Raw genomic sequence first — 144,179 nt, forward strand, 5'->3', positions numbered from 1 at the left:
ATCGAGACTATGCTGTTTATATTAATGATTTTAGTAATGATGACCGAGACTATGCGAAAGTTTCACCCGCTTCGTTCTCGGCTCATAGTGGATCAATTTTACTGAAATTTTCAGCAAATTACCTTTACACTATCTAGTTTTTAACTATTATAGCGAGAACTGCCATCTCTTTATCTTATCTCCCATAATGTATCTTTAACTATTATAGTGAGAACTGTCAGCTCTTTATCTAATCTCCCATAATGTATCTTTAACTCTTTATCTAATCTCCCATAATGTATCTTTAACTATTATAGTGAGAACTGTCAGCTCTTTATCTAATCTCCCATAATGTATCTTTAACTATTATAGTGAGAACTGCCAACTCTTTATCTAATCTCCCATAATGTATCTTTAACTCTTTATCTAATCTCCCATAATGTATCTTTAACTATTATAACGAGAACTGCCATCTCTTTATCTAATCTCCCATAATGTATCTTTAACTATTATAGTGAGAACTGTCAACTCTTTATCTAATCTCCCATAATGTATCTTTAACTATTATAGTGAGAACTGCCAACTCTTTATCTAATCTCCCATAATGTATCTTTAACTCTTTATCTAATCTCCCATAATGTATCTTTAACTATTATAGTGAGAACTGCCAACTCTTTATCTAATCTCCCATAATGTATCTTTAACTCTTTATCTAATCTCCCATAATGTATCTTTAACTATTATAACGAGAACTGCCATCTCTTTATCTAATCTCCCATAATGTATCTTTAACTCTTTATCTAATCTCCCATAATGTATCTTTAACTATTATAGTGAGAACTGCCAACTCTTTATCTAATCTCCCATAATGTATCTTTAACTCTTTATCTAATCTCCCATAATGTATCTTTAACTATTATAGTGAGAACTGCCATCTCTTTATCTAATCTCCCATAATGTATCTTTAACTCTTTATCTAATCTCCCATAATGTATCTTTAACTATTATAACGAGAACTGCCATCTCTTTATCTAATCTCCCATAATGTATCTTTAACTCTTTATCTAATCTCCCATAATGTATCTTTAACTATTATAGTGAGAACTGCCAACTCTTTATCTAATCTCCCATAATGTATCTTTAACTCTTTATCTAATCTCCCATAATGTATCTTTAACTATTATAGTGAGAACTGCCAACTCTTTATCTAATCTCACATAATGTATCTTTAACTCTTTATCTAATCTCCCATAATGTATCTTTAACTATTATAACGAGAACTGCCATCTCTTTATCTAATCTCCCATAATGTATCTTTAACTCTTTATCTAATCTCCCATAATGTATCTTTAACTATTATAGTGAGAACTGCCAACTCTTTATCTAATCTCCCATAATGTATCTTTAACTCTTTATCTAATCTCCCATAATGTATCTTTAACTATTATAGTGAGAACTGCCATCTCTTTATCTTATCTCCCATAATGTATGTTTAACTAGATAATACAAATATGCACATTAAGCAAATTAAAGATACGTTATTATATGTAAGATCGAGGCCAGCGGAAGCAATTCTTGATTGGGGGGCTACCATCCTGGGACTTTACGCGATGGTCCAGGGGCCGCCTAGGCCCCGAAAGCTCCCTGGGGTCTAAATCGCCAGAGACGCTTTCTGAGCGATTTCCAGCTAATAAAATTACTCAGCAATGAAGTGGAATTTTATTTCATTGGTCTATGGTGGTTTCCTGCGAAACATTCGGTAACATGGCTGTGCTATGCAAATAATATAAATGCATTTAATGCTCAGCTTATGAACCATCTAGAGGTCACAACTTTTATTCAATATAGTTGAAAATTAAAACGAATATTACTAGTTCTTGGATGAGTTCAAGTTGGGGCGTATTGGCCCCTTACGCAAAATATGAAATATGAATTAAATTTGTTGAACTTCCCGAGGCGACAATTTTTGTCTAATTCATAAGATGAAACATAAACTTTGTGTTAAGGATCAAACGTTCATAGATGAGTTCAACTTTGGTAAGCATCAGACCTTACATTCTAGAACTATAGTCCTTGCATTTTATGCAAAATGTGAAAATGCAATATAGAGCATAGCAGGGGTTTCTTCTAAAAGTCTAGAAGTCTCACTTCTATGTTAAAATCTGGCGTCGTTGTATCTAACCGCATAGTTACTTGCGTGCAGTAAATGGAGAAAGATTTAGATGAAAAGTTAGAAATAGAAATTGAAATTACTATCCGTATAATTAATTTATATTATTCCAGCTCGGATGATTTGTGTTAGTGTTTTATTGTAATAATTATATGTTGACATTAGTTATTGACACAAGATATTTCTCTAATTATCCCCATTAACATTAAATGTTACATCTATAACACACATCTGTGACGTACATGGCGAGATAATGAGGTGGGTTCATGCTAGTTGATACGGAGAGAGAGAGAGGGAGGGAGAGAGAGAAATGAAATGAAATGGGCTTTAACGTCCTATTGTTCTGCTCCTAACCTGGGCTAATGAAGGTGGGCACACGCCATACAGTGTGCTATATATGAGGGAAATTTTGCCCGGGCAGCGGCGCTACGGCCTACTCTTATATTGAATTCCAACTGCCAAGGGATCTTTTACGTACACGCCAATGTGTACACGGGACCTCGTTTTTTCGTCCCTTCCGAACGACTAGACAGCTGTCCTTGTCAGGCTCTCCATCCTACATCACTGACAAAGGGAAACCACGCCGTAAAATCTGAATGAACTTTCTCGGCCAATGCAGGTATCGAACACCCGACCTCCAGGCGAGCCAGCGTCTTACCCACTTAGCTACGTGATCCCCGAGAAAGAGAGAGAGGGAGAGAGAGAGAGAGAGAGAGAGGGAGAGGGGGTAACATTCCCTCGACACAATGATGGTTCAATTTTGTTTCAATATTTCGGTTGCTCGTAGGTGTCTTTAGCAGTGGGATGGAAACCGGAGGACCCGGAGAAAACCTATGAAATTAGGCAGGCTACCCTATGCCTTATCACGAACAAGCTTGGGAACGAAAACAAGTCACGTGACTATCGACAGAACTTATGAACTAAAGTTCACGTATTAGACGACTCGACCACCCAAGCCCCAGACATAATAATATGTGGCATAGCACAACATCCCTGAGATCATCGTATCACCTGATCTTGTTTTTACTTATATACATTGTAAACCAAAAATTAATTTACCCCCCCCCCCCCCCCCACACACACAACAAATAATTAAAATATGACAGGCACACTGAAGCATTTTGGAACAAGAAAAACAGATTTTCAGAAAGAGCTGCCCCTCTGCTTCCCGGATCCCCTGGAATTATTTAAAGAAAGTATAATTGAATTTATCTAATGACATTACATAAGGAGTGTTGATACCTGAATGACATCACGACATTGTCACGTTGAACAAACAAGATCATATTTACAATGGCGGTTCGTTTTCACAGGGGGTTATCTCTACATATGAGGACAACATTGTACACAAAAACCATTTAAATAGAAGAGAGCAGCTGAAAAACTGGTCATTTGTGTGATATTATTCAATTTAATTAGCCAATCACCTGTAATAAGTAGGGGGGGGGGGGGGCGAATGGTTAGCAGGTGCTTGCTGTATCGTAAGGTCTGTCATTGAGTCAACTGGCGTGGTTTCGATTCCCCGATTGAACGCGACAAGGAGTAGGATTGCCTGTCCAACCTCGTGGGTTTTCTCGGGGTCCCCCGGTTTCCCCCCACTGCTAAAGACCCCTACACGCTAGGTTATTATTGAAATAAAATTGAACCATGTGTTAGTGCCAAAATGACCTAGTTTGTGTCGAGTGGACGTTAAACCCAATTTCTCCCTCTCCACTGGTCATTGTGTGATATTACTCAATAGAATTAATCAATCACCTGTAATGTTTCCGAATGAATGCTTCATTATCTAAAGCCATATCTCGTCAGATCAGCAGGTGACAAGAGGAGTTAATTTGTTTATTATTCAAAATGGCGTAACCGGGCCCAACAACACCTATTTACATTCAAGGTGTCGCTGTTCCTTTAAGCCAGTTTAAATGACTTGATAATATTTTGTTTATCACGCTCTGTGGATTTCTTTTCTACTGCTAATTGTGACTTGTCATTCGTAACTAACGAGAGAGGCGTCACAATACACTCCGTTTAAAGATACATTATGGGAGATTAGATAAAGAGCTGGTGGTTCGCACTATAATAGTTAAAAACTAGATAATGTAAAGGGAATTTGCTGAAAATTTCAGTCAAATTGATTCACTCTGAACCGAGAATTTAGCGATTCAATTTTCGGCCTAGCCCCGATCATCATCACTGAAGTCGGCACGATAAAACAAACATAGTCTCTCTTATCCATGTTTTTAATTTAATCATCAATGAGCGTTGAGCAGCAGATCGGATCCCAATCCAGTAAATATAGCAGGCTAGCGATGCCATCAAGAGTTGATTAATGTCTAATTAACAATTTAGATAACATTTCAGGCCTAAAGAAAGACCTGTAATAGGTAGATTTAGCTCTTGCATAATGCATCTTTAACCAGGAGTGCATAGTGAAGGATGGCAACTCGAATACGTCATCAATATGGTTACGGCATAGACCAGAAGTGGGTTATTTTATTGCCCTTACAGTGTGGGGTCCAAATTTGAAATTTCCAGTCAATTGCCCAATCATGTTATGCTGAGGGGATTGGATGGCCGCATGGCTAGCGCGTGCGCGCTGTATCATAAGGTCTGTCATTGTGTCCACTGGTGTGGTTTCGATTCCCCGGTTGTACATGACAAGGAGTAGGGTCGCCTGTCCAACCTCGTGAGTTTTCTCCAGGTCCTCTGGTTACCTCCCACTGCTAAAGACCCCTACACGCAAGCGAATTATTGAAATAAAATTGAACCATAGGTTAGTCCCGAAATGATCTAGTTTGTGTCGAGTGGACGTTAAACCCCATTTCTCTCTGTCCCTATGTTATGCCAAGTAATATAAACCGTCGTAAACATTATTTATTTTCAACATCGAGAAGAATACGATGTGGAAACAAGACTGAAGAACAAATTGACTCAGCGTGATCCAGTTATACGCTTCAACAACTCTCAAGTTAGTCGAGGTGTGAAAATAAGATTAAAATAACAGTCGATTTGGAGGCTGGGGAATACGCTCGGCTGAACTGGCTCTTTATATTATAAAAATAACAATATGTTATCAACTGAAACATCGTTTTGGGAAGAGTTTATTATTAGTACCGTGTATACTTCTTTCTGGAATGGTACATGCCAACCTACCACATATTCCTGAAGCAATGGCCCAAGAAATCCCTCTCTGGCTATTGCTGGATTAGCTTCTGATACTTGCGCTTTTGAGGGAGTGTGTCTATTCTTCCCGTTCGATCAAATCTATCCCCAAGCACAGCAACATGACAGCCCTTCTTTTAATCAGGAGCCTTTCCTAAAACTTTGGTCAGTAATTAAAGGTATTAAAAACGGTGAAAGTGTTGTTCGACAGTATTGTTTACATTATGTATGTGCTGATAGCCTCGTTTGTCACACAATTAGTTTTTCTGCAGTATTCTGCTATGCACTGGTTAATTGGGTATAATAAAATCGTGAGTCATGACGTAACGTTATGTAAACATATTTGGTCCAATTTGGAGCTCTGTTTGGTATTATTACGCAGTAAGCTATTGGTTGTTAATCGGACTATTGACCAGTCATAATTTAGAACAAGAATTTGCTTTGTTTACAGCAGTGAGTAGTGGGATTAGCTCTAATCAAACGAAACACTGCGAGGAGTATGACCTACCACAGCACGGTACACGTTCTCGTGACATCGGTTAGTGAAAGGCCCCATACAACCCTTACCATGTACAATCGGAGAGTAAAATTGTTTTTGCCCGCCCCATTCCCATCCTGTCGTGTCACGTGATGTTTTGTATGCGCGCTTAAACGTGCACACGGCTTGATCTCGAATTCCCCACCCGAGCAACGAGACAACACTTTACATACACGTCAGGGCCATAGGTGCCACCGCGGAACACGTGGGCTTGAATAAATCTTCTCGGTAGGCCTCGTGACATCCTTGTTGAGCGTCCACTGCGCGTGTTAGAGTGGATCAAGGATAATCGTAAAAAGTATGAACAATATTATAGACCCGCGGAGTGGCTAGAACAACCCTGGTTCAAATATATCTGTTACATATTTCTACTCGGTGTAATGTATTGATTACCTTTAAATTGTGTGAGAAAGTTGCGATTTAAAGACACTCTACTTTTGCTTTAACTATACTTGAAGTAAGTGTTAGTTAAGAGAGGGTGTTAAGTGGTCCTAGACCTCCATAAACAGGTGAATCTCAACTACATAATTATAGACATTTAACGCGGGGTGGCCTCCATGATTCCCCAGTCCCTTATCTTTACAAAATCATCGTCGCGCGACGCAAGAAATATCCAAGGTTTTTTTTCTGTATAGTTAACAGGACCAATACTAAAACACAGATCCTATTTCGTTTCGTTTTTTTATAGTTCAAAATTTCGTTTTACTAGTCTTTACTACACTGGGATCTGGAAAAGTTGTTATATTACCGGCGTTGTGGTTGAAGTGAGGGATTAGCCAATGAAACGGTCTGTTACGGCGATGCACGGAACTGTGGGTAAACCAATAGAAACGTCAACGCTGATTGATTAATCAATGTCTGACGTCATAGGTCAAAAGCCGCACGTACAACCCCTGAAGCGACCTTCCAGTACAACCGGTAAGATCTTCATGTAGTGTAGGCCATCGAAAGATAAACAAAAAAACGAAAAGATGTATAAAAGGGGTACTGGGAACAAATTACAACATAATTATTTTCACCGAATTCTGATAGAAGGGTATCTGTACGACGTCCAACCCAAAATGTGAACGTAATACGACATTGAAAAATCCCCGTTTTCACAAAAGTTAAAGATACATTATGTAAGATTTAGATAAAGAGCTAGCCATTCTTGCTATAATACTTCGAAAATAGATAATGTAAAATGAATAATTTAAAAAATTTCATTCAAATTAACCTATCGCGAGCGAAGATATTAGCCTTTGAAGGTTTGACAAGACGGGTGGTATAATTTCAACCACCGCACTGGTTGTTCGAAGCTAAGTCTCGCTCCTCCATTTTTAGCTTAAATCAAAATATGGCTGAACTGCTCTAATCTATTTAATATCGGAGAAATCCGATGTCATCGAGAGTTGATTATGGCCTGGTAAGTTAATTAATAATTTAAAAACCATTTCAGGCCTAAATAAAGACATGCAATAGGCAGCATTAGCTCTTGCATAATGTATGTTTAACCAAATTAAAAATAAAAATAGGCTTAGATTATTAATTAGAAGTTTGGTTAATTAAAATTCCCCGATAACAAAAAAAGTTAAACCAGATTCAAAATTTAGGCACGGATTAGTGGATTACTAATCAGAAAGGAAATACATGTAGTTTGGTTAATTAAAATTCCAGCACAGAGTTACCATCACTAGTAGATATTGAAGATGACAATCGTCTCTCTGTAGTCTTAGTAATATTTGTTTCATGATGTGTCTATTTGAGAAGGCCGCCATCTTCTTCCTCCTCGCATTGTCCTGTTATTCAAGTCACGCTCTCCGGTACAATACATCATTTTTGAATTGCTTTTTAAAGAGATAAAGATGTTTGTTACGGGCGACGACTTTCATCATGGCGCCGGTAAGGAGGGTTGAAAATTACACAAATTGTTATTCTTAGTTCATTTCAGGTGTCTTCCGCTACAAGTGCATTGTGGTTATAACTGTTCTGTCATTTTGAAGTGGTCTTTTTCTTTTCTTATATTTTTGCAGGTTATAAAGGAGATAAATACTACTTTCGTCCTTCAGAAATAGATATATTAGGCAAACGAATGAATATCTTCCGACACAAATGCATTGTGGTTAGAATGATTCTGTCATTTTGAAGTGGTCTTTTTCTTTTTTGATATTTTTGCATGATTACAAAGGCGGTAAAGCCAACTTACGTCCTTGAGTAATAGATCTATAAGGCTTGGTCGTCAAGCACAGTTTTCTGTTTCTCCGATTCTCCATAATATACTCTTCAAAAAAAAAGGTAGGGGATATTTAGAAACAATACAAAACTTCGGAAATAGACTACTGTTTTTATTAGAGGTAACCAGTGTATGTTAATAACAGGTCAAGTGCCTACACATGAACATAAACAGTTCATATGAGCGGCTTATCTGACGGCCCTATTTCACTCGCAAAGAGATACACCGTCAAAAGTGAAAATGGACGTTTTTGATTTTTGTCTTAATAATGAGTAATTGCTCCACCAATCCTCAGACATTCAGAAATTCGTCGTGGCATGCTCCTAATCAACCGTCCAATCACGATTTGGGACAATCTGACCCACTCCTTCTTACAGTGTTGTCGGTTGACGTTGACATCGACGTCGACGAACACGTCTCCCGATGAAATTAAACGTAACACAGTAAGAACCGATAGGAAAGCAAACATGGATAGATAAACCAGCACGCGGCGGTTTTCATCAACCCTTCCTTGAAGTGTCAAATTTGACAATGAACCCCTCCCACGTGTATTGTGTGTCGCATGTGCAGCTCAGTGGTTCTGTTGGGGAGATAAGTTCTTCATCTGTGCATATACCCTCAACGCATGTCAAGTGTCCATGACTATTTATCATATCACAACCTGCATATGTATTTGCAATTCAATATCCCCTACTTTTTTTGAAGAGCATAAAATGACAGAACGAATGAATAAAGGAAATGAGTTTTAACGCCTCGTCAACACAATACTGTTGTTATTTTTAGGTTATTTTTTGTTCTATGGTCACGTGTGCAATGCTAAGGTGAATTTTGCTCGGGCAGTGGCGTTTCCGCCTACTCTTCAACGAATTTTAACTAATGCTAGGTTCCTACTATTGTGCGATGCGTTACGATAGGGTTGTCCCGTTTGAGTCCACGATCTGGTACGTGTAGATACGTTCGGATTAATTTCGATACGATCAACAGGATTGCTACGACTGACCTCAATATGTAATAAGACCGGATATAATCACCACGATTTCAATCATAGCGATCCCTGCATTGGCCGAGAAAGTTCATCCAGATTTTCCGGCGTGGTTTCCCCTTGTCAGTGATGCAGGACGGAGGGCCTGACAAGGACAGCTCTCTAGTCGTTCGGATGTGACGAAAAACCGAGGTCCCGTGTACACATTGGCGTGCACGTAAAATATCCCTTGGCAGTTGGAATTCGATATAAGAGTAGGCGATAGTGCCGCTGCCCGGGCAAAATTTCCCTCATAGCACACTGTATGGGCGTATGCCCGTCTTCATTAGCCCAGTTTAGGAGCAAAACAGTAGGACGTTAAACCCCATTTCATTTCATTTCAATACAATCATAGCGCGAATTGTGATATGTTTTGAGCCTCGTATTGTCGTACTTCAAATAACTAGCTGGAACCAGACATGAAAAATGCCGTGGATTTTCTTTGTTCAGTGGATGTTCCATCTACTCTCCAACGCATTCCAACTGCCAATGTGTAGAGAATCGGACCTCGGATTAATTGTTGTTACACCCAACCGACCTGACAATACTTGGTCATGAAAGATCTCGAGGTTCTTGTCATTCCGGGGGGATCACGTGGCTAAGTGGGTAAGACGCTGGCTCGCTAGCCTGGAGGTCGGGTGTTCGATCCCTGCATTGGCCGAGAAAGTTCATCCAGATTTTCCGGCGTGGTTCCCCCTTGTCAGTGATGCAGGACGGAGGGCCTGACAAGGACAGCTGTCTAGTCGTTCGGATGAGATGAAAAACCGAGGTCCCGTGTACACATTTGCATGCACGTAAAAGATCCCTTGGCAGTTGGAATTCGATATAAGAGTAGGCGATAGTGCCGCTGCCCGGGCAAAATTTCCCTCATAGCACACTGTATGGGCGTATGCCCGTCTTCATTAGCCCAGCATAGGAGCAGAACAGTAGGACGTTAAACCCCATTTCATTTCATTTGTCAGCCCGGGGGTTGGTTGACCGAATGGTTAACACGTAGCCGTTTGATCCTATGGTCTGTCATTGAGTCAAGTGGTGTGGTTTCGATTCCCTGCCTGTACTTGACAAGGAGTACGGTCGCCTGTCCAACCTCGTGGGTTTTTTCCGGGTCCTCCGGGTCCTCCTGTCTCCTCCCATTGCTAAAGACCCCTACGCACAAGCGAATTATTGAAATAAAATTGAACAATAAGTTAATCCCGAAATGACCTAGTTTTTGTCTAGCGGATTTTAGACTCCATTTCTCTATACCTGTCTCTGTCTGTCTGTCTTTTGTCGAGTGGATGTTAAACTCCATCTCTCTCTCTCTCTCTCTCTCTCTCTCTCTCTCTCGGGAAACCCCTATGACCGAAAGAAAAGCAAACAACCCAACAAACATTTTATACTTTTAATTTTCTATCAGCAAAACCCCAGTGATGAAATGACACGAAGTATATTTTTCTACCATTTATCGTATCCTACTGGGAGTTTGACTGGCCATGAGTCAAGGGTCATGGAATCAAATTTACATTAAACCCCGGCCCACCAACCAAGTAGATGAATTAAACATATGAATGGCGAGATATTGTAAACAGCAGGTATCTAACATACGGTAGTAACTTACAGATTAACATGGGAATGTTAAAACAAACACGTCACACCTACAATTCAATCGCTACTCTCCGGTCATTGTCTGCTCTTAAAGGGCACCGACGAGGATATTCAACCGTATGTTGCGATATCCCCTTATTGGTAAGTGGATGTTATACCCCATTCTAGTCAGTCATTTTGGATGTTTGTTTTTTTTGTTTCAAAGCTAACGCAAGACTCTGCTGGGTCCATGACACAATCTGCATGGATAAACTGTGGCATCGGAACAACTGGATAAATCTAACGTTACTGCCAAATTGTAGTTGCGCACTCCTTGCTATGCCAATAAATAACTGACCGCATCCATATTCCCGTTAACGATTTTGTCGATGATAGGTCAGATGATGACGAACGAAGTCAAGTACAAGCATGATTCGCACACCGATTTGGGACCACCGACACGGGGGAACCACCGACACGGGGGGACCACCGACACGGGGGAACCACGTTGGAGAATCCAGAAGAACATTCTAGGCCAACATTTGGATCGAACAAGGGACGTCCCGGGACATTCTAGTTAGTGAGCGACTTTAAATAATGTGTATACGGTTGACCTTGTGTAACACAGAGATGTTACAATTGAGATATCACTCACCTGTATTAAGTGTTTTATTATTGTTACAACTGACCAATGTCCACTCAGTGTGTGGTCATTGTAGATAATCTTGGTACACAACACCAAAATACTCCACCTTTTATAGGCGAGACCATGATGAAATTATTATTTTCATTGTCACTTTAATATATAATCTTATTTTCTAAGTGACCATAGTCTCCAGTAAGTGACTACATGGTGTGAAATCATTTTACTATATCAATTTACACACGTCAGGTTAATATTTGTGAATGAAATGAAATATAAACTAAATGAGAACTTTAGCTACATACGGTGAAATTATTTTCAATACTCATCGTCTGTTTCTGTATTAAGGGATCACGGTGGCTAAGTGGGTAAGACACTGGTTCGCTAGCCTGGAGGTCAGGTGTTCGATCCCTGCATTGGCCGAGAAAGTTCATCCAGATTTTCTAGCGTGGTTCCACCTTGTCAGTGATGCAGTGCGGAGGGCCTGGCAAGGGCAGGTATCTAGTCGTTCGGATGGGACGAAAAACCGATGTCCCTTGTACACATTGGCGTGCACGTAAAAGATCCCTTGACAGTTGGAATTCGATACAAGAGTAGGCCGTAGTAGTATTTCCTTCATAGCACACTGTATGGCATATGCCCGTTTTCATTAGCCCAGTTTGGAGCAGAAAACTAGGACGTTTAACCCCATTTCATTTTAAATACAGAAACGAAATGAAATGAAATGGGTTTAACGTAACTGTTCTGCGCAAACTGGGATAATAAAATGAAACGAAATGGGGTTTAACGTCCTACTGTTCTCCTCCGACTGGGCTAATGAAGACGACTGGTGTAATGAACACAAGCATACGCCATGCAGTATAATACGACCTACTCGTATTTCAAATTTCAACTGTCAAGAGTTCTTGTACATTGGACCTCAGTTTGTCGTACCATCCGAACGACTATATATACGTTGTACCTTACCAATACCTCCGTCCTACAACATCGAACGTTCTCGGCCAACACATAGAAGGAACACGGGACCTCCAGTTTAGCTAGTCAACGTCCTACCCACTGGATCACCGCGGCTCCCAAAATATATTACGATCATCGTTTTTTGTGTGTTATTGTTGTCTGCATTTTACATGGGGGCGATTGTTTTCAGATTTTAGAGACCATTTTGTGTGTAATATAGTATTTTTGTTAATTTTTGTCGAGGCTTTTTTTTCTGAAGTTTTTTTTGCCCAGCATAACTGAAGTCGAGTACTTTATCTTGCTTATAAACCGCCTATGTTTACATGTACGTAAAATGAGAATATCCCAGAATTCCCGTAAGAAAAACCTTATAAAATGTTTTCTTAATAAAAAAAGCAAACCTATCCTGGAAGAACAACCCGTTACAGGTTTAAAGAAAAACTTTCAGAATACCCTCCCCGCCCCACAACATATATATTCAAAGCAACCCCGACTTTGAGACCGCAAGTTATTCTGGAGAGAGAGAGAGAGAGAGAGAGAGAGAGAGAGAGAGAGAGAGAGAGAGAGTTAATAATAAAACGGGGTTTAACGTCCACTCAATACAGACTAGGTCATTTCGGGACTAACATATGGTTCAATTTTATTTCAATAATTCGCTTGTGCGTAGGTTTTTTTAGCAGTGTGTGTGTGTGTGGGGGGGGGGGGGGGCGGAGGACCCGGAGAAAACCCACGAGGCACGACAGGAGACCCTACTCCTTGTCATGAACAACCGGGGATTCGTAACCACGCCAGTTGACTCAATGACAGGCCTATGATATAGCGTGCACGTGCTAAACCCCTCTGGGCATAGAATATTACACAAAGATCAAAGAGATTTATAGGCTTATATGTGTAAAAACAAATTGCATTTTGTATCGAAGAGATTGTACTAATAATACGTCAATAGGCTTGGGAGGATGTTATCAACCGGAGGAGACAATTACCACGGGAGATAAACACACGATTAGTTTAACAGAATTCCTTGAAAATAATAATTAGCACTAATAAAAACGCATGCATGGAACTTGATTTTGTATCTGAACTTGTTTTTCTTTTGTTTTTGTTTTAGAAATATCCGAAGGTTGTTTATCAGAGTGTACTTGACAACATAATTACATAATGTCATAGGCCAAAAAACCCACCCGCGTTTCCTGTTATTTGGCACCAAACAATATAGACCAAGAGCCATTTGGCCATTTTAATTGGCAGCTATTGAAAGGGCAAATTCAAAACACCCATTAGTTCGAAGTTTCAGTGGGGCATTTGGCTGGGAGGGGCAGATAAAAAGGGTCAAAAAGGGCTAAAATTTGCACCATAATAGGATCAGAATTAATTCTAAAATATTGCTATACAATGTATGAATATAAAAAATATAAATCTGGCCGGAAAAAGTAAGGCCATGACCTTTTCTGACTGCGTTAAAAAGTGTGGACACGGGCGTCGTTCGAAGCGTGTGTAGAATTTTCATTGCAAAGTTGTCCTTGTTTAAAGAAAATCGGATCAACTTCGTTAAAAAGTGTGGACACGGGCGTCGTTCGAAGAGTGTGTAGAGTTTTCATTGCAAAGATGGCCTTTGTTTAAAGAAAATGGGAAAAACTTGAAAGAAAACAACTTCAGACATTGAAAGTAGTTCCAATGGAGGAACTTGTCATACAGCCGAGGTTAGATGTAAAATTAAACCATATTATGTTAGTCCCGAAATGACCTAGTTTGTGTCGAGTGGACGTTAAACCCAATATCTCTCTCTCTCTCTCTCTCTCTCTCTCTCTCTCTCTCTCTTTCTCTTTACGGACTGTCCTTGTAAGTCCCGAAGGTCGTATATTATTCCAGTTCACCCAACAACATACATGATTATCACCCGAAAGACACGGGCCAATTTTCGGTCAAAATTACTATCTTGTGATGCAGTTACAGCCTTTTAAAGCAAATAGAAAAAATGAAATGAAATGAAATGGGGTTTAACGTCCTACTGTTCTGCTCCTAACCTGGGCTAATGAAGACGGGCATACGCCATACAGTGTGCTATGAGGGAAATTTTGCCCGGGCAGCGGCACTACGGCCTACTCTTATATCGAATTCCAACTGCCAAGGGATCTTTTACGTGCACGCCAATGTGTACACGGGACCTCGGTTTTTCGTCCCATCCGAACGACTAGACAGCTTTCCTTGTCTGCCCCTCCGTCCTGCATCACTGACAAGGGAGAACCACGCCGGAAAATCTGGATGAACTTTCTCGGCCAATGCAGGGATCGAACACCCGACCTCCAGGCTAGCGAGCTAGCGTCTAACCCACTTAGTCACGTGACCCCTCCCACGTGATCCCCAACAAATAGAAAAACTATGAAGCAATCAAGTATTCTATTTATAGCACTACTTAACATGAACAACAAATACTTATAATAAATAATATTTATTTTACTAATACTTATTAAAAACATACTTATTATAATAAAAATAGTTATAATAATGTTAATTCTCGTCTCTTAGACTGGCTCTAAATTTTTCCAAAATTTTCGTTGGGTAGAACGCTTTCAACCACAGACGGAGCAACATGTGGCAACCTCTTGCCCAAAAAGCACGTATGGAGTTCTTCATGAAAAAATTGAGATACACAAGCTGGAAGTAGAGACAAATAAACATGCAATTCTCAGAAGTCAGGTTGCGTTTTTGAGAACATTTCCTGGGTTCAATTCTATGTTTGGGGAGGAGCCTTATTGCTCAGGTAAAGTATATTCAGAGTAACATACCAACCTGGCGGGGGGTTGGATGGCCGAATGGTTAGCACGTGCGTGCTGTATCATAAGGCCTGTCATTGAGTCAACTGGCGTGGTTTCGAATCCCCGGCTGTACGTGACAAGGAGTAGGGTCGCCTGTCCAACCTCGTGGGTTTTCCCCGGGTCCTCCGGTTTCCTCCCACTGCTTAAAGACCCCTACGCGCAAGCGAATTATTGAAATAAAATTAAACCATATGTTAGTCTCGAAATGACCTAGTTTGTGTCGAGTGGACGTTAAAACCCATTTCTCTCTCTCTCTTTACCAACCTGGCGTTTCTTTTGCTGCTTAGTATATCAAAAGAACAAAACATGCAACTAGGAAACGAAAAGAGAAAACAGCCCTTTAATGGAAATATATTCTTTTGCCCCAACAGACTATGAACTTAATGGCTCCTTGCAGTTGTTTAGATAAAATCAGATACACTTCTACTGAAAGAAAATGAAAATCTATACCCCAATTATTGAAAATAGGATGAATGAATTATAAAAATCGGTCATTTTGAGATATCTATGGCTATTGTTAAATATCATATGACTGTCAATATTCCATTGTTAAAATATTTTCATATTTAACCACAGGCATTATTTATTACCTTCTTATTTGGTTCAAGATTTCTACTTCTAACCTTGACTATAGTTGCGATTATCCGGTATCATATTCGAATATTACGACTGTATTTCTTTATTTAGAGAAATGAAAAGGGATTTAACTTAACTTCCCTACCGTTCTGCCCCGATGTTTTTTTTAATAGAAATATGTTTTCTGAATAGTATGTGCTCAATTTGTGTCTAAAGATGCAGAAACGACTGGTCAGATTGGGGCTACAAAATGTCCAGTGTTTGGTCAGAGTACGAGTGTACAAATAGCGTTATAATGGCCACCTTCTTATCTTTATGGCTATCTTGATCACACATCAAATAATTTATTCTACTAGATGAAAACATTGATATAGAGAGAACAGCCAATTATTGATCGGGTCTAGTTATATATCTTGTTCAGGTCGAACCATGGACCTTATAAGATCCATGGTCGAACTCTTTCTGCACACAGAGAAATATTGAAGTAATGACAACTATCTCCAAAAAATTGCAGGACCCTCGTATAGGGGCATTCTACCAGATAAAAACATTGAATTAGATCAAGTTGCCAATTATTCATCTCGTGTTGTTATGATTTTAGTTATAAATCTTGTTTAGGTCGAACTCTTTCTGCACATCCAATTTCGTGGATTTTCTCCGGGTCCTCTGGTATCCTCCCACTACGTGCAAGCGAATTATTGAAATAAAACTGAACCATATGTTAGTCCCGAAATGACCTGTACACAGAATAGATCTCTGCTCTAAATGGCCGCCATTATCCAAAAATTAGAATACTGTTTTGTAATGCCGTCCTACTCTCGTTCACATCTGTTATACACAAAAAGACTAATTACACCTTTTCAATTTTATTAAATGAAAACAGAATATCTCGACTAAAATGTCGGTCAAGTAACTTAGTGTCTGTTCTCAAGCGGGGCTAATTGTGGACAGACTGCTGCGTAAGTTTAGTATGGGTCAAACTGGGTAATTCGATTCTCAGCTTTCATGTGACAAGGAATAGGATCGATGATGATCACGGGTGGTTAAGACTACGTGCATGTGATCATTCAAAGCTCATGACAGTGTCAAAAATATCTTATACCTTGGCCTGAGCCCCATATATGTAGAGGCCCTGTGCTAGCCTGGATGTCGCGTGTTCGATCCCTACATAGGCGCAGGATACAGGTGGTAACAAGAACAATTGCATAGTCGTTCAGTGCCGCTGCCATCTCAAGGCAAGATTTTCCTCATAGCACATTGTATGGCGTATATCGAATTCCAACTGCCAGGGGATCTTTTACGTGCATTCCAAACCATTGATAAGGAGATGCAGGAAAATAGATATGGCATAAAATTGAAAGACTTATTTTTTACCAATAGTTAAACCGTTTCTAGTAGTTTTATATAATTATATAAATACGGAGTATCGGTCAAATTAAGGACACCATCAGATAAACAAAAACATGACCTACAACACTTGACCCCAATCAATTTGTTAAGATAGGAATCCACAATCATTATAGTAATTATAAACACATATTATTCCTCCTGCTAAAACCAATTCTATTCCAGACTAGGTCTACCAGTCCCGACATCATACAATTATAAATCTCGGCTTCTCAGGTTTGGTACAAATTTGCATTAATACGATTATTAAAGGAGCTAAATCGCTAATATTTGGGACCCAGAAATTGACCCAAATGGGTCGCAACGCATATAATTAGGTAATTTGATTGTATTTAAACTGATTTACATTCAATTGTTTCCGTTTTGACTTGAATTTCAAATCAGTTATGTCCAGCGAAATACGACCTGTGTCTCAACTCTATAGCAATTTCTAGCGTCTGGTTATTCCAGTCTATTGAGCAGGTTCTCCAGTTGAATATGTCTAGCCTCATTCTTTCTGGTCACTTGTTGCATATGACGCTAAAACGCACTATGGTACACGATTCGTGTACCAATGGTAAAATGTTTATTCTGTCTTAAATATTGGATATCAGAAGCCTGCCTTTTCCTGGTAAGATCACAACATCAATTTTGATTTGAATTGACAAATAATTCGTATTTTCAACGTGTATGACTTTGGATGATATTGAGTTAGAGGCTTACCTACTTTTTCACAGATTTGACTAAATTTTGCACCAATAAATATCCTAAAATTAAAAATCATCCTCACAGATTTGACTCGAATCTGCACTTGAAAATATAAAAAAAATAATGAATGGTATGTTTTTATTAAGCTGGTTTTATTTCAGTACGAGGAATTGGAATTTTGTATATAAGAGTAGGCTACTAATATAGGTAGATGTTAATAGGGGCTACCTTGTTAGGGTTTAGAGTAACAACTCTCAATGGTCGAAATGCGCTATATATCCCAAGTATAGAGCCACCTATTTTGTTCATCCGGTTCAAACGACCAGTAACAACACTTTGACACGAAGCATTTTGAAAGTATATAAAGAAATGAAATGGGGTTTAACGTCCTACTGCTCTGCGACACCCGTGCTAATGAAGACAGTTTTCCTGGAAAGCAGCACTAAGACCTAGGTCTAATCTTACATCAAATTCCAACTGTAGAGGGTTATTATGCCCTCCAATGTGTTCATGGGACACCAACCGAACGCCTAGACGCTGTTCCTGACAATGACACCAATTTCCGTGCGTATAATAACGATTTCTAAACATTGCCCAGTATTGAATCTATACAAAACTTATAAAGCTAGACGTTATTCCTTGACAGTAATTGTTTTGCTGGACACTATGGGTCAAGTTGTATATTGACACAGGCCGAGAATCAATCATCTTCTGTTGATAGGAATTAGTATAAATCAATTACTGAGAGTAATCCCCCTTCTAAATGCCAATTCCATGTTCAATATAAACACACACACAATAACAATAACATGTGGTCATTTATGGCGTGGACTGGGGTTGGATGGTTAGTGCCTGCGCGTTGTATCATAAGGCCTGGCATTGAGTGAACTGGCGTAGTTTCGAATCACCGGTCGTGGGTTTTCTCCGGTCCTCCGTTTTCCTTTCACTGCTAAAGACCCCAATGCGTAAGTGATTGATTGAAATAAAATTTAACCAGGTGTTAGTCCCTCTCATTGTTACAGGTGCAGGATGGCGTAGGGAATAGACAAGCGTCTAATCGATCGAGTGAGAAGCAATCTTATTTAAACACAGATACTATTTCGTTTCGTTTTTTATAGTTCAAAATTTGGTTTAACTTGACTTTACTACACGGGGATCTGGAAGAGTTGTTATATAACTTACGTTCTGGATGATGTGGTCAAAAGCCGCTCGTATGACCTCTGCCACAACCTTCCACTACAACTTGTCAGATCTTCATGTAGTGTAGGCCATCGAAAGTATAAAATAAACGAAACGAATTATAGATCTGTCTTTTAATGAGATTGGGTGAGAAGAAAACCCGAGTTCTACTAGGTGGCGTGACTTTGACAGTTAAAGTTCTATGAGAAGGAGGCGGAAACAATCCCGGCAACATTTCCCCCATGTACACATTGTATGGCGTACGCCAACCTTACTAAACATGGTAAGTATAGAAAGATATCCATATCTCTAACTAAACGGATTTCTATTATAGTACTGATGATATGGTATAATTAAACCACAACTCGTCATGGTAAACAATGTCCACTAACCTTGAGCAACAGGAATAAGATTACTGATAAATACTAAGAAAGCGGATTATACAATAACATCACAACAGGGTGTGTCGAATATAGGTTAGAACCGATAGAACCGATCCACCAATCTAATATCTGTTAGAATAGCTGGAACCGATCCATCAGGCTAATATCGGTTAGAATAGATGGAACCGATCCACAAGTCTAATATTGGTTAGAACGGCTGGAACCGATCCATCAGGCTAATATCGGTTAGAATAGATGGAACCGATCCACAAGTCTAATATTGGTTAGAACCGCTGGAACCGATCCACAGGTCTAATATCGGTTAGAATCGCTGGAAACGAACTGCAAGTCTAATATCGATTAAATCACTGAAACCGATCCACCAATCTGAAATTAAATGAAATGGGGTTTAAAGTCGGACTGGGCGAATGAAGACGAGCATGCGCCTTACATGAGGGAAATTTTGCCCGGACAGTGGCGCTACGGGTTACTCTAAAATCGAATTCCAAATGTCAATGGATCTTTTACGTGCACGCCAATGTGTACACGGGACCTCGGTTTTTCTTCCCATCCGAACGACTAGATACCTGCCCTTGCCAGGCCCTCCGCACTGCCTCACTGTCTTTGTCAGGCTCTCCGTCCCGCACCACTGCCAAGGGAAAACCACGCCGGAAAATCCCGATGGACTTTCTCGTCCAACGCGCGCGCTGTATCATAAAGCCTGTCATTGAGTCAACTGGCGTGGTTTCGAATCCCCGGTTGTATGTGACAAGGAGTAGGGTCGCCTGTCCAACCTCGTGGGTTTTCTCCGGGTCCTCCGGTTTCCTCCCACTGCTAAAGACCCCTACGCGCAAGCGAATTATTGAAATAAAATTAAAACCATATGTTAGTCCCGAAATGACCTAGTGTGTGTCGAGTGGACGTTAACCCCCCCCCCCCTCTCTCTCTCTCTCTCTCCCTCATTTATTGTTTTACTTAACGACGTGTGTATGTAAAGGTATTGATTGATTACTGTTGTTTGGTAATTAGCCCAGGGTAATTTTTCCCGTATAGACAAAGGTATGTTGGAGAAATTAGATGAAATGAAATCGGGTTTAACGTCATACGTCTTTGCATCGACTGGGCTAATGACGGCGGGCTTATACGATAAAATGTGTTTTGAGGGAAATTTTGCGAGGACAGCGGCGCTACGGCCTACTTTTATATTAATTTCCAACTGTCAACGGTTATTTTACGTTCACGTCTATGTACACAGGACCATGGTTTTTCGTCCCACCCGAACGGCTAGACTGCTGTCCTTTTCAGGTCCCCCGCCCTGCATTGTCTTGATTTAAAACTGCCAATGTAAACGAACCTCGGGTTTTCGTTTAGACACACTTTTGTTGTCAGGGCCACCCCTTACAAGTAAAAGTCGGGCTTCGAATCTGACACATCCTGGTCCAAAATCCAGTGCCATGGAAATGGCTACATTATAAATTGGTGGAATTATTTCCTGTAAATATTTTGATCTGTTACCATTTAGCCTAGTCGAAACTATTAGTTATTCATAGGCCTAGTTGTGTGCTATGCACAAGTGGAAATATGTTTACTGCGAAAGTCTTTAAGTTTGTGTGTGTGTGTGTGTGTGTGGGGGGGGGGTTAACGCGTGTGCGTTGCATCATAAGGTCTGTCATTGAGTCAAGTGGCGTGGTTTTGATTCCCCGTTTATACGTGACAAGGAATAGGATCGGCAGTCCATACTCGTGGGTTTTCTCCGGATCCCCATGTTTCCGCCGACTGCTAAAGATCCCTGGGGGCAAGAGACTTATGGTAATGAAATTGAACCATATGTTAGTCACGAAATGACCTAGTTTGTGGTTGAGTGGACGTTAACCTCTCTCTCTCTCTCTCTCTCTCTCTCTCTCTCTCTCTCTTTAACGTCCGATATTTCTCCATCAACAGGGTTGATGAATTCGGGCACACACCAATACACTATACAGTGTGCAAGCGTCCGCTATATATAAATGATTTCATTATATAAATAGTAATACCACTGACGAATTCATCCTTAAAATTGTTTGTCAGGTGAATTTAATTGAACTAATATAAAATCCCCTGATAAAAATTGATAAACCAACACGATCATTCGATAAGAAACTTGATAACGATACAAGCAACAACATACTTTTAGATAAACATTAAAAGATCAAACAGTTTCTTCAACTTGACCTATGATTGTTGAATATTGTCCATATGGTCAGGTGGAAATATAAACATAGGTTGGATTGAGATAAGATGGCCAGATAGAATTATAAAAATAGGCTAGCTCAGATAACATGCGGCATCCATGTCCCGAGTCAAGTGAAAAACAAGCCAACAGATACATCAATCGTTATACGGGGGGATTGGATGGCCGAATGGTTAGCGCATTGTATCATAAGGTCTGTCATTGAGTCAACTGGCGTGGTTATGCGTGACAAGGAGTAGGGTCGCCTGACCAACCTCGTGGGTTTCCTCCTACTGCTACAGACCCCAACGCGCAAGCGAATTATTGAAATAAAATTGAACCATATGTTAGTCCCGAAATAACCTAGTTTGTGCCGAGTGGACGTTAAACCCCATCTCTCTCTCTCTCTCTCTCTCTCTCTCTCTCCCTCTCTCTACGGCCTACTCTTATATCGAATAGCAATCACTAAGGAATATTTTACGTGCACGCCAATGTGTACACGGGACCTCGATTTTTCGTCCCATGCGAACAACTAGACAGCTGTCCTCCACGCGTGTACTTGACAGTTGTAGCTCGATGCAGAGTTGACGGAAATACCGGTTGGTGCAGAAAAGTAGGATGTTAAACACCCATTTCATTTCGTTTTATTTTTCGGTAGTAAAATACAAATTAACGACAAATAAATCAGGTTTGGGATATAAGATATTTAAAATACAAAATAAACGGGAATAAATCAACTAACTGGGTGACCAGGTTACTTTAAACTTTCCTAGAAAAAACCCAGAATTATCCAACAATTATTGTGCTGACAGAATAAACAAACCCTTGGACTTTTGTATTTCACAGGTTTTATATTAACCGTTCTCGTGTCTCTCACCTTACCATTCATAAAACAGGAGTGTTATACACACAGTCAACAGGTATGTTATTGTACCTGATGCACCTGACTACAGGTAGATAGGTAAATATATACCAGTATATGTCAACCGTTAGATCTAAAGGTACATAGAAATCACAGTTTTAATATTTGATTAACACTCAAACAAAACAGAAAAACAATCTCCATACAAAAAGATAGAGAGAGAGAGAGAGAGAGAGAGAGGGAGAGAGAGAGAGAAATGGAGTTTAACGTCCACTCGACACAAACTAGGTCATTTCGGGACTAACATATGGTTTATTTTTATTTCAAATATTCGCTTGCGCGTAGGGGTCTTTAGCAGTGGGAGGAAACCGGAGGACCCGGAGAAAACCCACGAGATTGAACAGGCGACCCTACTCCTTGTCACGTACAACCGGGGATTCGAAACCACGCTAGTTGACTCAATGATACAGCACGCACGTGCTAACCATTCGGCCATCCAACCCCCCTTACAAAAAAAGAACATATGGGAATGATATGAAATGGGGTTTAACGTCCTATTTCTCTGCTCCGACTAGGCTAAAACTCGGAGAAGATGTTTAAACTTACTACTGAAAATATATTAACGCCACGCCACGCTACGACACTAAAACACGACTTAAAATGAAATATCGAACGATGGACGATGCTTAAACTGACTAAATTTAAACACAACTTAAAATGAAATGAAATAATATGAAATGGGGTGGAACGTCCTACTGTTCTGGGCTAATGAAGACTGGTATACACCATACAGTGTGCTATGAGGGATATTTTGCCCGGACAGCGACCCTACGGCATACTCTAAAATCGAATTTCAACTACCAAAAAATCTTTTACGTGCACGTCATACAGTGTGCTATGAGGGATATGTCCACCGCATTTCACCAAATTCCAACTGTCAAGGGTTCTTTTATTTCATTTATGCATGTAAACGGGACCTCGGTTTATCGACCCATCCGAGCGACTAGATAATGTCATTTGCCTTGTCCACGTTAAAATAAATCCAAAATATCAATGATAGATAATAGCCGGGCTTGGACTTAATTGGATTAAAAGAGGCCCGTCACACAGATTTTAGCCAATTTAGCGCTGGCTATAGATAGAGGATGTCAATTGCAACTTAAAGGCAGTAAATTGGCTTGGCTGGTACTTTCGCTGAAATGGGTGACATCTTCAGTACCATCGTCAGCATATTATCCATCTTCAATATCACCATCTTTCATTTGTACTATCTATCTTTAGTACCATCATCTATCTTCATTAACCCCATCTTTCATCAGTACCACTATATACCTTCATTTCCACTATCTTTTTTCATCACCACTTTCTACAGTACCACCATATATCTTCAGTGTAACCATCTATATTCCCTCAATACCCCCATCTATCTTTTGTATCGTGATCTTCAGTACAATCACCTATCGACATCTTCCATATTTCTACAGTACACCTATATATCTTCAGTATTCCTTTGTATCTTCAGTACCATTATCTATCTTCACTACCACCACTTTCTATCTTCAGTGCCACTTTCTATCTCTAGTACCACTTGCTATCTTCAGTACCACTTTCTATCTTCAGTATCCTCATCTATCAAGATCTTCACCATATATATCCAGTACCACTATCTGTCTTCAGTACCACTTTCTATCTTCAGTATCCTCATCTATCAAGATCTTCACCATATATATCCAGTACCACTATCTGTCTTCAGTACCACTTTCTATCTTCAGTGCAATCAACATCTTCACCATCTTCAGTTCCATTATCTATAGACACCTACAGTGCTACCACCTCATCTGTCAAATTCTTCAATGCCACCATCTATTAACAGCCTCGGTATCATCATCTATCAACTATCTTCAGTACCATCGTCTATCGCCAGTGCCATCATCTATTGATAGCTTCGGTGCCGTTTATCATCTATGAACATTATCATCTGGCTTCATCATTCCATCCACCAATTTTCAACATGTATGGCCAATCTGTAACAGTGGATAATTTTGAAAATCCTTTCTTTGTCTTTTGTTTAAAATGATCACCTATAATTAGCTGAAATATATCCCAAGGACTTATACTTAGCTCCAACATATTCCAGGGACGTTATAAACACGTGTTCAAGGATCAAGGAAGTATAAAACATGCCAATGCGAAGATCATAAGATTAGCCGAAATTTATTGTATTGTAATATAATTGCAGTACATGTTACAAAAATAAATCTCCACACAATGGAACAGAATATATATCAAAGGACTTGGCAAATTATCAATGACACCAATGACTATTTTTAAACCCATGTAAATTAATGTTCATTACAATTTAAGTAGAGTGTCTAACATTAGTTGTTATGTACTATTATACATAGAGTCCAATGTTTATTTCAAAGATAAAATGCTTTAATGGCCATTACAATTGGAAATATATGAGACGAAATGTCAGAGGTTACACTGCTTGACGTTGCTGACATCAATCTGAATGATTCCAGTACCGAAGATGAGGCATTGATGTTTGCTAAAGGACATCGCATTCACGATGAATCGGTCAAGGCGTTACAGCGTGGACATATTACAGATCATAAAACTACGAACGGTACAACGGCTTTAATGCAAGCAGTCAAAAATGGAAACGTGGTCATCGTCCAGCAGTTACTGACGAATGTTTCAGAACTTGATTGTGGAAATAAAAATGGGAGAACGGCTTTGATGATAGCGGCAGGAAAAGGCAACAGACCAATACTAGAACGTTTATTAGGAGCTGGAGCGGACGTAAATAGTACGGATATAAACGGACGGTCGGCATCACAATACGTTACTGTTCGCAAGGAAACCGCCATTACCCGTTGCAGTAATGATCACAAATGGATTAATTGTCTAAAATTGCTTTTGATAAATGGGCAAAACACATCTTTGGACATTAAAGACGAATGTGGTCGAACTCTGATGCAATCCTTAATGGATACAGAACAAGATGATCTCATTTGGTATCTTCTGACTGAAAACTGCAGCCTTCAAGGCTTAAATCTTAAAATGGACAAATACAAATTTAACTTTATAGACCCAGTGAAGCTTGGGCAGATTTTATTTGAAAACGGGGCTCGTCAGCATGACGTCCAGATGATCTTTTCGGAAACGATTGAGAATCTGACTCCAGACGAAAGGGAGATAATAGAAGAACAGTGGAAACGGAAATCCGAAGAATTTCGTACCTTTTGTGGGACGAGATCATTGAAGACAAGATGTAGAAGAGAAATAAGAAAGTCCATCGGACCTGGAATCAGATCTAAGATAGGACAAATTGGTTTACCGAAACCATTAGAAGACTTCGTTCTCATGAAAGACATCATACCTGAAGCATATTTTAAGCTGACTCTTAAGGACAAAGATGATATTGTGATTCCCGAAACCAATAGCAACCGACAACTGATAAGTTGGTTTGGTTTAGGTTATAAGCTCAATAGATATTATAATGAGTGTAGCTGTGATGAAGAGTCTGGAAATTTACCTGATGAAGGGTAGGGTTCGGGTGTGATTATGGTGAAGAGTCTGTAAATTTACCTTTTATTTTCTTTGAGTATGATCATGACGAAGGGTAGGGTTCGGGTGTGACTGTGATGAAGAGTCTTGGAATTTACCTTTTAATTTCTTTGAGTATGATCCTAACGAAGGGTAAGATTCGGGTGTGACTGTGATAAAGAGTCTCGGAATTTACCGGTTTTTGGGGGTTTTTTTTGAGTATGATCCTGACAGTGTTGTGTATCATATGTACTGAAGTACGAAGTATATATGATTCTCTCTTATGATTCGTTGAAACATAGATGTACCTGTATTATCGTGGTATAAATATAAACCCATACAACCCATGTTTAGCCACCCAGGTGGACACGGACGTGGGTAGTACGTATTAGTAGTAGTAGTCAGTTTTCTGCGGACCTTAATTCCAGGTTGTGGTACATATGTACATAAGTCTTTTTAGTTTAAAAGGAGTCAGTTAACTAAATGTCTAATCCATGCAGCAACCCTGCATCAAGTCATTAAATGTATAATATTCAAGTCATTGATTAAATAACGTCGATGTCTTTCGGGGTCATTAATTTTATAATACCAAACCTCCGGTTTTCGTCCCTTCCGAACAACTATACGTAGTCGCTTGCCAGGCCCTCTGTCCTACACCACTGACAAGGGGGAACCAAGCCGGAAAATCCCGATGAACTATAACGGCCAATTCAGGGATCGAACACGCAACCTCCAGGTTAGCTGCGGGGGGGGGGGGGGTGAATGGTGAGCACGTAAGGTCTGTCATTGAATCAACTGGTGTGGTTTCGAATCCCCGCTTGTACGTGACAAGGAGTATGGTCGCCTGTCCAATCTCGTGGGTTTTCTCGGGGTCCTCGGCTTTCCTCCCTCTACTAAAGACCCCTACGAGCAAACGAATTATTGAAATAAAATTTAACCATAATGACCTAGTTTGTGTCGAGTGGACGTTAAACCCCATTTCTCTCTCTCTTACTCGCTGAGCCACTACATGTATATAAATGACTCAGTACAAGAAGCTGTTAATCGGTTACATCCGTTGTTAACATTGTTCTTTGTTATGTTTAAGATGACTCACAAATCACGGTGAGACGAAAGGGGAAATAGGCACATAAATAAACTTCTATATTCCACTGAGTAAATTTTAAATAAAACACAACACAAACAATACCAGGCCCTGAGTTCATAAAACATTCTCAGACTTCAGTTAAGAAATTACTTAAAATTGCTTTTAAAAATATAACCCTTTATAAAACTTTTGTTGTTTTAATGTATCAAATACATCAATAAGAAACTATGTGCAAAGTTTTGTGTTTCTAGATCAAACATATTTCTCATAAAGAGTGCGCGGGGGGGGGGGGCGAATGGTTAACACGTGCGTGCTGTATCATAAGGTTTGTCACTGAGTCAACTGTGACAAGGAGTAGAGTCGCCTCCCAATCTCGTGGGTTTTCTCCGGGTTCTCCAGTTTCCTCCCACTGCTAAAGACCTCTACGCGCCAGCGAATTACTGAAATAAAATTAACCATATGTTAGTCCCGAAATGACTAGGTTGGACAGGCGACCCTACTCCTTGTCACATACAACCGGGAATTGAAACCATGCCAGTTGATTCATTGACAGACGACTGGGCGAATGAAGCAGAGCAATCTTTTTTTTTTAAAAAAATTTAAGTATGTTCAAATAAACCTAATCAAATTCTACAAGTAAGCTAAATAAAATGATTTATCGCGGGGATTACTGGGAAAGGTGTAAATACGAGGGGGTCAAGGGTTAATGCATAAGTAAACATAATAATCCTAGATCTACGCGAGCGATTACATGCACCTAGTGAGAGCACACAAGTTTATTAAACGTGATAAAACATGACTGGACAATAGAGTTTAAACCCCCTGGTAATCCCCCCCCCCCCCCCTGCATAGGATTGTCAATCAAAAAACTCAGACATATCTTTTTTTACTGCTTCATAGGACATTTCACCAAATTAAATATTGAAGAAATAAAATGAAATGGGGTTTAACGTCCTACTTTTCTGCACCGGCTGGGATAATGAAGACGGACATACCCAATGTGCAGAGTGCTAAGAGGAAAAATTGCCCGGACAGCGGCGCTACGTCCCAATCTTATTTCGAATTCCAACTGTAAAGGCAAATGTGTACACGGGACATTGGCTTTTCGTCCCATCTGCACGAATATACAGCTGTCCTTGTTAGCACTAATGACAAGAGGAGGAACATTCTGGACCTATTCACTGAGCTACCGCGGCTCCCGAATTATAGAAACACTCCGTCACATCTAATTGTCAATGGCGCAGGACGGAGGACCTTATAAGGGATAACGTGTAGTCATGCACGTTAAAGAACAATTGACAGTTGGAATTCTATATAAGAGTAGGCCATAGCGCCTCTCCCCGGGCAAAATTTCCCTCACAGCAAACTGTATGACGTATGCCAGTCTTCATTAGCACAGTAGGAACAGAAAAGTAGGATGTTAAACCCCCATTTCATTTTATTTCAGTTATCCCGGTTGACGCAGTAAAATAGGACGTTAAACACCTTTTCATTTCACTAATTTAAACTGCAGTGAAAATACGTTAGACTGTTAACAACCGGCTTTAATAGTGACGTGGTCTTGCTTTTAAACAATCCGATTAAAATACAGATCTATATTTCGTTTCGTTTTTTTATACTTTCGATGGCCTACACTACATGAAGATCTGACCAGTTGTACTGGAAGGTCGCGTCCGGGGTCGCATAAGCGGCCTTTGACCTATGACGTCATACATTGATTAATTAATCAGCGTTGATGTTTCTATTAATTTACCCACTAATCAACCAGAACGCCGTTAATATATATATATATAGAGAAATGGGGTTTAACGTCCACTCGACACAAACTAGGTCATTTCGGGACTAACATATGGTTTAATTTTATTTCAATAATTCGCTTGCGCGTAGGGGTCTTTAGCAGTGGGGGGACACCGGAGGACCCGGAGAAACCCCACGAGGTTGGACAGGCAACCCTACTCCTTGACACGTACAACCGGGGAATCGAAACCACGCCAGTTGACTCAATGACAGACTTTATGATACAGCGCGCACACGCTAACCATTCAGCCCCGCCGTTAATATAACAACTCTTCCAGATCCTAGTGTAGTAAAGACAAGTAAAGTAGTAAAGACAAGTAAAACGAAATTTTGAACTATAAAAAAATGAAACGAAATAGGATCTGTGTTTTAATCAGATTGGCTTTTAAATGAATATGCCTGGGTCCTTATTCACGAAAACTTAAACTAAGATACAATCGAAATTTTAAGAAATACTGCAATTCGATTGGCTGACCAGTAAAATCAATTTGCATATATCCAATTTGCATATTGGTCAGCCAATCGAATTGCAGTATTTCTTAAAATTTCAATTGTATCTTAGTTTAAGTTTTCGTGAATAAGGGCCCTGGTATTTATTCAATTTGCTCAATTCAGACAACACAAATAAGGTAACAGACCGATTTAACTTTGTCACTAACAATTGAATCACCTTTTGATATAGCACACTCACTATATACATGCATTTCAATTATTTCTCTCGGCAAAATTTCTTTTTAATTGCACTTTTCACTATTCATCAATGTGACAGTTTACCTCAGTTTTATTTTTATGAATGACATCACGGTAAAATACATTTCAATATACTATGTCATAATAACCCCGACTACCATGCAGCCTAACAATTAATGTTGATATAATATGTCATAATAACCCTGACTACCAGGCAAACAATTAGTGTTGATATATGAACAAGAAATATCTAGTTTTGAATGAACAATAGACCTGGTTGATTCGCCCACATGAAATGAAATGGGGTTTAACGTCCTACTGTTCTAGTTCTACTCCGACCGGGCTAATAAAGACGGGGATACGCCATACAGTGTGCTATGAGGGAAATTCTGCCCGGGAAGCGGCACTACTGCCTACTCTTGAATCGAATTCCAACTGTCAAGGTGTCTTTTACGTGCACGCCAATATGTCAACGAGACCTCGGTTTTTTGTCCCATCCAAACGACTAGACAGTTGTCCTTGTCAGGCCCTCCGCCCAGCTCTCACTGACAAGGGGGAACCACGCCGGAAAATCTGGATGAACTTTCTCGACGAATGCTGGGATAGACCACCCGACCTCCAGGATAGCGAGCCAGTGTCTTACCCTCTTAGCTACCGTGACCCCCAAGTATTAATGAATGATGTGGCAACAAGGGGAGCCACAGCCGATTACACGCTAATCAGATAATAGTATATAATACAGATGTAGGTTTGTCAGGCCCTCAGTCCAACATCACTGACAAGAGGGACCCACTGTGCCCCCAATCGTGTAGACGATTGATAATAAGATAGGTTACGAGGGGGGCCACAGCCGATTACAAGTTAATAAGATAGATCACTAGTATATAATACAGATGTAGGTTTCAACAGGTACAAGTCCTACTTTATCTCTTCATATCTAACAACAAAAGATTATCACACCTGAGAGTTGTACCTGTAATCACCTGGTTGTAATGTCTACATTGATAGATAACTTATCATTTCATCGATCATTTTCAACAGGTAATAAACACACCTCCAGAAAAACTTCTGATTGTACCTATATGGACGGACAGTTAAACATACATTTTGTAAGAGCTAAATCTGCCTATTGTAGGTCTTTCTTTAGACCTGAAATGTTATCTATATTATTAATTAGACATTAATTAACTTACCCAGACCATAATCAACGCCTGTGGTGTTTATTGGATTAAGTTCCGATTTGCTGTTCGACTTCCATTCATAATTAAATCATGAAATGGATAATCGAGACTATATTTTTTTATCCTACCGACTTAGTTCTCGGTTCATAGTGGATCAATTTGAATGAAATTTTCAGCAGATTGCGTGGCATTTGGTAATTGAACAGTAACACACTAATGTCGAAACGTTGCATGTTAATAAAACAGTGATTGTTATTCCATAAATAGTGTTAGTGTGTCTGCCATTGAGTCAAGTGGCCTGGTTTCGATTCCCCGGCTGTACGTGACAAGGAGTATGGGCGTTTGTTCAGCCTCGTGGGTTTTCTCTGGGTCCTCCGGTTTCCTCCCACCACCAAAGACCCCTACGCGCAAGCGAATTATTGAAATAAAATTGAACCATATGTGAGTCTCTCTCTGCCCCCCCTCTCTCTCTCTCTCTCTCTCTCTCTCTCTCTCTATTTAAACACGTGAGTAATAGGTTTAAATTACATAATAATAAAACTATACCAGTGATATTCATGTTACTATATATAATAAGATATTGAATCGATGTATATGTAAATTAAGATACATAACTATTATATATGGATTATAAACTATTATGGGGGATTTGAATATTAGTAATAAACATTTTTATTACGTCATAAACATATCTACGTATTACACAAATATGTAAATATTGATATCACATGTCATATTACGTCATCAAGGAAATGTACACTAGGATTATATTACGTAATAGTATGTCGACGTCACATTGAACATTTAAACTTTTATAGAAATTAAGTGGCCATTATGAAAGTGATTACACGATCACATGTGCTGTGGGAATTGGACAAAAAAAACGAGGTCCCCATGTGTACGTTTTCGTGTGCACATAAAAGATCCCCTTGAAATATTACGTAATAGAGTTTATAGAAATTACGTAGTCATTATGAGATTGGAGTGGTAATTTTTATTTATATAGTTACGTATGCTGTAGAAATTGTGCGAAAAAAAATAGATCTCCACGTGTACGTTTTAGTGTGCAGGTTAAAGATCCCTTGAAAAATTACGTAATAGTGTGTCTATTTCACAATGAAGATTTAAACACTTTTTTTTAGATATGACGTAGTCATCAAATGTGCTATGGGAATTAGACGAAATAAACAACCAAGGTGTGCACTTAAATATCCCTTGAAATATCACGCAATGGTATGTTTCTTTCACATTGAACATGGCCCACTCGAGTCTGCACTGATGTGTGCGTAAATATCCCTTGATCTGTCAAAAGGTATCGTAAACCCGCTGTTAACAGTAAACACAGTGATAAATATTGTTGGGTTTTCCATGAGAGAGAGAGAGAGAGAGAGAGAGAGAGAGAGAGTTTAACGTCCACTTGACACAAACTAAGTCATTTCGGGACTAACATATGTTTCAATTTTATTTCAATAATTCGCTTGCACGTAGGAGTCATTAGCAGTGGGAGGAAACCGGAGGACCTGTTAAAAGAATTCTGTAGTATAAAATTTTATCTTTAAGAGAGGTTAAATACCAATATTTATATTTTCTAGAGTTTCTCACTGGTCTATTTATAAACAACAACAGAAAATATTTTTTATAAAACGGCCGATTAAACTAAATGGGCGATAAATGAAGCTATTAGGACAAGGGGTGCAGTAAATCCCTAATCCTTTAATCCCTTCAGGTATTCAACCTTCTGATGCATCGTGTCAATATTCGGACACCCGTGACAGGTAACAATAAATACCTGTTTCCATGGCTAGCTTTCTAGTAGGTTTTATACACTTAATGTTACAAGTTTAAATCTCCACAAAAAATAATATCTCTACTCAACCAATCATTTTTAGAAACCTAATAAGACGTAGAAGATTGCTGACCTTCGATTGAACCGAAACTAAGCCCAATTTTTTCTCTTGAACCCACCCTTGATTACCGGACATGAACTAATAAGGGATTTAATAATGTCTACAACTCTCCAACCTCTATTTTAAAAGGGGCGTTAGGGAAGATTAGACAAAGAGTTCTCGCTATAATAGTTACAAAATAGATAACATAAATAGAAAATGCTGAAAATTTCAGCCAAATTGCACCACTCTGAATCGAGGTACTAACTTTTGAATTTTATTCTAGCCTCGATCATCATTACTAAAGTCGGTACGATAAAAAACAAACTCTCGATTATTCATTTTTACGTTTAATTATTTTTCTAAAAATGTATTCCAATCCGCTAAATATCACAGGCTAGCGATGGCATCAAGAGTTGAGTATGGTCTGGATAGGTTAATTAATGTCTAATTAATAATTTAGATAACATGTCAGGCCTAAAGAAAGACCTGCAATAGACAGATTTAGCTCTTGTATAATGTATGTTTAACAATGGATAATTCATAGTTGTGGACTCTAAGTCTTCTGAATTTCGGAAGAGTTCTTTCTAAGCCCTTAGGTCTGCCTACCTTTTAATTAACAATCTCATGTAGTATTTTCTTTAATAAGTTACATCGAAGTATCTGCTTTCTGCCACGTTCTGAAGCTCTAGAAAAAGGGGAGAAATGGGGTTTAACCTTCTGTCGACACAAACTAGGCCATTTCGAGATTAAGATATGTAAGGAGTGGGGGAGGGGAGGGATAGTGGGGTGTGGAGAAAACCCACGATATTGGGCAGGCGACCTTGTCACGTACAAGCTTGGGATCGAAACCACGCCAGTCGCCAGTTTTCCATCCCATACAAACGACTAGACAACATTTGTCGGTCCCGGGTTTGAACCCGGTAAATCTAGCCCTGATCACTCGATTACCACCGTGGCATAAGCTTTAAGTTTCAAAAACATCCAAAAAATCTGATTTTTGACAAGTTTCTTCATTATAATTCACAATGTTCTTTTTTGTTAAAATAAAAAAAAATCCCAGAGATCCCGAAAAAAAAACCCTTAATATGAAGAAGCAGAAAAGGGAGAGGGGGTATTACAGTGGATAATTATACACTGATTAAAATAGAAAAGATCAAGGAGATCCAGAAAAAAACACTTAATATAAAGGAGTAGAAAAAAAAGGGGGGGGGGGGATTACAGGGGGTAAATATATATTGATTAAGATAGAAAAAGAAAACAAGAGATCCAGAAAAAAAAAAAATATAATGTGTAATCTATAACTGACCGTATTGTGAACTATGGGTCATGAGTAGAAAAAAAGGGGTTATATACACGAAACCCAACAGGGGGTAAATATATATTGACAGCACAGAACAATATACGTGTGAAATCGCCATTGTTCTGTCTTTGTATTAACCGCCCAGCTTTCTGACAAGGGCCAACTTGAGGGCAACTTGTCCTAGGCCGTAACAATACCTTTTAACAGATTTCAGCTGATTTATTGTAGAAAAAACACCCCCGTACGACTAATGCATTGATTCGCTGTATAATAGCATTGCTTTATTAAAAGGTTCGACACAAACCGTGCACTTAGATCGTCCCTCTCCCTATGTTTAAAATAGCCCCACGTTGCATGTAGTCTCTTTCAACTGTCATGAGAAATTCGACTTGAAACGCGAATCTAATAATTCATAACCGAAATTCACATGACTGGCAAACACATGACAATTGAAATATCGCCAATTTAGAAAATACACCATCTTCCCGAGTCCATCTTCCCAAAGCGCCCGCAAAGGGACAACGACTGTTGGGATGTGACAATATTCACAGGTCTTGCTGTCACATTGGCGTGTACGTAAAAGAACCCTTGACAGAATTTGAAATAAGAGTAGACCGGTCAAAAATTCCCTCATAGCACAATGCATGGCGTATGTCCGTCTTCATTGGCTCAATCGGAACAAAACTGTAAGACATTAAAACCCAATTATTTATCGGAAATGACAAGCACAGCTGTCTAGTCGTTAGGATGGGACGAAAAACCAAGGTATTTCGTCTACAATTTTAGAGTATAAAAGTGCAAAAAGTGCTATGAAAATTTAAAAAAAAAACAAACGTAATTTTTAATATGTGTTTTATAATTTTTAAAGTTTTATAACTAATCTTAAAGATACATTATGGGAGATTAGATAAAGAGCTGACAGTTCTCACTATAATAATTAAAAACTAGATGATGTAAAGGAAATTTGCTGAAAATTTCAGTCAAATTGATCTACTCTGAACCGAGATTTTAGCGATTGAATTTTCGGCCTAGTCTCGATTATCCATTTCATGTTTAAATTAAGAATGAAAGTGGAGCAGCAAATGGGATTCTAATCCAGTAAACATCGCAGGCTAGCGATGCCATCGAGAGTTGATTATGGTCTGGATAAGTTAATTAATGTCTAAGTAATAATTAGATTCAGCTCTTGCATAATGTATGTTTAATATATGTGTGAATATTTGGTTTTATAACCCATAGTATCTTTACAATAAACCCAGCATTACAAAATTTAAATTTTAAAGTTGTACTAAATAACCTGGTTGACATTGTCTTAAGATCACGTGACGTGTGTGTTTAGAGGAAATAAAGCGATAAAAAATATTTGGGTATTTTTCTTAGCAAATATTTGAGACGCTGGTCTTGTGGTTAAGATTTACCTTTGAATTCAAATTCTAATCGATAAGATTTCAAATTTCAACGACAACAAGTTATTTTTATCTTTCCGTGAACGTAGCAGTAGTAATGAAATAAAATGGGGTTTTAACGTCCAGTTAAGCTCAAATGAAATGAAATGGGATTTAATGTCCTACTGTTCTGCTCCAAACTGGTTTAAAGAAGACGGGCATACGCCATACAGTGTGCTACGAAGGAAATTTTTGCCGGGCAGCTGCAAGATGGCCAACTCGTATATCGAATTCCTGCCAGGGGATCTTTTACGGGACCTCGGTTTTTTGTTCCATCCGAACGACAGCTGTCCTTGTCAGCCCCCTCCCCCCGTTCTGCATCACTGACAAGGCGAAACCACGTTGGAAAATCCCGATGAACTTTCTCCGCCAATGCAGGGATCGAACACGCGACCTCCAGGTCAGCGAGTCCAACCAAACTAATGAAAATGGACCTACGTCGTGCAGTGTGCTATGAAAGAGTAAGCCATAGAACCGCTTTCCGGATACACTGTATGTCGTAGTCCCGTCTTCATTAGCCCAGTCGTTGCAAAAAAGTAGGACGTTAAACCCCATTTCATTTTATGACGAATATTTATTCACGTGGGTATGAATGTGTGGTTCATTTGTATGAGAAAAGATAAAACAGCAGCACAGTGCAAATGTAAAAAATGTTTGTAGGAAAACTGTCAAGTATAATTGTGATATACCTGTTATATTACCTGGATATGTCATCCTAGAAACAATCCCACACAATAACCTGTCAGCTATCCAATCCTGTATTTACCTGTCGGGCTACAGGTGAGAAAATCTTAAAACAGCTGATTGTCATTTGTGTGATTTGCAAACTGAGAGAAATGAAATGAAATGAAATGAAATGAAATGGGGGTTTAACGTCCTACTGTTCTGCTCCTATACTGGGCTAATGAAGACGGGCATACGCCATACAGTGTGCTAGCAAACTGAGAGAGAGCGAAAGAGAGAGAGAGAGAGAGAGAGAGAGGGAGAGAGAGAGAGAGCATGGACTCGACACAAACTAGGTCCATTATTTTTATTTCAAGAATTTGCTTGCGCGTAGAGGTCTTTAGCAGTTGGGGGTAACCGGAGTAGTAGTGGGCGGGGGTTGGGGGGCGGAGAACACGGAGTATTCCAACGATGTTAGACCGGCGATCCTACGCCATAGACCATTCGGCCACACAACCAGCCACACTTGCAAACAATAACATTGTGAAAATTGAATCTCAAACAAAAATATCAGCCCCTAAATGGGTCAGGGAGCCACGGTGGCTTAGTGAATAAGACGCTGGCTCTCTATCCTGGAGGTTACGGGTTCGTACAAGATCCCTTGACGGTTGGAATTCGATATAAGAGTAGACCGTAGCTGTAGCGTCTCTGTCCGGGCAAAATTTCCCTCATACTCATAGCACACTGTATGGCGTATGCCCGTCTTCTTTAGACGTTAAACCCCATTTCATTTCATTTCTCCTAAATAATTCAATTCCGTTCATTATTTACAAAGATTTGATGAATTGAAGATTTCGTTACATTCTCCAGATATAAACAAACCAGTGCCACGTATATTTGTTTCGTAAAATACTTTGTTGGATCTCTGTTTAATCCGATTTAATCCAAGTCGAGAGATTATCTAACGGTGATACTTTGATTTTATTTTCTTAATCAAATGTAAAATAATCAATACGAGGACATTTTAGTTTGGATTAAGCCGTAAAAATGAGATTTTGCCCGAAAATGCAAATGGCGAAGGTTAAATTAGTTATCTTGGACGCAAAGAGTAAAAATTCCAATATTATTCCTTGCTCATCCGAAAAATGCACGACCGGAATCGAAGTGAATGCCCTTGTCAACTGATGACGAGGCGAGGTCGGGGAAAGCTATATTATTTATTTTCGAGGTTTGACCCATAGTCTAGAATACGTTGCCCGAAAGTAGAAGACTTTGCAAAATGTAAATTGTGATAGAAGGGAGGTAACTCTTTTAAAACGTTTATCGATGAAATTACCATATTAATATGTAAAGAATATGTAAATATGGTTTGCAGTATTATTACGTATTATATGGTAGTTTGCGTTAAAATCTGTTAATTATTAATCGGTATCCATACATAATAATACATTAATACGTAGAATTTCTTTGAGTCAGGATTGTTACTAAATTTTCCTATAATCGTTTAAGGGGAAGCAACTCCATTTAGTAGCTATCGAATCGAACAACCAATGCCATGCCCGGCCTTGCTATCAGTAAAGAACCGAGCCGTCCGTAACTATCGCTGGGAAACAAATCATAGCTAGTTGAAACCCAGTAGGTCTATGCAATAATTAAATGATAAAAATTCTGAACTGATAGTGAAAATGTAAACACAGTTGGTCTGTCAGAAAATGCAAATTCAACCCTTTATAGAACAAAAACAACCATCATGGACATGCAAAAGAGCTTAAATTTAATGATTATCGTTTCGTAGATCATGAAAGTCAGGAATAATTAATCAGTGATCCGAATTCTTCTGTGGACTTGATAAAATAAATTAATATGAAAGTAGAAAGTACAACAAAATTTATTAGCTTGTGATCACCTATTTGTTATGTGTTTATTATGTACTTACATAATATAAATAAAAATTATATTTACAAAAAAATACAACACAGAATATAATATAATATTGCTATAACTTAAAACAAGAGTGAGAGAGAAATGAGTTTTAATCACACCATCTTCAATATCAAGGCCTTCATGTAATAATCTACATGTTTCGTCACTAATTCCGATTGGTCATTGACCCAGCTCCCGATCCAAAAGTTTGGGAATTTTGGACTAATCTATTTCTAGTTGCTTCAAGAACATGAATCTCTGCATGATTAAAATATAGCAAATTTTTATTTCAATAATTTGTGCAAGGAAAATCGGAAAATTGGCAGAGAATCCACAAGATTAGGCAATCTTACTCCTTGTCATATATGACTTGCATAGCTAAAAGGACTAATAATCAAAATTACCTAGCAAGCCAATCTAAAACAGCAATATGTCAGTCTTAACTAAACAAATACAAAAAACATATATAGATTACTTAAAACATACATTATGCAAGAGCTAAATCTGCTTATTAACATGACAAGACCATAATCAACTCTCGATGCAATCTTATGGGTACGATTTTAAACAGATTTGAATCCGATTAGCCGTTCAACGTCTGTCCATGATTAACCGTAAAAATGGATAATCGAGACTTTGTTTATTATCATAACAACGGTAACAATGACAATCGAGGCTAGATTATAATTGTAACATTGATAGCTAGTAATAGTGAAGTAATTTGACTGAAATTTTCAGTAAATTGCCTTTACATTATCTAGTTTTTAACTATTATAGTGAGAACTGTCAACTCTTTATCTAATTTTCCTCTTTAAAGTAACGATGCACCATTTGCATTTTTCATTACAATATCAAATTTCTCACGGCTCAATGGATGCTCATATGTACTCAGATTGATCATTTAACGTTTAATTAAAAATACAAAATATCACGGCTAAATAATCTTCAGGCTTGAATTCAATATGATTTATACTGAAATGTTTTCACATTTCTATGGAATACAATTACGTATACACATTGAAAAATAAATATGATTTCTTGTACAAATTAATCAACTGTGGTTTTGTTTCACATGATCAACATTTTTCGCGTTTTTATTCAATTCTGTTGTCGTGATATTATCATCGATTTGTTCACTAGTATTTCTGCTTAAAGCATCGTCTTTTAAAAGTTCAATAAGTTCTTCTCCAGAAACAGCTTGTCGCTCTGGATGCAACAAACGGTCAAAATATGAGACTGCAGACGGATCATCAAAGTCTGTAGTCGGCCAATGGAATTCATTGTTATTTTTATTTTTATCAGAAATAAATCTGTTCATATGGTCGTCTTTTACTTTTCCCAAGGAGGATATAATCTCTTTTGCTGATGGTTCCTTGCTGGTTTTTCCTTTCATTTTTGACAATTTTGATTCTGTAATAAAAGATGAAAGTATTATAAAATTTCTTGTCGAGTCTGTTGTGCATAAAAAGTTAATATCACTGGTCTGGCTTATTCACTTCTAAGTTCTATTTCATCCAAGCCGACAATCGGTTACACAGATTTTTGTACTATAGTTCAACCTGTGGTCGTGACCAGCCATACCATACGATAGACTTACGGGATAGAGGATGGTCGGGATAGTTCAGACTGTAGTCGCAACGATAGTCTACATCCGAAGGTCGTCCAGGCTGCTAGTGATTGTAGCGGCCAAGCTATTTCCTTTAGCCTTAACATAAACAGGGGTATATTCATTCCTACAGACATGATATATTATATAACTTGTCAATTATCAATTCAATGACCAAAAACTGATGGTCTGAACCCTGACATTCTTCAAATGAATAGCCTCCCGTTTCGTATGACTGATTCATGAATAAACTTACCGAGCGAATTTAAATAGCGTTCAGAACTGATAAATTGATAAGCAGGGTCTGAAGTCGGGGGCGTGATGACCCCGACTGCTGCAGCAGTATTCCAGGGATCATTTGTAGCCATCCTAGGCTTGGACTCGAAAAGATCCTCCCCATTTTTTAACTTCACCATTTCGTCGGCCATAACTGTAGTCGCGATTTTCTAGTACCTTTCAATATCGCTTTTGGATACACAAGACTACAAATATTGTATGGTGAGTTTCTTCGGACATTTCAAAACTAAAATGTTTTCAAATGTATGGAAACAAAGTCGGACAACTATTTGGATATTCTATTATAGTTATTTCTATTTAAGAAAATCCCCCTACCTTCATGATTAAAGGGCCCCCTAATCCCCACCTTCATGACAAGAGGAAGATTAAAAGTATGTTTTAAACGCGATTGAGTAAAGCTGGGTATGATGACAGATGATTAAGACTACAATGTGTGTAAGAAGGCTAACAACAGTGTCTAAAATATTATATGACCCTACTCCTTGTCACGTTCAAGTATGGGATCAAAACCACACCACTTGACTCAATGACAGAGAGAGAGAGAATTGGGGTTTAATGTCCACTTGTCACAACTTCATTTCAATAATTTGCTAGCGCATAGGGGTCTTTAGCAGTGGGAGGAAACCGGAGGACCCGGAGAAAACCCACGAGGTTGGACAGATAATGCTACTCCTTGTCTTGTACAAGTGGCGAATTGAAACCACGCCACTTGACTCAATGACAGACCTTATGATCAAACATACACACGTTAAACCATTCGGCTACCCAACCCCCGCTCAGTGTGACAGACTTTATGATCTAAGGCACATGCTGTAGATCATTTGGACACCCAACCACATGCATGAAGGGATAAGTTTTCTAGCATAATGCTCCAGGATAAAAGACATTTAGAGATGGGGGTTTAAATTCCAGGTTATTTTGGGACGAACATATGTTACAATTCTATTTCAGTAATTCACTTGTTTGTAGGGGTCTTCAGCTGTGGGAGGGAACAGAAGGACCCAGAGAAAACCCATGAGGTTCAAAACCACATCTCTTGACCTAGGGATTTTTAGCAATGGAAGGAAACCAAAGATTCCTAAGCAAACCCACGAGGTTAGGCAGGCAATCCCACTCCTTGTCATGTACAAGTTCGGGATTGAAACCACCCAAGCCCCAGAATAAAGGGAGATAAGTAATGAAATGAAATGGGGTTTTACGTCCTACTGTTCTTCTCCGAACTGGGCTAATGAAGACGGGCATATGCCATACAGTGTGCTATGAGGGAAATTTTGTCAGGACAGCGGCACTATGGACTACTCTTATATCTTTATATCTGGAGAGTATGCCGAATGTTGCGAAATCTTCAATTCATCAAATCTTTGTAAATAATGAAGGAATTGAATCATTTAGGAGAATAGAAATTGAACGGGGTTTAACGTCCTACTGCTCCGAACTGTGCTAATAAACACGAGCTTACTCCATACAGTGTGCTATGAGAGAAATTTTGCCCAGACAGCGGCACTATCGAATTCCAACTGTCAAGGGATCTTTTACATGCACACCAATGTGTACACTGGACCTCAGTTTTCGTCCCATCCGAACAACTAGACAGCTGTCCTTGTCAGGCCCTCTTTCCAGGGAAATAAGTAAAGCAAGAGTTAATGATAATATCATCGGTTTTATTTATTCACATTAAAGCTGACATGAATTAACATTTTAAGCCCTCATTGTATAATATATAACCTCAGTTTAAATTAAAATATACAATAAACTGTCTACTCGTACTGTTATCACCTGATAATAAAATACATCCCTCTCTACAAGAATTTACTTTGGCATAGAAAAGTGATGCCTAAATATTAAGGTCACCTGCAAATTTCATCAAGGTCATGAGATGTAAACGGGGCTAGCGCTAACCCTAACTCTAGCCCACAATCTCGTCAACAATCACATGTCCTTGCCCTATGGGGGGGTTGAATGGCCGAATGGTTAGCACGTGTGCTCTGTATCATAACGTCTGTCATTGAGTCAACTGATATGGTTTTGATTGCCCGGTTGTACGTGACAAGGAGTAGAGTCGCCTGTCCAGCCTCGTGGGTTTTCTCCGGGTCCTCCGGTTTCCTCCCACTGCTAAAGACACCTATGCACAAGTGAATTTTTGAAATAAAATTGAACCATGTGTTAGAGTCTCTCTCTCTCTCTCTCTCTCTCTCTCTCTCTCTCATATTTTGTGAACTAGATGGAATCTGCAGGTGGCATTAATATTTAGACCTAACCGGATTTAACGTCTTACTTATCTGCTCCGACCGCAATCTGATTAAAATACAGATCTATACTTCGTTTCGTTTTTTTTACTTTCGATAGCCTACACTACATGAAGATCTGACAAGTTATAGCGATAGGTCACGTCAGGGGTCAAAAGACCGACTTATGACCCTATGACATCAGACATTTGATTAACCAATCAGCATTGATGTTACTAGTGGATTACCCACAGTTCCGTGCAAAACACGCCTAAAGCTCATCGTAACAGACCGTTTCATTGGCTTATCCCTGACACCATTCAGAACACGAGTTAAATAACAACTCTTCCCGATCCAAGTGTAGTAGAGACAAGTAAAACGAAATTTTGAACTATAAAAACGAAACGAAATATGATCTGTGTTTTAATCTGATTGCTCCAACAGGGGAGATAATGAAGACGAGCATACGCCATATATTGTGTAATGTGGGAAATTTTGCCTGTATAGCAATCGATTTTCATCTGTCAAGGGTTCTTTTACGTACACATCAAATACAATGACCTTGTATTTTCCGTCCCATCCGAACGACTGAACACTTTTCCTTGCCAGGCCCCCTGCCCTGCACCATTACAGAAAGCAGAAATGAAATGAAATGAAATGGGGTTTAAAGTCCTACTGTTCTGCTCCTAACCTGGGCTAATGAAGACGGGCATACGCCATACAGTGTGCTATGAGGGAAATTTTGCCAGGGCAGCGGCGCTACGGCCAAGAAAGCAGAAAAGTAGGACAATTGATAATATACAATTTTGAAAATAAATAAATACACAGTAACGCTTAGGTAAGTAAAAATAGCAATTCCACAAGATAAACTCATTCAAATATACATATCAATCTCTCATAATGTAAAAAAATTCAACAAAAATAATGGTGACCAATATAGTACAACCCTCAACGGTTTACTCTATACCCATATCAACAAGTACAAATAATTAAAATTGATGGAGTTTCCATGGTTGCAAAAGTTTTAGAGAGTCATAGAGTTTCCATGGTTACAATAGTTCGGAGAGTTATGCATACTTGAGTTTCCATGGGTTCAATGGTTTTGGAGAGTCATATATCTTGGAGTTTCCATGGTTACAGTAGTTTGGAGAGTTATGTATACTGGAGTTTCCATAGGTACAATGGTTTTGGAGAGTCATATATCTTGGAGTTTCCATGGTTACAGTATAAATTAAGACAGTTCATTAACTTTGTGCAAAATTTTGTTATTTGCCATTTAAATTGTGAGATTTTAAACACAGATTTGATGAAATATATATCTTATGTGTTAAGAGTAAAGCGGTGGACACACTAGCCGAATGATTCGGCCGAATCAATCGGCATCGAAATTTGCCTAGTGTGTCCACTGTTATTCGGCCGAATGATTCGGCCGAATCAAACAGGTTTGATATATTCGGCCGAATTATATTCGCCTTGTGTGTCCGCTTCGCCGAAGCATTCGGCCGAATGTAGAATTCATTAGCCAATCACCACTCATATCGAGAAGTCATGTGATAGTTTGAAGACATAGACGCTGTCATGTTTAATCATGTGACGTGAAAGGTGATGCAATCGACTGGTGAATCGGGCGAAGCATTCGGCTAGTGTGTCCACCCATTCGGCCGAATAAAATTTGGCGCCCATTGATTCGGCTAATGTGTCCACTGCTTAATAAGCTATGTATCATGGCATTCAAATTATTGGAGTTATTCAGTGTGTAGGAGTAATTCAATTTGTGGGAGTAATTCAATTTGTGTGTGTATGTATGTATATATTTTAAATATGAAATACTAATAATATATCTATATAATAAAACTTTACATACTTTAAAGTATTTATATGGTACATGGGAATATTGACTACTCCCTAGATCCCTGTGCAAATTCTTCAGATACACACTTTGTAGTCTCTGACTAGGAAAAATTTAATAAGTTGATATTTGTTTATTTGGTGCAATGTCTATTTTCTATCTGGTCCGCAGGTTTATCTTGTAGATTTTTGTTTTACATGTAGTGCGGTCCTCCTGCACTTACTATTAGAAAACAATTTCTTTAGTAGCATAATAGAAATAGAGAATATGATCACTTATAAATTAGACCTCACATATGGGTCCTATATACATAATATTTCATATAGGTTACAATAATGCCTGGTATATATCTATGTATTATTAAATATACAGGGTTGGTTAAAAAATTGCAAGGATATATCTGCATATATTTTTGCATATTAGAAATATAAATAAATATTTATTAAACAATGTAGCCCTCATGTAAATAGAACAGATAACCCATGATTTGATAAAATCATGCCAGATAACGACTAGCTAGTGTTTACTGTTCATCATTTGACTTTATTAGATATCTGATACGATATAAAACAAATATCATCTTTGTGTTTTTATCAAATAAAGTCTAATTTTTCACATACAATCTGGGTTTATGGAAAAATATTGTCATATAGTAATTCTATCTCCTCATATCCTCCATAAGATACATTATGTGCCAATGCCACCTCACAGAAGAGTTTCCTCCCCTTTATTAGTTATTGAAGTCCTTTGGAGTTATCTCCCATTACATAATCTATGACTTAGAGACTAGAGAGTTTTGGGGTAAAATATAGAATGGTAAAAGGTAACTTGGACCCAAGATGAGTCCAACATGGCCACATTTCTTCTTCTAAAAAAAAAAAAAAGGTTAGGGTTAGGGTTGGTATTCCCCAAGGAGACTCATTAATATCTATGCTGAGGCCATGTTGGACTCAATTTGCTTGAGACCATTAAACAACTTAAAATACAGACACTATCCCATATGTACATTTCATTGAAATCGTCATGAGAGTCCAATATTTCATCTAGTATAAATAATGTACTACTGTTATTTGAAAGAATGGTACATCAACATCAAATAATGACGTCACATCTGTTTTTGAAGTGTACAGAAGTCTTAAGTGTGCTTTGTGAAACAGAACCTTGATCGCCATGTCAACAACATTGTCTTTCTGGACGTGACGATTCACTACGCAGACTCTGTCATCTCTATTTAGGTACATATAATTAAAAGGGGTGTCTCTGGTTGGTCAGCATTAACCAAGTATGTTGTGCACATGTATGTATATATTGTCTTGTTATAGATCATATTTTATCATAGCTTGATAATGACTAGAGAAACCTAGTCAAAACATCGCTCAGTAATAAGCAGTAATTGTATTCTATAGAATTGTCACCTGTATATTTCAGTTCAACTATTTCTGTATTAATATCTTGAAACACCTTGATCACAACTATATCTAAATGAAAGAATGGGTGTTTAAATAAACATAATAAAGCCATCGGGGTAGGTGTGTCTAGCTAAGAAACAATGAGTCAATTACAATCCATGTTTTCAGTTTAATATGACAATCTGACTGTTAGCAACTGACAATCTGACTGTTAGCAACACATCTATTTCAGGGGAGGTCACTCTCGAGATCAATATCACAACACACCATATATATGAATCATTTTATCATGACTCTTCTATATCTTCTTCCGTAACCATGGTAACATCTAAATCTACACCAAATTCTGCTTCCCATGGACCTCGTACGGCATCAATAAATAATTCTGTACCATGTTTGGTTTCCATGGTAATATTCCAGACAGTATCACCACCAGATTCTTCATCTAATAATGTCAGTCGAAGTTTGGTCTCCGATTCCTCAAACTTCTCCTGGAAAGCAAAATCGAATAGACAATGGTATATATTTTATGTTTTAGTATATTTCTTTTCCCTGTTGGAAACGAAATAAAATGAAATGGGGTTTAACGTCCTACTGTTCTGCTCCTAAACTGGGCTAATGAAGACGGGACCCTGTTGGAAAGTTTTTGTTATTTATTTTGCCGGGTATTTGTTATTATTCAATGATTAGTTCATGTAATTTATGAGGCAAATAAATGATTATTTCAATTCAAACAAATGCTTTTTATATGTGCAAAACATAGCCATTCCAGAGCATGGGGGATACAAAATAAAATGAAATGAAATGTGTCCTACTCTTCTGCTCCGATTGGGCTAATGAAAACAGGCGTACGCCATTCAGTGTGCTATGAGGCAAATTTTCCCAGACAGCAGTGCTACGGATAACGCTTATATCGAATTCCAGCTGCCAAGGGATATTTTAGGTGCATGCCAATATGTACACAGGATATCATTTTTTTGTCCCATCCAAACGACTGTCCTTGTCAGATAATAATTGAGTTTAAAACCAGAACTTACCACAGTAACAATATTGGTTATTTTATGTTTTTCTAAAACTGTAAAATGTTTGGCGGTATTTTCGATATCTAGAGGAACCTGTAGTCGTGGTTGGGGCCATTGATGATTTTCTTTAACAAGCATTAGTTCTTCATCAGTAATAACGAAACTGACTGGATATTTGGGGTTCATACCTGAAAAAAAATAAAATCGTACGATCTTAATAAATAAAAAGAGAGAGAGAGAGAGAGAGAGAGAAATGGAGTTTAACGTCCACTCGACACAAACTAGGTCATTTCGGGACTAACATATGGTTAATTTTATTTACATAATTCGCTTGCACGTAGGGGTCTTTAGCAGTGGGAGGAAACCGGAGGCCCCGGAGAAAACCCACGAGGTTGGACAGGCGACCCTACCCCTTGCAACGTACAACCGGGGATTCGAAACCACGCCAGTCGACTCAATGACAGACTTTATGATACAGCGCGCGCACGCTAACCATTCAGCCATCCAACCCCCCAAATAAAAAGAGAGAAATGGGGTTTGTTGTCTAATCGACAACATATGGTTCAATTTTATATTAATAATTTGCCTGCACGTAGGGGTCTTCAATTAACTGTGGGAGGAAACTGGAGGAACGGCGAAAAGCCATAAGACTGGACAGGTGGGCCTACTTCTTGTCACAAACAAAGCTTGCGGTCGAAACCACGCCAATGTCCGATCTTATGTGACACAAATCGAGCCTTGAACAACCAGTCACAATAACATGATATAAAATACGTACGTGAATTACATTGTTTTACCTCTAACACGTCACACAAAGCGTGCCTTGAACGACCAGTGACAATAATATAACATACATGTATAACATAACATATTGCCATTGAGTTGTATTGTTTTTGCCTTGAACAACAAGTCACAAGAACAGAACATTCAGTCGTTTTTACCTCTAACTAAGTATCCCATTAAATAACTGACTAATATTCTTTCATCTCCATTTTTTCTAGTTAAAACATCTGACTGTAACTGTTTCACCGTAGATTCACAAACTTCTTTCGTGAAAAAAGTTTTTATTTGTTGACACACAAACAATTCACTTTTAAATAATTCTGAAAACAAGATGAAACATTTAGAATATTTTGAAATAATTTAACAAATTCAGGTATTCATTATTAATACAACATGAAACTGAACAGATGCTAAAGGCTGAGAAGCAAGGAATTTCTTTGCATGCCTTCGGGCTCCAAAGTCCAGCTTTGTGGCAAAGTGTTAACATCGCAATGTCTTCGCATAACAATTTCTGACCCAAGTATTTTTTGCTCCTCCTCATTTAGCCTAACTTAGCTCTACAGGTAAAGCTTCGCTTCGCGGGGTATAAGACGGCCCTTTTAGAATGTCGTCTCTAAAAGTGAGAATCTGAGCAAGAGAGAAAAATGAGGTTTAACGTCCAACCAACACAAACTAGGTCATTTTGGGTCAATTTTATTTCTATAATTTGCTTGCAGTGGGAGGAAACCAGAGGTCTCGGAGAAAATCCACGAGGTTGGACAGGCGACCCAACTCCTTGTCACGTACAACCAGGGAGTCGAAACCACGCCAGTTGACTCAATGAGAGGTCTTATGATAGAGCGCGCATGTGCTAACCCTTTGGTCATCCAACCCCCCCTTACTCTAGACAAGCCCCTGACCTATTGTAAGTTTCCTGTGATATCACCTCGAAACAAACAAATGGATGGTTGGACGGATGAATAAATAAAAGCATAAAAACCAACCTTCTAAATGATGTACGAAATCCTGACATCGTTTTTCATCTCGTATAATGAGGGTATAACACGAACAGTCTGTACCGAATTCTAACCTGATGCTTTGATTACCCAGACCCACATCAACATGAAATAACTCATTTACTGGCTGGATGTCCAAGCATGTTAACCACGTAGCTGGTGGATCACTGAAAAAAGAAATGAAATGAGGTTAATTTTCCTACTTTTTTTCACCGACTGGGCTAATGGAGATAGGTATACACCATGCAGTGTGCTATAAAGGAAATTTTGCCTGGACAGTGGCGGTGCTTCCTTCCACTTTTTCCACTTCAGAGTTGAAGCTGGCCTATAGTTAAACATGCATTATGCAAGAGCAAAATCTGCTTATTACAAGCCTTTCTTTAGGCCTGAAATGTTATCTAAATTATCAATTAGACATTAATTAACTTATCCAGACCATAATAAACTCTCGATGTCAAGGCTAGCCTTCGATGTTGGCTGGATTAGATTCCTATATGCCGCTAACGGCCGTTGATAATTAAATCACAAAAAGTGGATAATCGAGACTATGCTGTTTATATTAATGATTTTAGTAATGATGACCGAGACTATGCCAAAATTTCACCCGCTTCTTTCTCTGCTCATAGTGGATCAATTTGACTGAAATTTTCAGCAAATTACCTTTACACTATCTAGTTTTTAACTATTATAGCGAGAACTGCCATCTTGTTATCTTATCTCCCATAATGTATCTTTAAAGATACATTACATTATTCAAGAGCCAAATTTGCCTATTGCAGGTCTTTCTTTAGGCCTTAAATGTTATATAAATTATTAATTAGACATTTATTAACATGAAAAAACCCTAATCATCTCTCGATGCCATCAGATGTACAAATTTTAACTAGATTAGAACAGTTTGGCTATTTAATGATTTAATTTAAAAATGGATGAGCAAGTCTAAGTCTCAAATTTCCTTGTACTGTAGTTACAATAATAAACAATCAATGCACACATCTTGTCAAAACTATAAACAGTGATAACTTGGCTCAGAATAAAGTAATTTAAATGAAATTTTCAATTTTTTCATTTTACATTATCTATTTTTGAGCTATTATAGCAAGAACACCTGGCTCTTTATCTAAATCTTACATAATGTAACTTTAAAGCTTGTACCATTAAATCAAAATAGCCTTTATTTTCACTCGACAAGAAGTCGAGTATTATTCCAACCCAGTAGCTTGTTTAAAAAATGAAATGGGGTTTAACGTTCTACTGTTCAGCTCCGACAGGGCTTATGAAGACGAGCATACACCATACAGTGTGCTATGAGGGAAATTTTGCCCAGAGAGCAGGGCTAAAGCCTCCTCTTATACTGAATTCCAACTGCCAAGGGATCTTTTACATGCATGCCCATGTAGACACTGGACCTCGTTTTTTTGTCCCATCCGAACGACTAGACAGCTGTCCTTGTCAGGCCCTCCGTCCTGCATCACTGACAATGGGAAACCACGCTGGAAAATCCTTATCCACCTAACCATTGTGGCTCCCTTAAAGAATTACATCAGCATTATCCAGACATAACTTTTAATGGAGAAAAACCTCTCCTACATGTACTTTCTGAGTTATCCCACCCTTTTGCCTACAAAATGTTCGATAATAATTCAAACATGCCAGAAAACATTGGAATTCATCAAGCGAAGGAATGTCATCTGTTAGGACCAACACCTTTCATGAATGGCATCTACATGTACCAGTAGGTTCTGTTGACTTCCAACTTTTCTTGCCAAATTTTAAACACTACAACATTACCACAATATTTTTTTACATCACTGTACATTTTTGTCCAGACTTTTTTGTTTTGTGGTACCTGATTTTCACAATTGTTTTGATGTCTAAAAAAAATACAGCTAAGAAGTAATCTTAAAGTACATCTTACCTTCTATTTTGAGACGTTATTTTAAGTATATAGAATTTATCTGATGATAAAACAACATAGGCCAGAAATTCTTCCGATATTAAATACTGACAAATATCGGTCTGTAAAAATAAATAAAACATATTAAACGATAATTATAATAATAATCATACAATCTGCTAACTGATATATTTCTTCATCATGTGCAGTGAACAGGTAAATTGGATTAAAAATACTGCCTGTTCACGGCTTAAATCAGAGAGAGGAAGAAATGGGGTTTAACATTCACTTGAAATAAGGTGAGACATATTCTACAAGTCATGTCCAACGGTGGAGAGCATGCGCAATAAATACTTGACTGGAATAACCTGACGCTAGAGATTACCATTTAATTGAGACTTCTGGCGTATTTTGCGGAACATAACTGCTTTTACATTACATTATTATATGCATTGCGACCCATTTGTGTTAATTTCTTGGTCCCAAATATTAGCGATTTAGCTCCTTTAAGACTGATGAGTTCACCAAAGGATCTTGGAGAACTACTTGTTATTTTGGAAGAAGAAACCTTAAAAAACTAACTTCTATTATGCACTGAAATTCCTCCGAATTTTCAAACAATGACATCATAAGATGTAACTTGAGTCTATGATCAATGTCTGTGAACTGTTGTGTTGTAACGCTATCACACACGTCAGCCGAATCACAGCCACTTAACACTTTATAACTACACGAATCGTCCGTCTCGGGTATTGATACGATACTTGGGTCCCGAGAGTACACGACCTTAACGATATCATCCTCCACTGATGATGAACTCTTGTTTATCGATGACTCGTAAATACTGTCATTTCCTGTGGCTTCCGATTCGTCACACAGTACGCTAATATCAGACATATTGTTCTTTTCCGTCACTTGATTTGACTCCTCCCCTTCCGCGGCTGCAGATGACAAATACACGCTAGATACCATGTCACTACACACATTGATGGACAAAGGAGATCCGACTGGAGTTATTGGCCTTTGTTCAAAGCTTTGTTTTGAAGGTTCAATATTCGACACAGTAACGTCTGCTTCACTGATTAACGAACTATCAGCACTATCGAGTTTCTCTTCCGTTAAAATCAGATGCTGTTCTAATTTATTTATTAAAGCATCATGGCTTGGATTAGGCGTAACCCCTAAACTAGCGTCACTTGTCGTATGCAGAATTGTAATATCACTTTCAGACGGAATTCTGGTACGAGAATGTTGATCATGAAAAATTCCTTTACGGGACTTTTCGGCTTCTAGCGGTAAATTTAATGAATTCGTTCTCTGCGATTCAGAAGTTTCACTAATGATGTCCCTAATGAATGCATTACTTCTGCGCCTGCCTTCAGTTTCAAGATCAAAGTTATCCCCCTTTCCAGATACAGCCGATATCACACTTTTCTTTGAAATTCCTTTTGAAAAAAGATTTCTTTTGGCTACGTTTTCACTTTCTATTTGTTCAGTTTTGTTGGAACTGTTCTTCACTGGCGTTGAGTTAGCAAGAGGGCTAGTATCTTGTTTACTGTAATAAAAATAAATTGTTGGATGTCAAAACATTTAAATTAAATTCATAAATGAAATGAAATGAATGGGGTTTAACGTCTTACAGTTCTGCTCCTACTGGACTAATGAAGTGTGCTGTGAGGAATATTTTGCCCAGGCAGCGGCACTGTGGCCTACTTTTATATCAAATTCCAACTTCCAAAGAATCTTTTACATAAAACCTGCCCTTATTGACAAATTGTAAATATTGTCATTTTCCATGCGCTAATATCAGATGTATTGTTCTTTTACGTCACCTTATTATGCACTGGGAAACGAGACCAAAACTGAACCTGCCCTTTGGAAATAAGACAAGACTGAACCTGCTCTTATGCATTGGGAAAACGGACCAAGATCGAATATTGAGAAATAAGACACAGCTCAAACATGCCCTTAAACGACCAAGATTGAACCTGTCCTTGAAGACACGACCAAGATTGAACCTGTCCTTGAACAATTACAAATACCGCGAAGAGAAACAATGAACAAACCTGAGTTGTGATGGACTGTAAATTTTTTTATCCATGTAACTACCAATAGTACTTGAAGAATAAGAACCATATGGTGTTGAGGTAGCGGAGTTTGTTTCTGGTTTATCAGGATTCTCAACTTCTATAACCAAATCACTACCACATTTATTACATTTATATAACATTTTACCTACAAAAAACAAATTACATTTATACAACATTTTACCTACAAAACAAATTACATTTATACAACATTTTACCTACAAAACAAATTTACCTACAAAACAAATTACATTTATATAACATTATACCTACGAAACAAATTACATGGCCTGGAAATAATGGTTTTAGATGTACCTGACAAAATGTCAGGCACTAATAGTATTTCCAGGTTTGCATATATACAACATTTTACCTACAAAACAAATTACATTTATACAACATTTTACCTACAAAAAAACATAGCAAATCTTGATATTTTGTTCAGAACCATGTGTCAGTATTTACGGTGCACTGTATGTTTTAAGGGAACTAACTCTGAGGGTTAAGTCAGGTAATAAAAAGATGCCATGTGGCAGATTTGTCTTTTAGATCGAACCATCGAAATGAAATATTTGTATTGTACATCGTTTAAATGTTCGTAATACTCTGCAATAAACATCGTCTCAAACATATTTCATTTATACAACGATAAAAAAAAAAAACCCATAGCAAATTTTAATATTTCATTTAAATACAATGTTTGATTTTCTTCTCAGACAACGTTGTGATACTGACTAATCCTTTAGCAACTGTGCGATTCAAGCAGGTTTTCCATATTGTGCAAAAAATCGTTCTACTTTAAAAAAATCTTCCAGTTTGGACAAATGAAATTGGGTTTAACGTCCTACTGTTCTGCTCCGACTGGGCTAATGAAGATGGGTATACATCATACAGTGTGCTATGAGCGAAATTTTTCCTGGAAAGCGGTGCTATATGGCCTAGTCTTATATCAAATTCCAACTGCCAAGGTATCTTTATTTGATATTTTTTGTTTATTTCTTTCAATGTCTGTGTAGTTTGTCTTTTCAGCAAGCTTTTCATATCAGTTTTGTTTTGCTTGTAAAGCGGTCCTTCCGTACCTACTATGAGAGTATAGTGTTGGGTATTGCCACTACAGTGACGATACGATACATATTGTGATTCATGGGTTACGATATGATTCATAACTAGGTCAATATTAACCAAGAAAACAAGAGGATAAATAAATAATTGATATTTTTAGTCCTGTTGAAGAAATAAAACTGTTTTATATCATGATATTGATGTGGATCAAATTAAGGACCAAAACAATTTAAAAGTGTTTGATGTGAATAATTTCATGTAAGATGACAGATTACTTACAGAAGTGACACCCCCCCCCCCCCCAAAAAAAAACAACACTAAGAAAGAATCGCGCTACATCGATTTCGCATCCCGCGATACAATATGCGAATCGTGAAGTGAATCGCAATACATCGATTCAACAATGTATCTATACTATTCAAAAAAAGTAGGGGATATTTGATTTTTAAGTGTTATTAAAGTCACCTAATGAAACTGACGAAGAAACAAATGACAAAATGAAATGAAGTTCACATTCATCGATCGATTCTAAATGATCGTTAGACTAAGTAAGGCACAGACTGACCATTATAAGGGTAAAATGATACCCGGGGTCAAACAGCAAAGTTACCACAGCATCACAATCAAGTCAGTAACGGGTAAATCCTCCTCTGTTTGCCAAACAAGCATTGATTCGACGTGGCATACCCCTAATGAGACGTCTAAGGTCATTTTGGTCCAGATTGTCCCATTCCTGTTGCAACGCAGCAGCAAGTTCTTGGACATTGGCAGGACGTTGTTGACGTTGACGTAACCTCTGTCCAAGCATGTCCCAGACATGCTCGATGGGGGAGAGGTCGGGACTCAGTGCTGGCCAAGGTAATGTGGTGATGTTCTGTTGTTGGAGGTAACCTGTAACGATCCTGGCCCTGTGACATCTTGCGTTGTCATCCTGGAAGATGAAACGGCGGCCATGACGTCGTGAGAACGGCACAACATGGACTGCCAAGATGTTGTCCCGGTAGTACTGGCCTGTAACACGCCCTGCAACAACATGTAAAGCCGTTCTTCCAGCAACAGTGATGCCTCCCCACACCATAACAGAACCACCCCCAAATCAATCATGTCTGATGACGTTAACATCTTGGAAGCGCTCGTTTCGACGACGCCACACCCTCCTACGTCTGTCCAAAAAATCAACAGTGAACCTTGACTCATCTGAAAACATCACATTGCTCCAGCGTCGATTATCCCAGTGTTGACGATCCCTACACCAACGACGTCTTGCCTGAATGTGATGATCTCTCAAACAAGGAATCAAACGAGGACGTCGGGCGCGAAGGTGACCCCTATGCAGTCGATTCCGAATCGTCTGGCCACTCACTCTCACACCAGTGTCTGTTTGAAGACGAGCGCTGATCTGATTTGCTGTGATGACACGATTTCTCAAGGCCAAGGTACGGATAAATCGATCCTGGGCTTGAGTTGTCGCCCTTGGTCGACCTGAGCGTGGTCTGTCCTGTACAGATTGTGTATCACGGTATCTGGACCATAGCCTGCTTATGACAGACTGAGAAACATTCATCGTCCGCGCCACAACCGCCTGTGTTGTGCCGATCTGTAGCATGCCAAGGGCACGTAACCTTTCATTTTGGGTAAGCCGACGCATATTAAAATTTGTTTTCTGGTCACTAAAACAATTAAACTGATGTTTCCACCCTGGAATTCAATGCCACAATGACTGTAACATTCAAAGTCAGAGTCGTGCAAATCTTGGGTTGGACCCCCATGATGATCCCAAGCATCACCTGCATTCCATGCGGTAGCTATTGGTGCGTTTGGGCGTCACATGTAACTGGAAATGTTTCTTCTGTTAGGTTCTATAGTGACTTTTTTCGTAGTCATTTGCATATTTTAGTATTATGCCCCCAAAATCAAATATCCCCTACTTTTTTTGAATAGTAAGATTATGAGTAAATATATTATCACAATATAGAATTTCAGAAAAGTATACACAACAAAAATAACGTAATAATATCGTTATCATGTTAATTTGGTAAAATTTTTTCTCAATATTTTTTCATTATCGTTCAACCATATTTTGGCCTAATAGTTATTAAAATTAATAATTCCAAAATCAAATATATTTACCGTTTTTGTTTATATTTTGTAGATCTTTACTACTACCTCTAGATGGCATCTTCTCTGATTTCTTTAATATTCCATCTTTAGCTTTGAATTGATTAGAACATTTTAAGCACTGAAAAATTAAATAATGACAATAATAATAATTTTCTAGAGTGTTGAACATTCAGTCAGTTTGACTGCTCTGTTGTGCTTTACTAGACAACAAGCACAATAGATATACACAAACTTGACATGTTTCATACACAAAATATAAAATAAATCTAATTTTGATAATTAATTGAACCAGCGGTTGCCAGGCAAGATACACATAGATTTTGCAAGAGATGGATAGAGAACAATTCTAGAGACTTCGGGACTAACATATGGTTTAATTTTATTTCAATAATTGCTTGCGCGTTGGGGTCTTTTAGCAGTGGGAGGAAACCGGAGGACTCGGAGAAAACCCACGAGGATGGACAGGCAATCCCACTCCTTGTCACGTACAACCGGGGATTCGAAACCACGCCAGTTGACTCAATGACAGGCGTTATGATACAGTGCGCACGTGCTTACCATTCGGTCATCCAACCCCCCGATTAAAAAAGTGACAGTCCAGGATAGACATAACTGAAACTGCTTCAAGTGACAGAGAATATCCAAAAAAACTAGCAGAGAGACCGAGTGTAACACTATCTTACAGATAACAGAAGATCAGCATAATTAATAAGATCTTTATTGAGAACATGAAATAGACATAAATCAGGAGGAGCTCTATTCCAAGTCTGACTTGCTGTCAGTAAACGCCTGCTTATATAGCGTCTAACAATTAGGGAAGATGGACAGGAGTGATAATCATATATGGTATTGTTTATTATCAAATTATGGTGTTTGTAATTACACTGCATGTTTCTTTGGAAGTCATTGTCAGGTCAAGGCACTGACCACTACTACATTCTCTTTGAAGTTCTGTCGAATTATACACGGATCATGTGTAGTTTGTAAAGAACATTGAATAAACTAGATGTTTATTAAGATCGTGCCAATGTTTAAACGTCAACTTCAGGTATAGATCACTTTGTCACACCAGGCACACTTTACACATCACAATTTTTTATGCTTTTTGTTTGTGTAAAAATATTCTGATATGAAATTCTTGACTTTCTGTTACCGTCCAATCACATGTACATTATCAAAATTATTATTAAATATTGGTATTAATTTTACCTGATATAGAGAATTATGATTAAATATGAGTATTATTTTTACCTGATATAGAGAATTATTATTAAATATGAGTATTATTTTTACCTGATATAGAGAATTATTGGTTGATTTTAAATCTTGAGCAGTTAAAAATGGTTGTAGCAGATCTAACAATCTCTGAAATAACAAGAATATCATTTTAAAATTAAATTTGACGCATGCATCATAAATAGACTTTAAAATTTAATGTGAATGTGTTAGTCGTTAAACCACTTAGCCACTAGTGCTGGGTATTGCCACAGCAGTCACCATACGATACGTATTGTGATTAGTATCGTGATTAGTATCGTGTTTCAAAACCAGGTCAATATTTACCAAGAAAACAACAGTCAACACGATAAATAAATAATTGATATTTTTAGTCCTGCTGATGTCGAAGAAATAAAACTGTTTTATTTCAAGATATTGATGTGGATCAAAATAAGAACCAAAATAATTTAAGAGTGTTTGTGTACCTATGGATAATGTGTGACGTGGATAATTAAGAGTGACAGGTTACTTACTGAAGTGGCAATAAAAACATAAAAAAGAATCGTGATACATCAGAGAGAGAGAGAAATGAGGTTTAACGTCCACGCGACACAAACTAGGTCATTTTTGGGACTAACTCATGGTTCAATTTTATTTCAATAATTCGCTGGCACATAAGGGTCTTTAAGCAGTGGGAGGAAACCGGAGGACCCAGAGAAAAACCATGTGGTTAACAGGTGATCCTACTCTTTATCACGTCCAAGCTTGGACTCAAAACCACATCACTTATGATATACAGCGCACGGTAAACCTTTCTGCTACCCACACATCCCCTCCTCCCATTAAGTCACATCTTCAGGTGTGTATGGTAAAACAACTACCTGTATAAGTATATATATATTATATATATTCTTATTATCTTCAGGTGTGTATAATAACTACCTGTATAAGTATATATATATATTTTATACCTGAACATTCTCATCATCTTCCATAATATAACTTTTCTCTCTTCGATCTTTTTTAATATAATCAAAACTAAGTTGAATCTGGGGTAACGTAACGCTATCAACGACATCTGCATGTTGTACCTGTGTCTCTCCCATCTCAAAACCTTTCAAACATTTTAAATCATATCTATCTATAACGCAACCATTGAGATCTTTTTCTACGATGTATCTCTCATTTAGTACAATAATCAGCTGTTTGTAGTCTTCATTTTCTATCATCACTATAAACGGTTCAGATTCATCACCTGAAAAATCAAATTACAATTTAGAATTATAATTTTCTGGTTTGTAGTAGGAGATGCAAGAAATCAACAAAGTACAAAATACAATAGGTTGTCCACAGCAGTGAGTAGCTCCATATATCCTTCATATGGAAGCATTAAAAGTCCCTAAAAACCATAATCAGATCAGAATTTTTTTGTCTCATTAAGATTTTTAAAAGTAAACAAGGGCTATAAATCTAACCATCATTTTCAAAATTTTCAAAAAGGTCCTGTTTTCGATCCCAGTGTTGGCCGAGAAAGTTCCTCAGGATTTTCCAGCGTGGTTTACTCTTGTCAGTGGTGCAGGACGGAGGTCCTGACAAGGTCCCGTGAATACATTGGCATGTACATAAAGGAACCCTTGAAAGTTGGGATTTGATATAAGATTTCATATGGGTATTCCACTAGAAACATCAACGCTGATTGGTTAATCAAATGTCTGATGTCATGGGGTCAAAAGCCACTTGTATGACCCCTGAAGCAAACCCTTCCACTACAACTGACCAGATCTTCATGTAGTGTAGACCATTGAAAGTATAAAAAATCGAAACGAAATATAGATCTGTATTTTAATCAGATTGAAGTCATTCAAGCCTTACCATAAAATTCTGCTTCCTCTTCTTCCGTTCGGTTCCATTCCTCTCCCTTAACACTGTATAACCTTTGTACCCCATCTTTCTTTTTATCAGCAGTCATATAAATACCTTCATCCTTTACTTCTAATTTATCCTCCTGAGAGTTATCTACCCTTTCAAAATGGCTGTCAACATTACCATTCATCATGTCCGTCTTCTTAAAACTGCCAGACGTTTCAAGTAAGTAGAGGTCATCGTCTGTAGGTCCCTGTTTAAAAGAATCATGGGAATCGATTTCCATCGGCTGCTCCGTGTCGACTTTAACGGTTACTTGGTTTGTGTCTGAATCACTCGTTCCGCTAGTTACTGGATCGCTTTGCCTCGTGTTGACGTGCTCCTCTTCCATGGCTCTCAACCAATCTGGACCGTAATGGTTTCTAAATAATTCTATTTCTTTCCGCGTCTTCATGGCGGCGCGAAGATAATCTGGCCTTGGTGATGAGGCTAAAATAAAAACAAAATATTATATTTTTTGATCCAACAAATTGTTCTGATTTTTTTTTTTGATATGTGTTCTATGAATCTTATCTTTACATCAATTATGGGAGATCAGATAGAGAGCTGGCAGTTCTCGCTATACTAGTTAAAAACTAGATAATGTAAAAGGAATATGCTGAAAATTTCAGTCAAATTGCTTTACTCTTAGCCGAGAAAACCTCATTTCAAAATCTTTGTAGTCTTGATTGTCATTGTAGCACTGTCACGATAATTAACAAAGTCTCGATTATCCAGATCGGATTCAAATCCAATGAAAATAGGACAGATAAGATGGCATCGAGAGTTGATTATGGTCTTTTCATGTGCATAAATGTGAGCTGCTGCACAAAACCAAGCAATTGGTCATTTTTATAAAAATAGATCTGACAGCATATTTGAATAGTCCACAGCCTAAGCTTTCCAAAAATGCAATTCTTCTTAAATTTGTCTTATCATCTTGAGTTCTGCTCATTCACAGCACCAAGAAAGCATACAGTTTATGTTTTTGTGCCCGTAGTACAAAATAAAGCTGTGCGACAACCGCCTGGTTACATGGGAGTGGGTCACAAATGTCTAACTAATAATTTAGATAACAGTTCAGGCCTAAAGAAAGATATGCAATAGGCAGATTTAGCTCTTGCATAATGTATGTTTAACATACATTGTAGCCATTGTTAATTATAATACAATATGACCCCAATTCCAAAGGATGGGTTTCCATAAAAAAAGGGGGGGTTGGGTGGTCGAATGGTTTAACAAGTGCACGTTGTATCGTAAGTTCTGTCATAGAGTCATAGCATTATTTAATGCATGCTGTGGTTTTGATTCCCCTCTTGTACGAGACAAGGAGTAGGGTCACCTGTCCAACCTCGTGGGTTTTCTCCGGTTTCCTCCCAATTCTAAAAACCCCTTACACGCAAACAAATTATTGAAATAAAATTGTAATGGATTGTGTCGTGTAGGCATTAAATCCCATTTCTGTCTCTCTCTCTTCCCATTCTGCACACAGAGATCGATCTACTTCATACTTCGAGAAAAGATCTCTCTCCTGGTTGGCGGCCATATTCAAAACTTAGTGTACTGTTTTATAATGCGGTTCTACTCCGTTTCACATCTGGCATACACACAGACTAAATAAACTATTCAATTCCATTAAAAGGGAGCAGAATAAATACTGAACAAACTTCTCAAAGTATACTTAGTGTTTTCGAATAAAATCATTGATTTAGGACTTAAAATGTCAGTCAACTAGCTTAGTGTCTGTAGACAGACAGCGTTAGTTTAGTATATATCTCTCTCTCTCCCCCTCCCTCTCTCCCCCTCCCCTCTCTCTCTCTCCCCCCCCCCCCTCTCCTCTCTTACCTGCTGATGTGTCTGGAGAATCTAATTCAGTTGTAGAAGATTCCAGATCAGAAATATCAGACGCTCTATTCTTGGTTCTCTTTCGCTTTTTCCGACTCGTTGCTACGGGTAACGAAGTGGCGATATTATCCGAATCATCGAACATATAGTCTTTAGATATAATATTCTCTGAAGATCTGTATCTTGGTTGGGATATCACACCATGTGCTATAGCAGACGGCCTTCTTACAACGAAAACATTAACCCCTTTTATTTGCTGATAAAATAAAACAGTAAATCAATATAAGTACAGATAATATCCGAGGGAGAGAGGGTTCCCCCTAGGCTAAGCCTTTTTCCCAATCTCACTCACATAACCTGAATTAAAAAAATTTGCCCCCCCCCCCCCGCCAATAAAAATCTTAAATATTACATTACAAAAGAATCATGAGCAAATTTTTATCTTGGTTTTCTTCCTTGGGGTGACACTCCTCCCCCACCCCCACTCCCTAATTTAGCATGCTTGTTCCTTAGATAATGGCACATTGATTGGCCGACATTGTATTTTGCTGTCACAATTCCAAGATGGCGGTGATGATGTCATGCTCTGTTCCTGGTCCATAGTACTATCGTAGTTTATTCAAATTGCATTAAATTTCACAGAAATAAGCAAACTGGCCCTAAGTTCACAAAGCATTCGCAGACTTATGTTAAGAATTTACTCAAAATTGCTAAAACTTTTGTTGTTTTAATGTATCAAATACGTCAATAATAAACTATGTGCAAATATATCAAAACCCAACAGTACTTGGTTTAGCTACGTAGACGCTTTTAGTTCATATTTTTTATTTTTACAAATTTAAACAAAACACAAAATAGCTACTTATTCATCAACACCAACACCCCTAAGAACTAAAAAAAAATAGTTGGTTTTTGATCATTAATTTAAAATATTTTTTGTACTCACCGATAATTCTGAGTTTGTCACTTTCTTACAATCTAGCTCAAACTTAAATCAAAAACAAAGTCAAATATAGAAATGTTATAATTATTAACCAACAACACATTTTGATAAGACTTTCAAAAGTATGCAATGAAAACTAATGTATCTAATGCATGTTCTGTAAAACAAAATTCTATTGCTATAACATTACAACCCTTAGTGGATTATGCAAAAAAGATGTTATAATTATGACATTACAACCCTTAGTTGATAGTACTAGATAGATGTTATAATTACAAACCTTAGTTGATAATGCAAGAAAGATGTTATAATTACAACATTGCAACTCTTAGTTGATAACGCTAGAAAGATGTTATAATTGCAACATTACAACCCTTAGTTGATAATGCTAGAAAGATGTTATAATTACAACCCTTAGTTGATAATGCTAGAAAGATGTTATAATTACAACATTACAACGCTTAGTTGATAATGCTAGAAAGATGTTAAAAATTACAACCATTAGTTGATAGTACTAGAAAGATGTTATAATTACCAACCCTAGTTCATAATGCTAGAAAGATGTTATAATTATAACATTACAACCCTTAGTTGATTATGCTAGAGAGATGTTATAATTGCAACATTACAAACCGTAGTTGATAATGCTAGAAAGATGTTATAATTACAAACCTTAGTTGATAATGCTAGAAAGATATTATAATTACAAACCTTAGTTGATAATGCTAGAAAGATGTTATAATTACAACCCTTAGTTGATAATGCTAGAAAGATGTTATAATTACAACCCTTAGTTGATAATGCTAGAAAGATGTTATAATTACCAACCCTGGTTGATAATGCTAGAAAGATGTTATAATTACAAACCTTAGTTGATAATGTTAGAGCTGAGAGATGTTTTAATGTTAACTGTCGATGTTTGGAATGGTACGTCAGTGGATTCCCTGATAGTTTTAACTGAAAGTAAAACAAGAAACTTTTCACAACAAATGTTTAATGAATTTTATATACTTTGTTTTATAATATTTGTTATTAATTTATAGAAAACAATCACATCCAGTCTTTGCTTGGAGTTAAAACCAGCTTTATTATGGTCAAATATCAGCGTTGTCAAGAGAACACATTTTGAACTGACATATTTTTTATTTTCCTTTCAATCGAGGAAGACACATTGTCTATAAATTGTGATACATCATGTATAGATACCTGGAAGAGCATGACTAAAGATGATAATGGTTGCATGAATACATACCTGGAAGAGCATGACTAAAGATGATAATGGTTGTAATGCTGAATGTTCTGATAAACAATTATCACATAGATCCAGTTCTTCTAATAATACCAACTCTTCTACACCTATAAATATACATGTACAACAAAATATACAACATAAAATATACAAATTCAGCGAATAAGGTGGCAATATAAGCTTATGCCAGTCGAAATACTCTACTTTCATTAATCAGAAATAAAATGAAATGGGGTTTAATGTCCTACTGTTCTGCTCCTATACTGGGCTAATGAAGACGGGCATACGCCATACAGTGTGCTATGAGGGAAATTTTGCCTAGGCAGCGGCACTACCGCCTACTCTTATATCGAATTCCAACTGCCAAGGGATCTTTTACGTGCATTCCAATATATACACAGGACCTCGGTTTTCCGTCTCATCCGAAGGACTAGACAGCTGTGAGAGGAAACCAGAGAAAACCGACAAGGCTTGACAGGCAACCCTACTCGTTGTCACGTACAAGCGGGGAATCGAAACCACGCCACTTACCTCAATGACAGACCTTATGATGCAACAGCGCGGGTTAAGGGGGGAATTTAAAACAGGACCACCAGGTTAACAAGGCAATATCTCATTTCCTAATAATGCCAAGAAGTACATTATAAAGAAACTCACCTTGAATACTATCGAGATTATTATTTTTAAGAACCAAGGTTTTTAAACGTCCTTTAGCAGAAATAGAAAATGTAGGAACCACATCCAGCATGTTGTATCCGAGATTAATTCTCTGTAGTTCTGTTAAATACTGAAAAAAAATATAAACAGCAACATTACAAAACCTGTTAAATAGTAGAAAAAAATAAACAGTAGCATTACCAAAACCTGTTAAATACTAGAAAAAAAATAAAAACGGCAACTTTAAATTAATTACAAAAACTGTGCAGTAAAATAGGATGTTGATTACTATGTAAACTTGTCGAGCACTCTTGAAGGCGCTCATTTCTTCATTTAACATCTTTTAAAGAAAATCAAACAAAAATAGCAAAGGCAGACAATCTCCTGAATTGGATATACAAAATTTACTCAACGCTGGCTACTGTAGTACTGTATATACTTCACTATATCATTGTAAATACTGAATAGAATTTAGCCATTTATTGAGAGATTCAACTGTCACTATATTGTAGTTTGCAATTAAAGATATACATTTAAATATTTCTACCTCTAAATAATTATCTGTTTTCTCGAGATTGTTGTGACTTAAATCTAACACTTCTAATACTGGTAATAATCTCTGAAAAACAAAAAACAAGTTATACTTTCTTACTACCTCAAAAACATTAGGCGTTTTTATCGACCACTGATTAGCCAAAGTGATTTGCATTCAATCAGATTTTCATCTTTAATGTCCATCTTATTCAAATTGGTTACCCTAATCAACGAATTTATCGACACCGATTTCCGAAGCGATTACATCAAATCGCCAAATTACTTCAGGGTGCGATTTGACAATTTGATCGGGTGATCACGTGTTTTTTTCAACTGTGTCCAGCCACAACAATTGTTTACAGCTAATCGGAGCATTTAACGAACTCGCCAAAGTACTTTGAAATCGACTATAATGTCACATGACATCTCCACTAAATTCAAATCGATTTGGCAAGTCGATAAAAAAAGCCTATAATCTTATTAATTGTTTGATCTGGTGTCTAATTGCAGGGAAATAAAAATTGGACCAGATCATTTCATTCAGGGAATTTGTTCATCCGAGGTTTAAACTTTAAATATTATTTCCTAACGACAAATTATGTGGAGCACTGACATTCTGAATAATCTTATAAACTGATCTAAAGTGCTGTTAAAAAGTAATAAGCTTTTATCACCTAATGGAGCGACAAACAGATAAAGTTGACGACAATATACATATATCACAACCTTTCCGTGTACAAAAATATAATCCTTGAGTAGCATTTAGCGATTGAGAACAATAAGAAAAACATAATTTATAAGGAAAACAATCACTGGTTTATACACATACAGCCATCCTCCGTATTCCTAGTGTTCTCATTCTGTTACAATCCACTAACTACTCGGTCCATCCATGATGATTATGCTATTTTTATCCACCAATCAAAAAAATCGTTTAATACGTAAACACTGACATAAAAACAACTTTCCCATCAAAATGATGTTTTAGGACTTGTCACTTCTTTTATATTAAATTTCTTGCAAACTTTCTCATAATCGACAATAAGTTCGAATTTTGTTCTGAACATAAGCAATGAGGCTAAGACTGGTTTGTAAACTGATTTTTGATTGGTTCGTAGAAATAAGCTAAGATCAAGTGAAGATAATTGGAGAGAGAGAGAGAGAGAAATGGGGTTTAACGTCCACTCGACACAAACTAGGTCATTTCGGGACTAACATATGGTTTAATTTTATTTCAATAATTCGCTTGCGCGTAGGCAGGGCTGCCGACAACCAGTATCGCAGCGCAATTTGCGATACATATTTTGTCCGTTGCTAATCAAAAATTAAAATCTAACGTTTAATATGCCTGTCATTTTGGATATTGACACAAAGATTTATCCACATTTCTCAACACTTTCAACGTGTATAAAATATCAAATAAATTTTATAAACAAAACGGAATTCTCCGTGTGACATTTTCTTCTCGAACTACCCAGACTCAATTCATGATACTATATAATACAGGGACATAACTCTATGAATCGGGACTATTAAACCGGAAATAGGGAATCAAGTAGTACCACTCACGTTGCGAGACATGTCAATTTCGAGTAATTATATCAGTATTCAATTTGAAAAAAAATAAATTCAGTGTATCCCCCACCTATTGTAAATAAAATATAAAAAATAAATATGTGTAAACGTATTGTAAAGTGAGAAATCAAAGTAAGAATTCCTGTAAACTATTATTGTTTATATCGCGTGCGTCTAGTTAATCGAGATTATTCGTAAAATGCCGCGTGCTTCCGATTGAACAAAAATAATAACACACGATAAAAAGCAGACGAAATTGTTTTCTAACGAAGAAATAAGAAGCCACTGCCAAGAATTGGCTTCAGACATAAGGCCTAACAAAAGTCTACATTCATTCAGAAATGTTCACAGCTAGCTGTAGAAGTGCTAAAATTCTAAAAAAAATCTTAAGAATGAAATCTAATCATTTGCTATCAATTAAAATTAAAATAATCTGGTTATTTAGGTGTTTTATGTTGATTTGAAACTGAAAAACTGCTAATCAATTTTTAAATTTGCTAATCAAATTTGGCAAAATTGGACTTTTTGATTAGCAGTGCTGCTAATCATCTGTGAAAAATTACCGACAGCCCTGCGCGTAGGGGTCTTTAAGAGTGGGAGGAAACCGGAGGACCCGGAGAAAACCCACGAGGTTGGACAGGCAACCCTACTCCTTGTCACGTACAACCGGGGATTCGAAACCACGACAGTCGACTCAATGACAGACTTTATGATACATCACGCCCACCCTTACCATTCAGCCATCCAACCCCCCCCCCAGATAATTAGAATATGTGAAAACATCATGAATGAACCTAGGGTATATTGGAGTAGAACGGAATGAGAGCACTGGGGATACTGAGGATGACATAGAGCATGACATTTGTACTTGATAAGAGAATACTTGTGGAAACATCATGCTATGTGTGTATAAACCAGTGATTGTTTTCCATACAGATTGTGTTGGGTTTTTGTTTTTTGGTACTATAATTTGACACACGAAATTATCAGAAACAGAAGCAAAAAACAGAATTGCTCATAAAATGTCTACTCACCAACGATCCATCTAATCTAGTTAAACTGTTAAAACTTAAATTAGCTGAAGATAATTGAGGCCAGGACATCGGAGAACTCATGTCACTTCCACAAGTTTCAAATAAATCCTGTAAAATAGAAATGAAATGGGGTTTAACATCCTACTGTTCTGTTCCAACTGGACTAATGATGATGGGACATACGCCATACAGTGTGCTGTGAGGGAAATTTGTCCCAGACAGCGGCACTACAACCTACTCTAATATCGAATTAAAACTGCCAAGGGTTCTTTTATGTGCACGTCAATTTGCACAAGGGACCTCGGTTTTTTGTCCCATTCAACAATTTTACTTTGTACCTTGCCGGACCCTCCATCCTGCACCACTGACAAGCGGGGAACCATGCCGGAAATGAAAACATCAAGAGCTGATTATGTTCTGGATACGTTAATTAATGTCTAATTAATAATTAGATAACATTTCAGGCCTAAAAAAAGATCTGCAATAGACAGATTTAGCTCTTGATGTACATTGAATTGATGAAATTTTTAAAAAAAAATGAGAATTGATATAGCAATATACATTTTATTCTTTTTGGCTGCAAGTGACGGAAAATCCCTCAATTAGCGGCTTTACTAGGCCTGCATACCTGTAAATGTTGCAGGCTTCTTGAAACAATGACGGTTCGTAATTGACCTCGGAGATGATGAAGGCCTTCGATCATATGTATAGGTGCTTTCTTTACTTCTAATATTTGTAGATTTCTGAAGCGTTGAACCTGTACGGCACCCTGCATGGTGTTGGTGCCATGTATAATCTAAATAGAAAATCAATCAAAACAATTTATTAACCTTTGTAAGTTTTAAAAGACGACAATGAGGAAAAGACATTCAAATGCACAAAAATACTAAAAGATATTATTTTTTTGGGCGGAAAAGTTATATGGTTTTGAAATTAAAATAAAATTTTGGTGGAAATAAATGGGAACCCAGAGTGAACACTGTATGACAAGTTTATAAATAGAATGAAATGGGGTTTAACATCCTACTGTTCTGCTCCGACTGGGCTAATAAAGACGGGCTTACGCCATACAGTGTGCTATGAGGGAAATTTTTGCCCAGACAGCAGCGCCTCGGCCTACTCTTATATCGAATTCCAACTGCAAGGAATACTTTTACGTGCACACGCCAATGTGTAAACGAAACCTCTTTTTTTGTCCCATCCAAACGACTAGACAGCTGTCCTTGTCAGACCATCCTAATATTGTATACATGTATCTAAATATCATAAACAGTTCATATGAAACAAAGGGGGCTGGTTGGGCGAATGGTTTAAAGCTTGCATGTTAGATTATAAGGCCTTTCATTGAGTCAAGTGGCGTGGTTTTGATTCCCCATTTGTACCTGACAAGGAATAGGGTCAAATGTCCAACCTTGTAGGTTTTCTCCGGTTCTTCCCATTGCTAAAGATTCCTACACTAAAGGCTTCGTTGTCTCATGAAAATAAAAACTGTGTATGAATTTTAAGTCTATCAGATGATAACTTTAGCCTTTAGAGCATCCATTCATATGATTTGAAATATAATGCTTACAATGTCCTTGTTTTTATCTTGTCTGCATTATTTCCTTGTAGCTCTAATACATGTAGTTTTTAAGGCTTACAATGTCATTGTTTTGTCTCGTCTGAATGTTTTTCTTATGGTTCTGTGTGGCGTGGTGGAAATACACCTAATAACAAAAATCTTACCTTTAAAGATGGACATCGACTTATAAAATCTCTTATAAAGTTCACATCTTCTTTCCATTTTAAAGTATTTTGTGGTGAAAGAGACAAAGCTGTCGACATTCCGCCATCAGAATATTCTACGTCACTCAATCGACGGAAAGCTGTTGATAACATACCAAGACTCTGGGTTGTCAGGGCAAATTTACTTTCACCCGAAATAATCTTTCCCCCTACAAAATAATTAAAAATATTTCTATAGTCAAACTATAAAAAATTCCATTAATTAAACATACATTATTCAAGAGCTAAATCTGCCTATTGCAGGTTTTTCTTTAGGCCTGAAATGTTATATAAACTATTAATTAGATATTCATTAACACAACAAGACCATAATCAACTTTCGATGCCATCGGATACTTGAGATTTTAACTACATTAGAATGATTCACCATTTAAAAACTTAATTAAAAAATGGGAAAGCTAGACTAAGTCTCGAATATAACAGTGCCCTGGTTGGCACAGTGCACACATCTTGTCAAAACTACAAACAGTTATAACTTAGCCCAGAATAAAGTAATTTAAATAAAAGTTTCAATATATTCATTTTTCATTATCTATTTTTGAACTATTATAGCAATATAGAAAATTCAAAAATAAAATTCCTACCATTTTCCCTGAGTAGAGAGCAAAGTTTTCCAAGAACAAAAAAATCTTGATCTTCTTTTTGCCCTGGCATGATGGTTGTACTAGATTCTGTTTCAAGTCTTATTCATCATTATGGTATAATCTATTCAGTTTGTCTGGGCAGTTCAAGATTACAATACCATTTACATGTATATGCTTAATTATATATTCAAAAATACTTCATCCAGACTTATTCATTCACCTCTCAACTGAAATGGAAATTAAGGATATGAAATTTATTATTAGCCTTTTGGTGTAAATAAGTTCTGGTAATATAACAATCCCTTCCTTTAATTAAACATTCATTATATATGCTGCATTACCATAGCTGAGTAGACCAAGGTTAGTGCTTGGTTTTTCGATCGAGAGAGAGAGAGAGAGAAATGTGGTCCACTCAACACAAACTACATGTAGGTTGTTTTGGGACGAACATATGGTTCAGTTTTTTACTTTAATAATTCCCTTGCGTGTAGGGGGTCTTTAGCTGTGGAAGGTAACCGGAGGACCCAGAGGAAACCCATGAGGTTGGACAGCCTCCCTACTCCTTGAATCAAAATCACACCACTTGACTCAATGACAGATCTTATGTTTTCATATACACATGTTAAACCACTAGATCACCCAAAACACCCTGATCATTGTTGAGCATTATTGAGTATATTCTCGTTACATATTAAGAAGGGATAATCCCCTGTTATATATTAATGGATATAAAGGTGAAATAGGGTGAACTGCTTTATCTATTATTTATGTAAGAGAAATGAAATGGAATAAAATGAAGTTTAAATTTTGTGAGCCAGTGCCTTACACTTTAAAACTGCTCCATGAGTCAGTACCCCGCCAAAAAAACTATCTCCAAATATATAGGCCTAAGACTTAGTTTTCCACATTTGTCATGAACATTGGTAGAAATAAGTTACAGCTTTCAATAGAGCAAATTTCTGACAGGGTAGAAACACCCTAACCATGGCAGCTGATCTATTTAAGTAGAGCAGTACTTGGATTTGTGAGATAAATATTCAGTCATAGTGACACATCCAACAGGTAATAATATATTAGGCCTAATTTGAATATTTTGTATGTCACAATTAAACAGGCCTAGCCTACATGTAAGCCTATATATGTGTTATCATGATAAAGATACAAAAAAAGATATGGCTCTTTTATTTTTTATTGGGTAGGCCTAGCTTTAATAATTACAAATGGATTAATAATAGGCTACCGGTAGGCCTATGAATGTTACAATAGATATCTATGATGAACAATTATACAAAATCTATTCCCATGGTCCCTCTTGGCCTATAACGATTGACGTCTGCTTCAGTGGGTGAGAACATACTGGGTTAAGAATCAGTCAAAAATAAGGAAATAATTGATAAAAAATACTGACATACATAATGATACAAATCCAAAACAACACTTCTACAAATCATGTGACTTTAGAGGAAGTGAAGTATTAATATTTGATGTAGCCAAATTTTCGTATTCAGTTCAATATCTCCATAAACATAACATTTAATATAGTCACAATATTATAGTGTTACAATTCTTCAAATTACAATGTTTTACGAGCACGAGTTAATTGGAAAATATTATGCCTAATTATTTGACGAGTTTTTCAGTTTTGAGTCTGGTGGTCAAAGGGAAGTAACTCTGTTTAAGAGTTGTCGTTCCCTGAATAATCTGTTTCATAACTTTACGAACTTCGTCTTGAGTGGTAGAGAGATACGTCTATCCGTGTGTTTAGGTTGATTCTGTATTTCAGGTAAGACTAATTACAAGAAACCCCCGAATCCCCCAAACTTAAGCTCTCCTCCAAAGCAGCTGATCGTTGTTGTGACCTTTGAAGGACATGTATTACGTCATCACAAAGGTTACACACCAAAGGGTCAACGTGCTCACGTTCACAGTTATTTCGAAACCATGAAGTAGCAGAAGACATTACATCATTGATTAAGTTGAGTAGAAGGTTCCCGGCACTTGTATAATACAGGTCACACAAGGATTGGCTTCTACAAATTTCGCAGTATTTCTTTTTAAACTTTCATTCAAGTCTTTGGGTTAAGAAGTCTAAAAACAGGTAACTTTTATGTTATGTAAACCTGTAATTTGATGTGCACGGTCAGGTACTACAGGTAGAGGATCCCTAGAGGCAGCCTAAACAAATGTAGTGATATGATATTATATGTTATTATATTAGATCTATATAATTTATTAAGTTTACGTTCACAATTTAACTCATTTGTTGAGGATTTTCATCACATTCATAGGTTAGGCATAAGTGTCTGAATTTAGATGATGAAACCACTTTATAAATCATTAATTTATTTAATTTAAGAAAATTCTGAAGACAAAGACAAAGACTGATTTTTTTTATTAATATAGCAATTAGGCTTAGAATGTTATTTTATCATGTAAATCATTTTCCGATTCATATAGACCACCAGTTGGGGGTGGGGTTTCCTGAATGGTTAGCGTGTGCACGCTGTAGGCCTATCATAAAGTCTGTCATTGAGTCAACTGGTGTGGTTTCGATTCCCCGGTTTTACTTGACAAAGAGTAGGGTCGTTTGTCCAACCTTGTGGGTTTTCTCTGGGTACTCCGGTTTCCACCCACTGCTAAAGAAAGACCCCTACACTCACACGAATTATTGAAATAAAATTGAAGTCCCATCACTTGTGAAGTTAAACCCATCTCTCTCTCTCTCTGTCTCTCTCTCTCTCTCTCATTTTGTCTGTTCAAGGTCATTATCTCTAATTGCAATATATTCTTGTATCCTTACAAGTTACATGTAAAATATTTATAATTTTTCAGGTGGTAATTTACTTATGTCGAAGTCTGACAACATGTCTTCAGGAGCTGTAGCTAAATCCCCGAGTTGGAATGATGTCCAGGAATCTTCACAATCTAAATTATGGAGAAAGACTAAAGAAGCCCCTTTTGTACCAATAGGTAATAATAGTATTATTAATTTGATTTCTTTAATGCATTGCAATTGAAGCAAATAATGTCACAAAAAGAGGACACCGACATTGTAGATAGTCGTATATTTTTTAAGAAATTAATCCATGAAAAATTTGCTTCAAATCCCTCTCAAAACATTTTATTCACGAGAAAGTACCCCGAGATGTAAAAAATATATTTTTAGAAGCTTTGACTTCAGGGGGGCCAATTTACTTACTGTCCATTTGCCATACATATTGAAGCTTAAGTAAATTCTTGGATTATCTTCTGCCACCATCTCTTTCCATCTGTTGTACGCAAATCGCCTGACGCTTCGATCAAGAATAAAGAGAGAGAGAGAGAGAAATGGGGTTTAACGTCCACTCGACACAAACTAGGTCATTTTGGGACTAACATATGGTTTAATTTTATTTCATTTATTAGCTTGCGCGTAGGGGTCTTTAGCAGTGGGAGGAAACCGAAGGACCCGGAGAAAACCCACGAGGTTGGACAGGCGACCCTATTCCTTGTCACGTACAACCGGGGAATTGAAACCACGTCAGTTGACTCAATGACAGGCCGTATGATACAGCACGCACATGCTAACCATTCGGCCATCCAACCCCCCCCCCCCACGATCAAGAATAACAACAGCTCCCTGATTCAAGCTGGCAGACAAATAAGCCATCGGTTCGCCAGTTTTTGATACCCTGAAATAACTACAATGTATGTACCCTATAAATACTTTCGTGAGAATGTGTGTATCTTAATAGGGTGTCAGAACACTATTATTATACAATCGTATGATCCATGATCATTGTAGAACTTAGAACAATGGGGTCAGACCCCTTTTCGAAATACCAGTTCTCATCAAGTGTTTTTGTCATCAGTGTAGGTTTCCATATGTTGTAATTGACTTACATGTATATGTGAATATTTGGTGTTATAGGATCCCGGCCTTGCTGTCTTTTATAGTATCAATTACTGTTACCTAATAGGCTTAGGCAAACTGAACGGCCCCCCCCCCCCCATCTATAATAATATGGCAAACTTAGGCCCAAACAATAAACAGTAAATAAAGAAAGAATGCCTTTAAATAAATGGAATACAACTATTGCTGATTTGAACCAGCTTTTCGATTCACAGAACTTGTGTTCTTGTCGGAATGTAGTAAATTCTTTCTCCTAAAATATAAAAAATAGAAGAAAGCCAAGGATGATCATGTTTTGTAAATTGGAAAGTAGACGACTCATTTTGTTAATGCATTTAAAAACAAATGCAATGGGTTAATGACAAGTCGACGTCAGGTTGCAACCTGGATCCTTTGGAATTTAATTTGTTCACTGGAAGCAAATCCGTACATACATGTACTAAACTTACACTGTTTGTCTACAATGTTTGCTTCAGAACAGACACTAAGCTGATTGGCTGACATTCTAATTCCTAAATCGTCATCATCGACTTTGAGAAGTGTTTAATCTGCTTCTGTTTAATAAATTTGAAACAGTTTATTTAGTCTTTGTGTGTATGACAGATGTGAAACGGAGTAGAACGGTAGAACCACATTACACAAAAGGCCACTAATTTTTTAATATGGCTACCATTCAGTTCAGAGATCCATTCTCAAAGTGAATAGCTCTCTGTGTATAGAATGCATTATACATTTACTTTGTTCTTTTCACAGGTATTCTGGGTTTAATAGGAGCATGTATCTACGGAGCCAAGACGTATAAAAACCGAGGAGGAATGTCCACGTCCGTTTATCTAATGCAGTATCGTGTAATCGCACAAGGCATGGTCGTCGGATCAATCACGCTAGGAATGTGTGCGTCCATCGCACAGAAAATATACAACAGGCATTATAGCGATCCAGACAGTAAAAGTTGATCATACGGACAAATATAAGGTGTTTTAGAATGAGAGTTTTTAATTACTTTATGTTAAAAGTTACAAGCAGAGATAGTTTAAGTAATTTATATGACCAGTAAATAAATTTTTAATTGTAAATAGAAGAACTTGAATTATTTAACCACATCTCTGTTTGTGATCGTGAAGCAATTTATTTTAATTTACGTGTTTCGTCATCAATGCTTTATTATTTGTTGCTGTGATATCTGAACAGTTTTATAAAAACTCATATAAGGCCATAGAAATAAAATATTCTTGTTCTCAGGCAATCCTTCCTAAAAATCAGACACAGGAGGAAGTTTTTATTTTTGTGTCAAATGATCACTACCAGTAATCTTCTTTGAAAGGCATTTAGTCACTGGATAGAGCAATACGCAAAAACACATACTTATAGAAAACAGCTACTTATTTATTTGGGCGACGTTTCGAAGAGTATTCTCTCAACGTCTTCAAGCTAATAGCTTATCATTTATCTCATGTTGTATATTGGAATGTATGATTATCCAGTATCATTTATGATTCTCAGTAACATTTATCAGGGTTTTGTACTTGATAAATGAGTCTATGCCATATTTGGATAGATTCAAACCAGAGTAAACATTAACATGCGATAATTTATATGAGACTGTTTTTATTTTTTTGTAATAAAACAGATCACGAGACCTGTTTTAACTGACACAGGATGATCTGAAAACCAGAATATTTTTTTATATGGCCTAACATACAAGTCTCGCTCCTCCATTTTTAGCTTAAATCATAATATGGCTGAACTGTTCTAATCTATTTAATATCGGAGAAATCTGATGCCATTGAGAGTTGATTATGGTGTGGATAAGTTAATTAATGTCTAATTAATAATTTAGATAACATTTCAGGCCTAAAGAAAGGACTGCAATAGGCAAATTTAGCTCTTGCATAATGTATGTTTAAAGTAATCATTTTTAAGGGTTAATTAGAAAACAGAATACAAACACTATATTTACAATAATTTAATCACCGATTACCGTCAATCAATGTTTTGTAGTCCAGACCCATGACAAGATATTATCTTGGAAAATATGTACTGATACAGCTTCGGTGTATGCAAATTAGGATACATAATGTGTGTATGTAATTGATTAAATGTATCTGTGTGTATTATTAATGGAAAATGAATACATGTAAGAGAGATTGAGTTATTAACTTCTATAAACAATTGATAAATTATACATGTAGTTAAATTAATAATTCTGAGGCCTTCTTTATGAAATTTTAACTAAGATAAAATCCAGATTTTAGTAATTTGATTGGATGATATTAGATTGATTTTAATGCTTAGCCAATCAAAATTGAAGTTTCTCCTAAAATTTGGATTTTATCTTTAGTTAAGATTTCGAGAAACAGGGCCCAGGAATATTTTTTGTTCAGAGTTTATCTTGAGTTAAAAATATAACTAATGTCATTAGTGTGCAATCTTATCACCAAAATTGATGACTTACTAATTATTTATGATTCATTCCTCCAGATTAACAAAGTTTTAAAATTGATTATTTGAAATTGTTGAGGAAGAGAGAATGTATAGATAAAGTGTTATATATGCATTTAATGTTCTTGAATTCGACTACTTGATTTTGTTGAATTTTTTAAAATTCAGGATAATTAAGTGTGGGTTATTTATATGCTGTGTTGCTGGTAAATACAGAATTTTTAATGAGAAAGAAAATTATAGAAATGTCAATCAATAGTTGGACTTCTATTGAAATAGAATGATAACCATGTTAAAGTCGACAGTTTGTCTCGGCTTAATCTAAATCAATATGTACCTAAATTGATCATTAACCATTTAATTTAGAAAACAAAACAAAAATATCAACAAGAGGTCCCATCCAAAAAGTTCATCTGACAATTATTGGTGACATTCGCTTGTTGATTGGATTCAGTCTCAGAACGGGCCCATCAATTTAGTTTGTGGCAAATAAAGACGGGAGTAGCATAGATTGATGGAATTTTTAATTCAGCATATTTTTGTAAATACTGAAAGGAATTGAATCATATTTGGGCTGATATTCAACTTATAATGAACGTCTTTAAATAAAAATGAAATGAAATGGGGTTTAACGTCCTACTGTTCTGCTTCGAACTGGGCTAATGAAGACGGGCATACGCCATACAGTGTGTTATGAGGGAAATTTTGCCCGGACAGCAGCACTACGACCTACTCTTATATCGAATTCCAACTGTCAAGGGATCTTTTACCTGCTCAGAACCTTGATTTTTCATCCCATCCGAACGACTAGACAGCTGTACTTGTCAGGCCCTCCGTCCTGCATCACTGACCAGGGGGAACCACGCCGGAACATATGGATGAACTTTCTCAGCCAATGCAGGGATCGAACACCCGACCTCCAGGCTAGCGAGCCAGCATCTTACCCACTTAGCCACCTTGACGGCCCCGTCTTTAAATATAACAGTATAAATATAATACTGTAACAGGATTATTTATTTAGCATGTTTCTATATTTTAAAAGTTTATATGAAAGCGTTATCAGTACTATCGTAAATAATTGTATTTGTTAGTTAATGATGGCCTCATATTTTATTTAAATAAATGTGAAAGGGTATTTCGTGAACAATGGCAAAAAGTTATTAAAATGTTTCTAGACTTGGAAATGACAATGAATTTTCTTTTTTTTGGTTTTTGTTCCAAATTATGACTGGTCAATAGTCCGTTTAACAACCAATGCCTAACTGCGTAACAATATCAATCGGGTTTAAACAAAGCTCCACATTGTTTACATTACGTTACATAACTCACAAAATTTTTACCCACAACCAGTGCATAGCAGAATATTACAGAAAAACTAATTGTGTGACAAATTGTGTCCAAAGTGTTAGGGAAGACCCCAGTTTAAACGAAGGACTGTCATGTTGCTGTACTTGGGGCAAATTTGGTTGAACAGGAAGAATAGACACACTCCCTCAAAAGCTCAGGTATCGGAAGTCAATACAGCAATGGCCAGAGAAGGATTTCTCGGGCCACTGCTTCAGGAATATGCATTTTACCACTGAATAAAATATTTCTCCACTTCATGTATGTGAGGATTTGATCTATTAAATTGTTCATTCTATATTTCACATTTGATCTTGGTTGGATTTTAAGAGTCCAAGTTGAAATATAGATACCGGTACTTCATACTTCAAACATGTATATCTTGAAATTTCCAAACAAGCTTTGGAGCAAGACGTTGCCAGATGCATTGATCTGTGGTGGAAAGCCCAACTGGCCGAAGAGAAACCTCTTTAAGTAAGTGGGTGAATATCTGGTGGTCTGCTCCCTGAAGATATAAATTGGACTTATCTCCCTTTACTAAAAAACCCAACAAAACACTAGAGCTGTGCAATCTGTTTTACAGAGGTATTACGAAAGTCTTCTAATAACTCTGTAAAAGATGACTGGTTTCAAAATGTGACGTCATATCACGCGGCGTTAATCATTGGCGCAATGGCGTATGCATTGTTTACATAAGACGTTACTGGTCCGGGCAGAATGCTGCCTTTAACTCAATTTACATACCCATTTACACTAAATAGGAAATATTTTTTTACCAACATATACGGCCAACTCCTTTATTTATCTTTCAAATCCTTAAAAAAATAATGTTCTAGAATTTAATTTGCAGACAGAAAACATTTAATATTGGGGACTCATTAAGCCGCACCGATGTCATCACTATTAGTGATTGTATCGGACTAGAAAATCTTCACTGCTGAGCAGTGTAATATAATATTATGTATAGATAAAATGAGAGAGAAAAATGGGGTTTACCGTCCACTTGACACAAACTATGCGACAGGCGACCCCACTCCTTGTCACGTACAAGAGGGGAATTGAAACCACGCCAGTTGACTCAATGACAGACACTTTTGATATAGCGCACAGTTCTAACCATTCGGCTATATAACAGTAATACAAAAGAAACTACAACAGCGATGACACATAAGTTATAACTGAAACGTTACATGACCGCTCTCAATACTCTGAATGATGTCAATCCCCTAGCCAGCTAACCCGCCCAACTTCAAGACCTCGCCATCACCAGGGGTAATTACGCCAAAAAATCCGATGAATTTTCTAGATCAACACGGAATCTCCAGGTTAAGGAGCCTACGTCCTACTCAGTGAGCCACCGTAGCTCCCAGATTCAGTATATTTTATACTCGATTGACCGCGATAAATCAACGATAATACAGATAAGAATTCTTTTATGACACCGATAAGGTTTACTTTTATTATGTAACCCGCAGCTTTCTCGCAGCTCGGCAGCTCGGAGGTCCTGACAGGGACAGCTGTCTAGTCCTTCGGATGAGACGAAAAACCGAGGTCCCGTGTATACATTGGAATGCACGTAAAAGATCCCTTGGCAGTTGGAATTCGATATAAGAGTAGGCGATAGTGCCGCTGCCCGGGCAAAATTTCCCTCATAGCACACTGTATGGCGTATGCCCGTCTTCATTAGCCCAGTTTAGGAGCAGAACAGTAGGACGTTAAACCCCATTTCATTTCATTTCATTTCACATTATCTAGTTTTTAACTATTATAGTGAGAACCGTCAGCTGTTTATCTAGTCTCCCATAATGTATCTTTAAGTTTCCCTTGAAAGAAAAGCTTATCATTGTTTGCTATCTCGGTTATCTAAACACCTTTACCGGGCCACTGTGTACTAATGAAACACCTAATGGCCCTATCTTGTGGTTATCTGAAATTCCCCGGTTGCCTGGCTGCCTACAATCGTATAATAATCCTATTTGCAATACAGGACACCATCAACAGATAATTCAACACTCTTGTCACTTTGGTGTCGGGTACCAGAAAATGGTATTAATATCATCTTCACACAACCAGGAGTTGAGTAACAGAGAATGGTAATTATGTCATCTTCATACAACCAGGTGTCGAGTACCAGCTAGAGAATGGTAATCATATCATCTTCACACACCTAGGTGTCGAGTACTAGCTAGAGAATGGTAATCATATCATCATCACATAGCCAGGCGACGAGTATCAGAGAATGGTACTCCATCCTGCATCACTGACATGGGGAGCCGGGATCTAACCCACCGAGAGAGAGGGGGAGAGAGAGAGAGGGGGAGAGAGCGAGATCTAACCCACCGAGAGAGAGAGGGGGAGAGAGAGAGAGGGGGAGATAGATAGAGAGAGATAGAGAGAGGGAGAGAGAGAGAGGGGGAGAGAGAGAGATCTAACCCACCGAGAGAGAGAGGGGGAGAGAGAGAGAGGGGGAGATAGATAGAGGGAGGGAGAGAGATAGAGAGAGGGAGAGAGAGAGATCTAACCCACCGAGAGAGAGAGAGAGTGGGGGAGAGAGATAGAGAGAGAGGGGGAGAGAGAGATCTAACCCACCGAGAGAGGGGGAGAGAGAGAGAGAGAGAGCAATGGGGGATACCGGAGGACCCTTTCACGCTTAGGATCGAAACCTACCACTTGACCCAATAACAGACCTTATGACCCAAAGCTCACACGATAGACTACACGCCCCCAACTCCCTAAATTCAGTGATAAGCAAGATATTATTTGTCAAATTTTGTTGCATTTCAATATTTAGAATATTTCATCAACCATTTAATGCTATGATTTTACATTTTCTTAATGTTCCCCGACTGTAGATAAACGTACTGGGTTACCGCCCTTCTGCCTATCTGTCCACCGGTCAACCGGTCCATAGCCCTTTTGGTATGTTGATAAACATGATAAACACGTTCCCTAGCGATACATTTGAATCCTGCTTTCTGGGCTACAAAATATCATTTTCTGATAGTCGTCACGAGAGGATAACATAAATGCCATTCTCTGTTACTCGTCCCCTGGTCATGTGATGATGCCATGGATACCATTCTCTGTTACTCGTCCCCTGCTCATGTGAAGATGCCATAGATACCATTCTCTGTTAATCGTTTCCTGGCTATGTGAAGATGATATAAATACCATTTTCACTGATAGTCATCTCCTGGCTATGTGATGATGCCATGGATACCATTCTCTGGCGCTCGACCCCCTGGTTATGTTCAGATGACATGAATACCATTTTCTGGTACTCATCGCCTGGTTATGTGAAGATGTCATGGATACCAATCTTTGGTACTCGCCCCTGGCTATGGGATGATGATATGAATACCATTTTCTGGTCATCGCGCCGCCTGGTTACGTGGAGATGACACGAATACAGATGTTTCACAGAGTATTACGAAATTCTTCTAATATCTCTGTAAAATATGACTGCCTTCAACACTTGACGTCACATCACGCGGCATCAATCATTGACGCAATGTCGCTTGTATTATTTACATAAGACGTTACTGATTCGAGTAGAATGGCGCCTTTTACTCATTTTAATACCCATTTACACTAAAACAGGAAATAATTTCAACCTACATATACTTCAAACGTCTTTATTTATTTTTCTAACACATAAAAAAAAATGTTTTAGAATTTAATTTGTCGGAGGAAAAACGTTAATATTTGTGGCTCATTAAGTCGCATCGATGTCATCCTTATCAGTGATTGTAGAGGCCTAGCGAATATTCACTGCTGCTCAGTGTGGCCACCAAAGTGACACTTATCTGTTGATGATGTCCGGTATTGCAAATAAGATTAATATACGATTGTAGGCAGCCAGGTAACCTAGCTACGAGAACGTAACTAAAAACGCTGAGATATACTGATGTGCTTGTTTTTAGCTACGATTGGATGCCTTTAGTTCCTAGTGGCAAACTCATATGTACCATCTTGAAAATAAGTTAATTTTATACTGTTAGTACTTATTACACATACGCAATCCAACCTACTGAAACAACATTCATTTATCAGCAAATATTGACAATAAAGTAAATCAAGCGTTGTTTTTATCAAAATTGATTCGGACGTTCATAATTACGCTGTATTACTTCTGCGCAACTCTAATCAGATGGGTACTTTGATTGGCTATTGCACACGAGGCCCCGCCTTTATGTGTTACAGACGTAAATTTAAAATGTCGGAAAAAGCAATCTACTGTCGCTTTGATTTAAAAAGAGGGGATTTGTACCCGTTTCAAGTAGGATTATATGCTTAATTGTAGTTGGGTGTGGCAGAAATATTATAAATAACAATAACCAATCGTTGTTTTGATTAAAAATATTGTCAATTTTGTTTACAAATGCTGGGTGCGAATCGCTCCCGCACGTGCTACATTGAAGGTAATGGCATCATCTCTTATCTCGAAACATGGAGGGTTGAGAGATAGAAGTCTCGATTGTCCAACCTTGGATTAAATCATCAATGAGCGTTGATCAGTAAATCGGATTCCAATTCAGTAAATATCGCAGGCTAGTTGATTATGGTCTGGATAAGTTAATTAATGTCTAATTAATAATTTAGATAAAAGACCTGCAATTGGCAGATTTAGCTCTTGCATAATATGTGTTGACCTGTCCTTGACCTTTCTTTTAACATGTAGATCATTTTTAATTCAGAAAGCGACAACCTTCCCATTTCCTTGACACCTGTGCGATTTCATCTGTTAAAATGCAATTTAATATCTTTATGTCTTCTTTTCAACAGGCAACATGTCATGAGACATGAAATGAAATGAAATGGGGTTTAATGTCCTACTTGTCTGCTCCGAATGGCCTAATGAAGATGGGCATACTTCATGTAATGTGCTATGAGGGAAATTTATCTCTAATTGTCAAGGGTTATTTTACGTGCACGCCATTGTTCGTCCCATTCCAACGACTAAACGCTGTTCCTTGCAAGTGTTTAAACATTTGCATGGAATTGCCTGGAAGCGAATTATGTTGTGCCATGCCAGGGGCGGATCTAGGAATTTTGAAAGGGGGGGCGCAAAATGAGGGCACTGACCGCGGAGACGGGACACGCCGCTGAGAGGTTTATTTTGCGAGGGGGGGGGGGGGAAGAAAATTATCCGGTCAGTTCCTTGCATCTGTAGCCATTCCAAGCGCTATTTGGCTGATATTTTCGTAAAAGTAAACGTTCGGAAATCGTTGAAAAAGAGCCTTAAAATCGAGCAAAAAAGCCAGTTGAACATGCGACTCGAAAATTGACAAGGCGAGCGAGGCATTAGGATGGGAAAAAAGACGAATCTATTCCCTAGCCACTTCACTATTTAAGCCTTGTAACTTGTACTGTGTACTGTCCACACATGAAACAATGCTACATCAAGTTGCACTCATGCGCGTCGGTGATGGGCATGAGTGTATACGCCGCCGATTTCACAAGATGCTATCATTGATGTCTGTCTATAGTCACTCTATAGGATTAGGCACCGTCAGCTAAACAACAAGAATTCGTTTGAAAGTGGACCAGACTGGTGTGTTTGAGTCATTTGGGATCCCTGCGACGGGTTGGGAACGGACATATTTGGGTCTGAGAAAAGGCACTTTCAGCAGTAAAAAAGGGCACTGCCGAAAATTAGGGGGAGGGGGGGGGGGCGAGGGGCATGCGTCGTCATGGAGTGCACATTCCAGTCGCCATTTTAATTCGTAGGCTATCGTGTGATTAGTATGAATTTAAGAAATGGAGTTTAACGTCCTACAGCTTGCTATGAGGGAAATTTTGCCCGGGCAGCGGCACTATGACCTACTCTTATATCGAATTCCAGCTGTCTAGTCGTTCGGATGGGACCAAAAACCGAGGTCCCGTGTACACATTGGCGTACACGTAAAAGATCCCTTGACAGTTGGAATTCGATATAAGAATTGTCAAGCTTCTTTCACGTGCACGTCAATGTGTACATGGAATCTCGTTTTTCCGTCCAACCCGAACGACTAGACAGCTGTCCTTGTCACGCCCCCCCCCCCCCCCACCGTACACTATTGACAAGGGGGAACCACACCGGAAAATCGCGGTGAACTTTCTCGGTCAACATCGGAAACGAATCCGCGACTTTAGCCGCCGTGGCTTCCTAAAGCCAGATCAAACATTTATATCGATTAAAATGCGAACATGAACAACTGCGTAGCCAATGTGTAAATATGTAGATATAAAATGTTGATAATTAAGTATTCATTTTATTGTTTTGTTGTTTACTCACTTATTTCTTTTACATATCCATATTAATTCTTGCATTTAGGAGAGAGGTGTGGTCATATAGGCTATGCCTGTTCCTCAATCCCTTTCAATTTCTGAATAAAATATTGTTTAAAAAAAAGAAAAAAGATGCTTTTCTTGGATAGATGCAGGGACAGCTGTCTAGTCGTTCGGATGGGACGACAACCGAGGTCCCGTGTACTCATTGACGTACACGTAAAAGATCCCTTGACAGTTGGAATTCGATATAAGAGTAGTCCGTAGTGCCGCTATCCGGGCAAAATTTCCCTCATAGCACACTGTATGGCGTATGCCCGTCTTCATTAGCCCAGTTCGGAGCAAAACAGTAGAACGTTAAACCCCGTTTCATTTCATTTCATTTTTTTGGATAGTGTGGATTTTCTATCGTTATCACAGTAAAGAAACTTTCAGATATCGTCTAGGCGATACGGTGCAACCAGTGTAAATAGTCTATTGTGTTAAAATGTATAAATTATTAAGTATATATTTGATGTGAGAGTTTATAAAATATTAGTACACGATCGGTAAACATATATACATCATATCAAACTTTATATACTGTACAAATACAGATAAGGTGACAGTTTCCACTCACATAAACCTTTTGTATAAACATTGACAGTCCAGGGGCATTGTTGTTACCCAACTGGAGAGAGAGAGAGAGAGAGAGAGAGAGAGAGAGAGGGGATTTAACGTCCACTCGATTCAAACTAGGTCATTTCGGGACTATAACACATGCGCGTAGGGGTCTTTAGCAGTGGCGAAAAAACGGAGGACCCGGAGAAAACCCACGAGGTTGGACAGGCAATCCTACTTCTTGTCACGTACAACCGGGCAATCGAAACCACGCCAGATGACTCAATGTCACACCTCATGATACAGCGCGCACGTGATAACCATTCGACCATTCAACCCCCCCCCCCCCCCCCCCGTGAGAAAATGGAATGAAATGAGGTTTAACGTCCTACTTTTCTGCACCGACTGGGCTAATGAAGTCAGGGGGGAATTCAGAAATTTATCTGTCAAGAGTTCTTGTACGCGCACGTCGATGTGTACAGGGGACCGACTAGACACTGTCCTTTTCAGGGCCCCGTCCTACACCACGAACACCCGAAAATCCCGAGGAACTTTCTCGACCAACACCGGGATCGAACCCGAGACCCCTTGGTTAATGCCCAAGCGTCTTACTCACTAAGCCACCGCGACAGCAGATCATGGAGACAAACGGGAGAATTTTATCAGCGTATACTTTTCATGTCGATTCATTAAATCTTATTTGGTAAACGGAAGTTACAAGCCTGGTTATAAGCATTGGATGCTGAAAAAAATCCACGGCGAAATATATCGGCATAAATTCTTTTCTAATACGAAATTTTATAAGAATTCTGTTGACGTGGATGAAACAAGTACGAGCGTATTATGCAACGGGAGCTGAGTGTGACGTCATCATAGCCATTTTGGAATTGTTACGTCATATATCAAAATCGTAGTTCGCCAATCGATGCGAAAGTGTCAAAGGAACAAGAATGAAGAGTTTCATGTCGATCGTAATTGTATTTGCAGAGCCTTATGCCTTTTTTTATATAAGCGCGTCTCCGCCAAGAACAACACGACGAGTAACTTTTGGAACTAATAAAAAAAGAAAAGCCATTTCCAAACCTAACTAACGTATGAAATCATGCACGTCTTTATAGTTTTGTTTATCTTCATTCAATTCGGACAATACATTGGAACCTGTGACAATCTCAAGAACCCTATACCAGGCGACACTCGAAATTTAAACACAATTTATTTTGTGCAGTTGATTCATAATTTTCACAAGATTATGAAATGGACTATAGTTTACAGGATGATGAAATAGACTATAGTTTCAATTGTATGCAAAATAAAGAAGAAACAGTAGAACGTCCAAATATTTTTCAAAAAAATACAAAAAAATACTGAAACGTGTTATGTAGGTTGTAATCGAAACGATTAAAACACGCACACACACACACACATAGTTTGTTAATCTCCTGACCTTGATGGTAGCATAAAAAAAATGAAATGGTGTTTGACGTATTACTTTTCTGTGCCAACCGGGATAATGAAGACGGGCAGTGTTCTATGAGGGATATTTTGCCCGGACAGCGGCCTACTCTTTTTTCGAATTCCAACTGCCAAAGAATCTTTTATGTCCACGTCATTTGAAGGAATCTGAAGCACTAGTTCATAGGGGTGCCTGGGGTGATAGGGTGGGGATGGTTCTCCCCCGGGCACAAAAAAATAATTTTTGCATTACGGATGTCTACCTATATTTGCTACTTTCTTTCTTACAGATAGTAATAAAAGCTCCTGATTTGCACGTGACAAAATCATCGATATTGCCCCAATGCTTTTATATTTTTAGGGGGGGGGGGGGGTGGGTGGAGGCTGAATCTATTTGTTAAGGCCAGCTCAATTTTGGTTTAAACAATATTTTATTTCTTAGTGAATCACAGATATATTTAACATACAATATATGGATACAATAACAAGCATTGCTGCTTATGTAAAATCGCTTCCATAAATAGTGATCATTCAGAAGTGGACGACTGGATGTATTTGATTAACATATTTTACAGAGTGCAGAAGGTGAAGGAAAAGAAGGTAAAGAAGGTAAAGATCCCTTAGAAAGGAAATAAACAGTACATATACAAGTAGATTATAACGATAGATATTCAATAAGACGATGACGATGCCGAGGCCCAAAATTAGTTCATCAAGTTTTATGAATTTTATGAGTTCATCTGCTAACTGGAGGGGGTGGGGAAATTCAGTAATGATCTAGGCAGTTTTAAAGCGTTTAGTTAGTTTGATAAAATTATGTACGATTTCAACGATTAAAGAATTTTCATCAAAAGAAATAGCGGTGTTTCCAAAAAGTATTGTTTGAATATTCCTATGATCAAAACCTAATTTATTTATTGTGATTTTTCGCTGAGAATTGTATAGTGGACAGTGTAAGAAATAATGTTCACAGTCTTCGACACCTTGACCACAAAAACACGAGGGATTTTCCGATATGTGCATCAAACACTTATGAAGGTTTAAGTCGCTCTTTGAGTTTCGTAGTTTACAATGTATTATCTGTAGATGTCTTTCGCCTATATAGTAGTGAGCATTTGTTTCGGTTAAGCGCATGCCTGATTTTAATTTAGTTTTGAATTCAGAAATAGTTTTGGAATTTTTTATTTGATGACTTAGATCATTCCACTGTTTAACAGAGGAAGGAAAAAAAGAATTCTGGTATAGTAATGTTCTACAGTTTATTTGCTTAATTTGGTTTGAGTTACGAAGACGGTAGGGTTGGTCGGCGGATACAAGAGGTGGGATTATATCGGTTAGATATTTAGGAACTAGTCCATTTAAAATTTTGTAGAAAAGCTCAATTTTCGTCAAGGTCGCTGAGAAGTAAATAAGGTTAGGGCACGTGACTGTTGGGAAGATTTGTAGGTTAGGGTTAGGGCGCTAGCCCTGTTTACATCTCGTGACCTTTGACCAAACTTGAAGTTGACCTTATCAATTAGATCTAATTGGTGGTTGGGTGGTCTATTGGTGGAACGCGTGCACGTGAAACCATAACGGTACATGTCTTTGAGTCACGTGGCGTGGTTTCGACTAGGAATAGGATCGCCTGTCCAACCTGCTAGGTTTTCTCCGGCTCCTCCGGTTTCCTACCACTGATATAGACCCCTACGCGCAAGTGAATTATTGAAATAAAATTACACTATATATGTTTGCCTCGAAATGACCTAGTTTGTTTCGAGTGGACGTTAACAGGCACCTGCACATTGTTTGCCCCCTAAAGCGACCTGACCTCCGCCACAGCCTTCCTCATATCGGTAGTGTTCTTGTTATCGAGAACCCAGCTTGGTATTTATCTCTGCGCGAGGCACGCTGTGAGGAGGATCAGAGGTCCCGTTATTAAAATCTCATTTTACTTATACAGAAGCGCGCGACACACATACAGTGAAGAAGACACTTTGAATAAAAAAAAGTGTCATATCATACTTTTATACGCAGGTTTATATTCAAACGCCAACAAGCTTTTGTTGTATTAAACGTTGACGAGCACTGTATTTGAGATAAAGTGTATTTTATTCTACACGCGGCTATAAGCACGGCACCCTTCATGGTGTTACAATAATGAGGGTATACCTAGCCATTCTTCTGCTTGGAATCCTCCAAGATTCGGAATGCCAAGGCTCCGAAGAAGATGCCAAGAAATGGTTAATGGAATATAACGTGGCATTTGGAGAAATGCTTAATGAACAGGTGAATGCTGATTGGACGTATAACACTGATATAACAGATAAAAATGAACAAAAACAGGTAAATTTATTTCATTTTCTGTAATATTACTATTATAGCACGACATCACAATTGGCCATGATTTTAAGTCCCCCAAAAGTTTTAAGACTAAAAGTGGCTTTAGGTAAGATTAGATAAAGAGCTGACAGTTCTCACTATGATAGTTAAAAATAGATAATCTAAAGGGAATTTGCTGAAAATTTCAGTCAAATTGATCCACTCTGAACCGAAAATTTAGCCATTGAAATTTCGGCCTAGCATCGATCATCATTACTAAAGTTGGTACGATAAAAAACATAGTCTCGATTATCCACTTCATGATTAAATCATGAAAGTTGAAAGTTGGAAATTTCAGTCAAATTACTTCACTATTACAAGCTATCGACGATACGATTATACTCTAGCCTCGATTGTCATTGCTACCGTTGTTATGATAATAAAGAAGCCTCGATTATCCATATTTACGTTAACCGTATAAACCGCAAAACGTATTTAAATCTACTTAATATCGTAGCCATTCGATACCATCGAGAGTTAATTATGGTCTTGGGGATGTTAATTAATGTCTAATAATTTAGATAACACCCCCCCCCCCCCCAAAAAAAAAAAAAACAAAAACAAAAACAACCTGCAATAGATAGATTCAGCTCTTGTATAATGTATGTTTAAATATGACCTATTCTTAGTCGTTGGCATCGCTAGATTGCGATATTTACTGGATTAGAATCCGGTCTGCTGCTTCTGATTAAATCAATAACTGGATAATCGAGACTATGTTTTTTATCGTACCGACTTTAGTAATGATGATCGAGGCTAGGCCCAAAATCAATCGCTAAATACTCGATTCAGGGTGGATCCATTTGACTGAAATTTTCAGTAAATTCCCTTTTCATTATCTAGTTTTTAACTATTATAGTGAGAACTACCAGCTCTTAATCAAGTCTCCCATCATTCATCTTTAAATAGTTTTGTTGTTTACCTTCCTAGTCATTTTACACTACCCATTTCTTTTGTTTGTTCTTTTTGGCGGTTGGGGGAAAAATAATGTTTTGTAAACATTGCACATCAAACAATCTACACCTACATACAGTATATAAACTTACGCTGTCTTTCAACAATTATCTCGGCTTAAATATTTTTAGAATTTTGAGCAGTAGATCTTCTGCTTTCATTTAATAAAATTGAAAAGGTTTAATAAGGTTTTTTTGTGTATAAAAGATGTGAACCGGAGAAGGGTCGCATTACAAAACACAATACGAATTGAGATCTATTTCTGAAGTAGATACTTCTCTGTGTGCTGAAGTGAAGACTGGACTCCTGCATTTCCGCAGGATCGTTTACGCACAGGCCAACATGTAAACAAACAGTGAGCCCATTGCTCCCACCATCCGTACCATAAGGCACATTTTGCCCGGACAGCGGCGGTTCCGCATACTCTATGTTGAATTCAAACTACCATGAGATGGTTTACATGCAAGCCAACATGTAGCCATATCCGTATACTATGGGGGATATTTTGTGCGGCATTTTATACTAGTAAATGAAGGGGAATTCAACGCCCTATTGTCTGCACCAATTGCTGTTGTTTTTTTTTTTTGGGGGGGGGGGTTGTAAACAATATTTTATTTCAAATGAATGAAAACGGACCAGGGAACAGGTGTAGACTTTATCACCCCTCTCCTCATACAAGGAATATAAAATGAAATGAAATGAAATGGCGTTTAACGTCCTCCTGTTCTGCTCCGACTGGGCATACGCCATACAGTGTGATATGAGGGAAACTGCTCGGGCAGCGGTGCTATGGCCTACTCTTATAGCGATGAACTTTCTCGGCCAATGCAGGGATCGAACACGCGACCTCTAGAGTAGCGAGCCAGCGTCTTACTCACTTAGCCACCGAGGTTCCCAAGGAATATATAAAAAAATATTATAAACAGATCTGCTAGGTACATATTATAAAATAATGGTGAAAATCATATAAATTAAATAATTTATATACACACTATTTATAACAAATGAAAAAAAAAAACAGAAGTGCTATTTTAATATTTTATAAAATTGTTCAGAAAATCAAATCAAATATTGAAACGTCTGATGAAGGTTTGGGTGTGGCGGAAATAAGGCCATCTGAATGAACCAGCTTTATAAGGGTTTTGTTTACCTCAAAGAAGCTTATCTTTCGCTATCTGTTGGTTTAATGGTTGAGACATTAAGTAATAATATTGATAGGCCTACTACACGGGGACGTTTCGCAATTAAGCTCGAGACCATTAAACAACTTAAAATTCATCACTTGAGTCCAATATTTCATCTAGTATAAATAATGTAAGATTGGCAAGTTGCCTGTACATTATGTAAAATAATTGTACGCCAACATCAAAGGATGACGTCACATTTGTTTTTTAAATGTTTGTAGTTTTGACAAGATGTGTGCATGGATTGTTTATTATCGCAGAAACGTCACTTGACAATCAAGAATAGGCCTCGATTCTCCAGTTTTAAATAAAATTATTAAAGATTTGATAATAGGCTTGACATGTGAATATACATGTTTCGCTAAAGGGGGTGGGGGTGCATGGCCGAATGGTTAGCGTGCGTGGTGTGTCATAAGGTTTGTCATTGGGTCACCTGGCGTGGTTTCGATTCCCCTGTTGTACATGACAAGGAGTAGGGTGGCCTGTCCAACCTCTTGGGTTTTCTCCGGGTCCTCCGGTTTCCTTCCACTGCTAGATCCCTACGCGCAAGCGAATTATTAAAATAAAATTGAACCATATTTTAGTCCCGAAATGATGAAGTTTGTGTCAAGTGGACGTTAACCTCTCTCTCTCTCTCTCTCTCTCTCTCTCTCTCTCTCTCTTTGTCGTCGCCATAGTGATCCACATTATTATTATCGTCATCATGAAAATGGTACGGGGTTTAACATCCTACTTTGGTGGTTGATTATGAAATGAAATGAAATGGGGTTTAACGTCCTACTGTTTTGCTCCGAACTGGGCTAATGAAGACGGGCATACGCCATACAGTGTGCTACGGCCTACTCTTATATCGAATTCCAACTGTCAAGGGATCTTTAACGTGCACGCCAATGTGTACACGGGACCTCGGTTTTTCGTCCCATCCGAACGACTAGACAGCTGTCCTTGTCAGCCCCTCCGTCCTGCATCACTGACAAGAGAGAACAACGCCGGAAAATCTGGATGAACTTTCTCGGCCAATGCAGGGATCGAACACCAGACCTCCAGGCTAGCGAGCCAGCGCCTTACCCACTTAGCCACCGTGATCCCCCGGTTGATTATGAAAGAATTTACGTACACGTCATCGCGTACATGTGACCTCGGTTTTCGGCTAATAAAGACAAACATATGAATGCGATCACTAACATTTTGCTCGGACGGACACGCTACAGTCAACTTATGATTTTCGATTACCACATTGGCTTACATCATCATCCTGGCTAACGAAGATGTTCTGGGCAATATACTAAAACAGAGAGAGAGAGAGAGAGAGAGGGGGGGAGAGAGAGAGGGCAGCATACTAAAACTAGATGAGTTAAAACTAACGGGTTTTCAATAATTTTACCACTTATATGCGATCCATCTGCACTAAATATGAAAATGATATTAACCCACTTGATAAGAAAATAATTATGTTACTAAGAAACGATTGCTCAACATGAGAAAAATAAATTATTTTGTTTATAGAGATGATTTTTATCAACCCATGGGGCGTCCTATATAACGGAAATCAATAATATGGTCGTTATGAAAGAACATTTTGTTGGGGGTATTTTTAGAAGGTCGTTTCAGTGTTGTTTGTGTTATTTGAGTTATTTTTACTTACGACGTTCGTAAACAAGTTTAAAATGATATTTAATTTATGAGAAAACCTACGATCTATACTCCTTGTCACGTATTAGCGGAGAACAGAAACAACGCCACTGAATGGCAGTTCCTATGATCCAACGCGTACGCCGTGTTAACCATTCGGCACCATTCGGCCCCCATTATGGAAGATTTAGATAAAGAGCTGGCCGTTCTTGCTATAATAGTTCAAAATGAAAATATTGAAAATTTCATTCCAATTACTTTATTGTAAGCCAAGTTATCATATCACTGTTTATAGTTTTGACAAGATGTATATTGCTTGATTATGGTCGTAACCACGGTACTGGTATATTCGAGTCTTAGCCTCGTTTCTCCAATTGCGTCCTATATTACGGAAATCAATAATATTATGGTCGTTATGAAAGATCTTTTTTTTTATTTCTAGAAGGTCGTTTCAGTGTTGTTATTGTTGTTTGGGTTATTTTTAGTAACGACGTTCGTAAACAAATCTAAAATGATATTTAATTTATGTCTTTAAATTTTTCAAATCCAGGGGCGGATCCAGGAATTTTTGCAGGAGGTGGGTTTGCCAGGTTCATGAGACAATGTATCCCCCCACCCCTCCCGCATGGTCTCTATCGCCATTTTGGCGTATAAACATACACATTGAGCTTTTTAAACAGAGAAATTCAACACCTCGTTTGACGTCAATTTTTATTATGAATTAATACAATGACATTGTGATTCAATTTGATGGATGCAAAGCATTAATTGTGATATTACATAATGTCTATATCATTATCTCGTGCTTTGAGTGCCCATCCCGTCCCACATCTGACGATAAAGGATAAAGCACACGGCCGAGAAACTTTTCTCATAAAAAGTGTGGATTTACAAAAAAATTTATGTAGCTGAGCGGGGGGGGGGGGGGTCGACCCCACCCTCCTCTGGATCCACCCCTGAGAGCCGCCGTGGTCCAGTGAGCCAGACACTTCCTCGTTAACTTGGGGATTCCGGATTCTCTCCCGGTGTTGACCGCGAACGCTACTCGACTCGATGTTTTCGACGTGGTTGCACCTTATCTATCGTGCGGACGGCGGGCATGACAAGGAACAGTGTCTAGGGGTTCGGATGGGACGAAAAGCCGAGGTCCAGTGTAAACATTGCCTGATGCTTGCCTGGTGTAATTCGAAATAACGACGCTGCCTGGGACAAATGTCCATTATGGCACGCTGCATGTACGCCAAGTTTCGTTATCTCTGAGGGAGCAGCAACTTAGAACGTTAAAGGCTCAATACCACTCTTGTTGTAACTGAATAATATAGGATGTAATGGATAATTTACACAACAGGTAGGACACATAAACATCTAATACTTAGAATAAGGCTATTATTTATTTTCTGGAGCTGTCAAGTCAGCAAGAGTGTTATTGTCCCTTTAAACCCCATTTCATTTCTATTTCCAATATGTTGATCAGTGTCATTATTAGAGCTCCCAGGGCCCAACAAGAAAACGCGTCTAGTTGTTCCGAAGATCCGGAAACCGGACGTGTGTTTAGCTGGAAATCGAAAAAAAAGTAAGCAGTAATTGTCTAGAGGTCCGTCTACAACACGTTGCATTTAAGATGAGCACACTTTAAAATTACTCTTATAAAGTTCGTAAACTATTTGAACTAATATTTTTAAGCGCATGTTCTACTTAAAACATTTCCTGTCTAATGTATCAGGAAAGATGACCTGCACGACCCAAACCCAAAATACACAATGACAGCAAATTCTAGTGTTTACAGAGACCACAATGACTGAAGACATAGGCGTACGGGCTGGATGTCTGTTGGGGGCGGGTGGCAGGACTCGAAATGCCCGAAAAAATTCGGGTTAGTTCCCCCCCCCCCCACCAAAAAAAAGAAAGAAAATTGGGAAAATTTGATTTGACGACCGCAAGCGCGTTTTCCTGCTATTCTAGCCCGTGAATACAGCAACGTCCAACGTCCAAGTGGTATAATAACCCTAATTTAGGTGACTGACTAGAATTCCAACCAACCAATCAATCGTTTACAGTTCACGGTAACGGGACCGTGGGGAGAAAATTTTTAAGATTTAACTGCCACAAACGTGTTTACCTGCTATTCCAGCCCTTGAATACAGCAACTTCAATGTGGTCCGGGGAGTTGGATGGCTAAATGGTTAGCGTGCGCGCGCTGTATCATAAAGTCTGTCATTGAGTCGACTGGCGTGGTTTCAAATCCCCGGTTGTACGTGACAAGGAGTAGGGTCGCCTGTTCAACCTCGTGGGTTTTCTCCGGGTCCTCCGGTTTCCCCCCACTGCTAAAGACCCCTACGCGCAAGCGAATTATTGAAATAAAAATTAAACCATATGTTAGTCCCGAAATGACCTAGTTTGTCTCGAGTGGACGTTAAACCCCGTTTCTCTCTCTCTCTCTCTCTCTCTTTCTCTCAATGTGGTCCAATATAACCTACCTGAGGTGGCTGACCTGAATCCCAAACAAACAACCAATCGTGGCGGGGTATGGGGGCCTCGCCTCCTGGAGAACATTTTGAAAATGTAACCGCCGCAAATGCGTTTTCCTTCTATGCTATCCCGTGAGTTAAGCAACTCCAAAGCTGTCCAATGGTTTTGTAACCGAAATCCCACTCAATGCCGACCTGAATTCCAACCATCCAATCAGACCGTTACAGCTGCATTCACAAACAATAATCGATGCCTGAAAATGTCGCACAAAGTAGAGAGACTACAGACAAAATTCAGTGCAAATTCGAGGTATTCAATTAAAAGAAAAGTAAAATTGGTGTTTTATTAGATTTGGGGCACTTTATTTTGCTAACTACATGAATTTTTTTTTTCACTTGACTGTCTGTCCGAAGAGTCAGATGCCCCGCCCCCCGTGGCCAGTACGCCTACGAATGAAGATATTTGGTGTATAATTACCAATCAAATACAAACTGTCACGAAAACAAACAAGAATAAGTATTTGCAAACACATTTATGAATTATATCGGTTAAGGTTTTCGTGTGTATTTTCAATTGTTAAAAACTTTATTTGAGGAAGAGAGAGAGAAATGGGGTTTAACGTCCACTCGACACAAACTAGCATATGGTTTAATTTTTATTTCAATAATTCGTTGCGCGTAGGGGTCTTTAGCAGTGGGAGGAAACCGGAGGACCCGGAGAAAACCCACGAGGTTGGACAGGCGACCCTACTCCTTGTCACGTACAACCGGGGATTCGAAACTACGCCAGTTGACTCAATGACAGGCTTTATGATACAGCACGCACGTGCTAACCATTCGGCCATCCAACCCCCCTTATTTGAGGAAGAAACAGACGGTTACACCACTTTCTAGGCAAAATTATGCATTTTAACATTCCAAAATAACCGTATTGTATTAGTTAAAAGTTAAACGCTATTCATTTCCCTTATGATATTATCCCAGTCTATTTGGATAACCTCGAAGCTTACATACGTGAAATGAAATTCAATGGGGCTTAACGCCCTATTATGTTGCACTGACAGGGATAATGAAGACATGCAATCGCTATGCAGTGTGCTATGAATGAAATTTTGCCCAGACAACAGTGATACGATAGGGGTTCTTTTACGCGCATGCCATGTGTACACAGGACCTCAGTTGTTCGTCCCATCCGAAAGACTATACGTTCGTTGTCCCTTGCCCCCCCCCCACTCCTCGTCCTGCACTGCACCACCGATAGGGGAAACCCCACTGGAAAATCCCTATAGACTTCTCGGCCAACACCTGGATCAAACATTGGACCTCCAGGTTAGCCAAGGCGGACGTTAAACCCTATTTCATTTCATGTCATTTCAACTACAGTATAAAGAATAAATTCAAATAACTCGGAATTTGCCGGAATTTACCGAGAAATGCCGATAGTAATGCTCTGTCTATATTGTATTTATACCTAGGTTGCAGCAACTGTTAAATTATCAGAATTCAACAAGGAAGCTGCTAACAATGCATCCACGTTTGATTGGAAGAATTTTAACGATGCCGATATTAAACGCCAGATGAAGAAGGTTTCAGATATTGGTCCAGATGCTCTGAAAGATGCTAAAAAGGTTCAACAGGTAGGTCCTCTGAGGGTGTTGGGATGGCCTGGTCGTCAAGCGTCAAGCTCTGGCTGGCCCGTCACCTCGGGCTTGCGTTTCCGGTTTCGAACCCTGGCGCAAGCGTATGTGGCGTTTCTCGAACTCGTGGTTTACTCCGGGTACTCTGATTTCCATCCATAGGAAAGAAGCCTGCGCATGCGTTAAAGATACTAAAATATTGATCAATAAAAACGTGTCTGCGAAAACACCTTCGGTGGAAGCGGGCGTTAATCCTACGAACAACAACAGGTGCTCATATCATTTCACTATTACATGGATAACATGATTACCATGGTGACCGAATCCTTCACACTGATCAGCAGTGAATTTTCGCTAGGCCGCTACAATCACTGATAAGGATGACATCGATGCGACAAATTAAATTCTAAAACATTTTTTTTTATGTATTAGAAAAATAAATAAATGCGTTTAAATTATTTTGTAGGTAAAAAATATTTCCTATTTAGTGCAAATGGGTTTTAAAATGAGTAAAAGTCTCCATTCTGCCCGAACTAGAACGTCTTATGTAAACAATGCACGCGCCATTGAGCCATTGATTGGCGCCGCGTGATTAGCCGTCACGTGTTAAAGGTAGTCATCTTTTACAGAGATATTAGAAGACTTTCGTAATCCTCTGTAAAACAGATTTCGAATCGTTGTCTCTGATTTATACCTGTACACTTAGGCTTACATTGTCTAATTACAAATTTGAAGAGCAACAAAAAGTGTCTGAGATAACATCTTCCGTGGAAGCGGCCATGAATAACATTGGTGACCAATTACCCAATCCCCGCCTCTGATTTATACTTGTACACGTAGGACATGAATAACATGATTATCACATGGTGACCAATTACCCAATCCCTGTCTCTGATTTATACTTGTATATTTAGGTTTTATATTGAATAATTTGAAGGACAACATGGGATATTTTAAATCCATCTGAAGTCACGTGGTTCAATGGTTCAATCATTTGTGTGTGTGTGTGGGGGTGGGGGGGTGGGTGGGGGGGGGGGTGTCTTGTGGTTTAACGCGAGCTTGTGAAATCATAAGATCTGTCATTGAGTCAACCGGCGTCGATTCGATTACCCGCTTGTAGCCTACCTGACAAGGAGTAAGGTCACCTATCCAACCTGGATCCTCCGGTTTCAGGGGCGTGGTGACCCATGATTTTGCACGAGGAACAAGATCCCGTCCGGGCCTCCAAAATACAATATTTATATGTATGTGCGTAAGGGGGGGAGAGGAGGGGCCCTTCCAGTGCCACCGGGTAATATTGGCCTGTGTGGAACATGCTAGAGTCGATTTGTAGCATATCTGACCCACAGTATATGTTTGACACTGGTTGAGCATTATGAATATGTTGAAAACTACATTGATACCGCATGATATTTTGCCATTTGCGATGGGGTGTAAAAACTCAAGAGGGCGCAAAAGCTCTAAACCATGACGCAAAGCTCGTCATTGTGTCCCTCTCACTTAACCCCTGTCCGGTTTCCGACCACTGCTTTATTATGAAATAAAAAAATTGAACTATACCTCTCTCTCTCTCTCTCTCTCTTCAAAGAACCACCTGTTTACATATCATGTAATTGTAGTTAAACGAGGCTATATCCGGTATGACGTCAATATACAGCAAGGCCACCATTAACCTCAACAATGAAACACTACAGCTTGATCCAGGTAATGATCTCTTTACATTACAACAGGGGGGTGGGGTGGGGCTGGGTAGCTCTGGTTTCTGTGGTGACGTACACATCAATAATAAAACACTACAGCTTGATCCAGGTAACAAACTCTTTACATTATAAAGGGGGGGGGGAGGGGCTGAGTAGCTCTGCGGCACGAAATTTTAACTGAGATAAAATCTAAATTTTAGTAATTTGATTGGATAATATTAGATTGATTTTAGTGCTTAGCCAATCAAAATTGAAGTATCTACTAAAATTTGGATTTCTGTTTAGTTAAGTTTTCGAAAAACAGGTCCCTGGTTTCTGCGGTGAAGAATCTATGACTTGAAACTAGCATGATTCAAACTTCCCGTCGGATTTAGACTATAATTTTTAGTGAAAGCAAAGACGAATTTTAATTATTTTGAAAACCATATAATATGTCAAATAATTTGTTACCAATTTTTGTTTACTATTTGCACGCTTTATGAGGTTTATATGTATTAATATCATTGTTATACTGCCCAAAACCGATCTTTGACGACAAACTGATTCAAGGAATCGATTTTAAACGTTATCTTTCAGATTGGGTGCAAATATACAGATTATATTTTTGTGGGTAAAATTCTATGAAAAGTAGGCAAAATACCACTCACTGCCTGGGCAAAATGTCGCTCATACCACACTCTACGGTGTATGTCCGTCTTCATTTGTCCGATTACTGCCGCAAAAAAAGGATGTTAAACCCCATTTTATTTCATTTCATGAGCGGGACAAAGTTTTCCAAGCTATATTTAAGTTTAGATATTACTGATATTTATTAATACTACAGGTATAAGTGAACTTCTGGCATCTTCCCGGAACTATGAACTACTACAAGAAGCCTGGAAACTATGGCGTGATGCATCTGGTGCGAAGATGAAGACCATGTATCAGACGATGGTAGAACTCAGCAACGAAGGATCCAAAGAAAACGGTACATGTATAGTCAACTCTTTCTTTATTATTAACACCTTCTATTCTGCGCAGCTGGCGTGGTTTCGAATCTCCGGTTGTACGTGGCAAGGAGTAGGGTCCCCTGTCCAACCTCGTGGGTTTTATCCGGGTGATCTGGTTTCCTCCCACTGCTAAAGATCCAGTCGCACAAGCGAATTATTGAAATAAAAAAAATTAAAAACCATGTGTTAGTCCCGAAATGACATAGTTTGTGTCGAGTGGACGTTACCTCTCTCTCTCTCTCTCTCTCTCTCTCTCTCTCTCTCTCTATCTCTTCTGCGCCCAGGGAATCATCTACTTAGAGAAAAGATCTCTGCCTTCAATGGCGGCCATATTAAACAACTTACCATTACTGTAGTAATGTGTCATGCGGTTCTAATCCATTTACATCGTTCATACACACAAAGACTAAACAAACGTTTCTCAGTTTCAATATTCTCCAAATATACCAGTCTGTTATCAGCGTAAGTTTCGTCCGAACGTCGTCCTCGCGCGGAATTGACAGAAATATAAAACCGGAATAGTAATTCGCGACGTACAACCAGGATTTGTGACGCATAACTAAAGTTTGTGCTGCCCAGGACCTTTGAGAACGATTAATTACCAATTCTAATATTTTTGCAGGTTACCCAGATACAGGTGCCTTTTGGAGAACACCTTACGAAGATGCGGATTTTCAGGACAGCGTAGAAGAACTTCTGGTACAACTGAAGCCGATGTATATGGAGCTCCATACATATATTCGTAAAAAGTTACGTGATTTATATGGGGCGGATAAATTCCCAGCATCCGGTCATATTCCTGCACATATTCTAGGTATTATGTAAAACTGTCTAACATCTATCAACCAATCTGATTGAAACACAGATCCTATTTCGTTTCATTTTTTTATAGTTCAAAATTTCATTTTACTTGTCTTTACTACACTAGGATCTGGAAGAGTTGTTATATTTGACGTGTTCTGGATGATGTGAGGGATTAGCCAATGAAATGGTCTGTTACAGTGAACCTTTGGCTGATTAGTTGTTCAAATATCTGACGTCATAGGGTCAAAAGCCGCTCGAATGACCCCTCACCTGTCAGATCTTTATGTAGTGTATATAAAAAAAACGGAACGAAATATAGATCAGGAGGCCCTGGCATATCGACCCCAGTGTTGGCCGAGAAGATTCCCTTTAATTCTCTAGCTTGGATTCCCTTTGACACCAATTCATTCCAGGTCATTCGGCACTTGCGGCCTTTTTTTCAGTAAAGCGGTGGTTTCTGAGTACGGAATATTTTTTATTTGGCACATATTAAATTTCTTGTGACGGTCAGGTATAATATACAGCAGTTTATCCTTAACATATATAATTTTTTTTAACATACAATATAAAGCCATAAAGAATAGGATACAAAAACAAGCCAAGTAGACTTATATTAATTTGCTTCCTTCTGGTTTGGGTGTATAATATATGTACAACTTCAAATAATATATGATACAGACAAAAACTAATTATATTATTTTAGTTGTGGTACAAATAAGTAGATAAGGAATTTTGAATAATATAAAAAAAAAGACAAATAAATAAAAGTCGGTATTAATGAATTTTGAATAAAATAAATAAAAATAAAATAAATAAAAATAAAATAAATAAATAAATAAACAAATAAACAAATAAATAAACAAATAAATAAATAAATAAATAAATAAATAAAAGTCGTGTACGGTATTAATGTACTTATCTTTACCTGATAATAAATAAATACATACCATGTTTTATTAAACATACATTATGCAAGAGCTAAATCTGCCATTTGCACGTCTTTCTTTAGGCCTGAAATGTTATCTAAATTATTAATTAGACATTAATTACCTTATCCAGACCATAATCAACTCTCGATAGCATCGCTAGACTGCAATATTTTCTGGATTAGAATCATATCTTCTGCTTAATGCTCATTGATAATTAAATCAAAAACTGGATAATCGAGACTATATATTTTATCGTCAGACGTTAGTAATGATGATCGAGACTAGACCCAAAATTCAATCGCTAAAATCTCAGTTCAGAGAGGATCAATTTGACATAAATTTCCAGCAAATCCCCTAATCTCCCATAATGTATCTTTAAGGAAAGTATAATACTTACAATTGCACGAGTTACATGTATATATAATTTGTACTTTAAGGTAACATGTGGGCCCAGCAATGGAATAATATATACGATATAGTCATACCATATAAAAATAAACCCAGTGTTGACGTCACACCGGAACTCATAAAACAGGTAAGAAAATCATAATATGTATTATTATTATTATGACACATTTCTATAGCCAACAGCTACCACATAATAAATGACCTCATAAATGGGGTTTAACGTCCACACGACACAAACTAGTTCATTTCGGGACTAACATATGGTTCAATTTTATTTTATTAATTTGCTGCGCGTAGGGGTCTTTATATAGCAGTGGGAGGAAACCGGAGGACCCGGAGAAAACCCACAAGGTTGCAAAAGATAATGACAATATTGCTATTTACATACTAAAAAGTGATAACAAAGAATATAGTTGATACAATATATAAATAAAAGTTGTGATTTAAGTAAAATTACATGTAATTAGAAATTAAAATAGCTCTGGATAATTGATATAAAATCATCACTGGGTAAACAAGTCTTTAGTTTAATTGTAAAAGTAGCAATAGCAGTGACATTACAAAGGGAGGTAACTATAAAAATAAAGTGACGGAGCAAGACAAACTTTTTGCCCCCCCCCACCACCACACCTGTATAAGACTACGCCAATATAGGTGTTCTAACTTAACCCCTGCACGATGTACCGTCCACATACCCTCTCTTTGGGCTTGAAAACTAACCACTGTACACATGCACATATTGGCGTGCACGTAAAAGAACCCTTGGCAGTTGGAATTCGATATAAGAGTAGGCAGTAGCCCCGCTGTTGAGGCAAAATTTCCCTCATAGCACACTGTATGGCGTATGCCCGTCTTCATTAGCCCATTCGGAGCAGAATAGTGGGACGTTTAATTCCATTTCATTTCATTTCATTTTATGTAATTCCATTTGTTCAGTCGGTTTAGAATAGTAGGACGTTAAATCTTATTTCATTTTATGTAATTTTATTTCCTTCATTTATTTTAGAATTACACGGTCGAAAGAATGTTTAAAACTTCAGAAAGTTTCTTCACCTCCATTAAACTAGAAGAAATGGTGCCCTCGTTTTGGACGGATTCGTTATTTACTCGCCCTGCAGATAAACAAGTCGTCTGTCACGCTTCAGCCTGGGATTTCTACAACGCTCAAAATTTCAGGTTAGAAATAAACAATACGGAAGTTCCGAAATGACATAGAGTGGACGTTTAACTCCATTTCCCTCACTTTCCCGCGCTGGTATTGTAGCAAAGAATGTAAAAGTCATATTTGTGCGTTTAAAATTAGGAGTCCCGGTGGCAAATTGACCTGACCTGAAGGTGCCGTGTCCAGAAGTGTCATGTACACATAAAATAAAAGAACCCTACTGATGACCTTGGATGACAAGTCCTGTATACATGTGATGTAAATTATGTGTAGTTTAATGGTCAAGTGCGAGACATTAAGTAATATTGATATTGTACGAGAGCGATATCACGAGTGCTATATCTATATATTACGCAATGTCTTGCACGAGACCATTAAAGGGTTAATACCGATAATTGTTTGGAGAATAAAACTGTTTAATTTTGTTTTAAAATCCCTTAAAATCCTCTACCTAAGGGCCGAGCAACTAACTCAATATTTGTGATAAGTTTTCAAATAACTGAAACCCGTCAGTCTCCATCTGGAAATGGAGAGTGGTGTCCCAAGCTGTATTATGCAGTGTCTAGATAAAACCAGACATTTTTTGTATAAAAATAATGTGTAGGTGAAATTTACCTTTCATTATCAAGTACAGCATTTGGGTCATTCACTGTATAGACCTCTCAATGAACGGGAATCGATTATCAGGTCACCCAACGAAAAAATTGACCCGAAATCTTAAAAGGGTTACGTGTCCGGATAAGCAGTTTTGACGGTCACGTCCAAACGACTCAATATTTTGAGCTGAAATTTTGAGATACGGTCAATACACCATTCCTCTATATTTTGCCCGTATCATTATTTGAACTAATGGTACGCCAACATCAAATGATGACGTCACATCTGTATTTTAAATCTACTGATGACAACTTTCAGAATAAAGATGTGTACTAAAATCAACATGGAGGACCTGATAACAATACACCATGAAATGGGACATGTGGAATATTTTCAACTTTATAAAGATCAACCGGAAGTTTACAGAGATGGCGCTAATCCAGGTACGAGGGGTTTAGTTGAAGGCTAATATCGTTTTAAATATAATACAAGCGAACTATGACATATAAAATAAGTCCGCCAAGCATCGGAGTAGATAAGTGAAGTGAGTCTAGTCCCTCGAAAGGGTTTAAAATCCATGTCCCGTGTTTAAGTTGTTATTGCTTGTCAAATATCCTTAGATAGCCGGAATAAGATGGAAATTCACTCTCCGTGACCTAATTTCACCCGTATTTATGCTAAACGCCGAACTAGGAAACACTTGCTACATACAAGTGAGAAGAGAGACATTTCCTCTGGATTTTATATCCAAAGGGATAATTCAGAGCGATGATTTCCTTGTCAGTGGTGCATGACGAAGGGCCTGACAACGAAAAGCGTCATTTGGATGAGATATATAAAAAAACAGGCCCCATGGAGCACGTTAAAGATCTCTTATCAGTTGGAAGTCGAAATAATGCAGTCACCTTGTTGGTACAGAAAAGTAAAACGTTTAAACTCACCTGATTAGATTATTTGCTTTAACAATCTGATTAAAATACAGATCGATATTCCGTTTCGTTTTTTTTATACTTTCGATGATCTACACTTCATGAATATCTGACGGGTTGTAGCGATAGGTCGCGTCAGAGGCCATGCGAGCTCCTTTTGACCCTATGACGTCAGACATTTGATTAACCAATCAGCATTGATGTTACTAGTGGATTACCCACAGTTCCGTGCAAAACACGCCTAAAGCTCGCCGTAACAGACCGTTTCATTGGCTAATAGCTCACATCATTCAGAACACGTCAATGATAGCAACTCTTCCAGATCCTAGTGTAGTAAAGACAAGTAAAACGAAATTTTAAACTATAAAAACGAAACGAAATAGGATCTGTGTTTTAATCAGATCGTTGCTTTAATTAACCATATTTTAATGTAAACAAGATTATATAAAAGCTGTTTTTGTTTTGTACCAGGTTTCCATGAAGCCATAGGTGATACCATTGCTCTATCTGTGGCCACACCAAAACATCTTAGAGAGATAGGTCTACTGGCACCAGGAGCCGATGATTCTGGTAATATTCTACTTTCGTTTTATTACTTTAATGGCAGGTGATTAACAAGAAAGGCTTCTGTTCTATTTGCATCAGACACGCTGTTACTTAGATTCGATGTCAAAATGGGAGGTCACGGTGGCTAAGTGGATAAGACGCTGGCTCGCTAGCCTGGAGGTCGGGTGTTCGATCCCTACATTGGCCGAGAAAGTTCCTGCGTGGCCCCCCCTTGTCAGTGACGCAGGACGGAGGGCCTGACAAGAACAGTTGTCGTTCGGATGGGACGAAAAACCGAATTCGAAATAAGAGTAGGCCGTAGTGCCGCTGTCCGGGCAAAATTTCCCTCATAGCACACTGTATGTGGTATGCCCGTCTTCATTAGCCAAGTTGGGAGCCGAACAGTAGGACGTTAAACCCCATTTCATTTCATTTCGATGTCTTAAAGGTCGATTGCCCCAAACTTTACCACATATTTAAATGTTCATAATCACCCAGTGGCAGCAGGCGGTTACTTCATTATGTAATAAAATCCATCCCCTTTCCAGAAGCTGAAATTAATTTTCTGATGAGTATGGCTTTGGAGAAGATAGCTTTCTTGCCATTTGGATATTTAATCGACCAATGGCGATGGAGTGTTTTTAGTGGAGAAACTCAACCAGACCAATACAACCAACACTGGTGGGATTTAAGGTAAATACATTTGATAAACATGAATCCTAAACTGGAAGTAGTTTTTGAAAAAGGGGGCCACGTTGGCTAAGTGAGTAAGACGCTGGCTCGCTAGCCTGGAGGTCGCGGTTTCGATCCCAGTGTTGACCGAGAAAGTTCATTGGGATTTTCCGGCGTGGTTTCCCCGTGTAAGTGATGCAGGCCGGAGGGCCGGACAAGGAAAGCTGTCTAGTCGTTCGGATGGGACGAAAATCCGAAGCTCCGTGTACACATTGGCGTGCAGGCTAAAGATACCTTTGCAGTTGGAATTTGATATAAGAGTAGGCTGCTATCCGGACAAAATTTCTCTCATACCACCTTGTATAGCGTGTGCCCGTCTTCCTTAGCCCAGTTCGGAGCAGAACAGTAGGACGTTAAACCCCATTTTATTTCATTTCACACATGACTCCTTAACTGGAAGTCCTTGTCAAATACGAAATCAGACGCCTTCCACTCTTCATTTGGACAGTGGGAAGCAACTGGTATACCTGGAAATACCACTAGGTTAGACAGTATACGCCTCGTTACGTACCAAACCGGGATCGAATCCAAGGCCTGCATACATGTAGATATCAGGTCATTTGATCTACAGCCCGCTCAGTGTAGGACTGCTTGATTCGGCCATGTTAGATTGTGCTTTATTTATTTACTACTACAACTGTTTTCATATTTGGGGCGGGGGAAGGGGGGTGTCCGAATGGTTAGCGCGTTTGCGCTTTATCATAAGGTCTGTCAGCTGGCGTGGTTGCGATTTCCCGGTTTTCTCCGGGTCCTCCGGTTTCCTCCCACTGCTAAAGACCCCAACAAATGACTTATTTTGCGTCGAGTGGACGTTAAACCCCATTACTCTCTCTGTCTCTCTGATATTGGGAATTCAGCAACCGAAGATATTAGATGACAGCCAGTCTCGGGGTAATGGACATACACCAGACAACCATAATAGTTATAAAATTATTATTATTGTTTGTAATTTATTCACAGATGTAAATATCAAGGAATTTCGTCACCAGTAAAACGAACCAAAGACGATTTTGATCCTGGTGCCAAATTTCATATTCCATCAAATGTTCCTTACATCAGGTATATTATTCTGATCGTCTTAAACAGTTTGGTTCCAATCTGATTCAAATACAGGGCCCTTATTCACGAAAACTTAAACTAAGTTACAGCCGAAATTTTAAGAAATACTGCAACTTCATTGGATATATGCAAATTGATTTTACTGGTCAGCCTATCGGATTGCAGTATTTCTTAAAATTTCGATTGTATCTTAGTTTAAGTTTTCGTGAATAAGGGCCCAGATCTATACTTCGTTTCGTTTTTTTTTACACTTTCGATGGCCGCTACTACATGAGGATCTGACCGGTTGTAGTGGTGGGTCGCGTCACAGGCCATACGAGCGCCTTTTGAGCCTATTACGTCAGACATATGATTGACCAATCAGCGTTGATGTTTCTAGTGGGTTACCCACAGTTCCTTGTACCTCACGCCAAAAACACGCCGAAACAGACCGTTTCATTGGCTAATCCCTCACATCATCGAGAATGCAGGTTATCAAACATCTCTTCCAGATCCTAGTGTAGTAAATACAAGTTAAACGAAATTTTGGACTATAAAAACGAAACGAAATAGGATCTGTGATTTAATCAGATTGAGTTTTTGTTGTATCCATAAACATATGAGGATGTATTTTATATCATTAGTAGAGATATAATAATTTTAATTAAAACAATTGATTTTTTTTTTAAAAGAGAGAGAGAGAGAGAGAGAGAGAGAGAGAGAGAGAGAGAGAGGGGGGGGGGGTAACGTTCACTCGACACCCATTATGTCATTTTTAATGTTATTTCAATAATTCGCTTGCGCGTAGGGATCTTTAGGAGTTGCAGGAAACCGGAGGACCCGGAGGATACCCACGAGGTTGGACAGGCGACCCTACTCCTTGCACGCGTTAAACCACTAGACCCCCGAACCCCCTTTAAAAAGGAAAATAACACCTTAGGCAGCTACGATGGATTTTGATAAAATAGCTGACACTTCATTCAATTAGTATATTCGACGTAATTTAATCAGGTGTAAGACGTAGTGAAGAGGCTTTGCGAAGAAATCGATGAATTTGATGATAGTTCAGCATATATGAATGAAGTTGATTACTTTCAAACGAAATCATGATTACTCATACTAGTATTTATTTAATTGTGTTACATTATTTGTTTTTCGGTTATTTCAGATATTTTGTAAGTTTTGTGATACAGTTCCAGTTCCATCAAGCTCTATGTAAAGCTGCTGGTCATACTGGTCCGTTACACAGGTGTGATATATACAGATCAGAGGCAGCTGGTCAGGCACTCAGGTGAGAAATAAAATAAAATGAGGTTAACGTTCTCAATTTCTGCCACAACTTGGATAAAGAGGACACTTTTTCCCGGACTTTTCATCGTAGTCGAACTACTATGGGTTCTTTTTGATTTTAGTTCAGGACTAAAACTGCACGAGAGGACCTCGGATTTTAATAAAAACGACAAGACGTTGTATGTGATGTACTACTGACAAGGGGAGACGCATTCAGCACAAAGAGAACCAACTTCGAGAATAGATTTCTGAATGGCCGCCATATCTAAAAATTAGTACACTATTTTGTAATGCGGTTCTATGCCGTTTCACATCAACCATACTCACACAGACTAAAAAGTTCCCTTTCTATAGAGGCGAGATAAATGCTTCTCACAATTCGCGAAGTATACTTAGAGCTTTCGACTAAAATATCGTCGATTTAGGAATTAAAATGTCGGTCAACTAGCTTAGTGTCCGTTTTTAAACGGAGCTAGCTGTAGACAGACCGCGTAAGTTTAATATGGGGGGGGGGGGGACTATGAACAAGAGATCTCCTGCTTTGTGAGCCAACGCGATACTTACTGAGTCGCCGAGACCACCACTGAACGTAAACCTATTATAATACAAAGGAACAGCAAAAATTGGAATTCAGTGTGTTCAAGTAACCCAAAGCATTGTCCATTCCCACTAGAAATGAAATGAAATGGGGGTTTAACGTCCTACTGTTCTGCTCCGAACTGGGCTAATGAAGACGGGCATACATCATACAGTGTGCTATGAGTGAAATTTTGCTCGGACAGTGGCACTACGGCCTACTCAAGGGATTTTTACGTGCACGGTTTTTCATCCCATCCAAACGACTACACAGCTGTCCTTGTCAGGCATTCCCACTAGAAGCGATGTGCTATAATATTCTTGTTTTCTCCATTCAGAACGGCATTAAGCCTAGGATCATCTAAACCATGGCCGGAAGTGATGACCATCTTGACTGGTCAAGCTAAAATGGACACTGGACCTCTTCAGGAGTATTTTACACCACTGACCGAATGGTTAAAGTTGCAGAACAAGGATGAGAAGAAGGGATGGGATGAAAGTTGTCCTGAAACTGATGAAGCAGCTGAAGAGTTTCTCAGAGACTACAACACCAAAGTCCAAGATGTGAATTATCGTACAAGTGTTATCAGCTGGAAATATTCTACTAATGTCACTGATACAAACGAAGCAAACAGGGTAATGTTAGATATTGTATAGGGGCATTTTGTGTGATACTATAATTCAGATGACCAGTTCAAGGTGGGAGCTAGGGTGACTCAGTGTCTAAGGCGCTGTTTACCAACTGTTGGCCGAGTAAGCTCGGATTTCCCTTGTGAGATGGGGTGGGGTGGGGTGGGGCATCTCCAATAGAAGGCCTGATCTCGTTTCAAACATCTTATCAAGGCCTTCACGTAATACCCTGCATATTGCGGCACTAATTCCGATTGGGTACAAGCCCAACTTGTGAGCCTATCTGATTCCTCGTTTCTCGCGATTACCAAGTCTCGCGCTTTCAAGCTAAAATGTCTACCTGTGATAATCGAGTTGCTAAGTTCAAGGTTCATTTAATGTCAAGGTTTCCGTGGAGGTCGCGATGTCACAACCTCTGATTGGACACTACTGCTCACGTGTCTGTAGATAACATAGCTATAAGTTCGAGAATTGTGAAGTAAACAAGCAACGGGCAGATGTTGTGAAACTAGCAGTCGTTGCTTCAGGAACATGGGGTGGGGGTGGCGTTACATCATAAGGTCTGTCATTGAGTCAAGTGGCGTGGTTTCGATCCCCCGTTTGCTCGTGTCAAGGAGTAGGATCGACTGTCTAACCCCATGGGTTTTATCCGGTTCCTTCGGTTTCCTCACACTTTCAAAAGATCCCTACACGGAAGCGATTGATTGAAATAAAATTGTACCATATGTTAGTCCCGAAATGACCTAGTTTTTGTCGAGTGGATGTTAAACCCCATTTCTCTCTTCCCCCACCCAATCACCCCCTTTGTGACGGAGGACCCAGCAAGGAACAGTGCTCGGTCCCGAGTACCCTTGACAGTTGGAAAAATTTCCCCAATTGCATATTTCCGCAATTGCATATTTGTCTGATGCTGACACATAGAGCTTTAAACCCCTTTCCATTTAATTTCCATTTCAATTTGGTTGGCACGTCAACGATTTCACAAGTGTCTACTCATTTTGTGAAATTAGTAATGGACCAGTCCCACCCCTTGGTCACACTTTTTTAGAATAGGTCAGCTTATTCACCGATAGTAACCTACTAATATATTTGTGTTGAAACATAGGACCAGTAAATAAGTTTATACTTGAAATTTCGAGGTTCCACAAAAATCGGATATACCGGTGATTGGTATAAACCATTTCAAATCAAAATAAACCTGAAGTATAAATATGTAATGATATTGTTTACCCGAGACTTAGCTTCGATCAACCAGTACGGTGGTTGAAATTATTGCACACGTCTGTCAAACCTTCAAAGGCTAATATCTTCCCTTGCAATAGAGTAATTTGAATGAAATTTTCAAATTATTCATTTTACATCATTTACTGTCGAACTATTATAACAAGAATGCCTAGTTCTTTATCTAAATCTTACATAATGTATCTTTAAGTCTGCGAATACTTTCTCAATTCGGGACCAGGAGGAAAAGGATTCGAATGATGTATCTATTTTTCTTAACAGATACAAGCTGAATTGAAAGCTGCTGAGTTTACAAAAGAGGCGGCTAAAAATGCTTCTAACTTCGACTGGAAACAGCTTGATAACTGGTCATCTCGTCGCAAGTTTAAATTCATCACTAACATTGGAACAGATGCAATGACAAATAAAACAAAAATAGAAAGGGTAAGTCTTGAATTCTGTTCAGTATTGAAGGAGCTGGTAGAATTTGCTGTCTCCCATAGCATTAATTTGAAATGATACGGTTCGTCTTCCGTTTTAGTGAAATATTGCGTAGTGTTGTAATTTTTTACAGTCTGATTAAAACACAGATCCTATTTCGTTTCGTTTTTATAGTTCAAAATTTCGTTTTACTTGTCTATACTTGTCTAGGATCTGACTGAGTTGTTATCATTGACATTTTATGGATGAAGTGAGGGATTAGCCAAGATCTTACAAGTTATAGTGGGAGTTCACGTCAGGGGTCAAACCAACGGCCCTTGACCCTATGACGGCAGGCATTGATTAATCAACCAGTCGTTTACCCACAGTTCCGTGCATAAAAAGGCCAAGGACTCGCCGTAACAGGCCGTTTCATTGGCTAATCCCTCTCATCCAGAACACGCCAATGATAACAACTCTTCTAGATCTTAGTGTAGTAAAGACAAGTAATACGAAATTTTGAACTATAAAAACGAAACGAAATAGGATCCGTGTTTTAATCAGATTGACTTCTCTTTGAATTCTATTATAAAATACATTCTTGCCTTCTTACACAGGCATTCTGTTTATAATTCAAAATAAGGCTTTCATATTGTTTTTATTTAGTTGAGTACAGTAGTATCCAAGATGGAGGAAATTTTTAGTAAATAAGGCTTTCATTTTGTTTATTTTTAGTTGAGTACAGTAGTAGGCCTATCCAAGATAGAGGAATTTTTTTAGTAAATAAGGCTTTCATATTGTTGTTATTTAATTGAATTAAAATATAATAAAACCAAGTACGAACAATCCAAACCATTAGAAAAAATTCGAAGTCCTAAAAAAAGCGGTATAGGCAAAATAGTGTAATCAGGCAAAATAGTGTAATAAGCATATGGACTGTTAACCGTGTACAAAATACACGACAAACAGTGGTAACAGGTGTCCGGAAGAGTACGCTTACCCTGCCTGGTATCCAAGATGGGGGGATGTTTAGTAAATAAGGCTTTCCTATTGTTTATTTTTAGTTGAGTACAGTAGTATCCAAGTTGGAGGGGATGTTTAGTAAATAAGGCTTTCGTATTGTTTATTTTTAGTTGAATACAGTAGTATCCAAGATGGAGGGGATGTTTAGTAAATAAGGCTTTCATATTGTTTATTTTTAGTTGAGTACAGTAGTATCCAAGATGGAGGGGATGTTTAGTAAAGGCAAAGTTTGTCTTGATAATAAAAGTAAAACGCCATGTTTAAAACTAGAACCAGGTATATCTCGTGTGTTCGCGGAGTCGCGAGATTATGACGAACTTAAAGCTGTATGGAAAGAATGGCGAGACTCCACAGGGAAACTGATGAAACCATACTATCAGGAAATGGTGGAATTAAGTAATGAAGGGGTTAGAGAACTAGGTAAATGTCATTTAACCTTCCTTTTCTTTTACAGACAATATTGTTTACTCTTAAAGGTGTAGTTCAATTTTATTTCAATAATTCGATTGCGCGTAGGGGTCTTTAGCAGTGGGAGGAAACTGGAGGACCCGGAGAAAACCCACGAGGTTGGACAGGCGACCCTACCCCTTGTCACGTACAACCGGGGAATCGAAACCACGCCACTTGACTCAATGACAGACTTTATGATACAACGCGTTAACTATCCCCCCACCCCCCACAAAAGAAGACTCCAGGTTGCTCACAGTAGCTGTATTCCATAGAATTTTGTGTATTTCTAGGACCAGTGCTAACCTCTAAGATCACATAACCTCCAAAACTCTTTCAAAAATCTGAACCCATTTTATCCAAAATAGTCGTGTGGAGACAAGTTTCAAACGGGGTGCTGAACTGGACAGATTGCGTCAGGGGGTCGTAAAAGCCACATTCTATATAGAATATAACAATTTAATTCTACATGACTGGCTAATCTTAGTCTCGGTCACCCAGAACCTCATAGTCTTCAACGTACGGAGGTAGAATATTTTTTTACGCCCACATTTTCATGTGGACGTATATTGTCGTCGCCCCTGTCCGTCCGGACGTCCGTCCGTTCACAATTGTTTGTGAACAGTCTACAGGTTACAATTTTTATCCGATTTCAATGAAACTTGAAATATAGGTTTATCACCCTAAGATCTCGGTTCATTTCGATATTGGCATCTATCGGACCGTAACTTCATGGATTATGGCCCCTGATTGTACGAAAAATCACGTTTTTGGCTTGTGAACACTGTAGAGGTCACAATTTTTATCCGATTTTGTTGAAACTTGAAATGCATGTTTATAAACCAAAGATCTTGGTTCCTTTCGATATTCGCGCATATCGGACCGTAACTTCATGAATTATGTCCCCTGATTGTAGGCAAAAACGCGTTTTTTCGCTTGTGGACCCTATAGAGGTCATAATTTTTATCCGATTTAAAAAACCCTGTTAATATATCACCGTTACACCCTAAGGACGGCTGAGTTCGAATTTCGTGAAAATCGGCCCAAAACTGGCAGACAAAATGGCCGCCCTTCGTTCTCAAATAGCGTAAAATATGGTATATCAAGGTTGTGGACCCTATAGAGGTCACAATTTTATCCGATTTTGTTGAAACTTGAAAGGTAAGTTTATAACACAAAGATCTCGGTTCCTTTCGATATTCGCGCATATCGGACCGTAACTTCATGAATTATGGCCCCTTATTGTATGACAAATCGCGTTTTTAGCTTGTGGACCCTATAGAGGTCATAATTTTTATCCGATTTAAAAAAACGTTTTATTATATCACCGTTAAACCCTAAGGACGGTTGAGTTCGAATTTCGTGAAAATCGGCCAAAACTGACAGACAAAATGGCCACCGTTCGTTCTCAAATAGCGTAAAAAATATGGTATATCAAGATGGTGGACCCTATAGAGGTCACAATTTTTATCCGATTTTGTTAAAACTTGAAATGTAAGTTTATAACTCAAAGATCCTGGTTCCTTTCGAATATTTGCGCATATCAAATGGCCCCTTATTGTATGACAAATCGCGTTTTTAGCTTGTGGACCCTATAGAGGTCATAATTTTTATCCGATTTAAAAAAAACGTTTTATTATATCACCGTTAAACCCTAAGGACGGTTGAGTTCGAATTTCGTGAAAATCGGCCAAAACTGACAGACAAAATGGCCACCGTTCGTTCTCAAATAGCGTAAAAATATGGTATATCAAGATGGTGGACCCTATAGAGGTCACAATTTTTATCCGATTTTGTTAAAACTTGAAATGTAAGTTTATAACTCAAAGATCTTGGTTCCTTTCGAATATTTGCGCATATCAAATTGTAATTTCCTGAATTATGGCCCTTGATTGTAGGAAAAATCACTTTCGTTTTAGCTTGTTTTCTATCCATCTCTCGAAAATGTGGGCGTATCCTGCCTGGCAGCCGCTGGTTCTGGATGATAGAGACTAGCTAATCTAAGCAAGTATCATCAATTTATTGTTTGTAAAATACAGGTTACAAGGATACAGCTGAATATTGGAAAGATGTTTATGATACACCCACATTTGAAGAGGATCTGGAGAAATTATTGGTTCAACTTCAACCATTGTATCGTCAACTACATACTTACGTCAGGAAGGAACTGAAGAAAGTATATGGTCCTGATAAATTCCCTAAAACAGGACATATACCTGCTCATTTATTAGGTAAGAACTATTCCAGTATACATAATATACCAGTTCATGTATTCGGTTAGCACTATATCAATAAGAACGAGAAAGAGTTGAATGTGTGACTCTTATAAAATTCCTTAAAACCGGGCATATACCGGCTCATCCATAATGTAAATACTACATCAGTACGAACGAGGATATGAACAAAATCTGTGTTCCTCATAAAATCCCTTAAAACGTACTATATACTGTCTCATTTATTAAGTCAACGCTGCATGGGAAAGAACAAAGTCTAATAAAATCCATTAAAACCGGACTGATCGGTATATAGGAAAGAACTAAACAAGACTATGATACAAGATGAAATATGCTAGCTCATCATACGTAAAAATAAAACACATACAAAATATGATCTCTGACTGTTATAAAAATAAGAATCTTAACGGGCCAGCATATTTTTCTTGATAAATCTATTTCGAAAATAATTAAATCCACGGTTCCTAAGGGGGATTGGATGGCCGAATGGTTAGCAATCTGATTAGAATATAGATCTATATTTCTATTCTTTGAATGGCATTTAGTAATTGGAACATAATCAAAAACACACTTTTATGGATAACAATTACTATATTCATATCTTTCTCATTTTTTATCTATTTGTATATATGCTTGATAACGACTTGTGAAACCTTGTTGAAACGTCGCAGTGAAATAAACCATAGTAATTGTTATCCATAAAAGTGTGTTTTTGATTAGATCTATATTTCGTTTCGTTTTTTATACTTTCGATAGCCTACACTACATGAAGATCTGACAAGTTATAGCGATAGGTCACGTCAGGGTCAAAAGACCGACTTATGACCTATGACGTCAGACATTTGATTAACCAATCAGCATTGATGTTACTTACCCACAGTTCCGTGCAAAACACGCCCAAACCCACCGTAACAGACCGTTTCATTGACTTATCCCTGACACCATTCAGAACACGAGTTAAATAACAACTCTTCCAGATCCAAGTGTAGTAAAGACAAGTAAAACAAAATTTTGAACTATAAAAACGAAACGAAATAGGATCTGTGTTTTAACCAGATTGAATGGCTAGCACGTGCGCTCTGTATCATAAGGCCTGTCATTGAGGCAACTGGCGTGGTTTCGAATCCCCGGTTTTACGTGACAAGGATTAGGGTCGCCTGTCCAACCTCATAGGTTTTCTCCGGGTCATCCGGTTTCCTCCCACTGCTAAAGACCCCTGCGCGCAATCGAAATGACCTAGTTACTGTCGAGTAGACGTTAAAGCCTCTCTCTCTCTCTCTCTCTCCCTCTCTCTCTCTCTCGTAGAACCATATGTTAGTCCCGAAATGACCTAGTTTGTGTCGAGTGGACGTTAAACCCATCTCTCTCTCTCTCTCTCTCCCCCCCCCCCCCACGGTTCCGATTGAGATAAAAGGAAGACTATTATTTTTGGGGACCTGGATAATCTGTGAAATGTTAAAATACGTTTTAAAATTCATGTTATATAAGAGAAAAATAATCGATCTTTCAGGTAATATCTGGTCCCAGGAATGGGAGGAAATTTTACCACTGTTACAACCCTTCAAACATAAAGTCAGTGTTGATGTTACTCCAACTTTAAAAGCAAAGGTATTGTTTTCTGAATGTCACCTTTCACCATTGTCCTCTATGGTGTAATCAAAATGAAAATTACAATTTTTGAAATTTATTTTATTGATTTGCGGACTCTAAATAGTAAGTTGTCATCTAAAATGTTGATTTTATCATTCAAATATTCTAAATCATTATTCGATTACTATTCGAATACTCCATTCAATTGAAATGCTCAATTTTGAGATTGTTTTTTGTCGGGCTTTTAAATTGTAACTGCAAATCTGTCAAATCAATGTATATGGTTTTGTCTTGTTTGCATATTTTTGATTATTAGTAGATGTCATTGAATGGATATTATTCAGTATTTCACGGCAAACAAAATCAGACGACTACAATACTTTTAATTGACAATGAATGCTAAAAATTCAGTTCGATTATCTTTGAAAAATTCAGTTCGAGTATCTTTGAAAAATTCAGTTCAAATATCTTTGAAAAATTCGGTTCGAATATCTTTGCCAAATTCAGTTAGCATATCTTTGAAAAATTCAGTTCGAATATCTTTGCCAAATTCAGTTAGCATATCTTTGCCAAATTCAGTTAGCATATCTTTACCAAACTCAGTTCGAATATCTTTGCCAAATTCAGTTACAATATCTTTGAAAAGTTCATTTCGAATATCTTTGAAGAATGATTCAAATTCGTATATTTGTGTAACTTTTTCTAATTTCTAGAATTTCAGTGTTGAACAAATGTTCCGTACTGCGGAAGATTTCTACAAGTCGATTGGTCTAGATCCGATGCCGGATACTTTCTGGCAGAATTCAATGTTATCTCGGCCTGATGATGGACGAGAAGTTGTTTGTTACGCTGCAGCATGGGATATGGGAAATGCTATGGACTTTCGGTACAGTACAGGGGCCTTTTTCATAAAATATTATAAAAATACTGATGATTCATTGGCTGATCATTAGAATCATAGCACACATTTTAGCTTAAAGTATTTTACGCAAATGTTTTAAATATAATTTCCTAATTTTGTTAATTATATTTTCGTGGTTTCGACGATTCATTTTAAGGAAGTTCCCAACGTACATAACTTACCAATAATAAAATGCTATTTAATAGTTTCCTCCGTGTATTTTTAGAATAAAGATGTGTACGGATATCACAATGACCGATCTGATAACCATACACCACGAGATGGGACATGTGGAATATTTTCTACAGTATAAAGATCAACCCAGTGTATTCAGATCCGGAGCCAATCCAGGTATATTAACACAATAATATACTTGTCTGCTATATCACCCTAGGTGGAAGTGGGCGTACAACCCCGGGAACGAACTAACTAATCCACATTGTAGAAAAGGCGATAACAACCAAATCATCACAAATTGATTAAGCTCAATTTTACTGGGAATTTGTCTGCATTTAAAGTTGCAAGTCTATTCTGAAAATTGAACGATTGAACGGATCAAAATTAGCATGTCTAATTAACAGACAGGCGAGATTAGGTAATTCGGAATCCTAGAGAATTTCTTGGGTGTTTTATCTGTGCATTACATTACATTCGCCAAAGGTCCATTTTTGATTTTTACGACGCTGTAATTGCTTCTCCTTTATGAATTTGACTCATGTTTCGCTGCAGTTTTTTTTCTGAAACATTTGAGTGTTTTTTTTTTATAGTTTATATAGTTCGTTCGCGGTGAGAAATTGAAAAGGGTTCCGGCCTTGTTTCAGAAGCATATCCCATCAACCGTTCAAGATATCTTTATGAAATTGTATGCACATACATAGTAGTTGTCCCTTTTGTTAGTTCAACATTTCTCGGATTTAATAATTTATGTGTTTCCATAGAAACAGATCTGACATACTGTTTTCTACACAAAGGCGATATAATATATTAAGGACTGAGTATTCTTGGTTTCCTTCCTTGCAGGATTCCATGAAGCAATTGGAGATACCATGGCTCTCTCAGCAGCAACACCAAAACATCTAAGAAAAATTGGACTGTTACCCGAAGGTCCAGAGGACTATGGTTAGTTGACTTTTAGTATAATCTCCATACATTTATTCTCCCGTATCATCATTATCTGTGATCTTTTGTTGTTCACGATACTCGAATAATTTTTGTGATCATAAACTATGTATCTAAATGAGTTAAAATGTTGAAGAATCTTGTGAATTTTCCCCAATCAGTCGTGTATTTAAAGGGTTCAACATTATCCAGAATATAATGCGGATGATTAACTCCAAACTTTTATAATTTTCTAGACCCCACCCCGCCATACTCCCACATACCTCAACCCTGAAATCGCCATTTGCCACTGAATCGCCGATTACCTACCTTTGTTACACTGTCGTAATTGGAGGAAAACAAATTTTAAGAGAGAGAGAGAGAAATGGGGTTTAACGTCCACTCGACACAAACTAGGTCATTTTGGGACTAACATATGGTTTAATTTTATTTCAATAATTCGCTTGCGCGTAGGGGTCTTTAGCAGTGGGATGAAACCGGAGGACCCGGGGAAAACCCACGAGGTTGGACAGGCGACCCTACTCCTTGCCACGTACAACCGGGGAATCGAAACCATGCCCGTTGACTCAATAGCAGACTTTATGATACAGCGCGCACACGCTAACTATTCAGCCATCCAACCCCGAGGAAAACAAATTAAAGAAAGAATGATAGCACATTGTGGTCTTGAAATGATCCCCTCGCTGTACCACATACCTGTCTCTTCAGAAAATAAGGAGCCGCGGTGGTTAACCTGGAGGTCGTGTGTTTCGATCCTTGCATTGGCCGAGAAAGTTCATCCAGATTTCCGGCGTGGTTCCCCCTTGTCAGTGATGCAGGGCGGAGGGCCTGACAAGGACAGCTGTCTAGTCCTTCGGATGAGACGAAAAACCGAGGACCCGTGTATATATTGGAATGCACGTAAAAGATCCCCTGGCAGTTGGAATTCGATATAAGAGTAGGCGATAGTGCCGCTGCCCGGGCAAAATTTCCCTCATAGCACACTGTATGGCGTATGTCCGTCTTTATTAGCCCAGTATAGGAGCAGAACAGTAGGACGCTAAACCCCATTTCATTTTCATTTGTAAAAGATCCCTTGGTAGTTGGAATTCGATACAAGACTAGACCGTAAAAACGTCATCCGGGCACAGTTTCCCCTCATAGTACATACGCGTCTTCATTAGCCCAGTCGGAGCAGAACAGTAGGACGCTAAAGTCTATTTCATTTCCTTTTTATTTCATTTCAGAAAATGACATCAATTATTTAATGAAAACTGCCCTAGAGAAGATCGCCTTCTTACCATTCGGCTATTTAATCGACCAATGGAGATGGAGTGTTTTTAGCGGAGAAACCAAACCTGACAAATACAATGAAAAATGGTGGAATTTAAGGTAAATTGTAGTTTCCATTGTACTAGTAGATCTACAGATACATGTGAAGCATCCGATTCTTCTACCAGAAAAGTATCCGAACGCCCACTACTGTAATTATAGTTTTTTAGTGACCGTTTCGATTGACGGTTGTCCGATCCCAAAACGTCGTTCCCACTTGCATCAATCGAATAAAGTGTCTGTATCCAACTCATATAACCATACAATGTTTCGAATGATCAAGATGTTATTCATTTACTGGATTACGTGTATTCCAGTTTGAATCCGGTTGAAATGAAATGAAATGAAATGAAATGGGGTTTAACGTCCTACTGTTCTGCTCCTTTACTGGGCTAATGAAGACGGGCCTACGCCATAGAGTGTGCTATGAGGGAAATTTTGCCCGGGCAGCGGCACTATCGCCTACTCTTATATCGAATTCCAACTGCCAGGGGATCTTTTACGTGCATTCCAATATACACACGGGACCTCGGTTTTTCGTCTCATCCGAAGGACTAGACAGCTGTCCTTGTCAGACCCTCCGTCCTGCATCACTGACAAGGGGAAACCACGCCGGAAAATCTGGATGAACTTTCTCGGAAAATGCAGGGATCGAACACCCGACCTCCAGGCTAGCTAGTCAGCGCCTTACGAATCCGGTTGAAGGTGTTTGGATCTAACAATACAGCGTATAAGGTGCCCGACTGACTGAAGTTGGTTCCTTAACGTCTGCTTCCACTGAAGTGATATCGCAGACAAAACGTAGAAGAGCCGAGGCTTCTTACTGTTTATGTTTAGAATATGATTTAGCAATCTTTCTATTTAAGGCCTTAGGCCATGAAATGGGTTTAGTGGGAAGTTATTCCCTTTATTTAATTAAAAACATATTGTTTGGTTGTTGATGTGTAGAGGCAGCATTTATGCGTCTCAGGAAGAGATATTTATAGGCATATATATGCTCGTTCACGTATCCTACATATTGTAAATGTAAATAGTAATATAATTGTAAACATTGTAAATAAATATTTTTTAAACCAAATGACATAACATAAGTATATCATTTAGAGGATAACAAACTACTCTATTGCTTTTTCAAGATGTAAACATCAAGGTATTAATCCACCAGTTGAGAGAACAGAAGATGACTTTGATCCTGGAGCTAAATATCACGTGGCTAGTAATGTACCATACATCAGGTAAATAATCACGTGGCTAGTAATGTACCATATATTTCACCTGGCTAGTAATGTACCATATATCTTGTGGTTAGTAATGTTCCATATATCAGCTGAATAATCACGTGGCTAATAATGTACCATATATATCACGTGGCTAGTAATGTATCATATATCAGGTAAATATCACGTGGCTAGTAATGTACCATAAATATCACGTGGTTAGTAATGTATCATGTATCAGGTAAATAATCATATGGCTAGTAATGTACCATATATCAGGTAAATAATCACGTGGCTAGTAATGTAACATTTTCACGTGGCTAGTAATGTAACATTTTCACGTGGCTAGTAATGTAACATATTCACGTGGCTAGTAATGTACCACGTGGATAGTAATGTAAAATATATCAGTTAAATATCACATGGGTGCTAGTAATGTTTCACATACCACGTAAATACAATCTTTATTGGCTTTACTTATCCTGTCAAATGTTTCATAGTTCGTAAAGTGAGGTTTTCGGTCTGCGTCCTCAAGACTGATGTCGCATACAAACTGTTGTATCTTCATATTTATTTATTTATTTGTTCAATATTTCGTCCAAAATGCATTTTGTTTCTTTTTTCAGATATTTTGTGAGTTTTGTGATACAGTTCCAGTTTCATCAAGCTTTATGTAAAGCAGCCAATCAGACAGGACCATTACACACATGTGATATATACCAATCTAAAGATGCTGGAACCAAACTCAGGTAGGGCATCACGTGATGATACAGGTGTATAATCAGAAATCAATGTTAGCTATACACAGCTGCATCTACGCCATACAACTTTCCGTAAAACTTTGTTCGAAAACAGGTTTTCAGACAGGAAAAACATGTCTAAAGACTGCGTGGAAGTCAATATGCCACATTTTCGAAAGAAATGCCCCACTTTCGTAAGAACTGTCCCACTTTCCTACAAAATGCCCCACTTTCGTAAGAAATGCCATGCTTTCCTAAGAAATGCCACGCTTTCCTAAGAAATGCCACGCTTTCCTAAGAAATGCCACGCTTTCCTAAGAAATGTTACACTTTCCTAAGAAATGTTACACTTTCCTAAGAAATGTTACACTTTCCTAAGAAATGTTACACTTTCCTAAGAAATACCACACTTTCGTAAGAAATACCACACTTTCGTAAGAAATACCACACTTTCGTAAGAAATGTATCACTCACGTTTGTACTTCAGAAACATGTTAAAACTGGGAAATTCGTTAGAGTGGCAGGATGCTATGGAATTAATGACTGGACAGAGAAAGATGGATGTTGGTCCACTGATTGAATATTTTAAACCCTTGATGGATTGGTTAGTAGAAGAGAATAAAGATGAACCACAGGGCTGGACTGATCTTTGTCCTGATCCTAATACAGGTACGTCTACAGATCTTAATCATCTGGATATATAAAAATGAAATGAAATGGGGTTTAACGTCCTACTGTTCTGCTCCTAAACTGGGCTAATGGAGACTGGCATACGCATACAGTGTGCTATGAGGGAAATTTTGCCCGGGCAGCGGCACTAGGGCCTACTCCTATATCGAATTCCAACTGCCAAGAGATCTTTTACGTGCACGTCAATATGTACACGGGGCCTCGGTTTTTCGTCCCATCCGAACGACTAGACAGCTGTCCTTGTCAGGCGCCCCCTCCTGCATCACTGACCAGGGAAAACCACGCCGGAAAATCTGGATGAACTTTCTCGGCCAAAGCAGGGATCGAACACCCGACCTCCAGGCTAGCGAGCCAGCGTCTTACCCACTTAGCCACATGACCCCCCATATAATCTTGAAGGTTATTCTAATCTTATTGTCATTGATTGCTAAGAACTAACTTTTAATGTCTCGCCAACACAGTCTTTTTGTGGCTAAATAATACAAGGCACAAAGTCATTGTCACATGCATAAAAGTATAGTTGCCTAAGACGTTTATGTAGTGAATATACAATTGACTACCTCAATCTGAGCCTCGAACATGTTAATATTGTTAATAATCACTGCCTTTAACTACCTCATAGTAGTGCGAGGATGAGATGCTGTGGGGGCAGCAAGAGACCCACGAACGTATATCGTCTCAGGAAGCATACCCTGTAGTAGTGCACGGCAGAGTATCTGTACAATCATACATTTACGTTATATATATATATATATATATATATATATAAATTTATATTATATATATATATATATATATAATATAAATTTATTATACCCCATGTGTATCATATTTCCTGTGTATAGAAGATACACTCAGAAACATGAAACTGAAAGTATGATCTTCAAGGACAATCAGCGACATTGAATAGTTTTTTTTTATGTCTTCAGGAACTATCAGTGAACTATATTTTATGTTTTTCAGGAACTATCAGTGACATTGATTTAGCAGAGAAGTTTTTAACAACGTATGGACATGAGGCAGAGAAGGTTTTATATAAATCCTCCGAGTTAGCCTGGATATATAACACTAATCTTACAGACTATAACTCAAAACAATCAGTAAGTTTATTTCACTCTCTGGAACATTCGATAACACTTTCTATTAACTGTGTCAAAGCAGACTTTGAAATGTTGTGCTATATAAATGCCAGAGTATTATTTTTATTATTAGTTTTATTATTATTATTATTATTATTATTTCGGTGATAATGATGATAATGATGATGATGATGATACTCATTGTATGGTAACATTTTCACCTTCTTTGAATATGACTGATCTGAAATACTAAAGCTACTGATAACAGCATCTGTTATTGAATGAAGTGGCGTGGTTCCGATTACAAGCTTCTACGTCACAAGGACTAGGGTCGCCTGTCTAACCTCATAGCCCCCCATCCCCCACACATCTGTGGCATAGACGCCTATGCGCAGTCCAAGATGGAAAGAGATATATATGTTGAATAGATTTTAAACACTATATCTCCTTATCTATCTTTTTAAAGGTGGTGGTTGGATGGCCTAATGATCAACACGTGGGCGTTGGATTATAAAATTGAACCATATGTTAGTCCCTAAATGACATACATGTAGTTTGTGTCGATTGGACGTTAAACCCCATTTTTCTCTCTTTTTCTTTAAAGGTTGAGTATAGCCTGAAGGTCTCTGAGTATTTTAGCGAAGCCTCTCGAAATGCTTCGATGTTTGATTGGAAAAATTTCAAGGATAATTCAACAGTACGACAATTTGAATCAATAGCTGATCTCGGCACTTCAGCTTTAAAAGATAAAGATAAATTAAAACGAGTAAGTATAAATGGTGATGGATGTTGTGCACAAGACAGGCATGTGTTATCTGGGACCTAAGCATCGCTCTAGTAGGCCTATTAACGATTGTCATGCACGATGCAGAGCATGTTTACTTTCAAAACACCCGATAACACTTCTCACAATGTTTTGTGTTACTTGTCTATGTTTAAATTGCATTGTTTAAAGATGCCTCATGTAAGATTTAGATTAAGAGGTGACAGTTCTTGATATAATAGTTTAAAGATGCATTATGTTAGATTTAGATAAAGAGCTGGATTTTCATGCTGTAATAGAGCGACGTTATCACTGTTTGAAGTTTTGACATAGATTGTTTATTGTCGTAGCGACGTTACTTGTTAATCTAGACTCAGCTCGCTTATCCATTGTTAAATCAAATCATTAAATGGTGATCGTATTTCAACTCATTTACATCTGTGGCATTCGATGTTCTAGAGAGTTGATTATAGTCTTGTCGAGTGAATAAATGTCTAAATAATAATTCATATCAATTTTGAAGCCAGAATAAAAACTTGCAATCAGCAAATTTAGCTCTTACATAATGCATCCTTAACCTTTGTAGGGGTTAGGGTATAAAGACTGTGTTTATCGATGATTGAGACTATGTACCTTATAATAAGGTCCATGTTGATGTTAGGTCAATCAATCCCGACGCCCGCAAATAGTAGCACTTGTGAAGTGTGAATTTCTTTATCTGTGTATTTTGGCTCCTTTGACGAAGAGATTGAAGAAGAAGATTTCTGTAAGAAACAAACATTCTCTTTCGCAAATTACAAATTTGTGATGCAGTGGTACAGACTAATGTGTGTGTGTGGAGGGGGAGGGGCGGTATTAGAGGAAAGCCTCGATTTTCCATGTTTGACGGTTAATCATCAACAGCCGTTGAACCGCAGATCGGATTCAAATCTGTTTAAAATGGGACCCATCAGATGACACCGAGAAGTGATAATGGTCTGGATAAGTTAATTAATGTGTAATTAATAATTTAGATAACATTTAAGGCCTAAAGAAAAACCAGGAATAGGAAGATTTAGCTCTTGCATGATGCATGTTTAATATTTTAGTTAAGTGAAGTTACAAGTGGGGGGTTTATGGGGACATTTATTATTTTAGTTGAGTGAAGTTACAAGTGGGGGTTTATGAGGGCGTTTATTATTTTAGTTGATTGAAGTTACAAGTGGGGGGTTTATGGGGACATTTATTATTTTAGTTGAGTGAAGTTACAAGTGGGGGTTTATGAGGACGTTTATTATTTTAGTTGATTGAAGTTACAAGTGGGGGGTTTATGAGGACATTTATTATTTTAGTTGAGTGAAGTTACAAGTGGGGGGTTTATGAGGACATTTATTATTTTAGTTGAGTGAAGTTGCAAGTGGGGGTTTATGAGGACGTTTATTATTTTAGTTGATTGAAGTTACAAGTGGGGGGTTTATGAGGACATTTATATATTTTAGTTGATTGAAGTTACAAGTGGGGGGTTTATGAGGACATTTATTATTTTAGTTGAGTGAAGTTACAAGTGGGGGGTTTATGAGGACATTTATTATTTTAGTTGAGTGAAGTTACAAGTGGGGGGGTTTATGAGGACGTTTATTATTTTAGTTGATTGAAGTTACAAGTGGGGGGTTTATGAGGACATTTATATATTTTAGTTGATTGAAGTTACAAGTGGGGGGTTTATGAGGACATTTATTATTTTAGTTGAGTGAAGTTACAAGTGGGGGGTTTATGAGGACATTTATTATTTTAGTTGAGTGAAGTTACAAGTGGGGGTTTATGAGGACGTTTATTATTTTAGTTGATTGAAGTTACAAGTGGGGGTTTATGAGGACATTTATTATTTTAGTTGAGTGAAGTTACAAGCGAAATGGAGAGTATATACAGTAAGGGTCAAGTTTGTTTGAGTGGACACTCGGAATGTATGAATCTAGATCCAGGTAAAATGATTATTTTCCCGTGTCTAACCAATTTGATTAAAATACAGATCTATTTTTTCGATGGCCTACACTACAGTAAAGACAAGTAAAAAGAAATTTTGAACTATAAGAAATGAAACGAAATAGGATCTGTGTTTTAATCAGATTGGCTGGGGGGATATTTAATTGCGCTCCGTCCGCCCGTCCGTCTATCCTTTCGATCCAAGAATACTCATAAACCATTCAAGATACCTTTATAAAACATTGCACGCAAGCCAGTCTGTAGTTATGCCTTTTACTAATTAGAGATTTCTCAGTTTTGACTTAGTGTGTTGGTATACAAGTGTGGAATATTGAGAAAAAAGGCCATTTTGTTGTGAGTTTTAAAGATAATATCAGTTATGTGTGAAATATATCTCCGATGATAACGCTAATCATTAATATTGATATCTAAATCCAACGCTAGGTACGTCACGGACATTATGTTCTGGGTTACTGAAATGTAAAATATTAGGACTAACTAGATTATATATTACCAATACTCTTTAGACTAGCACAACATTATAATTTTATGTTTAGACTAGCACTACATTGTTGCATTATGTTTTGGACTATCACTACATTATAGTATTATGTTTTCGACTATCACTACATTATAGTATTATGTGTTAGACTATCACGACATTATAGTATTATGTTTTAGACTATCACGACATTATAGTATTATGTTTTCGACTATCACGACATTATAGTATTATGTTTTTGTCTATCACGACATTATAGTATTATGTTTTTGTCTATCACGACATTATAGTATTATGTTTTTGTCTATCACGACATTATAGTATTATGTTTTAGACTATCACGACATTATAGTATTATGTTTTTGTCTATCACGACATTATAGTATTATGTTTTTGTCTATCACTACGTTATTATACTATGTTTAGGATTAACTAGATTATTGAGAAGTTCTAAAAACTTCACGGAGTTGACAGAAGTATGGAAAGGTTGGCGAGATCAAGTGGGGCCAAAAATTAAACCTTTATATGAAGAATTTGTAGAGCTGAGTAATGAAGCATATAGAGCGGCTGGTGAGTAGGATAGGATTATTAGACTATTACAGTAATATATAGCGGCTGGTGAGTAGGATAGGATTATGCAGGAATATATAGCGGCTGGTGAGTAAGATAGGTTAATAGATTACAGGAATGTAAATTAGTAAATTGTGCAGGAATATATGGCGGCTGGTGAGTAGGATATGATTATTAAACTTATGCAGGAATATATGACGGCTGGTGAGTAGGATAGGATTATTACACTATAACAGGAATATAGATCGTTTACGTGTACATTCCGGGTTTGTAGAATTATGTCCGTACAGCATTGTTTCCTGGTTTTATGGCACGTCAGAACCAACCGGGCTATATTGCGCCAAATACTGATAGTATTGAGCAGAGTCATTTTAAATATTGAACATGCAGACAAGCAGAAGTTGGCTTCCTTCCTTAAGAGAGATTTCTTTGATAAGCCAACTTCAAACTTTATTCATTTATCGAAAAGATTTAAATCATCGTAAAACAATTATTGTTACGTTATTTTCAACCCTGTACACCGTATAATAATCATCTAATATCCTCGCCTCTCTCAGCTCGTCTGTGACATTTGGAAGTATTGGATACTTGTACGCTGTGCAGGCCTTACCATACCCAACATTACCAAGCAGTACTTCAATGTCTCTATATTATCCATTATGTATCCTATATGTTCTATGTAATTATGTATGTTTCTATATACATTTATAATGTGTACATGTATCCAAATGAGAGGGAGAGGGATTACACATAGACATAGCCTGTTCCCCAATCCAAATTCAGATTTACTGAATAAAAGTATTCTTTTATAAACAAAAAACAAACTTTGAACCACTATGGCTCGTGTCTGGATTTCGGAAGTACGGAGATGGCCGAGTGTCAAATATCATTTGTAAGAATAGATTATATGTTATATTTTATAGGTTATAATAACACCGCTGAACGATGGATAGAAAGCTACGAGACTAAAACATTGGAATCAGATTTACAGGAATTGTTGGAACAATTGAAACCTCTCTATCAACAACTACATTCTTATGTTAGAAGAAAGCTGATAAAACAATATGGCGCAGCTAATTTTCCCAAATCTGGTCATATCCCAGCTCATTTATTAGGTATACACAAAATTCAATTCTTGACTTGTTAAACATACATTATGTAAGATTTAGATAAAGAGCTGGCCATTCTCGCTATACTAGTTCAAAAATAGATAATGAAATAAAAGATATATCGAAAATGTCACTCAAATTACATTATTCTGAGCGATGTTATGCGTGTTGGTGATGTGGCATAGATTATTATCGTAGCAACGGAACTGGACAAACGAAACTAAGTCTCGATTATTCATTATACCGTTCTGGTGGGCGCTCTAATCCATTTAAATCGTTGCTATCCCTTGGTCTAGAGAGTTGATTATGGGCTTGTCATGTGAATAAATTTATATAACATTTGAAGCCAAAAGAAAGACCTGCAAGAGGCATATTTAGCTTTTACATAATGTATCTGTAATAAACGGCGTCCCTTTACTTTCACGATGTCATATCCCAACACATTTATTAGGTATACACATAACTCAATTCTTGACTTATTATAAATTATATAGATGAGATCTATTGCTTTCGCCATATCATACAATGGTCAAATACTATGGCCATGTTATATATACACAAAATTCAATTCTTGACTGAAGAAATAGTATATACATGAAATATGTCCCGTTGATTTCATGATTTCATATTATGAAATAAAGAATAGGACTGGCGGTGGATCCAACCGTCAGGTTATCGTTTACGTGCAGACCATTGTGTACACAATTTATCGTACCGACTTTTGTAATGACGACCGAGGCTAGGCCTAAAATTCAATCGCAAATATCTCGGTTCAGAGTGGAGCAATTTGACTAAACTTTTCAGCATACCCCTTTTACATTATCTAGTGTTTAACTATTATAGTGAGAACTGCCTGCCTCTTATCTAATCTCCCATAATGCTCCTTTAACATCCATAAATATATATCCCACCTGTAATGATATATAATACTACATTGTTTTTTTACAGGTAACATGTGGGCACAGACCTGGGGTAATATATATACCTTGTTAGAACCATATCCTGGAAAGATCAGTATCGATGTTACACCTGAGATGATTAAACAGGTAATATATACATTCAAACTATGATCAACTATATATATATATAGATATGACAATGCTGATTAAACAGGTATATACATTCAAACTATGATCAACTATATAGATATATGACAATGGCATGGGGGATGAATTTACATAAGCTTCGGCTTGTTTTCAAATCCCATCAACTATACAGATATATATAATGGCATGGATGAATTTATATAAACTCCTGCTTGTTTTCTAATCCCATAATTATATATTGTACTTTATAATATGTAAACATTTATTGAATAAATAATGTCAGAAAGAAATGACTATTTCTGATCAGCTCCTCACTTTATAAATGTTAAAATGTTATTAAACCTATGTTGAAATCAGTCTGTCTGGGCATATCGTTTATCTTTTCATCGTTTAGCGTGAAACAAAGTAGTGCAGCTTTGCCTTGTGCTAAAATTTTTGTTTTTGTATATCCGAAAATATTAACACAGCCGTGGGAGTCGCGGTGGCTCCGTGAGTAAGACGCTAGTTAGCTAACCTGGAGGTTTCCGGTTTATTCCCGTGTCGATCGAGAAAATTCCCAGAAGTTCCCAGCGTTGTTTTCACTTTTCAGTGGGTGACAGAAAAGTGTCCCGCCGAAAAATTGAGCTACAGTGTACATATAGGCATACACGTAGAGAACCCTTGACAGTTGGAATTTGAAATAAGAGTAGGTCATAGCTCCGCTGTCCGGGCAAACTTTCCCTCATATCTCATTGTATGGTGCACGCTCGTTTACATTGTCCCACTCGGTCCTGAAAGGTAGGACGATCAACCCCTTTTATTTCGTTAAATTTCTGATACAACGACGCCAGAATTACCTCAGTCGCAAATGTACACACTTCAAATGTAACGCCTGCGAATGGTGACACAACACAAAATAGGACTGCCTTGTACAAATTTAAAATTGTTAGATATGGCATTAGAAATTGTGTCTCATTTTTAGAACTATACAGTCTTGAAGATGTTTGAAACAGCGGAAGAGTTCTTCCTATCTCTGGGTTTAAAGAAGATGCCCGAAACGTTCTGGAAGAGATCAATGCTAGCGAAACCTACTGATGGTAGAGATGTCGTCTGTCATGCATCCGCATGGGATTTCGGTGATCGCAAGGATTTCAGGTACTACGTCATGATTGAAAGAACAACATTACTGAAGCCCATAATTTGAATATACAGTTTAGTCAAAAAAAAAAAAAAACCAATTAGTGAAAACTAAAAAGAACTATACCCCACCGAAAATTACACGGAGTGGATATACTCTTTGAAACCCGGGTGGGGAATATCCTCTGCCAGAATTATATCGTGGGCTGATTATTAATCATAAAACATAAAACAAAATGAGTATAAACGGAATCGAACGCTACAATCTCCAGTATTAATTTCTGGTCAATAACGGGGGTAGGGTAGTGGCATAAAACAAATTGAACATACCCTGCTTCTAACACTACGACCTCTGTCATTGAGCCAACTGCCGTGGTTTCGATTCCACGGTTGTACATGACAAGGAGTAGGGTCGCCTGTCCAGCTTCGTTGGTTTTCTCTGGGTCCTCCGGTTTCCTCCCACTGCTAAACGCCCCAACGCGCAAGCGAATTATTGAAATAAAATTGAACCATATGTTAGTACCGAAATGACCTAGTTTGTGTCGATTGGACGTTACCCACCCCATGTTTATGGATACAACAATAACAGTTTAAGAGCTATTATTATTAATAATAATTTGTTATTTATATCATTTACGTGTAACTTAACGTGTAAACCACACACTGGCGACAACTTTTGTATTATATATTATTATATTGTTAATTTTTTATTTATATCATTTAAGTGTAGAATAAAGTGTAAACCCACATGCTAGCTACACCTTTTGTATAATTTGTTATTTGTATTATATTTACGTGTAGAATAAAGATGTGTACCGATATTACCATGGAAGATTTGATAACCATACACCACGAGATGGGACATATACAATATTATCTACAGTATAAAGATCAACCTATATCATTTACCAGTGGTGCTAATCCAGGTCAGTTTTACCATCAAAATCTCATATCAATCAAATATCTCATATATATCTGAAATATCCCATATAAATCTCATATATATCTCACTAATCTCATACTCATATAAATCTTATAAATATTCGGAATCAGCATGACCATTATAACCCTTGAAAATAACTAAACCGACATAAAGTTCAAAAGATTGTCTCACCGGGACCACCATGTCTCATCAGGACCAACATAACGTACAAGATAGTGTCATCAGGACCATCATAACCTTAAAGACAATATAACATCGGACGTAATAGGAAAACAGATGACACATAAAGGATTGTGTTTTAATTGACATCAACACTATAATACAACCATTTTGATGCTAAAAGAAAGGATGAGTTTGACCAGAAATAGATTCAATTTACAATTAATACAATTATTGTTTGATTATTACAGGATTTCATGAAGCCGTTGGAGATGTGTTGGCTCTATCAGTATCTACACCAAGTCATCTAAATACAATAGGTTTACTACCTCAACTAGTAGAAGATGAAGGTTAGTATTTAAACATACATTATACAAGAGCTAAATCTGCATATTGCTGGTCTTTCTTTAGGCCTTAAACATACATTATGCAAGAGCTACATCTGCCTATTGCAGGTCTTTCTTTAGGTCTGAAATGTTATATAAACTATATTAATTAGACATTTATTAACAAAACAAGACCATAATCAACTCTCGATGACATCGGATACTCGAGATTTTAACTAGATTAGAACCGTTAAAATTTAATTTAAAAATGGGAAATCGAGGCTAAGTCTTGAATATACCAGTGCCCTGGTTACCACTATGCACACATCTTGTCAAAACTACAAACGGTGATAACTTGGCTCAGAATGAAGTAATTTGAATGATATTTTCAATATTTTCATTTTTTATCATCTATTTTTGAATTATTGTAAAAACTAGATAGTGTAAAGGGAATTTGCTGACAATTTCAGTCAAATTTATCCACTCTGAACCGAGATTTTAGCGATTGAATTTTCGGCCTAGTCTCGATCATCATTACTAAAGTCAGTACAATAAAAAACACAGTCTCGATTATCCATTTCATGATTAAATTATAAATGGAAGTCAAACTGGAAATTGGAACCTAATCCAATAAACATCGCAAGCTAGCGATGCCATCGAGCGTTGATTATGGTCTGGATAAGTTAATTAATGTTTAATTAATAATTTAGATAACATTTCAGGCCTAAAGAAAGACCGTCAATAGGCAGATTTAGCTCTTGCATAATGTATGTTTAATATGATTAATACAATGACGTCATTATTAATGTGACGTCATAATGTTTGTTTAATAGATACTATTCAATCATATTTTTGACCGTCTAGCAATCTGATTAAAATTTAATAATTCGCTTGCGCGTAGCAGTGGAAGGAAACCGGAGGACCCGGAGAAAAACCACGTGGTACGACTTGTGAAATCAGTGTAATAAACCATAGTAATTGTTATTCATTAATAGGAATAGGTTGCCATTGATGTGATGTCAGGTTGTCGAGTCAATCTAATTAAAATACAGATCTATATTTCGTTTCGTTTTCTATACTTTCGATGTCCTCTACTACATGAAGATCTGACCGGCTGTAGTGGAAGGTCGCGTCAGAGGTCAATACGAGCGACTTTTGACTCTATGACGTCAGACATTGATTAATCAATCAGCGTTGATGTTTCAAGTGGGAAACTCACAGTTCCGTGCACCTCACGCCAAAATCTCGCCGTAACAGACCATTTGATTGGATATTCCCTCACGTCATCCAGAACGCGGGTTATATAACAACTCTTCCAGATCCTAGTGTAGTAAAGGCAAGTAAAACGAAATTTTGAACTATAAAAAACGAAATAGCATCTGTGTTTTAATCAAATTGGACCGTCTAGCAATATTTCTTTGACCCCATTTTTAAATATTGTCTTTTCAGAGACTGATATCAACTTTTTAATGAATATGGCTCTAGATAAGATAGCCTTCTTGCCTTTTGGCTATCTGATCGATCAGTGGCGATGGAGTGTTTTTAGAGGTGAAACGCCACCAGAGGATTATACCAGAGAATGGTGGAATTTAAGGTAACGCATGGAATAAAAATTAGTTCAATGTCCAGCCCCCGAGATGACAAAGTATTCTCAGACTTAAGTTAAGAATTTACTCAATTTCAATCATTGTTTATGAGAAATATCTTTGATCCAGAAACACAAAACTTTGCACATAGTTTCTTATTGATGTAGTTGATACATTAAAACAACAAAAGTTTTATAAAGGGCCATATTTTACTTAAAATAAGGCGAACAATTTTGAGTAAATTCTTAACTTGAGTCTGAGAAAGCTTTGAGAACTCGGTGCCAGGGCATTGTGGACTTACATAAAGTGTATTTTATTTGTGGGAAAGGACCCTACTCCTTGTCATTACTTTCACAGAATCGAAATGACAATGCAACATTGACCTAATTAACGATGCAGCACTTACCTAATTAACGATACAACACTTACCTTATTAACAATGCAGCATTGACCTAATTAACGATGCAGCATTGACCTAATTAACAATGTGTTAGGACACTCGTTGAAATCCATCAATGTCACGGCTTATCATTTAGTTACAGAACATAACTGGATTTTAAAATCTTCGATGTGAACTCCTGGGAAAACAGCAACAGAGTACCATTCCAATAAAGGGATTGCCCCATCTGGCGAGTTCACTTGCTTTATTGTTTGTCTTTGTCTCATTATTAAGCTGGCCCCCGGATTCATTCACTTGGCCTGTTATATACTATTCAAAAAAGGTAGGGGATATTTGATTTTGGGGGCATAATACTAAAATATGCAAATGACTACGAAAAAAGTCACTATAGAACCTAACAGAAGAAACATTTCCAGTTACATGTGACGCCCAAACGCACCAATAGCTACCGCATGGAATGCAGGTGATGCTTGGGATCATCATGGGGGTCCAACCCAAGATTTGCACGACTCTGACTTTGAATGTTACAGCCATTGTGGCATTGAATTCCAGGGTGGAAACATCAGTTTAATTGTTTTAGTGACCAGAAAACAAATTTTGATATGCGTCGGCTTACCCAAAATGAAAGGTTACGTGCCCTTGGCATGCTACAGATCGGCACAACACAGGCGGTTGTGGCGCGGACGATGAATGTTTCTCAGTCTGTCATAAGCAGGCTATGGTCCAGATACCGTGATACACAATCTGTACAGGACAGACCACGCTCAGGTCGACCAAGGGCGACAACTCAAGCCCAGGATCGATTTATCCGTACCTTGGCCTTGAGAAATCGTGTCATCACAGCAAATCAGATCAGCGCTCGTCTTCAAACAGACACTGGTGTGAGAGTGAGTGGCCAGACGATTCGGAATCGACTGCATAGGGGTCACCTTCGCGCCCGACGTCCTCGCGTGATCCCTTGTTTGAGAGATCATCACATTCAGGCAAGACGTCGTTGGTGTAGGGATCGTCAACACTGGGATAATCGACGCTGGAGCAATGTGATGTTTTCAGATGAGTCAAGGTTCACTGTTGATTTTTTGGACAGACGTAGGAGGGTGTGGCGTCGTCGAAACGAGCGCTTCCAAGACGTTAACGTCATCAGACATGATCGATTTGGGAGTGGTTCTGTTATGGTGTGGGGAGGCATCACTGTTGCTGGAAGAACGGCTTTACATGTTGTTGCAGGGCGTGTTACAGGCCAGTACTACCGGGACAACATCTTGGCAGTCCATGTTGTGCCGTTCGCACGACGTCATGGCCGCCGTTTCATCTTCCAGGATGACAACGCAAGATGTCACAGGGCCAGGATCGTTACAGGTTACCTCCAACAACAGAACATCACCACATTACCTTGGCCAGCACTGAGTCCCGACCTCTCCCCCATCGAGCATGTCTGGGACATGCTTGGACAGAGGTTACGTCAACGTCAACAACGTCCTGCCAATGTCCAAGAACTTGCTGCTGCGTTGCAACAGGAATGGGACAATCTGGACCAAAATGACCTTAGACGTCTCATTAGGAGTATGCCACGTCGGATCAATGCTTGTTTGGCAAACAGAGGAGGATTTACCCGTTACTGACTTGGTTGTGATGCTGTGGTAACTTTGCTGTTTGACCCCGGGTATCATTTTACCCTTATAATGGTCAGTCTGTGCCTTACTTAGTCTAACGATCATTTGGAATAAATCGATGAATGTGAACTTCATTTCATTTTGTCATTTGTTTCTTCGTCAGTTTCATTAGGTGACTTGAATAACACTTAAAAATCAAATATCCCCTACTTTTTTTGAATAGTATATGTTTGTTGTTTATTATTTGAAATGTGTGGTGTGGTCCTACTGCAATTACTAAAGTTAAATATGTTTTATTTTCCAGATGTAAACATCAAGGTATAGCACCACCTGTATCACGTAGTCAGGATGACTTTGATCCAGGTGCTAAATACCACGTGCCGGCTAATACACCATATATAAGGTAAAATACATATTTAAACATACATTATGTAAGCGCTAAATCTGCCAATTGCAGGTCTTTCTTTAGGTCAGAAATGTTATTTAAATTATTAGACATTAATTAACTTATCCAGACCATAATCAACTCTCAATGTCAAAGCTAACCTACAAGCAGGTGATCTAAACCAAACCACGCAGACCTTGTGTTTTCACGCGCACGCGTTAAACCACTAGACCACCCAACAACCTCTGTATATAGCAGAATTAAAAATCGGGTTCTGTTTCTTGGGGTTTGTTTTAAGGTTAAACTGTGTGTATTTGATTGTAAATAGTACAAATTCAGTTTTACATAATGTATTCCATCTATACGTATTTGGATTATATTGTCATATACATATATAAGATATTTTGGAATGTCTAATTAAGCCCATCACGGGTTTACAATCGAAAATAAATTATCCGTATTATTTTTTGCCTTTCAGATATTTTGTAAGTTTTGTGATACAGTTTCAGTTCCACCAGGCATTATGTGATGCCGCTAATCATACAGGTCCGCTGTATAAATGTGATATTTACACATCTAAAGCTGCCGGGGATAAATTAGCGTAAGTAGTATTTCAGAGGAGAGAGAGGGAGAGAGAGAGAGATATATATAGGGGGGGGGGGGTTAACGGCCACTTGACACAAGCTAGGTCATTTCGGGACTAACATATGGTTCAATTTTATTTCAATAATTCTCTAGCGCGAAGCGGTCTTTAGCAATGGGAAAAAAACGGAGGACCCGGTAAAAACCATCGAGGCTGGACAGGCGACGCTACTACTTGTCACGTACAACCGAAGAATCGAAATCACGCCACTTGACTCAATGACAGACATTATGATACAATGCGCACGCGCTAACCATTCAGCCCCCCCCCCCGTCAGCAGAGTATAAGGAACTGGACATTAATCATACGAAATGAAATGAAGTTATACGGTACGTCAGTTCCAATTGGACTACATTTACACTAATTATATGGTCACATACACGTGACAGGCTAAATGATACCAGAAAAAATAATAATATGATATCTATATACTTATATAAAACAAATATCACTGTTATGAACATTTAAACATTAAACAAATATGTCAAGCTTTAAAGCATATAAATACTTCCTGAATCAATAACGATCTGACAATCCTCAACAATCATTATTGCGGATACTGTCGATTGGATTTTATAAAACAGCTCAGAACATTTTGAATTAAGGTATGATAGTATCGTCTAGCAGTTTCTATTTCCGGTTCTCGTTAGATAAAAATTCAAATGTAAGACCTGAATTTTACTGACAGTCCTAATATTTCTCAGAGTTTCCTTACTGAATTGTGAGGGTTTTTTAAACCAAATACTTACCGCTTTGATTCATTTATGACACAATCCCGAGATAGTAAGATACACAGGTTTTCTAATGGCTAAAATTGATTTTATAGTGGTATTTATTATGAAAGGATCTCTTTTGGTATTTTAATAATCTCAATCTGACTATTTTACTGTTAATATCCCTCTTTATATTTCAGTGCTATGTTGAGCTTAGGGTCATCCAAACCGTGGCAGGACGCTATGGAAGCCATAACAGGACAAAGAAAAATGGATGTGCGACCTTTGGTGGAGTATTTTAAACCTTTGTTGGAATGGCTGGAGAAAGAAAATACAGGCCAGCCATTTGGATGGTCAGAAGAATGTCCTAAAGGTTTAGATGGATCTATCCGAGATTTGAATACTGCCAGGAAATGGTTACAGACGTTTAATAACGAGTATGCTATGAAAGTCTATGAAGCGACTCTAGCCGAATATAATTACAATGTGAATATAACTGAGGAGACAAAACAAATACGAGTACGTATTTAACTGTTATTATAAACACAAACAAAATAAAAGTACGTTTTTAACTGCCATTATAAACACAAGTACAGTATGACTAGGTATTTAGCTGCTATTATAAAATACGAGTAGCTATTGATATAAACACATACAAAATACGAATAGCTATTATAAACAAAAGCAAAATACGAGCAGGTGTTTAACTAACATTATAAACACAAACAAAATACGAGTAGGTATTTATTTGACATTATAAACACAAACCATACGATGTCTGCCATTGAGTCAACTGGCGTGGTTTCGGTTCCCCGGTTGTAGCTAACAAGGAATAGGGTCGTCTGTCCAACCTCGTGCCCCCCCCCCCCCCCCGCTTCTTCTGGTTTCCTCCCGCTGATAAAGACCCCTACACACAAGCGAATTATTGAAATAAAATTGAACCATATGTTAGTCCCGAAATGACCTAGTTTGTGTTGCGTGGACGTTAAACCCAATTTTTTTTCTCTCTCTCTTGATGCAGCCAATTTATAATTAAACTTGGTTTAACGTCTCGACAACACCATACTTCCGCCATTTTTCTTCGGCATTGTAATATTATATCTTTCATGATTTTAGATTCAGAGAAACCTTGAACTTGCCGAGTTTTCTAAAGAATATGCCGAGAAATCGTCTGCTTATGATTGGAAGAACTACCCGGAGGGTTTGGTCAAACGTCAGTTCAGGAAGTTAAATGATATTGGTACCAGTGCATTGAAAAATTCTTCTAAATTAGCGAGGGTAAGTTAAGGAGCAGTGCCCTGGTTGTGCAACTAGTACACTATTACGTCGCATAGGGTATAACCATGTTTAACCCGGTACGTTTATATTGTGGAAGTTTGGGACTAACCCCCAATTCACATGGACACTGGAAGTTAGTATTTTCTTATAATGAGCACATAGTTTCATTCTAAAGAGTATCACAGAGTTTCAGATAGTAGCACAGAGTTCCATTCTAAAATATGTCGCAGAGTTTCATTCAGACTTTTATTGCAGAGTTTCATTCAAGATTTTATTGCAGAGTTTTATTTCAGAGAGTTTCATTTAAAAAAGCATCATTCAACAGAGTATGGCATAGTTTTATTCAAAAGACTATGAGAGGGTTTCATTCAATTCAAAATAGTTTCAAATTGTAGCGCATGACTACGTTTCTGGGAGTCTTTCACACAGGATTAAACGTTTTATTAGATGAAATATATCTGGGACATCCATTTTCATAACATTATGTGTGTATTTGTAGATGGAATCACTGCGTTCTGAAATGGAAAGAATTTATAGTGTAGGTAACGTGACCATGTCAGATGGCAGAATTCTAGAATTGGAACCAGGTGTGTACAAACTAAATATTATTGCAAATAAACCAGGCCTTCTTATAAATAACAATACGATAATAATACCAATATATCGTTTTATGCAATAACATACAATTTTATGCGTAACATACAATTAAACGGTCTGCAGTGCAATAAGAAATTACATAATATTTGATCAAATAGGAAATCTGTTCAGTTCCGAATGACACATAATTAGCATACGAGCGATCACGATCACCTACGTCACGGGTTTCGACCAATCACAGACAAGGTTGAGGGATAGCGGACTCGCCCAGTCTCCGCCAGTCGCCTCGCTAGACCGATGAGTGGAACTTTCATTTTTTTCTCGTTTTGCCATGAACCGCGGGGCCCTGGGCCTGGGCCCATTTGGCCCATGCCTAAGCTGAGCGTTGCATTAAACCTCATTTCCCTTGTAATCCCGAAACTCGTCGTATTGTTATAAATCTTTTATATAAGATATATTTATCTTATAGCCTTATGTGGATAATAATAATTTAAATTTAAGGATTAACTAAGTTAATGGCGGAATCTAGAGATGCTGATGAATTATTAGAGGCATGGAAAGGATGGAGAGATGCTACAGGAAAACAGATGAAAAATCAATATGAAGAATTTGTTAGTTTGAGTAATGAAGGTGTGAGGGAACTTGGTAAGATCTGTTCTGTTTATATTATTTAATGAGAGAGAGAGAGAGAGAGAGAGAGAGAGAGAGAGAGAGATTATTTGGCCTAAGATCGTATTCGAACAGGTGACCCATTGAGAAAGAGAGAGAGAGAGAGAGAGACAGACAGACAGACAGACAGACAGAGAGACAGAGAGATCTTAACGGCCACTGACTTACACGCTTATGATTGAAACCGGACCTCATGTCTTGATTTGTGTATTGATTTCTGAAAATGATTATGATGGTGTATACCAAATTCAGTGATACATATCCCGGTCATATGTCAAATTCAAGTTTATAAACTGTCTTTTGGCAGATGGTTATATAGTCAGCAAGACTGTCATGTTATTAAGTCAACAATGTGTGATAGTTAATTATATAAGTAACTTTTGTACATTAATTGAATTTAGGGCGCCATGGTTACGTGTCTGTATTCATAAAGTAATGTCCATTTAAGTAAGGTTTATACACGCCAAATTACATTTTTGTATTATAGATTATAAAGACACAGGAGAATACTGGAGATCTTGGTATGAAAGTGAATCATTTCAACAAGATTTACAGAATCTACTGTCACAGATACAACCACTCTACAAACAATTACATGGGTATATTAGAAAACAACTTAAACAGGTTTATGGTGATAAAATATTCCCTTACAGTGGGCATATACCAGCACATTTATTAGGTATGTAATATTTCGATATTATGCATTTTGATTATTTCAAACATACATTAAACAAGAGTTAAATCTGTCTATTGCAGGTCTTTCTTAAGACCCGAAATGTTATGTAAACTATTAATTAGACATTTATTAAAGATACATTATGTAAGATTTAGATAAAGAACTAGCCATTCTTGCTATAATAGTTCGAAAGTAGATGATGTAAAATGAATAATTTGAAAATTTCATTCAAATTACTCTATTGCAAGCGAAGATATTAACCGTTGAAGGTTTGACAGACGTGTGCAATAATTTCAACCACCGTACTGGTTGATCGAAGCTAAGTCTCGGTCCTCCATATTTGATTAAATCAAAGTATCGCTGAACCATTCTAATCTATTTAATATCGGAGAAATCTGATGCCATCGAGAGTTGATTAAGGTCTGGATCAGTTAATTAATGTCTAATTAATACTTTAGAAAACATTTCAGGCCTAAAGAAAGACGTGCAATAGGCAGATTTAGCTCTTGCATAATGCATGGTTAACTTACCAAGACCATAATCAACTCTCGATCTTATCGGATATCTCCGATATTAAGTAGATTAGAACGGTTCAGCCATATTTTTATTTAATCTACAATGGTGAAGCGAGGCTAAGCTTCGAACAACTAGTGCGGTGGTTGCAATTAATGCACCCACTTTGTCAAACCTTCAAAAGCTAATATCTTCGCTCGCAATGGAGCAATTTGAATGAAATCTTCAATAAAATAATTTTGCATGATCTATTTTCGAACTATTCTAGTAAGAATGACCAGCTCTTAATCTAAATCTTACATAATGTATATTTAATGAAACACGGTTTTATTAAAATTCCCAACCTTTTTCTACATATTAACACAATCTGATTAAAATACAGATCTATATTTCGTTTCGTTTTTTATACTATCGATGGCCTACACTACATGAAGATCTGACAAGTTATAGCGATAGGTCACGTCAGGGGCCAAAAGAAAGACTTATGATCCTATGATGTCAGACATTTGAGTAACCAATCAGCATTGATGTTACCAGTGGATTACCCACAGTTCCGTCCAAAACACGCCTAAAGCTCGCCGTGACAGACCGTTTCATTGGCTTATCCCTGACACCATTCAGAACACGAGTTAAATAACAACTCTTCCAGATCCAAGTGTAGTAAAGACAAGTAAAACGAAATTTTGAACTATAAAAACGAAACGAAATAGGATCTGTGTTTTAACCAGATTGCATATTAACATTTACCTTGTATGATATATTTCCACGGAACATTAGATAGTGCTGCATTATAATTATTACCCAGTGTTGTTATCCATGTACCGTAAGAAATGTTCACGCTTTTTGATGAAATAATAGAGAATTTATATTTTGCGATTAAATAAATCGCCGAAAAAATATGAAGTTAATGTAATATATGATTTGTGAAATGGAAAATCTCTGTCAAAAATGATATTAACCCGGGATAAAGTATTCTGACAAAAGATATTCATATTAATATAATTATACTAGTTTTCTTGTTTAAATTTACTGTTTTACTTCTTAACGCCAGGTAACATGTGGGGCCAACATTGGAATAATATATACGATCTTGTTGTACCGTTTAGAAATAAGACAAGTCTAAGCGTCACTGATGAGATGATTAAACAGGTAGGTTATTAAATACTTAGTGGAATATTGTTACGTATGTATTTTAAAGGAGCAAAACCACCTTGATATGGAAAGAATATGAAATGTGCTGTAAAACATATTTCTACTCTGGCGCATACTACTGATATAGCGATATTAATGAATTAAATTAAATGACATAAAATGGGGTTTAACTTCCTACTGTTCTGCTCGGACAAGGCTAATGAAGACGGGATTGGTGAATTAACACCAGTAATCAAATGAAAGCCTTTATTTTCCGTCCCAATACAATGTCGTCTGTTTTATGGGCGTCTCTGTTTTATGGGCGTCGCTGATTTATGTTGACAAATATCAATCTGATTAGAATGCAGATCTATATTACGTTTTGTTTTGTTATACTTTCGATGGCCTACACTACGTAAAGATCTGACCAGTTGTAGTTGAAGGTCGCGTCAGGAGTCTTACGAGCGGCTTTTGACCCTATGACATCAGACAATGATTAATCGATCAGCGTTGACGTTTCTAGTGGTTTACCCACAGTTCGGTGCATGGCACACCAAAAAGTCACTGTAACAGATGGTTTCATTGGCTAATCCCTCACGCCATCCAGATCCTAGTGTAGTACAGACAAATAAAACGAATTTTTGAACTGTAAAAAACGAAACGAAATAGGATCTGTGTTTTAATCAGATTGCACTGGTAAGCTGATATCATTGACAAATGAAGCTAGGCCTTTTAGTAATGACAATTTTTGTCATTAAATGATCTAAGTGATAATTATTCTAAACTAAAGTTTAGTATGTACAGAAAGTGGTTAGAAATTATACAGCAGTCAATAATTAGCAGGCGTGTAACTAGCTGTAAAAGATGTCACTACTAGTGTAGAAGAGTGACTATTTATAATACCCATCACTATTGAATACACAAACCTGGACAATAGCGATGTATAGCATTCAATCGTCCAAGTTTTAACACCGTAGTGACAAAACACCTACTTAATGACTACTGCCTGATTACTAAAAATTTAACTAATACACATTATGTATATAATCTGACGACTTTGATCTATTATCTATTAGTGTCGTATATTTTCATTTATAACAGTTATTTGCTGCTTAGTCAACGATATCAACCTTACAGTCTTGACATATATAATAGTTTAATGCTATTGGGTTATCAGTCACTAATCTGTTCTACCTTCATCTGGTTTACTGTATTTGTTAAATCAAGTTTGTTAAATTGAAGTTAATTATTATTTTTTAAATCAATATTACAGCAATATACAGTAGAGAAAATGTTTTGGACAGCTGAGGATTTCTTTAAGTCGTTAGGCCTGGAAGAAATGCCGATGCGATTTTGGAAATATTCCATGATACGTAAACCTAAAGACAGAAAAGTCGTATGTCATCCATCAGCGTGGCCATTCTTTAATAAGAAAGATTTTAGGTAAGATCATGTACAATCTGATTAAAACACAGATCCTATTTAGTTTCGTTTTTATAGTTCAAAATTTCATTTTATATGTCTTCACAACAGGCGTTCTAGTTGACGTGAAGAATGAGCCAATGAAACGGTCCGTTATGGCATCGGGTCAAAAGCCGCCCGTATGACCCCCAACACGACCCCCAGTACAACTGATGAGATCTTCATGCAGTGTAGGCCTCCAAAGGTATAAAAAAAACGAAACGAAATATAGATCTGTATTTTAATCAGATTTGATCATGTATAACCGGTTTATATTCATTCAGTTATACAAAATTGTCAGCATCTACCCGACAGAGTCTGTATACTTGCACTTTTTGTACAGTCGTGGATCTTAACGTCCACTTCCACCGGCGAGGTTTGTAGAGCAAAGCTTGTAAAGCATTTAAGTAGTGTGAAATGTTTAAATTTATCGGTTAATGTCGAAGTTATTAGTATAGGTGTTTAAACTGTTGGAGCAAAATGCAACAAAGATTATTGCTTCCATTGATCATGCACGCGATTAAAGTTCGGGCATTAATTTCTTGTTTTCTAGAATCAGTTATTTTTATAATTAGAAATATGATACTTATATAAATTCATAGTGCAAATTTGAGGCGATTGAAGTGTACATTGTCATATCTTTGCTGCGAATATGTGGTGTTTAAACTATACCTTAACACTCTGTGGGGGGAATTTGTATAATCTAAACCAGTTCTTACATTAATTTGCATTGTATTTCGTAGGATAAAAATGTGTACAGAAGTAAACATGGAATATCTGATAACCATACATCACGAAATGGGACATATACAATATTATCTACAGTATAAAGATCAACCAGCTATTTTTAAAGATGGAGCGAATCACGGTTAGTATGTGCATACATAATAATAATGATAATAATAATAATAATAGCGCTACATTGTACCCAAGGGTTATTTCCAGGTGTTTCATAAAAAAAACATTCATAGCATTTTAGCAAAGATCCTGTCTTCATTAGCCCAGTCAGAGTAGAACAGTGGGACGTTAAACCCCATTTCATTTCTTACAAAGAAACTAGTGAATGTTATATTTTACCAATATGCTGTTGGCACAATAGATTGGCTGTAAATGTTTCACACAGAGTTTATTATATTTATTTTCTTTTGACGTTTAATACTCCGTGGTAAGAATTGTACATTTGTATGTTTTTATTTTTTAGGGTTCCATGAAGCAATAGGGGATACCATGGCTCTATCAGCATCGACACCAAATCATCTGAAAACAATAGGGTTACTACAATCAGTACCAAAGGATTCTGGTAATTTTGCTGATTAAAATTAAACTGATTAATATATACATGATTATTTTAATAGTATTTCTTTTACTGGTATATCAACGGAGGAGGGTGTGGACACATGCAGTGGCGGCACATGGATTTTCAAGGCGAAATACACGATTTCGAGTATGTCCTGAACAAGGAAGGCAATCAACAGAACAAAATTAAAATAGAGCGATTTTTGTCAGTGTGGATTAAACATATTAGTATGAACTTTCTTCACGTTTATGTCGCAATCATCGCAGTTATTGTCCCTTGCAAGCCTTTTCATTATCCAGAGGATCGATGAAAAATATCCACTTTGATTTTTTCGCTGAAATCCAGCCAGGTTTACAGCCAATGTCAAAATCAATATGGCGAATATCGTCAAGTTGTCCCAGTTTCTAATTCCCAGTCATCTGGCGCGGATTTCGCTCGGAAGTCATATGTTTCACACGGAATATTGTACGAAATTGTCAGTCAAATTGCGTTTATCGTAAGCACAACGTGTATATTTTGCTCACACCCACGTCACTGTAAGTTGAATTGCATCACCTCTATTCCAGAAAGTGATATCAATTTCCTGATGAAGATGGCTTTAGAGAAGATCGCCTTCTTACCATTTGGTTATTTGATAGATCAATGGAGATGGAGTGTTTTTAGTGGAGAAACACCGAAAGATAAATATAATGAAAAATGGTGGGATCTAAGGTAAAAATATTGCGTCTCTTCAGGAATCAGCTTAATTGGCCTCTTAAATACTTCTTTGAATAAGTCCCCAGACAGTATGGGAATTCCCGACGACCTAGCCCGTTGGAAGTATATTTAAACTCAAGACAATATAGGGCAGAGCAATCCAGATGTCCCTAGATATACAGACAGTTGCACAGTACACCACTAAACATCCCTGCTACACCTAGTAAAATGATATGTTATTTTTTTTTCAGATGTAAATATCAGGGAATAGCGCCACCTGTGAGTAGATCTGATAGTGATTTTGACCCTGGTGCTAAATTTCATGTTCCAGCCAATACGCCTTATATCAGGTACGTACAGCCAAATGTTAATCGAAGAACGGGTACATCTGACCTTTATATATAGAAACAGCTAAGGCTGCGTTCCGAAAAAGGTCCAGCTAAGGACTGGTCTTATAAAGAGGGGCATACGCTATGCAGTATCCTATGAGGGAAACTTTGCCCGGGCAGCAACGCGTCTTATTTCGAATTCCAATGTGTAACGGGACTTCGGTTTTTCGTCCCATCCTTGTCATGTATGATAGGGGAAGCTTAGCAGAGATACTCAAATTGCCAAGAAGATGAATATTAATATTAAACAGATGTACAGTCAAAGGATAAGTAGTGTCAATTGTTCTGATACAGGTCTTATCAAACAATAAAAGACGATCGATTACGTTTTTGTATTTCAGATATTTTGTAAGTTTTATCTTACAATTTCAATTCCATAAAGGATTATGTCAGGCAGCCAATCATACTGGTCCATTGAGGACATGTGATATATATGGTTCCAAGGCAGCAGGAACTAAACTATCGTAAGTAAACTTAAATACATATTATGTAAGAGCTAAAAATGCCTATTGCAGGT

General features: G+C 37.9%; 3 protein-coding genes across 5 annotated transcripts; 2 read left to right on the plus strand and 1 right to left on the minus strand.

Annotated features, from left to right (window-relative positions):
• Positions 1 to 41,429: 41,429 nt before the first annotated feature.
• Positions 41,430 to 68,782, minus strand: LOC126822336 (serine/threonine-protein kinase 11-interacting protein). Of its 2 annotated transcripts, XM_050551171.1 has the most exons (21): positions 68,562 to 68,782; positions 67,918 to 68,126; positions 66,821 to 66,988; positions 66,193 to 66,300; positions 63,597 to 63,668; positions 63,050 to 63,179; positions 62,396 to 62,499; positions 62,011 to 62,100; positions 61,147 to 61,188; positions 60,201 to 60,456; positions 58,326 to 58,805; positions 57,425 to 57,708; positions 56,529 to 56,600; positions 55,245 to 55,353; positions 52,032 to 52,200; positions 50,548 to 51,520; positions 49,987 to 50,087; positions 48,057 to 48,235; positions 47,232 to 47,393; positions 46,306 to 46,478; positions 41,430 to 45,759 (listed from the first exon to the last, which is right to left on the minus strand). In XM_050551171.1, exons 1-21 carry the CDS (start codon positions 68,629 to 68,631, stop codon positions 45,556 to 45,558), a joined length of 4,155 nt encoding a protein of 1,384 aa, XP_050407128.1. In that variant the 5' UTR covers positions 68,632 to 68,782; the 3' UTR covers positions 41,430 to 45,555. The 2 variants fall into 2 exon arrangements, with proteins under 2 accessions (XP_050407128.1, XP_050407129.1); XM_050551172.1 differs by lacking the exons at positions 62,396 to 62,499; positions 63,050 to 63,179; positions 63,597 to 63,668; ... (2 more) ...; positions 67,918 to 68,126; positions 68,562 to 68,782 and adding an exon at positions 62,350 to 62,376.
• A 1,444-nt stretch (positions 68,783 to 70,226) lies between these two features.
• LOC126822405 (HIG1 domain family member 1A, mitochondrial) lies at positions 70,227 to 76,085 on the plus strand. 2 transcript variants are annotated; one of them, XR_008788270.1, is made up of 3 exons: positions 70,227 to 70,344; positions 71,394 to 71,531; positions 73,207 to 73,343. XR_008788270.1 is itself a non-coding variant. In XM_056101314.1 (3 exons), exons 2-3 carry the CDS (start codon positions 71,408 to 71,410, stop codon positions 73,407 to 73,409), a joined length of 327 nt encoding a protein of 108 aa, XP_055957289.1. In that variant the 5' UTR covers positions 70,456 to 70,659; positions 71,394 to 71,407; the 3' UTR covers positions 73,410 to 76,085. The 2 variants fall into 2 exon arrangements, 1 of the variants encoding a protein (XP_055957289.1); XM_056101314.1 differs by lacking the exon at positions 70,227 to 70,344 and adding an exon at positions 70,456 to 70,659 and having other exon boundaries at positions 73,207 to 76,085.
• A 10,552-nt stretch (positions 76,086 to 86,637) lies between these two features.
• On the plus strand, positions 86,638 to 109,479 carry LOC126821332 (angiotensin-converting enzyme). The gene is made up of 15 exons (XM_056101070.1): positions 86,638 to 86,886; positions 94,636 to 94,797; positions 96,417 to 96,501; positions 97,321 to 97,464; positions 98,109 to 98,300; positions 99,657 to 99,754; positions 100,634 to 100,803; positions 101,705 to 101,829; positions 102,787 to 102,885; positions 103,410 to 103,554; positions 104,554 to 104,652; positions 105,800 to 105,922; positions 106,836 to 107,133; positions 108,631 to 108,792; positions 109,435 to 109,479. The coding sequence occupies exons 1-15, from the start codon at positions 86,701 to 86,703 to the stop codon at positions 109,477 to 109,479; spliced, it is 2,133 nt and encodes a 710-aa protein (XP_055957045.1). The 5' UTR covers positions 86,638 to 86,700.
• The last annotated feature ends 34,700 nt before the right edge of the window (positions 109,480 to 144,179 follow it).

The sequence above is a fragment of the Patella vulgata genome, chromosome 5, assembly GCF_932274485.2.
Source record: "Patella vulgata chromosome 5, xgPatVulg1.2, whole genome shotgun sequence".
Lineage (NCBI taxonomy): Eukaryota > Metazoa > Mollusca > Gastropoda > Patellidae > Patella > Patella vulgata.

Bases quoted from the DNA above. Each gene is read 5' to 3' on its own strand.
- LOC126822336 (XM_050551171.1), bottom strand. From the start codon at position 68,631: ATGCCAGGGCAAAAAGAAGATCAAGATTTTTTTGTTCTTGGAAAACTT. The intron at 55,354-56,528 runs GTAAAAATAATA...TTAATTTTTCAG, and splicing joins CCAATAATTCTCTATATCAG to TGCTTAAAATGTTCTAATCA. The intron at 46,479-47,231 runs GTAAAAACGACT...ATTTTTTTTCAG, and splicing joins AATGGGATACTTAGTTAGAG to GTATGAACCCCAAATATCCA.
- LOC126822405 (XM_056101314.1), top strand. From the start codon at position 71,408: ATGTCGAAGTCTGACAACATGTCTTCAGGAGCTGTAGCTAAATCCCCG. The intron at 71,532-73,206 runs GTAATAATAGTA...TTCTTTTCACAG, and splicing joins AGCCCCTTTTGTACCAATAG to GTATTCTGGGTTTAATAGGA.
- LOC126821332 (XM_056101070.1), top strand. From the start codon at position 86,701: ATGAGGGTATACCTAGCCATTCTTCTGCTTGGAATCCTCCAAGATTCG. The intron at 100,804-101,704 runs GTTAGAAATAAA...GACAACTTTCAG, and splicing joins TACAACGCTCAAAATTTCAG to AATAAAGATGTGTACTAAAA. The intron at 104,653-105,799 runs GTATATTATTCT...CGGTTATTTCAG, and splicing joins TCAAATGTTCCTTACATCAG to ATATTTTGTAAGTTTTGTGA.